At 48.4% G+C, this 144,179-nt stretch overlaps 1 protein-coding gene and 1 long non-coding RNA gene across 2 annotated transcripts; one reads left to right on the top strand and one right to left on the bottom strand.

Moving 5' to 3' along the window:
* Positions 1 to 73,505: 73,505 nt before the first annotated feature.
* On the bottom strand, positions 73,506 to 88,935 carry LOC121004585. Its single transcript, XR_005779781.1, has 3 exons — positions 88,923 to 88,935; positions 88,506 to 88,510; positions 73,506 to 73,673 (listed from the first exon to the last, which is right to left on the bottom strand). It is a non-coding gene; the product is annotated as an uncharacterized LOC121004585 (long non-coding RNA).
* Positions 88,936 to 90,617: 1,682 nt separating this feature from the next.
* On the top strand, positions 90,618 to 113,493 carry LOC121005800 (serine/threonine-protein kinase A-Raf-like). Its single transcript, XM_040438564.1, has 12 exons — positions 90,618 to 90,626; positions 95,977 to 96,007; positions 96,096 to 96,202; positions 96,493 to 96,677; positions 96,764 to 96,937; positions 97,220 to 97,266; positions 97,870 to 97,988; positions 98,064 to 98,195; positions 98,354 to 98,488; positions 107,195 to 107,282; positions 109,666 to 109,727; positions 113,473 to 113,493. The coding sequence occupies exons 1-12, from the start codon at positions 90,618 to 90,620 to the stop codon at positions 113,491 to 113,493; spliced, it is 1,110 nt and encodes a 369-aa protein (XP_040294498.1).
* Positions 113,494 to 144,179: the final 30,686 nt, after the last annotated feature.

Here is a 144,179-nt window from a genome sequence, read left to right as displayed (position 1 = left end):
TCAGCCTTGAGGATGGCGAATCCTGTGATCTTCAATTCTACGGATGTCCAGAATAAAAGGGCTATATAGAGGGATCAGAACCCGCGACACTGCTCGAGGTGTCCGAATAGCGACCATTCCAGTATATATCCCCAAACTACAGCCAGAGTCCCCGAGGTCAGCCATGAGGATGGCGAATCCTGTGATCTTCAATTCTACGGATGTCCAGAATAAAAGGGCTATATAGAGGGATCAGAACCCGCGACACTGCTCGAGGTGTCCGAATAGCGACCATTCCAGTATATATCCCCAAACTACAGCCAGAGTCCCCGAGGTCAGCCTTGAGGATGGCGAATCCTGTGATCTTCAATTCTACGGATGTCCAGAATAAAAGGGCTATATAGAGGGATCAGAACCCGCGACACTGCTCGAGGTGTCCGAATAGCGACCATTCCAGTATATATCCCCAAACTACAGCCAGAGTCCCCGAGGTCAGCCTTGAGGATGGCGAATCCTGTGATCTTCAATTCTACGGATGCCCAGAATAAAAGGGCCATATAGAGGGATCAGAACCCGCGACACTGCTCGAGGTGTCCGAATAGCGACCATTCCAGTATATATCCCCAAACTACAGCCAGAGTCCCCGAGGTCAGCCTTGAGGATGGCGAATCCTGTGATCTTCAATTCTACGGATGTCCAGAATAAAAGGGCTATATAGAGAAATCAGAACCCGCGACACTGCTCGAGGTGTCCGAATAGCGACCATTCCAGTATATATCCCCAAACTACAGCCAGAGTCCCCGAGGTCAGCCATGAGGATGGCGAATCCTGTGATCTTCAATTCTACGGATGTCCAGAATAAAAGGGCTATATAGAGGGATCAGAACCCGCGACACTGCTCGAGGTGTCCGAATAGCGACCATTCCAGTATATATCCCCAAACTACAGCCAGAGTCCCCGAGGTCAGCCTTGAGGATGGCGAATCCTGTGATCTTCAATTCTACGGATGTCCAGAATAAAAGGGCTATATAGAGGGATCAGAACCCGCGACACTGCTCGAGGTGTCCGAATAGCGACCATTCCAGTATATATCCCCAAACTACAGCCAGAGTCCCCGAGGTCAGCCTTGAGGATGGCGAATCCTGTGATCTTCAATTCTACGGATGTCCAGAATAAAAGGGCTATATAGAGGGATCAGACCCCGCGACACTGCTCGAGGTGTCCGAATAGCGACCATTCCAGTATATATCCCCAAACTACAGCCAGAGTCCCCGAGGTCAGCCTTGAGGATGGCGAATCCTGTGATCTTCAATTCTACGGATGTCCAGAATAAAAGGGCTATATAGAGGAATCAGAACCCGCGACACTGCTCGAGGTGTCCGAATAGCGACCATTCCAGTATATATCCCCAAACTACAGCCAGAGTCCCCGAGGTCAGCCTTGAGGATGGCGAATCCTGTGATCTTCAATTCTACGGATGTCCAGAATAAAAGGGCTATATAGAGGGATCAGAACCCGCGACACTGCTCGAGGTGTCCGAATAGCGACCATTCCAGTATATATCCCCAAACTACAGCCAGAGTCCCCGAGGTCAGCCTTGAGGATGGCGAATCCTGTGATCTTCAATTCTACGGATGTCCAGAATAAAAGGGCTATATAGAGGGATCAGAACCCGCGACACTGCTCGAGGTGTCCGAATAGCGACCATTCCAGTATATATCCCCAAACTACAGCCAGAGTCCCCGAGGTCAGCCTTGAGGATGGCGAATCCTGTGATCTTCAATTCTACGGATGTCCAGAATAAAAGGGCTATATAGAGAAATCAGAACCCGCGACACTGCTCGAGGTGTCCGAATAGCGACCATTCCAGTATATATCCCCAAACTACAGCCAGAGTCCCCGAGGTCAGCCTTGAGGATGGCGAATCCTGTGATCTTCAATTCTACGGATGTCCAGAATAAAAGGGCTATATAGAGAAATCAGAACCCGCGACACTGCTCGAGGTGTCCGAATAGCGACCATTCCAGTATATATCCCCAAACTACAGCCAGAGTCCCCGAGGTCAGCCTTGAGGATGGCGAATCCTGTGATCTTCAATTCTACGGATGTCCAGAATAAAAGGGCCATATAGAGGGATCAGACCCCGCGACAATATGTGACTTTCAGCTTTTTAGATCTGATTATCATAATAAACTCTTTGTATATTCTGCGCATTGAGTATGTTGCTATGTGCCACATGGGTGATAGCGGCCGCCCTTATCGGAGTCCAAAAAGATTATTAAAGGGACCGTCCAAAAATATATGTTTATAACATCAAAATAGCTGGCACCCGCTGCAAACATCTCCCCAGGCCGCTCCACTGTGGAGGTCTCAGTCTCGGGTTGATTATTTGACTATGGTCTGTTGCTCCCTGTTATCAGCCATTCCAGTCTGGGAAAAGGATGACAACCCCAATGATCACTACTTCACGTTCCGTGTCTTCAGAGTTGAGAACAGCAAGAAACCTTTCCATCCACAAGTGTCTTTGGCTACTTTCACACTAGCGTTCGGGTGTCCGCTCGTGCGCACCGTTTGAAGGGGCTCACGAGCGGCCCCGAACGCATCCGTCTGGCCCCAATGCATTCTCAGTGGAGGCGGATCCACTGAGAATGCATCCGCCTGCCAGCGCTCAGCCTCCGCTCCGCTCAGTGAGCGGACACCTGAACGCTGCTTGCAGCGTTCAGGTGTCCGCCTGGCCGTGCGGAGGCGAGCGGATCCGTCCAGACTTATAATGGAAGTCAATGGGGACGGATCCGCTTGAAGATGACACAATATGGCTCAATCTTCAAGCGGATCCGTTCCCCATTGACTTTCAATGTAAAGTCTGAACGGATCCGCTCAGACAACTTTCACACTTAGAAAATTTTCTAAGTTTTAATGCAGACGCATCCGTTCTGAACCGGTGCGAACGTCTGCATTATCGGAGCGGATCCGTCTGATGAAACATCAGACGGATCCGCTCCGAACGCTAGTGTGAAAGTAGCCTTGTTGCATATAGTCCTAGGCACATGTCTGCAATCAATGTGAATATTATCCTACCAGATAATAGGAGCCGTATGTGAACACTGCCAGAAGATGCCAGTGTTGTCAGGCTTTGCTAAGAGTGAAGCTCCTGTTTCCAGCAGGTGGCAGTATAGCACCTCACACACCACACCAAATATTCCAAGTGCTGGAACCTAGTTAATACTTCTTTTGTTATCCTTAAAGGGACACTGACAGGGCCAAAAAGCATATTAAGGTATATATATGACCGTACAGGTCTTATAAAGTGTATAAGAATCATGTAAGTATCCCCCCTGTCCACCTTATAACTACAGAAATGTGAGGTTTTATAACCTGCTGGAATCGGGTTCAATCTGCCCAAGGGGCGGTGTTTGACCTCAGCTTGCGCCCAGCCAGCCTCTGAGAATGAGACTGTGCGCAGGCGCGATGCGATCCCGGCCAGTGAGGGTGCCGGGCGCATGCGCTGAAGATAGCCGGGGACACTAGTTAGCCGCCCAGCGAAGTGAATATTAATGAGCTGGGCGGCGCTTCAAACGGCAGTTGTGGCGAGGCTGGCTGGGCGCAAGCTGAGGTGAAATACCGCCCCTTGGGCAGATTGAACCCGATTCCAGCAGGTTATAAAACTTCACATTTCTGTAGTTATAAGGTGGACAGGGGGGATACTTACATGATTCTTATACACTTTATAAGACCTGTACGGTCATATATATACCTTAATATGCTTTTTGGCCCTGTCAGTGTCCCTTTAAATTGTACCGCTATAAAGTATTGTAAATAGGGTAAATAATTACAAAAAGGTGCCAATCAATACTGACAGTCCCTTCTCCTGAGAGAGCCTGCCTTACACATTGTCTCTGCAGAAGCTATTTATTCAGAGAAGAGACATTTTATGAGTGCTGCATCACACTTAACCCCACAAATACTGAGTACATACCGCTCCTATCTACTAAAATACTGCCTCCTATCTACAAGAGTATATCTACTAAAATACTGCCTCCTATCTACAAAAATGTGACCCTTTAATATTACCCCTATCTACAATAATATAATTACCATCATACCTCCAGTGTATAACTACTATAATACCACTCTCTATGTACATCAATATAACTAGTATAATGCTGCCTCCTAAGTAGACAAATAAGTACTATAATACTGCCTCCTATGTACAAGAATATAACTACTATAATACTACCTCCTATGTACAAGAATATAACTACAATAATACTGCTCCTATGTACAAGAATATAACTGCTATAATACTGCTCCTATGTACAAGAATATAACTACTATAATACTGCTCCTATGTACAAGAATATAACTACTATAATACTGCCTCCTATATACAAGAATATAACTACTATAATACTGCTCCTATGTATAAGAATATAACTACTATAATACTGCTCCTATGTACAGGAATATAACTGCTATAATACTGCTCCTATGTACAAGAATATAACTACTATAATACTGCTCCTATGTACAAGAATATAACTACTATAATACTGCCTCCTATGTACAAGTATATAACTACTATAATACTGCCTCCTATGTACAAGAATATAACTACTATAATACTACATCCTATGTACAAGAATATAACTACTATAATACTGCTCCTATGTACAAGAATATAACTACTATAATACTGCCTCCTATGTACAATAATATAACTACTATAATACTGCTCCTATGTACAAGAATATAACTACTATAATACTGCTCCTATGTACAAGAATATAACTACTATAATACTACCTCCTATGTACAAGAATATAATTACTATAATACTGCTCCTATATACAGGAATATAACTACTATAATCCTGCCTCCTATGTACAAGAATATAACTACTATAATACTGCTCCTATGTACAAGAATATAACTACTATAATACTGCTCCTATGTACAAGAATATAACTACTATAATACTGCTCCTATGTACAAGAATATAACTACTATAATACTGCTCCTATGTACAAGAATATAACTACTATAATACTGCTCCTATGTACAAGAATATAACTACTATAATACTGCTCCTATGTACAAGAATATAACTACTATAATACTGCTCCTATGTACAGGAATATAACTACTATAATACTGCTCCTATGTACAAGAATATAACTACTATAATACTGCTCCTATGTACAAGAATATAACTACTATAATACTGCCTCCTATGTACAAGAATATAACTACTATAATACTACTCCTATGTACAAGAATATAACTACTATAATACTACTCCTATGTACAAGAATATAACTACTATAATACTGCTCCTATGTACAAGAATATAACTACTATAGAGGGGGCGGAGCCTGACCTTGGAGCTGAATGGTTGCTTGTTCCTGAGCTCCTCTCCCTGGCAGCTATTATAGCCCCTTTTATTAGCTATTTACTCTGTGCCAATGGGGAAACCAGGCAAGGATCGACACCCTGAGACTCCAGAGCCGACTGGGGCCCGTTCCAGGCAACCGGAGATGGATAAATACCTCAAGAAACAGTCCAGGAATCCTGCTGCTGAAACAACCAGGAGGGCTCGGCAGCTCTCTGAAGCAGAGGAAGGCTCTGAGGCAGGAAGCACTTCTGATGTATCAGATTGCAGACCACTGAGAAAGAGCTCCTCACTCTCCAAAACAGATCTCAGGGACATCCTGGAATCTGCTCTTGCACCTCTTAAAAAAGACTTGGAGGAGATAAAAGGAGACCTGCGGCAAATTGGGAATCGGGTGGAGTCCGTGGAGCTAGCACAGGAAGCCATCCTGGTGCATGAGGGTAAGACCAGCGCAGCCCTAAAAACCCACAGAGACTTGCTAAACGACGCGCTGATGCGCATAGAGGATCAGGAGAACCGTAGCCGGCGGAGAAATATTCGCATCCGCGGCCTACCCGAAAATATTGCGATTGACGCGCTTCATTCAGTTGCATGCGAAATTTTCTCCTCCCTGCTGGGAGCTGAGAGAGCAGCTCCGATTGTGATCGAGCGCATCCACAGGGCCTTAAGGCCCAAGCCAAAACCTGGTGAGCCGCCGCGGGATGTTGTTTGCGGCATATTAAGCTACGTGGACACTGCTGCACTGCTCAAGGCGGGAAGGGAAGCCGACCGCATCATGTATGGTGAGACCCCAGTCCTATTCTTTCAGGATCTGGCCCCCTCCACCTTAGCCAAGAGGCGCATCGTGAAGCCGCTCCTAGAGGCCCTTAAAGCCACAGCTACACCATTCCGATGGCTCTATCCCTTCGGTCTGGCCATCTTGAAAAACGGGAGGCAGTATACGGTGCGGACCCCGGGTGACCTGAAAGCTATTTGGGGCCCTCTTGGGATTGAACCCATCACAGTTCCCTCGTGGATCCCGGCTGATCAAGGGGATCCCCTGCCTACCCCTCCGGGTATAGATTCGTGGCAGCAAGTTTCACCTTCCAGAGCTGGGAAACAAGGAAAAGGCCGGTCGCAAGCACCTGTTACCTGACTCTGTTCCGGGAGGCGCTGAAGGCGCTTTTGTTCACTCTTCACTGAGTTCAATGTTCTGTGACTTTGCTGGGTCCCAGGACGTAGGAACTTTGTCTGGCTCTGTCTGAGCTGAATTTTCATCGTTTGTCCATTGGTTTTGGACTTATTTTAGGTCTTGGCCCACTGCCCCGTTCTCATGGGTTTTGGGCCTGACCCTATGCTTTACTACCTTGCCTGCATGAGATGCGGGTTACGAGCTGTGCATTAGAGCACTGAATGCACTGTTAGTTATGCGGGGGTTATATGTCTGCACTGTTGTCAGTTATGTTACTGATTATGTCCTCTCCCTCACCCCCGGTGGCCCCACAGGAGCCCCCCTCTGATAGATCCCGGCTGTCCGCCGCTATGAAAAAGGATCTCCATTGTGTCAGATGCTGGGTGGGGTCACGCGCTCCCTGTCCATGGGGAGACATTCTTTGTTATTTGGGTTGTGTTACTGTCTCATTTGTTATGTCTTTTATTTTTATTTTGACTTTCCCTTCCTCCTCATTCCTCCCTCTCTTCTCCTTACTCCGTCCGTGGCTTTCCAGACTGGATGTCCTCTTGCTCTGGGCCGACAGGCCTCCTCTGTCTTCACTATGGCCTCTATTGTAGTTGCCTCATTGAATGCCAAGGGTCTGAACGAGCCATGTAAGCGGTCTCAGGTGCTCTCCTTGTTACTGAAGGATGAAGCCTCCGTTGTATTCCTCCAAGAAACTCATTTTAAATCAGGGAAGATCCCGAAATTGTCCCAAAACGCATTCCCACAATGGTTTCATAGCTCTTTTGCCTCGGCTAGCAGGGGTGTCAGCGTGGCCGTCCACAAGCGCCTACCCTTCAAACACTCCGCTGTCCTTGCGGACACTGATGGTCGCTTCTTATTCGTTAAGGGGCACATCGCTGACGCGCCTGTTACCCTGGCTAATTTATATGCCCCTAATAGGGGTCAGATCCCCTGGCTCGTTCGGACTCTTGAGCAATTACAGGCTTTTAGTGAGGGCATGCTTATATTAGGAGGTGACTTTAATGTGACTATGGAGCCTGGCCTTGACTCGTCCTCTCAGAGATCTGAGTTATCCCACAAACTTCTGCGACGTCTGAAGACTGCGCTGAAGAAGTTGCGGGTTATTGATGTGTGGCGCACTATGCATCCCTCTGGTAGGGATTATACGTTTTATTCAAACGCTAAAAAATCCTTCCATAGGTTGGACTACTTGTTTTTATCCTCCCCCCATATTTCTCAGGTGGTAGACACGAGGATTGGGAACATTACGCTTTCTGATCACGCCCCAGTATTTCTCCGAGTGTCTATGACAGCTCTTCCTAAACGAGAGAGAATATGGCGTCTTAATGACACATTGATCTCTGACCCTACCAATGCAGCTAGAATCTCCCGGATTATGTCTGAATTCTTCTCTCTTAATGCGGCGGGCGACCCCCCTCCCTCCCCCTCCATCTTGTGGGAGACTCATAAGGCGGTGGTTAGAGGAGAATTAATTTCCCTGGGCTCGCATGTTAAAAAGTTGCGCTCCAAGGCTGTAGACGACCTGCTGTCCCGCATAGCGAGTCTTGAACTGACCCATAAGCAAACCCAGGCTCAGGCTGTGGCTGCTGAATTAGCAGAGGCCAGGACGGGACTGAAAAACTTGCTCAACGCCAAATCAGCTAAACTTATATTCCGCTCCAGGTTTAAAGCTTATGCTCATGGGAACAAAGGGAATAAACTGATGTCTGCCATGGCTAAGCAACGCCACGCGGATTCATTTATCCCTGCTATTCTAGATGCGAAAGGCAATAAGCACAAGTCGACTCACGATATAGCGAAAGCGTTTAGTGCTTTTTATGCGGATCTATATAACCTCCCCACTCCAGACCGTCCTGGTTCAGCCTCTATTGAGCAAGCCACAGATGAGTTCCTGTCCACTCTGAAGCTGCCCTCTGTTAGTCCCCTACAAGCTTCCCAACTAGTCGCCCCTGTATCAAGAGAGGAAATTGGCAAGGTCCTTTACTCCATTCCTTCTGGTAAAAGTCCAGGCCCGGATGGACTCCCGATAGCGTATTACAAGACCTTCAAAGACGTTTTGACTCCTCACTTTCAGGCACTCTGTAATTTCCTCCTGTCTGGAGGCTCTCTACCCCCCCAAACGTTAGAGGCCCACATAACTATAATCCATAAAGAAAACAAAGACCCCCTCCACTGTGGCAGTTATCGCCCGATTTCACTGCTAAATGCGGATGTCAAGTGGTGGGCCAAGATTCTGGCGCAGCGAATACAGCTGATCCTGCCGGATCTTATTGATAGCGAGCAAGTGGGGTTTGTGCGTGGCAGACAGGGCTGTGAAAACACGATACGTTTGCTCCATCTTATGGACTGGGCTAGAAGCTCCTCTACGCCTCTGGCTTTGCTGAGCACGGACGCGGAGAAGGCCTTCGACAGGGTCGGTTGGCATTATATGTCGCGGGCCCTGTCGAGGTTTGGTTTCCCAGACTCGTTTATATCTGCGATCTTCACTCTGTACTCAGCCCCGTCTGCCAAACTCAAAATAAATGGTACGCTTTCTCCCTCCTTTTCCATATCCAATGGGACGAGGCAGGGGTATCCTCTCTCCCCATCTCTGTTTGTCATAGTGATGGAGACTTTGCTGTGTAAGATCCGGCAGGATCCTGCGGTTAGGGGCTTGACCATTGATTCTCGGACCCACTTGACAGCCGCATTTGCAGATGACCTACTTATCATGACCTCCAATCCCGAAACATCCTTCCCTAGGCTTTTGTCTCTTTTTGAGGAGTTTGGCTATGTGTCAAACTTTAAAATCAACTATAGCAAGTCAATGGCCCTAAACGTTACTTGTCCAGAATCGGTTAAAGAGGCCCTTCAGAATACTACCCCCTTTCACTGGGCTACAAAAGACATAGTATTTTTGGGAGTGCACGTCCCGGCTCAGGCGAAGGACTTATTTGCTCTGAATTATGCCCCCTTATTGTCCTCAGTTAGGAAGCAGCTGCACTCTATTAGACTGCCGTTTATTTCCTGGTGTGGCAAGAGGAACTACCTCAAGACCTTTATAGCTCCTAAATTTTTGTACCTTCTGCAGGTGTTGCCTATCTGGCTGCCGCACTCATTTTTTGTAGACATCCGCAGAGTTTTTTCCCTCTTTTTGTGGGGAAGTAAACCCTCCAGAATTGCTTATTCGGTGCTGACCAGAGAGAGGAGGTTTGGCGGCTTTGGTCTGCCCGACATACGTTCCTACTATGTGGCCTTTCAACTATTTAGAGGTCTATCCCTCCTCAATAGCACTTATAGTGCTCCATATGTGTGTCTTGAGCGCTCTCTGCTCTCCACTAGAATGAAGCGGATTCTCTGGGGGCTGTCCCCTTGTTCTCCGGGTAGTTCCTCTTTGCCACTCCTATGGAAGGGTATGTTTGTTGAGTGGGCCAAGCAGTTTAAGGATAGAACAATTGAGTTTCCCATACCGGGTACTCCGCTTTCCTCTTTACAGTTTTATGTCCATCCGGAAGCCGAGAAGCCCTCAGGTATCTGGCCTTTTTTGGCCGAGATCCCTTTAAGTGAGATTAGGTCCCCGGATGGGTCCCTGGATTGGTCCACGGTCTTGAATGACCCTAAAGTCAAAAAAGCTTCCTTCCTACAGAGTTTTGCCCTGCAGAAGGAGATTAAGATGATTAAGCTACCACCCCCCACCACCTCTGGAACCCCCTCTTGGCTGTCTAAGAGACTATCAGATGCCCGTAGGATCCCTAAACCGCTGTCTACCATATATAAGGAGTTACTCTCAGCCTCCCCTCCTGAGCTACATTTCCTTTCTTCATGGGAAAGGGAATTGTCCATCCACCTTACAGACCCGGAAAGGGCTTTTGTCCTTACACACTCTCACGGCTTTAGCCGCTGTATTAAGGTACAAGAAAACTCGTATAAGCTGCTTACGAGATGGTACAAGTCCCCGGAGTTCTTGCATAGGCTTAATGCAGATTTCCCAAGTGAGTGCTGGAGGTGTAGAAAAGACGTAGGCTCTCTGTCACACATTTGGTGGCACTGTGAAAAGATTAAAGCGTTCTGGACCAGTATAGAAGCTCTGATAAATGAGGTGTGTGCTAAGCAGGTTAAGCTGGATCCTAAACTGATTCTGCTTTGGTGCCCTAATGACTCGCTTTCCCCCTGTAGATCTGATCTTCCTACTATGCTCATCACGGCGGCGAGACTGCTCATCCCGCTGCTTTGGAAGGATACTGAACCTCCCACTGTTTCGATGTGGAGGGATAAGGTGGATCAGATCTACAGGTTTGAAGAGCTGGCCCACTGGGAATCTTGCACGCGTTCCCGCTTTCTGAAAATCTGGTCGCCCTGGAAGACATATAGAAAGTTCCCCTGACGGAGTTGGGGAAAACTCCCCTACCCCCCCCCCCCTTTCCTTTCCCTTCCTTTCCCTCTCTTTTCCTCTTATTTGTGTTATATTTGATTTTTATTGTCTGTCACATTTGATGTATCATTTTGTACAACATGTGTTGCACTGACATGCATTTGTGGTCACTTCCATGACCGATTTGTGACTTTGCCTTACAAGTGATGCTACGATGGTTTGTGATCGATTGATATGCCTTACTTACTTTGAATAAAAATAAATTTGGTTAAGAATATAACTACTATAATACTGCTCCTATGTATAACAAGAATATAACTACTATAATACTGCTCCTATGTACAAGAATATAACTACTATAATACTGCTCCTATGTACAAGAATATAACTACTATAATACTACCTCCTATGTACAAGAATATAATTACTATAATACTGCTCCTATGTACAAGAATATATCTACTATAATACTGCCTCCTATGTACAAGAATATAACTACTATAATACTGCTCCTATGTACAAGAATATAACTACTATAATACTGCCTCCTATGTACAAGAATATAACTACTATAATACTGCTCCTATGTACAAGAATATAACTACTATAATACTGCTCCTATGTACAAGAATATAACTGCTATAATACTGCTCCTATGTACAAGAATATAACTACTATAATACTGCTCCTATGTACAAGAATATATCTACTATAATACTGCCTCCTATGTACAAGAATATAACTACTATAATACTGCTCCTATGTACAAGAATATAACTACTATAATACTGCTCCTATGTACAAGAATATAACTGCTATAATACTGCTCCTATGTACAAGAATATATCTACTATAATACTGCTCCTATGTACAAGAATATAACTACTATAATACTGCCTCCTATGTACAGGAATATAACTACTATAATACTACTCCTATGTACAAGAATATAACTACTATAATACTGCTCCTATGTACAGGAATATAACTACTATAATACTGCTCCTATGTACAAGAATATAACTACTATAATACTGCTCCTATGTACAAGAATAGAACTACTATAATACTGCTCCTATGTACAAGAATATAACTACTATAATACTGCTTCCTATGTACAAGAATATAACTACTATAATACTGCTCCTATGTACAAGAATATAACTGCTATAATACTGCTCCTATGTACAGGAATATAACTACTATAATACTGCACCTATGTACAAGAATATAACTACTATAATACTGCTCCTATGTACAAGAATATAACTACTATAATACTGCTCCTATGTACAATAATATAACTACTATAATACTGCTCCTATGTACAATAATATAACTACTATAATACTGCCTCCTATGTACAAGAATATAACTACTATAATACTGCCTCCTATGTACAAGAATATTACTACTATAATACTGCTCCTATGTACAAGAATATAACTACTATAATACTGCCTCCTATGTACAAGAATATAACTACTATAATACTGCTTCCTATGTACAAGAATATAACTACTATAATACTGCTCCTATGTACAAGAATATAACTACTATAATACTGCCTCCTATGTACAAGAATATAACTACTATAATACTGCCTCCTATGTACAAGAATATAACTACTATAATACTGCTTCTATATACAAGAATATAACTACTATAATACTGCTCCTATGTACAAGAATATAACTACTATAATACTGCTCCTATGTACAAGAATATAACTACTATAATACTGCTCCTATGTACAAGAATATAACTACTATAATACTGCTCCTATGTACAAGAATATAACTACTATAATACTGCTCCTATGTATAAGAATATAACTACTATAATACTGCTCCTATGTACAAGAATATAACTACTATAATACTGCCTCCTATGTATAAGGATATAACTACTATAATACTGCCCCTATGTGCAAGGATATAACTACTATAATACTGCCTCCTATGTATAAGAATATAACTACTATAATACTGCTCCTATGTACAAGAATATAACTACTATAATACTGCCTCCTATCTACAAGAATATAACTACTATAATACTGCTCCCTATGTACAAGAATATAACTACTATAATACTGCCTCCTTGCTGAGAGGTTGTGTGTCAGGAGCTCTCCTGAGGCTTTGGATGTCTGGAGAAAGTCCAGGGAGTGGCCACCCCCGGGGGGGGAAGCTCCCCAAGCAAGGCCCAGGCTTCTAGGCCAAATCTGGGAAGCACCCAGACAACTCCGTCAGGGGATGTAAATCCCAAAGTTTCTATGGACAGAAAGTATGTCAGCAGTACCAGTTCCAGCGTAAGAGAAGAAGAAGGAAAAAGTAAGTGTCCGGTGAAACCACCTGCCAGTGTGAATGAAGGGTCACCTGTGTGCAGGACCAAAGTGTTGGAGAGTCCAGAAGTAAGAACCGTGCGGAGTGTGCAGGAGCTGAGACAATCTCCATTGCCGGCCTCAGGTGGACAATCCACCTCCACCCCGGGGAGGCTGAGGAGGACATCTCTGGAAAAGCAAACCATCCAGGAGAATCTGCAGCAGCGTGTGGTGATAGGTTCTGAGCGCAGAAGGTCTGGGGGCATGCAAGCTGTGAAGGAGATCAAAGGCAGTAATGGAGGAAGACCTCAAGGTGCTACCAGTACCGTCTCTGCTACACAGCCGGGATCCAGTCGCCCACCAGGAGATTGTGACCCAAGAGCAGTGACAGCAGCCGCAAAACTCCAGGGACTGCGAGGCTCTGCACCAAAAGTGCAGATTCTTGTTCGAGGACAGACAGAAACCTGTACTGCAAACAAACAGCCTGCAAAACTCCCCAGCAGCAATCAGAGGCCTCCAGAGCAGCCACCTGAGCTCCACCTGGCTGAGCAGATCCCAGCACTGGTGAGGAGAATGGAGACGCTGAAGAAACATAAGCTGTACCTGCAGAAACAGATAAACTGCACATACAAACTAAAGGCTGCAAACCCAGGGAAGCAGGCCTTACTGGACAAGAAGCTGGACTCACTGGCCAAGGAACTCGCTGACAATGCGCAGGAGATCGACTCTGTCTTGGAGAAAATGGGACCAGTGGGAGAGACATACCAGAACCAGCAGAGGTTTGAGAAGGACAAAAACTCTGTGACCAAATCAACATCTAGGTCTGAAAGCCTGCAGTCCCACGTAAGACCCATATTACAGCCAGCAACTCTTCCCTTTGAGGAGAGAGAGTTGTACAAGAAAAGTACATCTAAGAAACAAGAGCCAAGTCCTGCATCAGCCCCCGGTGAGGTACTACAAGTCCCAGCAGTAAGTACTGCACAAAATGAAAACTGTGGACTCTTACCTGATGACAGCAATGAAGTGGCAGTGCAGACACCACAAGTCCCAGGAGGCAGTGCACTGCAGGAGGACTGTGGACTGACACCTACAGGTAACACTGTAGCAGCACCTCAGGGTGTGTCTGAGCAGGACGCTCAGGACTGTGGGGTGCAGGGGGTTAATACTGAGGACTGTAATGCTGCTGAGATGTCTGATGTCTCTGTGGATGATAATGTCCCAGCTGAGGAGTCCTCTATGGCTGCTGAGATGTCTGATGTCGCTGATATTTCTGTGTGTGATAATGTCCCAGCGGAGGAGTCCTCTATGGCTGCCATGTCTGATGTTGCTGATGTCTCTGTGGGTGATAATGTTCCAGCGGAGGAGTCATCTATGGCTGCTGGGAACATAGAGAACCCTGGTATTGATGGTGGGGAGGGGGCAGTGCAGTCTCAGGCTGAGGAGTTCCCCCCTTTAGTTACACCACAGGCAGCAGAGTCCCACAGTACGGGCGGTCAGCAGCCCACACGTCGCCCCCCGCAGGATACTGGTACTGGTCAGACATCTGGGAATGCTTGGAGTCGGGGTTCTCCATCATTTCCCTCTAACGCCAGATACACAGGCCAGGCCTTCAAGAGAAGGAACGTTGTCAGGTTTAGACATAAAGGGGCAAAAGAAGATCTCCCTGACAGAAGGTGTGTGGTCAGAGACATGTTGTGCACCCAGATGGGCTTCCTGCCAGCCAACATCCTGGCAGTAATAAACCTCCCAGACAGACAGGGCTATGATATTAGCTTCAAGCTCATGTCTGATCTGGACCGGTTCTGGGCTCTCTACACCCGGGTCAGAGATACTGAGGGGTGGAACAAGTTCAGCTTCATTCCCATCTCTAAGCCTGACACTGTAAATGTCACCATCATTTTCTGGAACGAGTCTGTCCCCCCTCAGGATATTATTATCTGGCTCAGGAGGCATTGCGACCTCAAGTCAAACCTGACCAAGACCAGGGATGAGGATGGAATCTGGACTGGGGGATGGAGGGTCCTGGTTACATTACACCAGCACCAGAACATCACCCATCACCTTCCCAATTCCTTCTTCATTGGCCGGGAGAAAGGGGTTTGTTTCTATGCTGGTCAGCCAAGGCTATGCTTCAAGTGTGGGAAATCAGGTCACGTGACGAGTGTCTGCACCATGATGAAGTGCAGCCTGTGCGGGGACATCGGCCATGTGAGCGCCACCTGCCAGAACATAAGGTGTAACCTGTGCGGTAACATCGGTCACCCCCATAGAGACTGTCCTGAAGCGTGGCATAACATCTGTAGAAATCTCCCTGATGAGGACTTGGTGGAAGGGGCAGATGTCCCAGATGAGGAGCAGGAGGAGGAGGCGCTATTGTCAGGGTCATTATACACAGTGCCAGAGACCCCACACATGAATGATACTGTGCCGGACCACCCGCAGGCAGGTAACACCGAGGGGGACATGGAGGTTGTGGAGCAGCCTGTAGAGCATCCAGTGTCTGTCTCCTCCCCTGCCCCAGCACCCACCACTGGGGAAAATAAAATCCTTAAACGGAAAAAAGATAAGTCCAGCCGCAGGCCTGAGGGTGAATGGACCACCGTCCAAAAACCCACTAAAATGAGAGTGGACAGGCAGGCTGATGGAACTGTAACAACCAACAGATACGGTGTGCTCTCCGAGTCAGATGGAGAGGCAGAAATAGAGAGAGAGCTGAAGCGTATGATGGCGGAATGTGATGACGACCCAGGAGGGGATCCTCCCACAAAAAGGAGACCTCTTCATGCCGAGTCACAGGCTGTATGGGATATGGAAACTGGTAGTCAGCAAGAAAACTCTGACCCTGATTTATGATGATGGGGGTTATCTTTCTTCTTCTTCTCCTGATGGCAGACTTCCATCTTAAAGTGGTCACCAGCAATGTGAATAGTATTAGAGCTAGAAAGACCAGACATGCCGTCTACGAACACCTGAGATACCTCAAGGCCGATGTGTTTTTCTTGCAAGAGACACGCTTAAACACCTCAGGTCTCATACGAGAGGCAGAGCGAGAGTGGCAGTCTGGTCCGTCCTTTTGGTCGATGTCTGTGGAGCCTTATGCCGGGGTCTCTATCTTGTTTAACACCCATGATGTAATTGTACATAGACTAACGGAGATCTCGATGGGAAGGTGCCTTCTGCTAGAGATTACCATCTGAGGTAGAAGACTCCGGCTTATTAACGTCTATGGGCCACAGACAGTGAGCGAAAGGACTCAGCTTTTTAATGATGTTAAGCCATACTTATTCACATCTATTCCTATTATCATGGCTGGAGACTTTAATGCCACCACTACAACCAGTGACAGGCCTAGTGGTAGACCCCTTACTAGGGACTGTAAGGTCCTAAACAACATTATTCTGCATGCCGGCCTGTCTGATGTTTTTGTACAGGGTGGTAGGCGTCCAAAGTTCACTTACACCTGTGCAGGACGCAGTAGTAGGATAGATCTGGCTCTGGTGAGTCCTACTGAAGCCATCAGTGAAAGAAGGGAAAAGACAGTCCCTTATTCTGACCATTTGGCCTTGTACTTTTGTTTGGGCGCCACTAAGCATCCAGATCTTGGTAGAGGGCTATGGAAACTGAACGCTAGTCTTTTAGATGATAGCTCTGTCCAGGAATACATTTACTCTTTCTTTCAGAACCAACTTGACAGAGTGGATTTCTATGAGAACATGGCTGACTGGTGGGAGGATGTCAAGGAGGAGATCAGGTCCCTCTTACAGAGACTGTCAGTTAAGAAGGGGAAGAGTAAGTATGGCCAGTATCTGAGACTGCGCAAAGAATTGGAGTCACTCTATTCGATGGGTGGGGATGACCAACAAAGGATTGACCGGCTGAAATCTGAGATAAGGCAGTATCAGTACAGCAGGTACACCTCCCTGGTAGCTGAACGGGATTATGGGTCCTTAGGGGCTCCTGATCCCTTTGAGAACTGCCGGGAGCGCGTAGCTAAAAAACTGATCACAGGTCTCACTGACTCCCAGGGTGTTTTACAAGAATCTCGGGAGGGTATCCTGGGGGTGGTGAGATGCTACTATGCTGACTTGTTTCAGAGGAAGGCTTTGGATAAGGAAAAAGTGACCCAATTTTTGGAGGCAACTCCAGGGCCTGATACTAGAGATTTGGACTTTTCTCCTTTAACAGCAGAAATAACGGTGGAGGAGGTTAAAGTGGCCATTGATAAATTACATCTGAAGAAGGCACCAGGTCCAGACGGTATTACTGCAGAATTTTATAAGAAGTTCAGAGACCACTTAGCTCCAATCCTCGTGGATGTGTACAAAAATTGTCTAGAAAATCACCTGATGCCTCCGTCCATGAGGGTGTCCTCGTTAATTCTGCTGTCTAAAGGGAAAGAGCCTAGTGACATCAAGAACTGGAGGCCAATTGCCCTCTTGAATGTCGACAGGAAGATTTTGGCAAAAATTCTGTTCTCTAGGTTAGTTTGTTTGTCCCGGGCACTGTTGGCAGGCTGTCAGTTCGGCACAGTAAAAGGGCGGAACATCTCTGGAGCAGTCATCTCGATAAGGGAGATGTTTGAGAGATGTAAAGCTCTGAGGTGTGGGAGATATGTTGTAGGTCTGGACCAGGCTAAAGCCTTTGACAGAGTAGACCACGAGTATCTATGGGCCACTTTATCAAAGTACGGCATTCCGGGACAATTTGTAGATTGGCTGAGAACTTTGTACAGAGAGGCTGAGAGCTTTCCTCTAATCAATGGTTGGCAGGGTGAAATGTTCAGGGTTGAGGCTGGGGTGAGACAGGGTTGCCCGCTGAGTCCACTGCTGTATGTGTTTGCCTTGGACCCGTTCCTGAGGTCACTGCAGGAGTGTGATTTTCAGGGGGTGCCGGTCCCCCATTGCCTGCCCCTGAGTATTGTTGCCTACGCGGATGATGTGACTGTGGTGATATCTGAGCCTCGTGAGGTGGAGATGTTGTCGGCAGCCATCAGAAGCTACTCGGAGGCCTCAGGGTCTCTGGTCAACCTTGAGAAGAGTCAAGCTTTCTGGACATCGGATACTGACCCTGATTTTGATCTGCCACAGTTTGCGAAGGCTACACCCATATTAAAATCCTTGGGGTTAAATTTGGTAGGGAAGATAATTCCAAACTAAATTGGGAGGAAAAGTTGGATGCCGGAAATATAAAGGTTCAGCGATGGAAGAACTGGAGGCTGACCTATAGAGAAAGGGTTACTATGCTGAAGACTTACCTGGTCCCTGTCTTCTTGTACATCTCTGTCGTCTTTCCTTTGCCAGAATCTTTCTCGGCTAGGCTCTTTAGCCTGTTCTTCCAGCTGTTATGGGGGAACAGGTTGAACCCAGTAAAAAGAGGGATCACCTACCTACAGAGGAGAGAGGGTGGGCTGGATATGTTAAATCCAAGAGTTTTCTTTGACTTCTTGTTTCTTAAAGTTAATTTTGGTGACCTGGACTCAAACAACAGCTCCCTGTGGGTGAATAGTATCAGGGATTGGATATTGCTTTTAAGTTACAGCTAATATGCATTTTATTTCCTGATGAACATGTATAATTTATACTGAATGATGAAAAAGTCTGATTTATTATGATGAAAAAGTATTTCTGTATTTATGTTTGTTTTATACCAATAAAAATTGCCTCCTATGTACAATAATATAACTACTATAATACTACCTCCTATGTACAAGAATATAACTACAATAATACTGCCTCCTATGTACAAGAATATAACTACTATAATACTGCTCCTATGTACAGGAATATAACTACTATAATACCGCTCCTATGTACAAGAATATAACTACTATAATACTGCTCTTATGTACAAGAATATAAATACTATAATACTGCCTCCTATGTACAAGAATATAACTACTATAATACTGCTCCTATGTACAAGAATATAACTACTATAATACTGATCCTATGTACAAGAATATAACTACTATAATACTGCCTCCTATGTACAAGAATATAACTACTATAATACTGCTCCTATGTACAAGAATATAACTACTATAATACTGCTCCTATGTACAAGAATATAACTACTATAATACTGCTCCTATGTACAAGAATATAACTGCTATAATACTGCTCTTATGTACAAGAATATAAATACTATAATACTGCCTCCTATGTACAAGAATATAACTACTATAATACTGCTCCTATGTACAAGAATATAACTACTATAATACTGCTCCTATGTACAAGAATATAACTACTATAATACTGCCTCCTATGTACAAGAATATAACTACTATAATACTGCTCCTATGTACAAGAATATAACTACTATAATACTGCTCCTATGTACAAGAATATAACTACTATAATACTGCCTCCTATGTACAAGAATATAACTACTATAATACTGCTCCTATGTACAGGAATATAACTACTATAATACTGCTCCTATGTACAAGAATATAACTACTATAATACTGCTCCTATGTACAGGAATATAACTACTATAATACTGCCTCCTATGTACAAGAATATAACTACTATAATACTGCTCCTATGTACAGGAATATAACTACTATAATACTGCTCCTATGTACAGGAATATAACTACTATAATACTGCCTCCTATGTACAAGAATATAACTACTATAATACTGCCTCCTATGTACAAGAATATAACTACTATAATACTGCTCCTATGTACAGGAATATAACTACTATAATACTGCTTCCTATGTACAAGAATATAACTACTATAATACTGCTCCTATGTACAAGAATATAACTACTATAATACTGCCTCCTATGTACAAGAATATAACTACTATAATACTGCCTCCTATGTACAAGAATATAACTACTATAATACTGCCTCCTAGCTGTGAGGACGTGTGTAGGTGGTTCTCCTCATGTCAGGAGCTAGCCCAGGGAGGGGTCACCCTGGGCGGGGATACTCCCCAGGCAAGGCCCCTGCTCCAAGGCCTACTCTGGGAAACAATTCCCAGACATCTCAAACTGTGGATGAAAATCCCAAAGTTCTTGTGAAGAAAATGAATGTCAGCGGTAATGTCGTCAGCGGTCCAAGTCAAGGTGTCAGCAGTCTGTATGGAGGAAGAAGCCAAGAAGTAAAGAAAGTAACAGCAGAAAAGAAAGCAGCCGCAGTAAGTAAGAGTGTGATGAAGCCATCGACCAGTGTGAATGTGCAGCGTCCAGAATACCCTGAGGGAAGAGGCCAGCAGACTGTGCAGGAGGTGAAGACTCCATTGCGGCCGGAAGGTGTGCAGCCCTCACCCTCCCCATGCAGACAGAGAAGAACTTCTCTGGAGAGACAGACCATACAGCAAAATCTGCAGCAAAATGTCCTGATAACTTCTGACCGTACGAGATCTGGGAGCAGCAGCAAGAAAGATGCAAAAAGTGTGGATGAAACCAAAGAAGGTAAAGCAGGAAGGTTACCAGGTGCAGCCACTGGAGAAAACCTGGGAGCCGGTCTCCAAACTGGGGATTGTGCACCCACCGCAGTGACCGCAACAAGTCCAAAGCCACAAGTGTCTTCACCAGCAGTGCAGAGACCTGGGCTGGACACAAGTGGGGCCACTACACCTGTGAGTCCACAGCCTGCAATACCCAGCAATGGACAGTCTGCTGGAGGGGGAGAGCGCGCACCTGAGCTGAGCCTCGCTGACAAAATCCCAGCACTGGTGCAGAGAATGGAGACTCTGAGAAGAGAGAAACTGCAGCTTCAGAAGCAGATAGACTGCATGTACAAGCTGAAGGCAGCAAACCCTGACCACCAGGAGCTGCACGACCGCAAGCTGAGCTCCCTGGCCATACAGCTCGCTGACACCGTAAGGGAGATGGACTCTGTCCTGGAACAACTAGGACCAGTTGGAGAGACTTATAAGAACCAGCAGCGCTTTGTATCAGAATTTTTCCAAGATGGCGCCCGGCAGTCCCATGGAAAACTCTTACTGCAGCCAGCAAGTTTTTCCTTTAAAGAAGGAAGTCTGTACAAAGGGGAAGCAAGCGTCCAGCAGCAGCAAGCACCTGAAGCAGTTCCTAGCATGGCACTACAAGTCCCAGCATCCACTACTCTGCAGGAGGAATGTGGCCTGTTACCTGAAGGTAACCCTGTAATAGCAGTGCAGTCACCACAAGAGTCTGGGGGCAGCACTGAGCACATGGACTGTGGACTCCTAACAGAAGGTAACAGTGCAGCAGCACATGAAACTGCTATTACTGAGCCAGGTCCTCAGGACTGTGCTGTGCAGGGCGGTACTGCTGAGGACATCCATGTACAGGACAGTACTGCTGAGCATATTCATGTGTCTGAGGATACTGCTAAGAACTTTCAAGTGTCTGATGATGTTGATGATACTGTGTGTGATAATACGCTATGTGATACTGCTCTGTCAGGGGAGGGTGCACCACAGTCTGTTTGGGATCTGGGATCCTCTGGGGAATCAGGCCAGTCTGTGGATCCCTCTGTTAATGTTGGTGACACTGATGGTGTGGAGGGGTCAGTACAATCTAATGTACAGGAGTTTCCCCCGTTAGTTACACAGACAGCACCAGAACCCCCTAGTACAGGATGCCAGCAGCCTACACAAGGCTCACAAGGACAGCAAAATAGTGGACCTGTTCACACCTCCTCTGGGAATGCCTGGAGCCGTGGCTCACCATCATTTAGGTCAAACACCAGTTATACCGGCCAGGCTTTTAAGAGGAGGAACGTGGTCAGGTTCAAGCATAGAGGTACCAAGGAAGAGCTGCCCGATAGGAGGTATGTCATCAGAGAGCTGCTAGGTAAGCAAATGGGCTTCCAGCCATCCAACATCCTGGCTGTCATAAACCTCCCGGACAGGCAGGGTTTTGACATCAGCTTTAAGCTTATGTCTGATCTCGATCTCTTCTGGGCTAGCTTCACCAGGTTCAGGGAAGAAGAAGGCTGGAATAAGTTCAGTTTTATCCCCATCTCTAAGCCAGATACTGTTAACGTCACTATCATCTTCTGGAATGAGTCGGTTCCCCACCAGGACATTGTAGTTTGGTTGAGGAGACATTGTGACCTTATGTCCGAACTCACTAAAACCAGAGATGAAGACGGTATCTGGACTGGGGGGTGGAAGGTCTTGGTGAAGCTCCATCAGCACCACAATATAACCCAACATCTGCCCAATTCTTTCTTCATTGGCAGGGAGAAGGGTGTGTGCTTCTACGCGGGTCAGCCTAGAAAGTGCTTTAAGTGTGGGAAGACCGGTCACTTAGCGAGTGCGTGCACCATGGTGAAGTGCAACCTGTGCGGTGAGATTGGTCATGTCAGTGCCAACTGCCAGGTCATCAGGTGTAATTTGTGTGGTACGATTGGTCATTCCCACAGGGACTGTCCCATCGCCTGGCACAACATAAGCAAGGACTTTCCTGATGATGACTTACTGGAAGGGATAGATGACCTAGAGGAGGACACGTTGTTATCGGGGTCAGTACCAACAGGGCCAGAGCCTCAACAGGACTTTCCAGACAGTGATCCAGTACAAACCCAACCCCAGTCAGATATCATTGAGGGGAACATGGAGGTGGTCACACAGGCTGTAGACACAGAGGCCGTCTCTTCTTCTGCTCCGGTGTTCACCACTGGGGAGAATAAGCAGCCTAAAAGAAAGAAAAAAGATAAGTCCAGCCGTAAGCCTGAGGGTGAGTGGACCACTGTCCGAAAGCCAAGTAAGGTGAAAGTGGACAGTAGACCAGATGGGACAGTGACCGCCAATAGATTCAGTGTCTTGTCGGAGTCAGACGCAGAGGCAGAAATGGAAAGTGAGTTAAAACGTATGATGGCCGAGTATGATGAGGACCCAAGTGATGATCCTCCTTCTAAAAAGAGACCTTTTCAAGTTGAGGAACAGTATGATTCAGACATGGAAACTGGTGGGGGTCAGCGGGAGTGCTCAGACTCTGATATATGATGATGGGGTCCATCTCTCTGTTTCTTCTACTTTGTTTTATTTTGATGGCTGATTTTTATATTAAAGTCATTTCCAGCAACGTAAATAGCATGAAAGTGAGGAGAACAAGGCATGCTGTGTATGAACATCTGAAGTATCTGGATGCCGATGTCTTCTTCTTGCAGGAGTCCCATCTAAATACTTTGGGTCTAGTACGAGAGGCAGAGAGAGAATGGCAGTCTGGTCCTTCCTTCTGGTCGCTGGCTGTGGAACCATATGCTGGGGTCTCCATACTGTTTAACACCAGGGATGTGACCATACATAGATTAACGGAGGTTTCCATGGGAAGGTGTTTGGTCCTGGAGGTCACAATCCGAGGTAGAAGGCTCCGATTCATCAATATCTATGGTCCACAGACAGTGACTGAGAGGACTGACCTTTTTAATGAGGTAAAGCCATACCTGTTCACATCTTTTCCTGTGGTCATGGCGGGGGACTTTAATGCTGTTATGATGCCCAGTGACAGACCTACTGACAGGCCGCTTACTAGAGATTCTAAGGTCCTGAACAGGATGATTCTTCAGGCTGGTCTGTCCGATGTGTTTGCATGTGGTGGTAGAAAGCCAAAGTTCACTTATTCTTGTGCTGGCAGAAGTAGTCGGATAGACTTAGCTCTGGTGAGTCCTTCTGAGAACATCAGTGAGAGGAGAGAGAAAGTTGTCCCTTATTCTGACCACCTAGCTTTGTACTTCTGTTTGGGAGCCACCAAGCGCCCTGATCTCGGGAGAGGGTCATGGAAACTCAACTCCAGCCTCTTGGATGATCCTTACATCCAGAGTTGCATCCACTCCCTTCTTGAAGATCAGCTAGAGAGAAGGGATTTTTACGAAAACGTGGCTGACTGGTGGGAGGACGTCAAGGATGAGATCAGATCCCTCTTAAAGAGACTGTCTTTAAAAAAAGGGAAGAGTAAATATAGCCAGTATCTCAAGCTGCGGAAAGAATTGGAGTCACTGTATTCGGTAGATGGGGGGGACCAACGAAGGATAAACCGACTGAAATCTGAGATGAGGCAGTATCAGTACAACAGGTACACCTCCCTGGTTCTTTAACGGGATTATGGGACCTTAGGGTCTCCTGATCCCTTTGAGAACTGCCGGGAGCGTGTGGCTAATAAATCTGTTGCAGGTCTCACTGATTCCCAGGGTGTTTTGCAGGAATCTCGGGAGGGTATCCTGGGGGTGGTGAGATCCTACTATGCTGACTTATTTCAGAAGAAGGTTTTGGATAAAGAAAAGATGGCTCAATTCTTGGAGGCAACTCCAGGCCCTGATACTAAAAATTTGGACTTTTCTCCTTTAACAGCAGAATTAACGGTGGAGGAGGTTAAAGAGGCCATTGATCAGTTACATCTGAAGAAGGCACCAGGTCCAGATGGTATTACCGCAGAATTTTATAAGAAGTTCAGAGACCACTTAGCTCCAATCCTCGTGGACGTGTTCAAAAATTGTCTAGAAAGTCACCTGATGCCTCCGTCCATGAGGGTGTCCTCCTTAATTCTGCTGTCTAAAGGGAAAGAGCCTAGTGATATCAAGAACTGGAGGCCGATTGCCCTCTTGAATGTCGACAGGAAGATTCTGGCGAAAATTTTGTTCTCTAGGTTAGTTTGTTTGTCCCAGGCACTGTTGTCAGGCTGTCAGTTCGGCACAGTAAAAGGGCGGAACATCTCTGGAGCAGTCATCTCGATAAGGGAGATGTTTGAGAGATGTAAAGCCCTGAGGTGTGGGAGATATGTTGTAGGTCTGGACCAGGCTAAAGCTTTTGACAGAGTAGACCATGAGTATCTATGGGCCACTTTGTCAAAGTACGGTATTCCGGGACAATTTATCGATTGGCTAAAGACTTTGTACAGAGAGGCAGAGAGCTTTCCTCTGATCAATGGTTGGCAGGGGGGCACGTTCAGGGTTGAGGCAGGGGTGAGACAGGGTTGCCCGCTGAGTCCACTGTTGTATGTGTTTGCCTTAGACCCGTTCCTGAGGTCACTGCAGGAGTGTGATTTTCAGGGGGTGCCGGTCCCCCACTGCCTGCCCCTGAGTGTTGTCGCCTACGCGGATGATGTTACTGTGGTGATATCTGAGCCTCATGAGGTGAAGATGTTGTCTGCAGCCATCAGAAGCTACTCGGAGGCCTCAGGGTCTCTGGTCAACCTTGAGAAGAGTCAAGCTTTCTGGACACTAAGTTCTGATCCAAACTTTGATCTGCCACAATTTACGAAAGCCTCCATCTATATTAAGATCTTAGGGGTTAAATTTGGGAGGGACGATAATGCCAGGATAAACTGGGAAGATAAATTGGAAGCCGGAAATGCAAAGGTTCAGCGATGGAAGAACTGGAGGCTGACCTATAGAGAAAGGGTCAAAATGTTAAAGACTTATCTGGTCCCTGTCTTCTTATATATATCTATCATTTTTCCTTTGCCAGAATCTTTCTCGGCTAGGCTCTTTAGCCTGTTCTTCCAGCTTCTTTGGGGGAACAGGTTGAACCTAATAAAGAGGGGTATAACATACCTGCAGAGGAGAGAGGGTGGGCTGGATATGATAAATCCAAGGGTGTTCTTTGACTCCATGTTTCTAAAAGTCAATTTTGGTGGCCTGGACTCGGAGAACAGCTCCCTGTGGGTGAATAGTGTCAGGGATTGGATATTGCCTTTTGCAGAATCTTGGGTGCGAGGCGACAGTCTCAAGAGGAAGAGAAGGACGAGTGACTACCTCCCCAAGTACCTGGATTATGCCCTGAAGTGTGTCAGGAAGTGGAGGCTAGAGAAGTCTTTCATCATGAGTAAGACCAGGAAAGAACTATACAATAAGATATGTAGGGACTTCTTTTGTTCTCCCCTTGCTCTGAGGGATTGTCCGACCACCACACTGCAGGAAAGTCTGAGGTTCCTCAATGGGAAGAGACTTCCTGCTAAACTGTATGACATTGCCTGGTTGTCACTACACGGGAGGCTCTTTATCAGAGGTAATTTGAAGTACCTATCGCAGTCAGATAGGAAGTGCCCTCTGGGATGTCCACAAGAAGAGACCATGGAACATTTCATAATGGAGTGCTCGGGAGGAAGGAAAATATGGACAGAAGTCTCTGGCAATTTAAGAATCCCAAGGTTGCAGTCCCTAAAGTATCCTGAGATTATCTATGGTATTCCATTTACTAATGGTAACATCGACAAGGGTACGCTATATATAATAATATCCACCATTAGGTATTACCACTGGCATGCAAGAACTCGAGTGTCCCTACACAGTGAGGCCTTCCAACACACAGCAACAGTCAGCCAAATACTGTCTGAACTCAGGTGGATCAGGTCATTGGAGATAAGTAAGAACCAGAACAACAAAATTTTGTGGAGAAATGTACATCTGGATTAGGAATGGTTCTCTTATTGTTCGGTTGTACTATATGATGTTTTTTTAAGTTAAAAATGTTTTTGTGTTTTCTATAGTGGAGTAATCATTTACGAACACTGAATGTAATTTATGTTTTTGAACTGAAGTGAAACTTTGTTCATGTAACTGTATTTGTCTTGTTTTTTACAATAAAAATTGCCTCCTATGTACAGGAATATAACTACTATAATACTGCTCCTATGTACAAGAATATAACTACTATAATACTGCCCCTATGTACAAGAATATAACTACAATAATACAGCCTCCTATGTACAAGAATATAACTACTATAATACTGCTCCTATGTACAAGAATATAACTACTATAATACTGCTTCTATGTACAAGAATATAACTACTATAATACTGCTCCTATGTATAAGAATATAACTACTATAATACTGCCTCTATGAACAGGAATATAACTACTATATTACTGCTCCTATGTACAAGAATATAACTACTATAATACTGCCTCCTATGTATAAGGATATAACTACTATAATACTGCCCCTATGTACAAGGATATAACTACTATAATACTGCCTCCTATGTACAAGAATATAACTACTATAATGCTGCTCCTATGTACAAGAATATAACTACTATAATACTGCCTCCTATGTACAGGAATATTACTACTATAATACTGCCTCCTATGTACAAGAATATAACTACTATAATACTGCCTCCTATGTATAAGAATATAACTACTATAATACTGCTCCTATGTACAAGAATATAACTACTATAATACTGCTCCTATGTACAAGAATATAACTACTATAATACTGCTCCTATGTACAAGAATATAACCACTATAATACTGCTCCTATGTACAAGAATATAACTACTATAATACTACTCCTATGTATAAGAATATAACTACTATAATACTGCCTCCTATGTACAGGAATATAACTACTATAATACTGCCTCCTGTATATAAGAATATAACTACTATAATACTGCCACCTATGTACAGGAATAAAACTACTATAATACTGCTCCTATGTACAAGAATATAACTGCTATAATACTACTCCTATGTACAAGAATATAACTACTATAATACTGCTCCTATGTACAAGAATATAACTACTATAATACTACCTCCTATGTACAAGAATATAACTACTATAATACTGCTCCTATATACAAGAATATAACTACTATAATGCTGCCTCCTATGTACAGGAATATAACTACTATAATACTGCTCCTATGTACAAGAATATAACTACTATAATACTGCCTCCTTGCTGAGAGGTTGTGTGTCAGGAGCTCTCCTGAGGCTTTTGATGTCTGGAGAAAGTCCAGGGAGTGGCCACCCCCGGGGGGGGGGAAGCTCCCCAAGCAAGGCCCAGGCTTCTAGGCCAAATCTGGGAAGCACCCAGACAACTCCGTCAGGGGATGTAAATCCCAAAGTTTCTATGGACAGAAAGTATGTCAGCAGTACCAGTTCCAGCGTAAGAGAAGAAGAAGGAAAAAGTAAGTGTCCGGTGAAACCACCTGCCAGTGTGAATGAAGGGTCACCTGTGTGCAGGACCAAAGTGTTGGAGAGTCCAGAAGTAAGAACCGTGCAGAGTGTGCAGGAGCTGAGACAATCTCCATTGCCGGCCTCAGGTGGACAATCCACCTCCACCCCGGGGAGGCTGAGGAGGACATCTCTGGAAAAGCAAACCATCCAGGAGAATCTGCAGCAGCGTGTGGTGATAGGTTCTGAGCGCAGAAGGTCTGGGGGCATGCAAGCTGTGAAGGAGATCAAAGGCAGTAATGGAGGAAGACCTCAAGGTGCTACCAGTACCGTCTCTGCTACACAGCCGGGATCCAGTCGCCCACCAGGAGATTGTGACCCAAGAGCAGTGACAGCAGCCGCAAAACTCCAGGGACTGCAAGGCTCTGCACCAAAAATGCAGATTCTTGTTCCAGGACAGACAGAAACCTGTACTGCAAACAAACAGCCTGCAAAACTCCCCAGCAGCAATCAGAGGCCTCCAGAGCAGCCACCTGAGCTCCACCTGGCTGAGCAGATCCCAGCACTGGTGAGGAGAATGGAGACGCTGAAGAAACATAAGCTGTACCTGCAGAAACAGATAAACTGCACATACAAACTAAAGGCTGCAAACCCAGGGAAGCAGGCCTTACTGGACAAGAAGCTGGACTCACTGGCCAAGGAACTCGCTGACAATGCGCAGGAGATCGACTCTGTCTTGGAGAAAATGGGACCAGTGGGAGAGACATACCAGAACCAGCAGAGGTTTGAGAAGGACAAAAACTCTGTGACCAAATCAACATCTAGGTCTGAAAGCCTGCAGTCCCACGTAAGACCCATATTACAGCCAGCAACTCTTCCCTTTGAGGAGAGAGAGTTGTACAAGAAAAGTACATCTAAGAAACAAGAGCCAAGTCCTGCATCAGCCCCCGGTGAGGTACTACAAGTCCCAGCAGTAAGTACTGCACAAAATGAAAACTGTGGACTCTTACCTGATGACAGCAATGAAGTGGCAGTGCAGACACCACAAGTCCCAGGAGGCAGTGCACTGCAGGAGGACTGTGGACTGACACCTACAGGTAACACTGTAGCAGCACCTCAGGGTGTGTCTGAGCAGGACGCTCAGGACTGTGGGGTGCAGGGGGTTAATACTGAGGACTGTAATGCTGCTCTGATGTCTCTGTGGATGATAATGTCCCAGCTGAGGAGTCCTCTATGGCTGCTGAGATGTCTGATGTCGCTGATATTTCTGTGTGTGATAATGTCCCAGCGGAGGAGTCCTCTATGGCTGCCATGTCTGATGTTGCTGATGTCTCTGTGGGTGATAATGTTCCAGCGGAGGAGTCATCTATGGCTGCTGGGAACATAGAGAACCCTGGTATTGATGGTGGGGAGGGGGCAGTGCAGTCTCAGGCTGAGGAGTTCCCCCCTTTAGTTACACCACAGGCAGCAGAGTCCCACAGTACGGGCGGTCAGCAGCCCACACGTCGCCCCCCGCAGGATACTGGTACTGGTCAGACATCTGGGAATGCTTGGAGTCGGGGTTCTCCATCATTTCCCTCTAACGCCAGATACACAGGCCAGGCCTTCAAGAGAAGGAACGTTGTCAGGTTTAGACATAAAGGGGCAAAAGAAGATCTCCCTGACAGAAGGTGTGTGGTCAGAGACATGTTGTGCACCCAGATGGGCTTCCTGCCAGCCAACATCCTGGCAGTAATAAACCTCCCAGACAGACAGGGCTATGATATTAGCTTCAAGCTCATGTCTGATCTGGACCGGTTCTGGGCTCTCTACACCCGGGTCAGAGATACTGAGGGGTGGAACAAGTTCAGCTTCATTCCCATCTCTAAGCCTGACACTGTAAATGTCACCATCATTTTCTGGAACGAGTCTGTCCCCCCTCAGGATATTATTATCTGGCTCAGGAGGCATTGCGACCTCAAGTCAAACCTGACCAAGACCAGGGATGAGGATGGAATCTGGACTGGGGGATGGAGGGTCCTGGTTACATTACACCAGCACCAGAACATCACCCATCACCTTCCCAATTCCTTCTTCATTGGCCGGGAGAAAGGGGTTTGTTTCTATGCTGGTCAGCCCAGGCTATGCTTCAAGTGTGGGAAATCAGGTCACGTGGCGAGTGTCTGCACCATGATGAAGTGCAGCCTGTGCGGGGACATCGGCCATATGAGCGCCACCTGCCAGAACATAAGGTGTAACCTGTGCGGTAACATCGGTCACCCCCATAGAGACTGTCCTGAAGCGTGGCATAACATCTGTAGAAATCTCCCTGATGAGGACTTGGTGGAAGGGGCAGATGTCCCAGATGAGGAGCAGGAGGAGGAGGCGCTATTGTCAGGGTCATTATACACAGTGCCAGAGACCCCACACATGAATGATACTGTGCCGGACCACCCGCAGGCAGGTAACAACGAGGGGGACATGGAGGTTGTGGAGCAGCCTGTAGAGCATCCAGTGTCTGTCTCCTCCCCTGCCCCAGCACCCACCACTGGGGAAAATAAAATCCTTAAAAAACGGAAAAAAGATAAGTCCAGCCGCAGGCCTGAGGGTGAATGGACCACCGTCCAAAAATCCACTAAAATGAGAGTGGACAGGCAGGCTGATGGAACTGTAACAACCAACAGATACGGTGTGCTCTCCGAGTCAGATGGGAGAGGCAGAAATAGAGAGAGAGCTGAAGCGTATGATGGCGGAATGTGATGACGACCCAGGAAGGGATCCTCCCACAAAAAGGAGACCTCTTCATGCCGAGTCACAGTCTGTATGGGATATGGAAACTGGTAGTCAGCAAGGAAACTCTGACTCTGATTTATGATGATGGGGGTTATCTTTCTTCTTCTTCTCCTGATGGCAGACTTCCATCTTAAAGTGGTCACCAGCAATGTGAATAGTATTAGAGCTAGAAAGACCAGACATGCCGTCTACGAACACCTGAGATACCTCAAGGACGATGTGTTTTTCTTGCAAGAGACACGCTTAAACACCTCAGGTCTCATACGAGAGGCAGAGCGAGAGTGGCAGTCTGGTCCGTCCTTTTGGTCGATGTCTGTGGAGCCTTATGCCGGGGTCTCTATCTTGTTTAACACCCATGATGTAATTGTACATAGACTAACGGAGATCTCGATGGGAAGGTGCCTTCTGCTAGAGATTACCATCCGAGGTAGAAGACTCCGGCTTATTAACGTCTATGGGCCACAGACAGTGTGCGAAAGGACTCAGCTTTTTAATGATGTTAAGCCATACTTATTTACATCTATTCCTATTATCATGGCTGGAGACTTTAATGCCACCACTACAACCAGTGACAGGCCTAGTGGTAGACCCCTGTGGAACAACATTATTCTGCATGCCGGCCTGTCTGATGTTTTTGTACAGGGTGGTAGGCGTCCAAAGTTCACTTACACCTGTGCAGGACGCAGTAGTAGGATAGATCTGGCTCTGGTGAGTCCTACTGAAGCCATCAGTGAAAGAAGGGAAAAGACAGTCCCTTATTCTGACCATTTGGCCTTGTACTTTTGTTTGGGCGCCACTAAGCATCCAGATCTTGGTAGAGGGCTATGGAAACTGAACGCTAGTCTTTTAGATGATAGCTCTGTCCAGGAATACATTCACTCTTTCTTTCAGAACCAACTTGACAGAGTGGATTTCTATGAGAACATGGCTGACTGGTGGGAGGATGTCAAGGAGGAGATCAGGTCCCTCTTACAGAGACTGTCAGTTAAGAAGGGGAAGAGTAAGTATGGCCAGTATCTGAGACTGCACAAAGAATTGGAGTCACTCTATTCGATGGGTGGGGATGACCAACAAAGGATTGACCGGCTGAAATCTGAGATAAGGCAGTATCAGTACAGCAGGTACACCTCCCTTGTAGCTGAACGGGATTATGGGTCCTTAGGGGCTCCTGATCCCTTTGAGAACTGCCGGGAGCGCGTAGCTAAAAAACTGGTCACAGTTCTCACTGACTCCCAGGGTGTTTTACAAGAATCTCGGGAGGGTATCCTGGGGGTGGTGAGATGCTACTATGCTGACTTGTTTCAGAGGAAGGCTTTGGATAAGGAAAAAGTGACCCAATTTTTGGAGGCAACTCCAGGGCCTGATACTAGAGATTTGGACTTCTCTCCTTTAACAGCAGAAATAACGGTGGAGGAGGTTAAAGTGGCCATTGATAAATTACATCTGAAGAAGGCACCAGGTCCAGACGGTATTACTGCAGAATTTTATAAGAAGTTCAGAGACCACTTAGCTCCAATCCTCGTGGATGTGTACAAAAATTGTCTAGAAAATCACCTGATGCCTCCGTCCATGAGGGTGTCCTCGTTAATTCTGCTGTCTAAAGGGAAAGAGCCTAGTGACATCAAGAACTGGAGGCCAATTGCCCTCTTGAATGTCGACAGGAAGATTTTGGCAAAAATTCTGTTCTCTAGGTTAGTTTGTTTGTCCCGGGCACTGTTGGCAGGCTGTCAGTTCGGCACAGTAAAAGGGCGGAACATCTCTGGAGCAGTCATCTCGATAAGGGAGATGTTTGAGAGATGTAAAGCTCTGAGGTGTGGGAGATATGTTGTAGGTCTGGACCAGGCTAAAGCCTTTGACAGAGTAGACCACGAGTATCTATGGGCCACTTTATCAAAGTACGGCATTCCGGGACAATTTGTAGATTGGCTGAGAACTTTGTACAGAGAGGCTGAGAGCTTTCCTCTAATCAATGGTTGGCAGGGTGACACGTTCAGGGTTGAGGCTGGGGTGAGACAGGGTTGCCCGCTGAGTCCACTGCTGTATGTGTTTGCCTTGGACCCGTTCCTGAGGTCACTGCAGGAGTGTGATTTTCAGGGGGTGCCGGTCCCCCATTGCCTGCCCCTGAGTGTTGTTGCCTACGCGGATGATGTGACTGTGGTGATATCTGAGCCTCGTGAGGTGGAGATGTTGTCGGCAGCCATCAGAAGGTACTCGGAGGCCTCAGGGTCTCTGGTCAACCTTGAGAAGAGTCAAGCTTTCTGGACATCGGATACTGACCCTGATTTTGATCTGCCACAGTTTGCGAAGGCCTCCACCCATATTAAAATCCTTGGGGTTAAATTTGGTAGGGAAGATAATGCCAAACTAAATTGGGAGGAAAAGTTGGATGCCGGAAATATAAAGGTTCAGCGATGGAAGAACTGGAGGCTGACCTATAGAGAAAGGGTTACTATGCTGAAGACTTACCTGGTCCCTGTCTTCTTGTACATCTCTGTCGTCTTTCCTTTGCCAGAATCTTTCTCGGCTAGGCTCTTTAGCCTGTTCTTCCAGCTGTTATGGGGGAACAGGTTGAACCCAGTAAAAAGAGGGATCACCTACCTACAGAGGAGAGAGGGTGGGCTGGATATGTTAAATCCAAGGGTTTTCTTTGACTCCATGTTTCTTAAAGTTAATTTTGGTGACCTGGACTCAAATAACAGCTCCCTGTGGGTGAATAGTATCAGGGATTGGATATTGCCTTTTGCAGAACCTTGGATGCGAGGCGGCAGTCTCAAGAGGGGCCGATTGACTCGTGACTTCCTCCCCCAGTACCTGGACTATGGTGCAAGATGTCTGAAGAAATGGGGTATAGACAAGTCTTTCATTGAGAGTAAAACCAGGAAAGATCTATACTCCAGAGTATGTAGGACCTTCTACTGTTTACAGCTAGCACTTCCAGACTGTCCAACCTCAACCTTACAGGATAGTCTGAGGCTTCTGAATGGACCAAGGCTGCCCCCTAAGTTCTGTGATATTGGCTGGCTCTCATTGCAGGGAAAACTCTTTGTCAGGGGGAATCTAAAATTCCTCAGTGTGTCAGATCGCATGTGTCCCTTAGGTTGTCACCAGGAGGAGACTATGCTCCATTTTATATCAGAGTGCTGGGGTGGGCGGACAATCTGGCATGACATATCCGCCAAGCTAAAAATCCCATCATTACAGTCCCTAAAATACCCAGAAATTATTTATGGTGTCACATCTCATGTGAATAACATCGACCGGGGGACCATGTATCTGATAATCACCGTCATCAAATATTACCACTGGCAAACCAGAACCCGAGTGTCCATCCATAACGAACCATTCCATCATACCACAGCTATAACCCTCATCATGTCAGAACTCAGGTGGATCCGGTCATTAGAGGTCAGGAAAAAAGGGGAAAATATAAAACTATGGAGGAACGTCCATCTAGACTGACGGTTCAAGTGTACGATGTAACTGTGTTTGTTTCTTATTTTATTTTACTTTTCTTCTTTTTCTGCTTTAGCTAAAATGTGCTTTTAAGTTACAGTTAATATGCATTTTATTTCCTGATGAACATGTATAATTTATACTGAATGATGAAAAAGTCTGATTTATTATGATGAAAAAGTATTTCTGTATTTATGTTTGTTTTATACCAATAAAAATTGCCTCCTATGTACAAGAATATAACTACTATAATACTGCCCCTATATACAAGAATATAACTACTATAATACTGTTCCTATGTACAAGAATATAACTACTATAATACTGCTCCTATGTACAAGAATATAACTACTATAATACTGCCTCCTATGTACAAGAATATAACTACTATAATACTGCTCCTATGTACAAGAATATAACTACTATAATACTGCCTCCTATGTACAAGAATATAACTACTATAATACTGCCTCCTATGTACAAGGATATAACTACTATAATACTGCTCCTATGTACAGGAATATAACTACTATAATACTGCCTCCTATGTACAAGAATATAACTACTATAATACTGCTCCTATGTACAAGAATATAACTACTATAATACTGCTCCTATGTACAAGGATATTACTACTATAATACTGCTCCTATGTACAAGAATATAACTACTATAATACTGCTCCTATGTTCAAGAATATAACTACTATAATACTGCCTCCTATGTACAGGAATATAACTACTATAATACTGCTCCTATGTACAAGAATATAACTACTATAATACTGCCTCCTATGTACAAGAATATAACTACTATAATACTGCCTCCTATGTACAAGAGTATAACTACTATAATACTGCTCCTATGTACAATAATATAACTACTATATTACTGCTCCTATGTACAAGAATATAACACCTATAGTACTGCTCCTATGTACAATAATATAACTACTATAATACTGCCTCCTATGTACAAGGATATTACTACTATAATACTGCCTCCTATGTACAAGAATATAACTACTATAATACTGCCTCCTATGTACAAGAATATAACTACTATAATACTGCCTCCTATGTACAGGAATATAACTACTATAATACTGCTCCTATGTACAAGAATATAACTACTATAATACTGCCTCCTATGTACAAGAATATAACTACTATAATACTGCTCCTATGTACAAGAATATAACTACTATAATACTGCCTCCTATGTACAAGAATATAACTGCTATAATACTGCTCCTATGTACAAGAATATAACTACTATAATACTGCTCCTATGTACAAGAATATAACTACTATAATACTGCTCCTATGTACAAGAATATAACTACTATAATACTGCTCCTATGTACAAGAATATAACTACTATAATACAGCTCCTATGTACAAGAATATAACTACTATAATACTGCCTCCTATGTATAAGAATATAACTACTATAATACTGCTCCTATGTACAAGAATATAACTACTATAATACTGCCTCCTATGTACAAGAATATAACTACTATAATACTGCTCCTATGTACAAGAATATAACTACTATAATACTGCCTCCTATGTACAAGAATATAACTACTATAATACTGCTCCTATGTACAAGAATATAACTATTATAATACTGCCTCCTATGTACAAGAATATAACTACTATAATACTGCTCCTCTGTACAAGAATATAACTACTATAATACTGCTCCTATGTACAAGAATATAACTACTATAATACTGCTCCTATGTACAAGAATATAACTACTATAATACTGCTCCTATGTACAAGGACATATCTGCTCCTGGCGGTCGTGCAGGAGGCTGCTGTGCAGTGTGATGTATATTACCAGGACTATACAGTATATAATACATATAATGAGGCCTCGCTATAAACATCCACAGTTTGCCTGTTCTATTTCCCGCAGTATTCCCATATGAGCAGTGTGTAGTGCTGAGATGGGCAGGTACTGGGGGGTACATTCCGCACAGTGCTGACCCATAATGCCGCAGTCCTACCAGCCTGAGCGCAGTACACCAGTAATATCCTCCTATATGATCGGCTCACACTGACTGCAGAGCTTGCGCCATCTTCATTCAGCCCATGGCGGGTTCTACAGGGTGGGCCATTTATATGGATACACCTTAATAAAATGGGAATGGTTGGTGATATTAACTTCCTGTTTGTGGCACATTAGTATATGTGAGGGGGGAAACTTTTCAAGACGGGTGGTGACCATGGCAGCCATTTTTTAGTCGGCCATTTTGAATCCAACTTATGTTTTTTCAATAGGAAGAGGGTCATGTGACACATCAAACTTATTGGGAATTTCACAAGAAGAACAATGGTGTGCTTGGTTTTAACGTAACTTTATTCTTTCATGAGTTATTTACAAGTTTCTGACCACTTATAAAATGTGTTCAATGTGCTGCCCATTGTGTTGGATTGTCAATGCAACCCTCTTCTCCTACTCTCCACACACTGATAGCAACACCGCAGGAGAAATGCTAGCACAGGCTTCCAGTATCCGTAGTGTCAGGTGCTGCACATCTCGTATCTTCTGAAGGCAATCGTCTATGCTGTGAAGATACGAGATGTGCAGCACCTGACACTACGGATACTGGAAGCCTGTGCTAGCATTTCTCCTGCGGTGTTGCTATCAGTGTGTGGAGAGTAGGAGAAGAGGGTTGCATTGACAATCCAACACAATGGGCAGCACATTGAACACATTTTATAAGTGGTCAGAAACTTGTAAATAACTCATGAAAGAATAAAGTTACGTTAAAGCCAAGCACACCATTGTTTTTCTTGTGAAATTCCCAATAAGTTTGATGTGTCACATGACCCTCTTCCTATTAGAAAAAACAAAAGTTGGATTCAAAATGGCCGACTTGAAAAGTTTCCCCCCTCACATATACTAATGTGCCACAAACAGGAAGTTAATATCACCAACCATTCCCATTTTATTAAGGTGTATCCATATAAATGGCCCACCCTGTAGAACACATCCCCCTAATATGAAAAAAAGTTTAATTTGGTCGGTGATGGATCATTCTGTTCAGGTTTGTGGTTGCAACAGCACAGAGTATTTCAGGAAAGGATTGTGCTCGGCTTCTGGGGAGGCATTGACCTATTCACGCATGCGAAGACAGGAGCAGGATTAGGATGACCTGTAAAAGAGACAAGTAGGACATTACAGCTTACACTACTTTCACACTTGCGGCAGGACGGATCTCACAGGCTGTTCACCCTGTCGGATCTGTCCTTCCGCTATTTCGCCGTGCCGCCGCCCCGACCCCATTGACTATAATGGGGACGGGGGCGGAGCTCCGGCACAGCATGGCGGTGCACGGCGAAAGGCCGCCGGACTAAAAGTCCTGCATGTCCGACTTTTTAGTCCGACGGCGCTCGCCGTGCTGCGCCGAAGCTCCGCCCCGTCCCCATTATAGTCAATGGGTGACGGAGCGGCGCTCCAGCGGCACGGCGAAATAGTGGCAGGACAGATCCGACAGGGTGCACAGCATGTCGGATCCGTCCTGCCGCAAGTGTGAAAGTAGCCTAAGGGTGTATTTACATAACCGTATTTATTATCTGGTCCGCAAAACGCGGATGACTTCTTGTGGTGTATTTGCTTTTCTTTGCAGATCCATTGAATTCAAGGGGTCCGTGGTCTGCATTTGTGGCCAAGAATAGGACACATTCTGTGTTTGGCGGAAGGGACACACGGATGTCATGTGAATGCCCCCTACTAGTGGAAGGGGAAGAGTCCCCAGCAGCACAGAGGATTCCAGGAAAGGATTGTGCTCGGCGTGAGGGGGCATTGACCTGTCCACTGGTCTGCATGTGACAGGAGCAGGATTAGGATGAACTAAACCCAGATCTTTAGTGGCATCTGTTTTTTGATTGACCCATTGAGTTCAATGGGTTTCTGGCCCCAATGTGCGGCTTGTGTTACATCCGTGGGATTCAGTCCGAAAAACCAGGAACTTCTCTTATTTGCCCAAACGAGCTCCATGAATTTCATCAAAAACATAACATTTCCTCTTCGGCAGGAGGTCACTAACCTGCAAATCTACAACGTCTGGGAGATGACTCTGCTAAAACTTTGCAGAATTAAAGCTTTGTATCAATGCCTCTCAGTTTTCAGAATCTCTGCTTGCTGTCAGTGGCATGGAGTCCTCTGCCCTGGTCATGTGATGGACACACAGGTGCAGTACAGGTAGCGGGGCTCTGTGAGTCCATCCCATGACAGGGCAGATTTCTGTCTCTGATTCCTCTCAGTTTTCAGAACCTCTGCTTGCTGTCATTCAGTGGCATGGAGTCATGTGATGGACACACAGGTGCAGTACAGGTAGCGGGGCTCTGTGAGTCCATCCCATGACAGGGCAGATTTCTGTCTCTGATTCCTCTCAGTTTTCAGAACCTCTGCTTGCTGTCATTCAGTGGCATGGAGTCCTCTGCCCTGGTCATGTGATGGACACACAGGTGCAGTACAGGTAGCGGGGCTCTGTGAGTCCATCCCATGACAGGACAGATTTCTGTCTCTGATTCCTCTCAGTTTTCAGAACCTCTGCTTTCTGTCATTCAGTGGCATGGAGTCATGTGATGGACACACAGGTGCAGTACAGGTAGCAGGGCTCTGTGAGTCCATCCCATGACAGGGCAGATTTCTGTCTCTGATTCCTCTCAGTTTTCAGAACCTCTTCTTGCTGTCATTCAGTGGCATGGAGTCCTCTGCCCTGGTCAAGTGATGGACACACAGGTGCAGTACAGGTAGCAGGGCTCTGTGAGTCCATCCCATGACAGGGCAGATTTCTGTCTCTGATTCCTCTCAGTTTTCAGAACCTCTGCTTGCTGTCATATAGTGGCATGGAGTCCTCTGCCCTGGTCATGTGATGGACACACAGGTGCAGTACAGGTAGCAGGGCTCTGTGAGTCCATCCCATGACAGGGCAGATTTCTGTCTCTGATTCCTCTCAGTTTTCAGAACCTCTGCTTGCTGTCATTCAGTGGCATGGAGTCATGTGATGGACACACAGGTGCAGTACAGGTAGCAGGGCTCTGTGAGTCCATCCCATGACGGGGCAGATTTCTGTCTCTGATTCCTCTCAGTTTTCAGAACCTCTGCTTGCTGTCATTCAGTGGCATGGAGTCATGTGATGGACACACAGGTGCAGTACAGGTAGCGGGGCTCTGTGAGTCCATCCCATGACAGGGCAGATTTCTGTCTCTGATTCCTCTCAGTTTTCAGAACCTCTGCTTGCTGTCATTCAGTGGCATGGAGTCCTCTGCCCTGGTCATGTGATGGACACACAGGTGCAGTACAGGTAGCGGGGCTCTGTGAGTCCATCCCATGACAGGGCAGATTTCTGTCTCTGATTCCTCTCAGTTTTCAGAATCTCTGCTTGCTGTCATATAGTGGCATGGAGTCATGTGATGGACACACAGGTGCAGTACAGGTAGCAGGGCTCTGTGAGTCCATCCCATGACAGGGCAGATTTCTGTCTCTGATTCCTCTCAGTTTTCAGAACCTCTGCTTGCTGTCATTCAGTGGCATGGAGTCCTCTGCCCTGGTCATGTGATGGACACACAGGTGCAGTACAGGTAGCGGGGCTCTGTGAGTCCATCCCATGACAGGGCAGATTTCTGTCTCTGATTCCTCTCAGTTTTCAGAACCTCTGCTTTCTGTCATTCAGTGGCATGAAGTCATGTGATGGACACACAGGTGCAGTACAGGTAGCAGGGCTCTGTGAGTCCATCCCATGACAGGGCAGATTTCTGTCTCTTATTCCTCTCAGTTTTCAGAATCTCTGCTTGCTGTCATTCAGTGGCATGGAGTCATGTGATGGACACACAGGTGCAGTACAGGTAGCGGGGCTCTGTGAGTCCATCCCATGACAGGGCAGATTTCTGTCTCTGATTCCTCTCAGTTTTCAGAACCTCTGCTTGCTGTCATTCAGTGGCATGGAGTCCTCTGCCCTGGTCATGTGATGGACACACAGGTGCAGTACAGGTAGCGGGGCTCTGTGAGTCCATCCCATGACAGGGCAGATTTCTGTCTCTGATTCCTCTCAGTTTTCAGAACCTCTGCTTGCTGTCATTCAGTGGCATGGAGTCCTCTGCCCTGGTCATGTGATGGACACACAGGTGCAGTACAGGTAGCAGGGCTCTGTGAGTCCATCCCATGACAGGGCAGATTTCTGTCTCTGATTCCTCTCAGTTTTCAGAACCTCTGCTTGCTGTCATTCAGTGGCATGGAGTCATGTGATGGACACACAGGTGCAGTACAGGTAGCAGGGCTCTGTGAGTCCATCCCATGATGGGGCAGATTTCTGTCTCTGATTCCTCTCAGTTTTCAGAACCTCTGCTTGCTGTCATTCAGTGGCATGGAGTCATGTGATGGACACACAGGTGCAGTACAGGTAGCAGGGCTCTGTGAGTCCATCCCATGACAGGGCAGATTTCTGTCTCTGATTCCTCTCAGTTTTCAGAATCTCTGCTTGCTGTCATATAGTGGCATGGAGTCATGTGATGGACACACAGGTGCAGTACAGGTAGCAGGGCTCTGTGAGTCCATCCCATGACAGGGCAGATTTATGTCTCTGATTCCTCTCAGTTTTCAGAACCTCTGCTTGCTGTCATTCAGTGGCATGGAGTCCTCTGCCCTGGTCATGTGATGGACACACAGGTGCAGTACAGGTAGCGGGGCTCTGTGAGTCCATCCCATGACAGGGCAGATTTCTGTCTCTTATTCCTCTCAGTTTTCAGAATCTCTGCTTGCTGTCATTCAGTGGCATGGAGTCATGTGATGGACACACAGGTGCAGTACAGGTAGCGGGGCTCTGTGAGTCCATCCCATGACAGGGCAGATTTCTGTCTCTGATTCCTCTCAGTTTTCAGAACCTCTGCTTGCTGTCATTCAGTGGCATGGAGTCCTCTGCCCTGGTCATGTGATGGACACACAGGTGCAGTAAAGGTAGCAGTGCTCTGTGAGTCCATCCCATGACAGGGCAGATTTCTGTCTCTGATTCCTCTCAGTTTTCAGAACCTCTGCTTGCTGTCATATAGTGGCATGGAGTCCTCTGCCCTGGTCATGTGATGGACACACAGGTGCAGTACAGGTAGCAGGGCTCTGTGAGTCCATCCCATGACAGGGCAGATTTCTGTCTCTGATTCCTCTCAGTTTTCAGAACCTCTGCTTGCTGTCATTCAGTGGCATGGAGTCCTCTGCCCTGGTCATGTGATGGACACACAGGTGCAGTACAGGTAGCAGGGCTCTGTGAGTCCATCCCATGACAGGGCAGATTTCTGTCTCTGATTCCTCTCAGTTTTCAGAACCTCTGCTTGCTGTCATTCAGTGGCATGGAGTCATGTGATGGACACACAGGTGCAGTACAGGTAGCAGGGCTCTGTGAGTCCATCCCATGACGGGGCAGATTTCTGTCTCTGATTCCTCTCAGTTTTCAGAACCTCTGCTTGCTGTCATTCAGTGGCATGGAGTCATGTGATGGACACACAGGTGCAGTACAGGTAGCGGGGCTCTGTGAGTCCATCCCATGACAGGGCAGATTTCTGTCTCTGATTCCTCTCAGTTTTCAGAACCTCTGCTTGCTGTCCTTCAGTGGCATGGAGTCCTCTGCCCTGGTCATGTGATGGACACACAGGTGCAGTACAGGTAGCGGGGCTCTGTGAGTCCATCCCATGACAGGGCAGATTTCTGTCTCTGATTCCTCTCAGTTTTCAGAACCTCTGCTTGCTGTCATTCAGTGGCATGGAGTCATGTGATGGACACACAGGTGCAGTACAGGTAGCGGGGCTCTGTGAGTCCATCCCATGACGGGGCAGATTTCTGTCTCTGATTCCTCTCAGTTTTCAGAACCTCTGCTTGCTGTCATTCAGTGGCATGGAGTCCTCTGCCCTGGTCATGTGATGGACACACAGGTGCAGTACAGGTAGCAGGGCTCTGTGAGTCCATCCCATGACAGGGCAGATTTCTGTCTCTGATTCCTCTCAGTTTTCAGAACCTCTGCTTGCTGTCATTCAGTGGCATGGAGTCCTCTGCCCTGGTCATGTGATGGACACACAGGTGCAGTACAGGTAGCGGGGCTCTGTGAGTCCATCCCATGACAGGGCAGATTTCTGTCTCTGATTCCTCTCAGTTTTCAGAACCTCTGCTTGCTGTCAGTGGCATGGAGTCATGTGATGGACACACAGGTGCAGTACAGGTAGCGGGGCTCTGTGAGTCCATCCCATGACAGGGCAGATTTCTGTCTCTGATTCCTCTCAGTTTTCAGAACCTCTGCTTGCTGTCATTCAGTGGCATGGAGTCATGTGATGGACACACAGGTGCAGTACAGGTAGCGGGGCTCTGTGAGTCCATCCCATGACAGGGCAGATTTCTGTCTCTGATTCCTCTCAGTTTTCAGAACCTCTGCTTGCTGTCATTCAGTGGCATGGAGTCATGTGATGGACACACAGGTGCAGTAAAGGTAGCAGTGCTCTGTGAGTCCATCCCATGACAGGGCAGATTTCTGTCTCTGATTCCTCTCAGTTTTCAGAATCTCTGCTTGCTGTCATATAGTGGCATGGAGTCACCTGCCCTGGTCTTGTGATGGACACACAGGTGCAGTACAGGTAGCAGGGCTCTGAGTCCATCCCATGACAGGGCAGATTTCTGTCTCTGATTCCTCTCAGTTTTCAGAACCTCTGCTTGCTGTCATTCAGTGGCATGGAGTCCTCTGCCCTGGTCATGTGATGGACACACAGGTGCAGTACAGGTAGCGGGGCTCTGTGAGTCCATCCCATGACAGGGCAGATTTATGTCTCTGATTCCTCTCAGTTTTCAGAACCTCTGCTTGCTGTCAGTGGCATGGAGTCATGTGATGGACACACAGGTGCAGTACAGGTAGCAGGGCTTTGTGAGTCCATCCCATGACAGGGCAGATTTCTGTCTCTGATTCCTCTCAGTTTTCAGAACCTCTGCTTGCTGTCATTCAGTGGCATGGAGTCATGTGATGGACACACAGGTGCAATACAGGTAGCAGGGCTCTGTGAGTCCATCCCATGACAGGGCAGATTTCTGTCTCTGATTCCTCTCAGTTTTCAGAACCTCTGCTTGCTGTCATATAGTGGCATGGAGTCCTCTGCCCTGGTCATGTGATGGACACACAGGTGCAGTACAGGTAGCGGGGCTCTGTGAGTCCATCCCATGACAGGGCAGATTTCTGTCTCTGATTCCTCTCAGTTTTCAGAACCTCTGCTTGCTGTCATATAGTGGCATGGAGTCCTCTGCCCTGGTCATGTGATGGACACACAGGTGCAGTACAGGTAGCAGGGCTCTGTGAGTCCATCCCATGACAGGGCAGATTTCTGTCTCTGATTCCTCTCAGTTTTCAGAACCTCTGCTTGCTGTCATATAGTGGCATGGAGTCCTCTGCCCTGGTCATGTGATGGACACACAGGTGCAGTACAGGTAGCGGGGCTCTGTGAGTCCATCCCATGACAGGGCAGATCTCTGTCTCTGATTCCTCTCAGTTTTCAGAACCTCTGCTTGCTGTCATATAGTGGCATGGAGTCCTCTGCCCTGGTCATGTGATGGACACACAGGTGCAGTACAGGTAGCGGGGCTCTGTGAGTCCATCCCATGACAGGGCAGATTTCTGTCTCTGATTCCTCTCAGTTTTCAGAATCTCTGCTTGCTGTCATTCAGTGGCATGGAGTCATGTGATGGACACACAGGTGCAGTACAGGTAGCGGGGCTCTGTGAGTCCATCCCATGACAGGGCAGATTTCTGTCTCTGATTCCTCTCAGTTTTCAGAACCTCTGCTTGCTGTCATTCAGTGGCATGGAGTCCTCTGCCCTGGTCATGTGATGGACACACAGGTGCAGTACAGGTAGCAGGGCTCTGTGAGTCCATCCCATGACAGGGCAGATTTCTGTCTCTGATTCCTCTCAGTTTTCAGAACCTCTGCTTGCTGTCATTCAGTGGCATGGAGTCATGTGATGGACACACAGGTGCAGTACAGGTAGCAGGGCTCTGTGAGTCCATCCCATGACAGGGCAGATTTCTGTCTCTGATTCCTCTCAGTTTTCAGAACCTCTGCTTGCTGTCATTCAGTGGCATGGAGTCATGTGATGGACACACAGGTGCAGTACAGGTAGCGGGGCTCTGTGAGTCCATCCCATGACAGGGCAGATTTCTGTCTCTGATTCCTCTCAGTTTTCAGAACCTCTGCTTGCTGTCAGTGGCATGGAGTCATGTGATGGACACACAGGTGCAGTACAGGTAGCGGGGCTCTGTGAGTCCATCCCATGACAGGGCAGATTTCTGTCTCTGATTCCTCTCAGTTTTCAGAACCTCTGCTTGCTGTCATTCAGTGGCATGGAGTCATGTGATGGACACACAGGTGCAGTACAGGTAGCAGGGCTCTGAGTCCATCCCATGACAGGGCAGATTTCTGTCTCTGATTCCTCTCAGTTTTCAGAACCTCTGCTTGCTGTCATTCAGTGGCATGGAGTCCTCTGCCCTGGTCATGTGATGGACACACAGGTGCAGTACAGGTAGCGGGGCTCTGTGAGTCCATCCCATGACAGGGCAGATTTATGTCTCTGATTCCTCTCAGTTTTCAGAACCTCTGCTTGCTGTCAGTGGCATGGAGTCATGTGATGGACACACAGGTGCAGTACAGGTAGCAGGGCTCTGTGAGTCCATCCCATGACAGGGCAGATTTCTGTCTCTGATTCCTCTCAGTTTTCAGAACCTCTGCTTGCTGTCATTCAGTGGCATGGAGTCATGTGATGGACACACAGGTGCAGTACAGGTAGCAGGGCTCTGTGAGTCCATCCCATGACAGGGCAGATTTCTGTCTCTGATTCCTCTCAGTTTTCAGAATCTCTGCTTGCTGTCATTCAGTGGCATGGAGTCATGTGATGGACACACAGGTGCAGTACAGGTAGCGGGGCTCTGTGAGTCCATCCCATGACAGGGCAGATTTCTGTCTCTGATTCCTCTCAGTTTTCAGAACCTCTGCTTGCTGTCATTCAGTGGCATGGAGTCTGCCCTGGTCATGTGATGGACACACAGGTGCAGTACAGGTAGCGGGGCTCTGTGAGTCCATCCCATGACAGGGCAGATTTCTGTCTCTGATTCCTCTCAGTTTTCAGAATCTCTGCTTGCTGTCATTCAGTGGCATGGAGTCATGTGATGGACACACAGGTGCAGTACAGGTAGCGGGGCTCTGTGAGTCCATCCCATGACAGGGCAGATTTCTGTCTCTGATTCCTCTCAGTTTTCAGAATCTCTGCTTGCTGTCATTCAGTGGCATGGAGTCATGTGATGGACACACAGGTGCAATACAGGTAGCAGGGCTCTGTGAGTCCATCCCATGACAGGGCAGATTTCTGTCTCTGATTCCTCTCAGTTTTCAGAACCTCTGCTTGCTGTCATATAGTGGCATGGAGTCCTCTGCCCTGGTCATGTGATGGACACACAGGTGCAGTACAGGTAGCGGGGCTCTGTGAGTCCATCCCATGACAGGGCAGATTTCTGTCTCTGATTCCTCTCAGTTTTCAGAATCTCTGCTTGCTGTCATTCAGTGGCATGGAGTCATGTGATGGACACACAGGTGCAGTACAGGTAGCAGGGCTCTGTGAGTCCATCCCATGACAGGGCAGATTTCTGTCTCTGATTCCTCTCAGTTTTCAGAATCTCTGCTTGCTGTCATATAGTGGCATGGAGTCCTCTGCCCTGGTCATGTGATGGACACACAGGTGCAGTACAGGTAGCAGGGCTCTGTGAGTCCATCCCATGACAGGGCAGATTTCTGTCTCTGATTCCTCTCAGTTTTCAGAACCTCTGCTTGCTGTCATATAGTGGCATGGAGTCCTCTGCCCTGGTCATGTGATGGACACACAGGTGCAGTACCGGTAGCGGGGCTCTGTGAGTCCATCCCATGACAGGGCAGATCTCTGTCTCTGATTCCTCTCAGTTTTCAGAACCTCTGCTTGCTGTCATATAGTGGCATGGAGTCCTCTGCCCTGGTCATGTGATGGACACACAGGTGCAGTACAGGTAGCGGGGCTCTGTGAGTCCATCCCATGACAGGGCAGATTTCTGTCTCTGATTCCTCTCAGTTTTCAGAATCTCTGCTTGCTGTCATTCAGTGGCATGGAGTCATGTGATGGACACACAGGTGCAGTACAGGTAGCGGGGCTCTGTGAGTCCATCCCATGACAGGGCAGATTTCTGTCTCTGATTCCTCTCAGTTTTCAGAACCTCTGCTTGCTGTCATTCAGTGGCATGGAGTCCTCTGCCCTGGTCATGTGATGGACACACAGGTGCAGTACAGGTAGCAGGGCTCTGTGAGTCCATCCCATGACAGGGCAGATTTCTGTCTCTGATTCCTCTCAGTTTTCAGAACCTCTGCTTGCTGTCATTCAGTGGCATGGAGTCATGTGATGGACACACAGGTGCAGTACAGGTAGCAGGGCTCTGTGAGTCCATCCCATGACAGGGCAGATTTCTGTCTCTGATTCCTCTCAGTTTTCAGAACCTCTGCTTGCTGTCATTCAGTGGCATGGAGTCATGTGATGGACACACAGGTGCAGTACAGGTAGCGGGGCTCTGTGAGTCCATCCCATGACGGGGCAGATTTCTGTCTCTGATTCCTCTCAGTTTTCAGAACCTCTGCTTGCTGTCATTCAGTGGCATGGAGTCTGCCCTGGTCATGTGATGGACACACAGGTGCAGTACAGGTAGCGGGGCTCTGTGAGTCCATCCCATGACAGGGCAGATTTCTGTCTCTGATTCCTCTCAGTTTTCAGAACCTCTGCTTGCTGTCATTCAGTGGCATGGAGTCATGTGATGGACACACAGGTGCAGTACAGGTAGCAGGGCTCTGTGAGTCCATCCCATGACAGGGCAGATTTCTGTCTCTGATTCCTCTCAGTTTTCAGAACCTCTGCTTGCTGTCATTCAGTGGCATGGAGTCATGTGATGGACACACAGGTGCAGTACAGGTAGCGGGGCTCTGTGAGTCCATCCCATGACAGGGCAGATTTCTGTCTCTGATTCCTCTCAGTTTTCAGAACCTCTGCTTGCTGTCCTTCAGTGGCATGGAGTCATGTGATGGACACACAGGTGCAGTACAGGTAGCAGTGCTCTGTGAGTCCATCCCATGACAGGGCAGATTTCTGTCTCTGATTCCTCTCAGTTTTCAGAACCTCTGCTTGCTGTCATTCAGTGGCATGGAGTCATGTGATGGACACACAGGTGCAGTACAGGTAGCAGGGCTCTGTGAGTCCATCCCATGACAGGGCAGATTTCTGTCTCTGATTCCTCTCAGTTTTCAGAATCTCTGCTTGCTGTCATTCAGTGGCATGGAGTCATGTGATGGACACACAGGTGCAGTACAGGTAGCAGGGCTCTGTAAAATTGGGAAAGGAGGCAATTTAAACTTTTTATTATTTTTTTAAACTTTTTATTTAACCACCTCAGCCCCCCCATTCGCTGATGGGCATGGTGAGTTCATGTATGATTTTTTTTTTTTTTCACAAGTTAGTGGAAAATGACACTTTCTGAGAAAAAATAAATAATAATAAAGTTTCCATTTCTGCTAACTTTTGGCAAAAAAAAAATAAATCTCCCAAGGACTCACTGTGCCCCTCAGCGAATACCTTGGGGTGTCTACTTTCCGAAATAGGGTCATTTGTGGGGTGTTTGTACTGTTCTGGCATTTTGGGCGGGGCTAAATTGTGAGCAACCCTGTAAAGCCTAAAGGTACTCGTTGGACTTTCGGCCCCTTTGCCCACCTAGGCTGCAAAAAAGTGTCACACATGTGGTATCGCCGTACTCAGGAGAAGTTGGGCAATGTGTTTTGGGGTGTATTTTTACATATACCCATGCTGGGTGAGAGAAATATCTCTGTAAATTGACAACTTTGTATAAAATTTGTTAAAAAGTTGTCATTTGCCGAGATATTTCTCTCACCCAGCATGGGTATATGTAGAAATACACCCCAAAACACATTGCCCTACTTCTCCTGAGTACGGGGATACCACATGTGTGACACTTTTTTGCAGCCTAAGTGCATAAAGGAAAATCCCAGCAGACGTGACTTCAATGCTCGTGGAGTTTTATTCTCATATAACAATATGTCCCATAATAAAGGACGCGTTTCGGCTAAACTGCCTTTTTCATCAAGTAGATGTACATAGTGAGTAACACATATATATACACACATCAATGATTGAGGATAGGAACCTCCCTATGACGTCAACGCCCAAAAGGGGCGGTATATTTATGGTAACATAGTAACATAATCAATCAATCAAGAAGACGGCACAGGTATCAAAACACATATCAATAATTATTAAATACCAGTACAGCAGAGACAACCCTTCATTAGGTAGTCGATGTCTAGAAAATAATAATACATAAATTAATATTTGATGGTGAACACAAAATGCACAGGTAAATAATAAAACCAACCTCAGATGTGCATAATTTCGTAATCTCTGTTGAGACCCCTTGGATGTAGGGTGTCCAGGGTATGGATCCAATAAGCCTCCCGGCGCAGTAGTAGTTTCTTAATGTCACCCCCCCGCCTGGGTCTGGTGATCCGCTCTATAACCTGGAACTTCAATTGAGCAATTGTGTGGTTATACTTCTCAAAATGGGAGGGGATTGGTAAAAGTAAGTTCTTGGTCCTAATGTTGGACTTGTGCTTTCCAATGCGATCTCTGACGCTCTGTATTGTTTCCCCAATATATAACAGCCCACATGGACATTTTATTAGGTAAATTACATTGGCTGATTCACACGTGAAGAAGCCGTCCACTGGGTATGTGCGTCCAGTATGTGGGTGATGAATATTGGGCCCTTTGATCATGTTAGAGCACTGGAAACAATGCGGACACGGAAAAGTGCCCTTCCGTTGTGCAGCCAGTACTCTCTGTTTGAGGGTACCACGAGTACTCCCAATATCCGCACGTACTAGCTTGTCCCTATAACTTTGTTGTTTTTTTATTACAAATAAGGGGCGGATTTTTGAATTCCTCGATCTGGGGGTATGCTTTTCCTAACAGATACCAATGTTTCTTTCCAATATTATCCAATTTTTGGTTGAACGGATGGTATTTATGGATCAACGCCACTCTTCGGGTTTTATCTTGTTCTTTTTCAGAACTACAAGGGGTTTTTAATTCATTTAGGGTTTTTGTTAGGATTGATGGCGGGTATCCTCTTTCTTCAAACCTCGTGGTCATTTCTTCCATTCTAAGTTCCCGTATTGAGGGATTAGAGACGATCCGTCTAACCCTCTGATACTGGGACTTTGGAATTGCTCTTTACAAAGAAGGTGGGTGGGCACTGGTGAAGTGGAGGATACTATTCCTGTCTGTCTCTTTGCGGAATAAATCAATGGAAAGGTTACCATTTGAATCCTTGATTACCCTTGTATCTAGGAAACTAACGGTGTGGTTGTCACATGTGACTGTGAACCATAGACCGGTGCGCGCATGGTTCAGATGTAGGATGAAAGACGTCAGGGTCTCATGTGGCCATATGCAAAAAATGTCATCGATGAATCTTTTCCACAATAGAATGTGGTTATGGTACCGTTCACTGTTGTATACAAAATCATCCTCAAATTTTGACATATACCATATTCGACCCCATCGCGGTCCCCCGTTTCTGCAGGTAATAAGAATCTTCAAACATGAAATAGTTTTCATATAAGACTAGGTGAAGCAGCTGTATAAAAAATTCACGTTCAATAATGGAATAATCATTCCTTTCCAAAAATGACTTAACAGCCTATATACCTCCACTGTGTTCGATGGAGGTATACAGGCTGACCACGTCAATCGTCACCAGCAAGCTGTCTGGCGGAACCGGACCCAATTGTGCAATAGTGCTTAAGAAATCTTGTGTATCTGCCAAGAAAGATGGGATGTCCCTTATCAGGGGTGTAAGAATCTTCTCAAGCACTATTGCCAATGGAGACAGGATGGATCCCACTGAGGCCACTATTGGGCGATATATTGTTATATGAGAATAAAACTCCACGAGCATTGAAGTCACGTCCGCTGGGATTTTCCTTTGAACTACACGTGGAACCGGTCCTATCCCGCGCGGCGTGCATCTCAGCGTGTGCCGGCCGATCTCTCTTTACACTAGGTGCATAAAGGGGCCGAAAGTCCAATGAGTACTTTTAGGATTTCACAGGGCATTTTTAGGCATTTGGATCCCAGACTTCTTCTCACGCTTTAGGGCCCCTAAAATGCCAGGGCAGTATAAATACCCCACATGTGACCCCATTTTGGAAAGAAGACACCCCAAGGTATTCCGTGAGGGGCATGGCGAGTTCCTGGAAAAATTATTTTTTTTGGTACAAGTTTGCGGAAATTGTTTTTTTCTTTTTTCTCTCACAAAGTCTCCCGTTCCGCTAACTTGTGACAAAAGGTTCAATCTCCCACGGACTCACTATGCCCCTCACGGAATACCTTGGGGTGTCTTCTTTCCAAAATGGGGTCATTTGTGGGGTGTTTGTACTGCCCTGGCATTTGAGGGTCTCCGCAATCATTACATGTATGGCCAGCATTAGGAGTTTCTGCTATTCTCCTTAGGCCTCATGCACACAACCGTTGTTTGGGTCCACATCCGAGCCGCCGTTTTCATTTCAATGGGGCCGCAAAAGATGCGGACAGCACTCCGTGTGCTGTCCCCATCCGTGGCTCCGTTTCGCGGCCCCGCTAAAAAAATATAACATGTCCTATTCTTGTCTGCGCTTTGCGGACAAGAATAGGCATTTATATTGCTGGCGCCCGTTCTGTTCCGCAAATTGCGGAAGTCAACACGGACGTCTTCTGTTTTTTGCGCATCCGCGGTTTGCGGACCGCAGAAAACGGCACGGTCGTGTGCATGAGGCCTTATATTGAGCATACGGGTAATGAGATTTATGTTTTCCGTTCAGCCTCTGGGCTGAAAGAAGAAATGAACGGCACAGATTTCTTCATTCGCATCGATCAATGTGGATGAAAAAATCTCTGCCAAAAAATGTGCAAAAAAAAAAAAAAAAACTGCGATCGCTAATAAAGATCCAAAAAGCTCAAAAGTGATCTTTATAGCGCCGCAGCGATTTTCCGGTGTTTTTGCAGTGATCAGAAAAAAATAAATTTCTGTCACTGTGGTGGGGCGGACTAAACGCAAGTGTGCGCACAAGATCAGGCCTGATCGGGCGAACACTGCGTTTTTTGTAGAGCCTAAGGTGACCCTAATGTACTGATATAGATCTGATTGCGATCAGTCTTGATCACTTACAGATACTATATAGTACTAGTGCTGATTAGTGACGACGCTAATCAGCGACTAATCAGTGACTGCGGTGCGGTGGGCGCTAACTACCTAACAAGTAGCTAACTAACTGGCGGTGATAAGGGACCCTTAGGCCCCATTCACACGTCCGCAATTCTGTTCCGCATTTTGCGGAACCATTCATTTCTATGGGAACAGACTTTGTCCCGCTCGGATCCGGAATTGCGGATCTGCACTTCCGGGTCCGCACTTCCGTTCCGCAACAATATAGAACATGTCCTATTCTTGTCCGCAATTGTGGATAAGAAAAGGCATTTTCTATATAGTTCTGGCAATGTGCGGATCCGCAAAACACATACGGACGTCTGAATGGAGCCTTACAGGGGGTGATCAATGACAAGGGGGTGATCAGGGAGTTTATCTGGGGTGATCAGGGGTTAATAAGTGACAGGGGGGGGTGTAGTGTAGTGGTGCTTGGTGCTACATATTACTGAGCTGCCTGTGTCCTCTGGTGGTCGATCCAAACAAAAGGGACCACCAGAATACCAGGTAGCAGGTATATTAGACGCTGTTATCAAAACAGCGTCTAATATACCTTTCTGATGATCGCCGCTGGCCGGCTGTAGATCAACTCGTTTACCTCGCGATCCTGTGAACGCGCGTTCACAGGAAATTTCGCGTCTCGCAAGATGACTCGTAGATGCGTCCAGGAGGAATAACCCGGCCGCCCGCAGGACTCGGGAGGTGGTTAATAACCATTTCCCCCTTAGGGGCTATAACCTGGACCTATTCACCCCGATAGAGCTGTATTAGGGTGCAGCAGGGAGAGGACCACGGCAGCCTGGGCTTCAGTAGCGTCCTGGCTGCCATGGTAACTGATCGGAGCCCCAGAAGTGTAATCTGCCACTGCCACCAATGGAGGGGAGGAGACCCTGTGGCCACCATATAACAATGAGGGGGGGGAGGCTGTGGCACTGCTCCACCAATTATACTATTACTAAGGGGGGGGGGGCACTGCTCCACCAATTATACTAATACTAAGGGGGGGGGGGCGCACTGCTCCACCAATTATACTAATACTAAGGGGGGGGCACTGCTCCACCAATTATACTAATACTAAGGGGGGGGGGGCGCACTGCTCCACCAATTATACTAATACTAAGGGGGGGGCGCACTGCTCCACCAATTATACTAATACTAAGGGGGGGGCGCACTGCTCCACCAATTATACTAATACTAAGGGGGGGGCGAACTGCTCCACCAATTATACTAATACTAAGGGGGGGGGGCGCACTGCTCCACCAATTATACTAATACTAAGGGGGGGGGGCGCACTGCTCCACCAATTATACTAATACTAAGGGGGGGGGGCGCACTGCTCCACCAATTATACTAATACTAAGGGGGGGGACTGCTCCACCAATTATACTAATACTAAGGGGGGGGGGGCGCACTGCTCCACCAATTATACTAATACTAAGGGGGGGGCACTGCTCCACTGATTATACTAATACTAAGGGGGGGGCGCACTGCTCCACCAATTATACTAATACTAAGGGGGGGGCGCACTGCTCCACCAATTATACTAATACTAAGGGGGGGGCGCACTGCTCCACCAATTATACTATACTAAGGGGGGGGCACTGCTCCACCAATTATACTAATACTAAGGGGGGGCGCACTGCTCCACCAATTATACTAATACTAAGGGGGGGCACTGCTCCACCAATTATACTAATACTAAGGGGGGGGGGGCGCACTGCTCCACCAATTATACTAATACTAAGGGGGGGGGGGCGCACTGCTCCACCAATTATACTAATACTAAGGGGGGGGGGCGCACTGCTCCACCAATTATACTAATACTAAGGGGGGGGCACTGCTCCACCAATTATACTAATACTAAGGGGGGGGCGCACTGCTCCACCAATTATACTAATACTAAGGGGGGGGAGCGCACTGCTCCACCAATTATACTAATACTAAGGGGGGGGGCACTGCTCCACCAATTATACTAATACTAAGGGGGGGCACACTGCTCCACCAATTATACTAATACTAAGGGGGGCGCACTGCTCCACCAATTATACTAATACTAAGGGGGGGGGCGCACTGCTCCACCAATTATACTAATACTAAGGGGGGGGCGCACTGCTCCACCAATTATACTAATACTAAGGGGGGGGAGCGCACTGCTCCACCAATTATACTAATACTAAGGGGGGGGCACTGCTCCACCAATTATACTAATACTAAGGGGGGGGCGCACTGCTCCACCAATTATACTAATACTAAGGGGGGCGCACTGCTCCACCAATTATACTAATACTAAGGGGGGGGCGCACTGCTCCACCAATTATACTAATACTAAGGGGGGGGGGGCGCACTGCTCCACCAATTATACTAATACTAAGGGGGGGCGCACTGCTCCACCAATTATACTAATACTAAGGGGGGGGCACTGCTCCACCAATTATACTAATACTAAGGGGGGGGGGCGCACTGCTCCACCAATTATACTAATACTAAGGGGGGCACTGCTCCACCAATTATACTAATACTAAGGGGGGGGGGGGCGCACAGCTCCACCAATTATACTAATACTAAGGGGGGGGGGGCGCACTGCTCCACCAATTATACTAATACTAAGGGGGGGGGGCGCACTGCTCCACCAATTATACTAATACTAAGGAGGGGCACTGCTCCACCAATTATACTAATACTAAGGGGGGGCGCACTGCTCCACCAATTATACTAATACTAAGGGGGGGGGGCACTGCTCCACCAATTATACTAATACTAAGGGGGGGGGGGCGAACTGCTCCACCAATTATACTAATACTAAGGGGGGGGGGGGGCGCACTGCTCCACCAATTATACTAATACTAAGGGGGGGCACTGCTCCACCAATTATACTAATACTAAGGGGGGGGGGGACTGCTCCACCAATTATACTAATACTAAGAGGGGGGGCGCACTGCTTTACCAATTATACTAATACTAAGGGGGGGGGGGCGCACTGCTCCACCAATTATACTAATACTAAGGGGGGGGCGCACTGCTCCACCAATTATACTAATACTAAGGGGGGGGGGCGCACTGCTCCACCAATTATACTAATACTAAGGGGGGGGCGCACTGCTCCACCAATTATACTAATACTAAGGGGGGGGGGCACTGCTCCACCAATTATACTAATACTAAGGGGGGGGGGGGCGCACTGCTCCACTAATTATACTAATACTAAGGGGGGGGCACTGCTCCACCAATTATACTAATACTAAGGGGGGGGGCACTGCTCCACCAATTATACTAATACTAAGGGGGGGGCGCACTGCTCCACCAATTATACTAATACTAAGGGGGGGCACACTGCTCCACCAATTATACTAATACTAAGGGGGGCGCACTGCTCCACCAATTATACTAATACTAAGGGGGGGGGGGGGGGCGCACTGCTCCACCAATTATACTAATACTAAGGGGGGGCGCACTGCTCCACCAATTATACTAATACTAAGGGGGGGGCACTGCTCCACCAATTATACTAATACTAAGGGGGGGGGCGCACTGCTCCACCAATTATACTAATACTAAGGGGGGGGCGCACTGCTCCACCAATTATACTAATACTAAGGGGGGGCACTGCTCCACCAATTATACTAATACTAAGGGGGGGGGGGGCTGCTCCACCAATTATACTAATACTAAGAGGGGGGGCGCACTGCTTTACCAATTATACTAATACTAAGGGGGGGCGCACTGCTCCACCAATTATACTAATACTAAGGGGGGGGCGCACTGCTCCACCAATTATACTAATACTAAGGGGGGGCACTGCTCCACCAATTATACTAATACTAAGGGGGGGGCGCACTGCTCCACCAATTATACTAATACTAAGGGGGGGGCACTGCTCCACCAATTATACTAATACTAAGGGGGGGGGCGCACTGCTCCACTAATTATACTAATACTAAGGGGGGGGGGCGCACTGCTCCACCAATTATACTAATACTAAAGGGGGGGCGCACTGCTCCACCAATTATACTAATACTAAAGGGGGGGCGCACTGCTCCACCAATTATACTAATACTAAGGGGGGGCGCACTGCTCCACCAATTATACTAATACTAAGGGGGGGGGGGCGCACTGCTCCACCAATTATACTAATACTAAAGGGGGGGCGCACTGCTCCACCAATTATACTAATACTAAAGAGGGGGCGCACTGCTCCACCAATTATACTAATACTAAGGGGGGGCGCACTGCTCCACCAATTATACTAATACTAAGGGGGGGCGCACTGCTCCACCAATTATACTAATACTAAGGGGGGGGCGCACTGCTCCACCAATTATACTAATACTAAGGGGGGGCACTGCTCCACCAATTATACTAATACTAAGGGGGGGGGGCGCACTGCTCCACCAATATACTAATACTAAGGGGGGGGCGCACTGCTCCACCAATTATACTAATACTAAGGGGGGGCGCATTGCTCCACCAATTATACTAATACTAAGGGGGGGGGGCGCACTGCTCCACCAATTATACTAATACTAAGGGGGGGCGCACTGCTCCACCAATTATACTAATACTAAGGGGGGGGGGGGCGCACTGCTCCACCAATTATACTAATACTAAGGGGGGGGGCGCACTGCTCCACCAATTATACTAATACTAAGGGGGGGGCGCACTGCTCCACCAATTATACTAATACTAAGGGGGGGGGCGCACTGCTCCACCAATTATACTAATACTAAGGGGGGGGGCGCACTGCTCCACCAATTATACTAATACTAAGGAAGGGGGCGCACTGCTCCACCAATTATACTAATACTAAGGGGGGGGGGCGCACTGCTCCACCAATTATACTAATACTAAGGGGGGGCGCACTGCTCCACCAATTATACTAATACTAAGGGGGGGCGCACTGCTCCACCAATTATACTAATACTAAGGGGGGGCGCACTGCTCCACCAATTATACTAATACTAAGGAAGGGGGCGCACTGCTCCACCAATTATACTAATACTAAGGGGGGGGGGGCGCACTGCTCCACCCATTATACTAATACTAAGGGGGGGGGGGCACTGCTCCACCAATTATACTAATACTAAGGGGGGGCGCACTGCTCCACCAATTATACTAATACTAAGGGGGGGGCGCACTGCTCCACCAATTATACTAATACTAAGGGGGGGGCGCACTGCTCCACCAATTATACTAATACTAAGGGGGGGGGCACTGCTCCACCAATTATACTAATACTAAGGGGGGGGGCGCACTGCTCCACCAATTATACTAATACTAAGGGGGGGCACTGCTCCACCAATTATACTAATACTAAGGGGGGGGGGGGGCACTGCTCCACCAATTATACTAATACTAAGGGGGGGGTACTGCTCCACCAATTATACTAATACTAAGGGGGGGGGGGCACTGCTCCACCAATTATACTAATACTAAGGGGGGGGGCTACTGCTCCACCAATTATACTAATACTAAGGGGGGGGCACTGCTCCACCAATTATACTAATACTAAGGGGGGGGGGCGCACTGCTCCACCAATTATACTAATACTAAGGGGGGGGCGCACTGCTCCACCAATTATACTAATACTAAGGGGGGGGCGCACTGCTCCACCAATTATACTAATACTAAGGGGGGGCACTGCTCCACCAATTATACTAATACTAAGGGGGGGCGCACTGCTCCACCAATTATACTAATACTAAGAGGGGGGGGCGCACTGCTTTACCAATTATACTAATACTAAGGGGGGGCGCACTGCTCCACCAATTATACTAATACTAAGGGGGGGCGCACTGCTCCACCAATTATACTAATACTAAGGGGGGGGGGGGCGCACTGCTCCACCAATTATACTAATACTAAGGGGGGGGGGCGCACTGCTCCACCAATTATACTAATACTAAGGGGGGGGCGCACTGCTCCACCAATTATACTAATACTAAGGAAGGGGGCGCACTGCTCCACCAATTATACTAATACTAAGGGGGGGGGGCACTCCTCCACCAATTATACTAATACTAAGGGGGGGGGGGCGCACTGCTCCACCAATTATACTAATACTAAAGGGGGGGCGCACTGCTCCACCAATTATACTAATACTAAGGGGGGGGGCACTGCTCCACCAATTATACTAATACTAAGGGGGGGGGGGCGCACTGCTCCACCAATTATACTAATACTAAGGGGGGGGGGCGCACTGCTCCACCAATTATACTAATACTAAGGGGGGGGCGCACTGCTCCACCAATTATACTAATACTAAGGGGGGGGGGCGCACTGCTCCACCAAATATACTAATACTAAGGGGGGGGCGCACTGCTCCACCAATTATACTAATACTAAGGGGGGGGGCGCACTGCTCCACCAATTATACTAATACTAAGGGGGGGGGGCGTACTGCTCCACCAATTATACTAATACTAAGGGGGGGGCGCACTGCTCCACCAATTATACTAATACTAAGGGGGGGGCGCACTGCTCCACCAATTATACTAATACTAAAGGGGGGGCGCACTGCTCCACCAATTATACTAATACTAAGGGGGGGGCACTGCTCCACCAATTATACTAATACTAAGGGGGGGGCACTGCTCCACCAATTATACTAATACTAAGGGGGGGGCACTGCTCCACCAATTATACTAATACTAAGGGGGGGGGCGCACTGCTCCACCAATTATACTAATACTAAGGGGGGGCGCACTGCTCCACCAATTATACTAATACTAAGGGGGGGCACTGCTCCACCAATTATACTAATACTAAGGGGGGGGCGCACTGCTCCACCAATTATACTAATACTAAGGGGGGGGCACTGCTCCACCAATTATACTAATACTAAGGGGGGGCACTGCTCCACCAATTATACTAATACTAGGGGGGGGGCGCACTGCTCCACCAATTATACTAATACTAAGGGGGGGGGGCACTGCTCCACCAATTATACTAATACTAAGGGGGGGGGGCGCACTGCTCCACTAATTATACTAATACTAAGGGGGGGGCACTGTTCCACCAATTATACTAATACTAAGGGGGGGGGCGCACTGCTCCACCAATTATACTAATACTAAGGGGGGGGCACTGCTCCACCAATTATACTAATACTAAGGGGGGGGGCGCACTGCTCCACCAATTATACTAATACTAAGGGGGGGGGGGGGCACTGCTCCACCAATTATACTAATACTAAGGGGGGGCGCACTGCTCCACCAATTATACTAATACTAAGGGGGGGGCGCACTGCTCCACCAATTATACTAATACTAAGGGGGGGCGCACTGCTCCACCAATTATACTAATACTAAGGAAGGGGGCGCACTGCTCCACCAATTATACTAATACTAAGGGGGGGGGCACTGCTCCACCAATTATACTAATACTAAGGGGGGGCGCACTGCTCCACCAATTATACTAATACTAAGGGGGGGGGGCGCACTGCTCCACCAATTATACTAATACTAAGGGGGGGGCGCACTGCTCCACCAATTATACTAATACTAAGGGGGGGGCGCACTGCTCCACCAATTATACTAATACTAAAGGGGGGGCGCACTGCTCCACCAATTATACTAATACTAAGGGGAGGGCGCACTGCTCCACCAATTATACTAATACTAAGGGGGGGCACTGCTCCACCAATTATACTAATACTAAGGGGGGGGGCGCACTGCTCCACCAATTATACTAATACTAAGGGGGGGCACTGCTCCACCAATTATACTAATACTAAGGGGGGGGGGCGCACTGCTCTACCAATTATACTAATACTAAAGGGGGGGCGCACTGCTCCACCAATTATACTAATACTAAGGGGGGGCGCACTGCTCCACCAATTATACTAATACTAAGGGGGGGGCGCACTGCTCCACCAATTATACTAAAACTAAGGGGGGGGGCGCACTGCTCCACCAATTATACTAATACTAAGGGGGGGCGCACTGCTCCACCAATTATACTAATACTAAGGGGGGGGGGCGCACTGCTCCACCAATTATACTAATACTAAGGGGGGGCGCACTGCTCCACCAATTATACTAATACTAAGGGGGGGGGGGGGGCGCACTGCTCCACCAATTATACTAATACTAAGGGGGGGGCGCACTGCTCCACCAATTATACTAATACTAAGGGGGGGCGCACTGCTCCACCAATTATACTAATACTAAGGGGGGGGCGCACTGCTCCACCAATTATACTAATACTAAGGGGGGGCGCACTGCTCCACCAATTATACTAATACTAAGGGGGGGGGGGCACTGCTCCACCAATTATACTAATACTAAGGGGGGGGCGCACTGCTCCACCAATTATACTAATACTAAGGGGGGGGGCACTGCTCCACCAATTATACTAATACTAAGGGGGGGGGGGCGCACTGCTCCACCAATTATACTAATACTAAGGGGGGGCACTGCTCCACCAATTATACTAATACTAAGGAAGGGGGGGGGCGCACTGCTCCACCAATTATACTAATACTAAGGGGGGGGGCGCACTGCTCCACCAATTATACTAATACTAAGGGGGGGCGCACTGCTCCACCAATTATACTAATACTAAGGGGGGGCGCACTGCTCCACCAATTATACTAATACTAAGGGGGGGCGCACTGCTCCACCAATTATACTAATACTAAGGGGGGGCGCACTGCTCCACCAATTATACTAATACTAAGGAAGGGGGCGCACTGCTCCACCAATTATACTAATACTAAGGGGGGGGGGGCGCACTGCTCCACCAATTATACTAATACTAAGGGGGGGGACTGCTCCACCAATTATACTAATACTAAGGGGGGGCACTGCTCCACCAATTATACTAATACTAAGGGGGGGCGCACTGCTCCACCAATTATACTAATACTAAGGGGGGGCACTGCTCCACCAATTATACTAATACTAAGGGGGGGCGCACTGCTCCACCAATTATACTAATACTAAGGGGGGGGGGGGGGCGTGCCGGCGCAGGGAGAGGCCCGAGGCGTGCCGGTGCAGGGAGAGGCCTGAGGCGTGCTGGTGCAGGGAGAGGCCCGAGGCGTGCTGGTGCAGGGAGAGGCCCGAGGCGTGCTGGTGCAGGGAGAGGCCCGAGGCGTGCTGGTGCAGGGAGAAGCCTGAGGCGTGCCGGTGCAGGGAGAGGCCCGAGGCGTGCCGGCGCAGGGAGAGGTGACATGGCCTGTAGGCTTCTATCACCTTAGTGCAGACCCCCAGCCATTATCACTGAGGGAAGCACAGAAAGCGGCCCCTACAGGAGGCATGTGGCATTACATCTTGCCCAGGCCTGCTGGTCTGTCGCCATCTACATGTTATCCATGGGACCAGTGGGGCTGCGGGGTGTAGGATAATACAGATCTGAGGGACGACAAGCATTAGGAGCCCTGGGCGCCGTCCGTGTGCCCAACCGCCCCACTTCACTAAATGGGGGCAGAATTCTCTTCCTATGACAATCACAATAAAATCCGAGCTCCCTGCGGCCTCCACTAGAGGGAGCTCACTGTATGCAGACAGCTGCTATAAACACCCTGTCCTCAGTATCAGACGGGCAGCGGTCCGGCGCCATCTAATACAGGGCGCGCTGCGGACGGCACAGGCAGCGCGCAGAGAGAAACAGCCAATAGCAGGAGCGCGGGACAATATGGAGCTTTGTGATTGGTTGGTTCAGGGTTAGCGGGCACGAAGGGCGGGGCCAGCGGCGGAGCAGCGGTTGTGATCAGTACATGATGGCGGCCGAGCTGAAGAACCACATCCGCGACTGCTGGCTGTCTATGGCCGAGGCCGCCCACCCGGAGCAGAGCGAGGCGGCGGCGGGGAGCAGCTTGGAGAGTGATGTAAGTGGTGCACTGTGTGGTGTCAGTGGTGCACTGTGTGGAGTCAGTGGTGCACTGTGTGGTGTCAGTGGTGCACTGTGTGGTGTCAGTGGTGCACTGTGTGGTGTCAGTGGTGCACTGTGTGGTGTCAGTGGTGCACTGTGTGGTGTCAGTGGTGCACTGTGTGGTGCAGTGTGTAATGCATCTGGTGCACTCTATGATGTCAGTGGTGCAGTGTGTGATGTCAGTGGTGCAGTGTGTAATGCATCTGGTGCACTCTATGATGTCAGTGGTGCAGTGTATGATGTGTGCAGTGTGTGATGTCAGTGGTGCAGTGTGTAATGCATCTGGTGCACTCTGTGATGTGTGCAGTGTATGATGTGTGCAGTGTATGATGTGTGCAGTGTATGATGTGTGCAGTGTGTGATGTCAGTGGTGCAATGTGTGATGTCAGTGGTGCAGTGTATGATGTGTGCAGTGTATGATGTCAGTGGTGCAGTGTGTGATGTCAGTGGTGCAGTGTATGATGTGTGCAGTGTATGATGTGTGCAGTGTGTGATGTCAGTGGTGCAGTGTATGATGTGTGCAGTGTATGATGTGTGCAGTGTGTGATGTCAGTGGTGCAATGTGTGATGTCAGTGGTGCAGTGTATGATGTCAGTGGTGCAGTCTATGATGTGTGCAGTGTGTGATGTCAGTGGTGCAGTGTGTAATGCATCTGGTGCACTCTATGATGTCAGTGGTGCAGTGTGTGATGTGTGCAGTGTATGATGTGTGCAGTGTGTGATGTCAGTGGTGCAGTGTGTGATGTGTGCAGTGTATGATGTGTGCAGTGTATGATGTGTGCAGTGTGTGATGTCAGGTGTGCAGTGTGTGATGTCAGTGGTGCAGTGTATGAGGGACCTACTAAAAGGAATGACGGAGTGGAATGCCCATAGAGAGTAATGGAGATGTAAGGAGTATACAGCGGTATACAGCGGCTCACCCGCCCATTTCCCTTGGACCCGGTGCTCACTCCACGGATTCACCCAAATCTGATTAAAAAGTGCAAAATAAAGTAATTGTTGGAGGCTCTCAATTACCTGACATCAGACAGGGCGTCAGTAAACCCATTTAATACTCATCAAATATTCGCAAAAAATATGTTACCAACAATATTCACATGAAAAATTCTTCCATACAATGGCTGACCCTGTAAGAACTGTGCAGACATATGGGATGGGGGTATCTTGGGTTCCATCCTATGGGACAGTCCGGTAATGACTGCAATATCAATGTTCAGTCTCTTTGTATTAGGCCTCATGCACACGACCGGTTTTTTTTAAGGGCCGAAAAACATGGTCCGTAGGTCCGTGATCCGTGACCGTTTTTTCGTCCGTGGGTCTTCCTTGATTTTTGGAGGATCCACGGACATGAAAAAAAAGTCGTTTTGGTGTCCGCCTGGCCGTGCGGAGCCAAACGGATCCGTCCTGAATTACAATGCAAGTCAATGGGGACGGATCCGTTTGACGTTGACACAATATGGTCCAATTGCAAACGGCTCCGTCCCCATTGACTTCCAATGTAAAGTCAGGAGTCCCTATTAAAGGGAATCTGTCACCAGCATATTAGCAATTTTTTTTTCATGAATCCATGTGTAATAAAGTACCTTATATCCATCTGTCTTGTTCTTTTTATTGTGAGTCTTGTCATTTCTTCAAAAAAACGCTTCTTATGATATGCAAATGAAGGTGTAAGGAGCCCAGAGGGGGTGATTCTTTCCACGGTGCCCAGGAACGCCCCTCTGAAGTGCCGTGCCCGCCTAAATTTGAAAACTAAGAACTCCTCCAAGTTCAGCTAAATCGCCTCCCAGAGGTGAGGCTAAGTGCTCCCCCCCCCCAGCGCCGCGCTCTGCGGCAAACACCCCCGATCCTCCTCTCGCCTGCAACCGAAATCCTGCGCAGTGCCGGCGATTTCCTGGGCCTGCGCTATGATAAGACGACTGATAAGACGACAGTCGTCTTATCATAGCGCAGGCCCAGGAAATCGCCGGCACTGCGCCTGCGCGGGATTTCGGTTGCAAGCGAGAGGAGGATCGGGGGTGTTTGCCGCTGAGCGCGGCGCTGGGGGGGGGGAGCACTTAGCCTCTGGGAGGCGATTTAGCTGAACTTGGAGGAGTTCTTAGTTTTCAAATTTAGGCGGGCACGGCACTTCAGAGGGGCGTTCCTGGGCACCGTGGAAAGAATCACCCCCCTCTGGGCTCCTTGCACCTTCATTTGCATATCATAAGAAGCGTTTTTTTTTGAAGAAATGACAAGACTCACAATAAAAAGAACAAGACAGATGGATATAAGGTACTTTATTACACATGGATTCATGAAAAAAAAAAAAAGATAATATGCTAGTGACAGATTCCCTTTAATATACCATCAGATCTGAGTTTTCTCCAATCCGATGGTATATTTTAACTTGAAGCGTCCCCATCACCATGGGAACGCCTCTAAGTTAGAATATACCATTGGATTTGAGTTAGATCGTGAAACTCAGATCCGACAGTATATTCTAACACAGAGGCGTTCCCATGGTGATGGGGACGCTTCAAGTTAGAATATCCTAAAAGAACTGTGTACATGACTGCTGCCTGGCAGCACCCGATCTCTTACAGGGGGCTGTGATCAGCACAATTAACCCCTCAGGTCCTGAGGGGTTAATTGTGCGTATCATAGCCCCCTGTAAGAGATCGGGTGCTGCCAGGCAATAGGGGGCACACCCCCCTCCCTCCCCAGTTTTAAATTCATTGGTGGCCAGTGGGCCCCCCATCCTCCCCTGTAGTACTGTAGATTCATTGGTGGCCAGTGCGGCCACCCCCCTCCCCCTCCTAATTAAAATCTCCCCCCCTATCATTGTTGGCAGCGGAGAGTTCTGATCGGAGTCCCAGTTTAATCGCTGGAGCTCCGATCGGTAACCATGGCAACCAGGACGCTACTGCCGTCCTGGTTGCCATGGTTACTTAGCAATTTTTAGAAGCATTATACTTACCTGCGAGCTGCGATGTCTGCGTCCAGCCAGGAACTCCTCCTACTGGTAAGTGACAGGTCTGTGCGGCGCATTGCTTATAGCACAGCGTTATACTGTCACTTACCTGCGAGCTGCGCTGTCTGTGTCCAGCCGGGCGCTCCTCCTACTGGTAAGTATAATGCTTCTAAAAATTGCTAAGTAACCATGGCAACCAGGACTGCAGTAGTGTCCTGGTTGCCATGGTTACCGATCAGAGCCCCAGTGATTAAACTGGGACTCCGATCGGAACTCTCCGCTGCCACCAATGATAGGGGGGGAGATTTTAATTAAGAGAGGGAGGGGGGGCCAACTTGCCACCAATGAATCTACAGTAATACAGGGGAGGGATGGGGGGCCCACTGGCCACCAATGAATCTACAGTACTACAGGGGAGGGAGGGGGGGCCCACTGGCCACCAATGAAATTAAAACTGGGGAGGGAGGGGGGGGTGCCCCCTCCTGCCTGGCAGCCCCTGATCTCTTACAGGGGGCTATGATACGCACAATTAACCCCTCAGGTGCGGCACCTGAGGGGTTAATTGTGCGGATCACAGCCCCCTGTAAGAGATCGGGTGCTGCCAGGCAGCAGGGGGCAGTCATGTACACAGTTCGTAGTATATTCTAACTAGAAGCGTCCCCATCACTATGGGAACGCCTCAGCTTTGAAAAAGCTTTTATGCAGACGGATCTGCGGATCTGTCTGTGTGAAAGTAGCCTACGGACCACGGACGCGGATGCCTATCTTGTGTGCATCCGTGTTTTTTCACGGACCCATTGACTTGAATGGGTCCGTGAACCGTTGTCCGTCAAAAAAGTAGGACAGGTCATTGAAAGTCAATGGGTCCGCGAAAAAAAAACGGAACAACGGCCGCGAATGCACACAACGGTCGTGCGCATGAGGCCTAATAATGTTGCCACCCACAGTGTAAAGTACAGGTATGCTTCTATCCCGATATGGCAAATATCATGCATCAAAGCAGCCCCTTGGGGCAGAGTACGTCACCCCTCTTGTATCGCCGTGTAGAAATCCTTTATTTAGCAGGTTTGACACACATCGGCGTCCCGAGTGGTCGATAGGTCTCAGCGTGGCGTCCCACGTGACCAAGGCTGCGTCCTCCGTGAAAGGTACGGCTCTTTAGGAAACTGCTGGATGCGCTCACTCTCCAAGTCCGGACTGTATGCTGAATTCGCACAACTTGAGTCCTGGTGGCTGCCTATTAATAACGGCACCTGGGATCTTTATTACAGATGATTGCTGCTGTCATAAACCGAACGCGTTTCGGGGATCAAGCCCCTTCCTCAGCGGTGATGACAGCTACTATCTTCACTTCTCTCTATATCCCCTTCCTTTATCTCATCAGGGAATTCTGGGATTTCAGCTACAATCAAATCCCGATATGGATCATTTCTCCGGGTAATTTGTCTACTCTTATACATATAGTGATCAATCTTACTTAAAGTATTAATTAAATCCAACGTGCAATAGCTCTACTGCATCAATGTCCAGATTTACAGAAAACGCTCCGGAGTCCTCCATGCATAACTAATACCGCAAGTGCGTTTTCTACAGAAAACCTCACTCAACAGCAATCAAACTTCATACCCATATAGAAAAGCATAATGGCTCAAAAAACGCATAATGTTATAAAAAAAAACGCAGTTGCGTTATCTGTACGTTTTTTATGCAACTTTTTCTAAATAGGTTAAAACCATTAAAAACACATAACAAATCAAAATAATCAGGAAAAATGCACCAGAATATATTGCACAGAAGTATAGGAGGGGCGGTCAGGCGGGGAGAAGGGATCCAAGTGCTGGAACAGGAGTCACGTTATATCTTGGGTACAGATAAAAGGATTCCGGCCTTTTACTGTATTCCCAAGATTCACAAGGATCTAAACCCCCCCGGTAGGCCAATAGTATCGGGGATCGAATCCATTTCGGCAAACCTCTCACAGTACATAGATGAGTGTCTGCAACCGGTGGTCAAAAAAGTCCCATCTTATATCAGGGACACAACTGATCTAATTAAAACGATAGAATCACTTAAATGGGAGGAACACTGGATTGTGGGCACCCTGGATGGCAGTTCGTTATACCCACCAGGGGCCTTGAGGAGCCAACTCAGAAATAACAGTGAGTTGGAAGAAGCGGATAGGTTTCTCGTTCATTCCATTGGGGGACACAGACCATGGGTATAGCTTAGAGATATTACTAGGAGGGACACTATGCAAAAAAAGAAGCTCCTCCTCCTCGGGCTATACCCCCAGGCACCTCCAGGAGAACTTCAGTCTTTGCTTAGTGTCCGTTCAAGGAGGTTGACATTTATTCTTCTCCTGTTTGTTATTTTTTTCTGGTTTCAGATGGGGACGCAGGTCAGCATTGCGCTTTCCTGGCCCCTGTGGAGGGTCTGCCACGGTCTTCTGAAGGTTCCTGGCTACCTCCCATTCCCCCACAGAAGAAAAGTGGATCCAGGCTCGACATGTTAGCTCTGGCATCCCACCAGCTGCTGGGACACCTGCTGCCTACCCTCCACCAGAGCACTGCTCTCCTTGATTGGAGTCAGACATCTGAAGAGGTGAATCCCTGCTGGTCTGGACATCGAGGGAGCATGCTGTGCAGATAAGTATTGCCTGCTTCAATCTCCCTCCCTCCCCCCACCCCTTCATGTCGTCTGTCTGGCGCTCTGTGACCTGAGGTGAGCTAGAGAAGGATCGGCTGGGGGCATTTTTTCCCGTTGGGAGGGGGCCTTCTGGGGAGGGCTGGTGATTCCACTGACTCTGGGAACAGGTTGCGTTTCCCTACCTGCCTGCAGCTCAGACTATGGCCGCATCGGCGGCAATCTTGGCACTGAAGGAGTGTATTTTATTTTATCTTATGGCCGCTGCGCTCTCTGCAGCTCCCGCCGGCCTGCTCCTCCCGATATTAACCCCCGTTGCGCCGTATCTGGCGAAGGGGTGTATTTTGAAATACGCGCGCGCGCGCTTATTTCGCGCCGCAATGACGCGTCCAAGGGGGCGGAGCCTCGGCGTCCAGCTCTGTCTCTCCCTACGCCGGAGACTCTGCTGGATTGCGGCCGTGCAGCTCCTCAGTTCTCGGTGACCGGAGACTTCTGCTGTTGCCTAGGTGGTAGGAATTGCAGCAACCTGGTAGGAAATCTTTTTTGGAATACCATCATGCCTAAACCTGGGGCCCCTAAGCCTTCCAAGGCTTCCTCTCAGGCTCCACTGGAGTCATGTAAAATATGCCTTAGGCCTTTTTCTGTCACTGGTTCCTGTGACTCATGCCCTGCTCCTGGACAGGATCAGCCTCCTTCTCTTGCTCAGCCCGGTCCTCCCTCTGCCCCTGCGGATCCAGCGGTACCCGCCTGGGCCTCCGCCATGTCTAATGCGGCAGCTGATCTGGCCTTAGTTGCCAAGGCAGCCATGTCCTTCATGGAGCGCATGGCGGCTACTACTCCAGTGGCATCCACCACTCCATCCCCTCTCAGTGACTCTCACAGAGGGCGTCTGACTTCTAAAAGGCAGCGTGAGCGGCAGCATTCCTCCTCGGATGACTCCGCTTCTCCCCCTCGCCTTGAGGCATGCCCGGTTGACTCTCCCCCTCGCAGGGAGCGCAAATCCGATGGGGAATTGTCCGGATCGGACGAAGTCACGGAGCAGGAACCCCTGCCTAAGCTTTCCACCATGGTAACCGAGTTGGTGGCAGCTGTCCGTGACACTTTTAATATACAAGGGGATTCTCCTCCCTCCACTAGTCGGGAGTTCTCCCTTTTTCCACCCAAGAAACAGGAGTCCGCCGTGTTCCCTATTCATGAGGAATTCACTGCGGTCCTATCAAAAGCTTGGGATCGACCTAATCAAAAATTTTCGGCCACCAAGCGTATGGATACGCTTTATCCTTTTCCAGCTGACACAGTGGAAAAGTGGACTTCTTCCCCTAAGGTAGATCCTCCGGTGGCCAGGTTAGCCAAGAACACGGCCCTTCCCGTCCTAGACGGTTCCTCTCTGCAGGATGCGGTGGACAGACGTTTGGATTCACTTTCCAAGTCCATCTTCTCGCTGGCGGGCGCTTCCCTGCGACCGGCCTTTGGGTCGCCAGAGCCCTTACAACGTGGTTGCAGCGCCACCACCAGGATCTGTCAGAGCAGGACGCCTCTGCAGATACTCTGGATTTTATCATCCAGATGTCTCAAGCGTCTAAATATCTCTGTGAGGCTTCAATGGACATCGGCTCCCTCTTTGCCCGTATTTCGGCCCTCTCTGTCATTCAGCGCAGGGAGGTCTGGCTGAAGGTGTGGGATGCTGATGCCTCATCCAAGCGTTCCCTCGCTAACCTTCCCTTTGAAGGGTCCAGGCTCTTTGGGGCTCAACTAGATGAATTCATTTCTGCCGCAACAGGGGGCAAGAGCACTCATCTACCCCAGCCCAGGACCAAGCGTCCCTTTCGGTCTCGGCCTTCAGGTTTCCGGGGCCAGTCCTTTCGTCGCTTCTCCACTGCCAGGACGCCGTCGTCCTCATCAGCAGGGGGATCCCAGGACTCCCGCAAGAAGCCTTTCTTCAAGCCCCAGCCCTCTTGGCGGCCTCGGGCGCAGTCAGCCCGTCCTCCTGCTCCCAAGCAACCCTCCGCATGAAGGAGTGCCCCCATCCCTCGTGGTGGGGGGCCGTCTGCTCTCCTTTCAACAGGTCTGGAGGGCTCACGTTCAGGACGCCTGGGCTCTGGAAGTGGTGACGTCCGGCTACAAGTTGGAGTTCGCGTCCAGCCCGCCGGAACGTTTTTTCCCTTCTCGCGTTCCGGGGGATCCAGCCAGGGCCTCGGACCTCTTTTTTGCGGTCTCCTCTCTTCTGGACCGTGGTGTCATTTCCCCCGTTCCCCCAGAAGAACAAGGGACAGGTTTTTACTCAAACCTGTTCGTTGTTCCAAAGAAAGAGGGGTCAGTGCGTCCAATCTTGGATCTAAAACTTCTCAACAAGTTTCTACGGGTGCGGAAGTTTCGCATGGAGTCCCTTCGCTCCGTTATTGCTTCTCTGCTTCCAGGAGAATTTCTCGCGTCTGTGGACATTCAAGACGCCTACTTGCACGTCCCTATTGCAGAGTCCCACCATCGCTTTCTGCGCTTTGCCATAGGGGGGCGTCATTACCAGTTCGTCGCCCTACCTTTTGGGTTGGCAACCGCCCCTCGAGTTTTTACGAAGATTCTGGCGCCTCTCTTGGCGCTTCTTCGCACCAGGGGCATCTCTTTGTTACCATACCTAGACGACATCTTGATAAAAGCTCCGTCTCTTCCACAGGCCGAGGACAGCGTCCGAATCACGGTTCAATCCCTGGAACGGTTCGGATGGCTGATCAATCTCCCCAAGTCCTCTCTGCACCCCTCCCAGAGACTCTCGTTCCTGGGGATGATCTTGGACACCTCGATCTCTCGGGTGTTTCTTCCAGATTCCAAGGCTTCCCAGATTCGTCTGGCAGTGGTGCTTCTTCTGCGCTCTCCACGTCCCACCATTCGGGAGTGCATGCGGGTGCTGGGCCTTATGGTCTCCTCTTTCGAGGCAATTCCGTACGCCCAATTTCACACTCGTCCGCTACAACAGATGATCCTTGCCCTCTGGAACAAGAACCCTCGGGGTCTAGACACTCCTGTTCGTCTGTCCCGGCAAGTTCGAGCGTCTCTCCCTTGGTGGCAGTCTTCCCTGAACCTATCGTCAGGAAAGTCCTTCCTTACGTTCTCCTGGACGATAGTCACCACCGACGCCAGCCTCATCGGTTGGGGAGGTGTTCTCCGGAACCTCACAGTTCAGGGTGTCTGGTCGACGGAGGAATCCCGTCTCCCGATAAACGTTTTGGAATTGAGGGCGATTTTCCACTCCCTCTCCCATTGGACTCCTCTCCTTGCGACTCGCCCGGTGCGGGTTCAGTCGGACAATGCCACGGCTGTGGCTTATGTCAACCATCAGGGCGGGACTCGCAGTCGGGCAGTAATGCGGGAAGTAGCGAGGATCCTCTTATGGGCGGAGTCTCATGTTCCAGTATTGTCGGCAGTGTACATCCCGGGAGTCGACAATTGGACGGCGGATTTTCTGAGTCGCACCAAGGTGGATCCGGGAGAGTGGTCTCTCCATCCGGAGGTGTTCGAGGACATCTGCCTCCGATGGGGCCGTCCGGACGTAGATTTGATGGCTTCCCGGCTCAACCACAAGGTGCCGGTGTATCTTGCCCGCGCTAGAGACCCACGGGCGGGCGGGGTGGACGCGCTGGTATTTCCATGGCAGCGGTTCAGCCTCCTTTACGTCTTCCCTCCGATTCCTCTGTTGCCGAAGGTGCTGCGCAAGATCGAGGCGGAGGGGATACCAACCATTCTCGTCGCTCCGGATTGGCCTCGCCGCGCCTGGTTTTACAGCGTCGCTCGTATGTTGGCGGACGTTCCGTGGCCTCTGCCCGACAGAGAGGATCTCTTGTCACAGGGGCCGCTCTTCCACCAGAATTCACGGCAGCTGCGTTTAACGGCGTGGCTGTTGAGACCGCCATCCTGAGAGACTTCTCTGATGCGGTGGTGAGAACCATGATCAGGGCTCGGAAGCCGGCTTCTTCACGAATCTATTATCGCACCTGGAAGGCCTTCCTGGTTTTTTGTGAGAAATCGGGCTACTCGCCCCTACGTTTCTCTGTCCCAGTGGTGCTGTCCTTTCTCCAGTCCGGCCTCGACATGGGTCTGTCGCTCAGTTCTTTGAAGGGTCAGGTTTCTGCTTTGGCTATCTTTTTTCAGAGGTTCATTGCCTTTTTGAGACCTGTAAAAACCTTCCTGCAGGGGGTGGCGCATTCTGTTCCCCCGTATGTGCCTCCCTTGCCTCCCTGGGATCTCAACTTGGTTCTGCGCGCCCTTCAGGCGGCGCCTTTTGAACCTCTGAGGGAGGTCTCTCTGGTTTTACTCACCTGGAAGGTAGTTTTTCTGGTGGCCATAACCTCCATCAGGCGAGTTTCGGAGCTGGCCGCACTTTCCTGCCGGGAACCTTTTCTGGTCTTTCACCAGGATAAGGTGGTGCTCAGACCGGTGCCTTCTTTTTTGCCCAAGGTGGTTTCTCCCTTCCACCTTAACGAGGATCTTGTCCTGCCCTCTTTTTGTCCTTCTCCGGCGAACCCCAAGGAATGCGCTCTCCACTCCCTGGACGTCGTCAGGGCCCTGAAGGTGTACCTGGGGGCTACCGCTTCCTTCCGGCGTTCAGACTCTCTCTTTGTGATTCCTGAAGGGTCCCGTAAGGGCCTGGCGGCCTCCAAGGTCACCGTGGCGCGGTGGATCCGTTCCGCTATTGCTGTGGCATATCGCGCTCGTGGCCATGTTCCGCCGTCGCGGATTACCGCTTACTCCACAAGGGCAGTGGGAGCTTCCTGGGCTAGACGCAATCGCGCATCCGTTTCCCAGTTGTGTAAGGCGGCCACTTGGTCGTCCTTACATACTTTCACAAAGTTTTATCAGTTACACTCTCTGGCCTCGGCTGATGCTGCTCTTGGGCGCAGGGTATTGCAGGCTGTGGTTTCGGTTTGACTACTGGACGTTTATTCCTGGCGGTGTTGGATTTGTTCTTTTTTCCCACCCCATGGACTGCTTTGGGACGTCCCATGGTCTGTGTCCCCCAATGGAATGAACGAGAAAAGGAGATTTTTGTGAAACTCACCTGTAAAATCTTTTTCTCGTAATTTCCATTGGGGGACACAGCTCCCGCCCCTTTTTTGGTTTACGCCTTATGGTGTGCTGTGTGATGGTTTCCATAGTGTTTTGTTTCCGTTCTCCTTCTCCTACTGCTTTTGCAACGACTGAAGTTCTCCTGGAGGTGCCTGGGGGTATAGCCCGAGGAGGAGGAGCTTCATTTTTTGCATAGTGTCCCTCCTAGTAATATCTCTAAGCTATACCCATGGTCTGTGTCCCCCAATGGAAATTACGAGAAAAAGATTTTACAGGTGAGTTTCACAAAAATCTCCTTTTTATTGTTGAGGCAGCTCAGTTCATCTTGTCACATAATTATTTTATGTTTGAGGATAAATTCTTTCTTCAACTGACAGGTACCGCCATGGGCACCAGATTCGCCCCCAGCTATGCAAATCTGTTTTTGGCGCAATGGGAACAGGACATCATTCGTCCCAAGCTGGGGACGAGTCTGGTGCTCTGGCGTCGATACATCGATGATGTATTTTTTATATGGCAGGGTGATCGGGAATTATTGGATACATTTTTAATAGATATTAATTTGAACTACAGGAATTTGAGGTTTAGCCCAGATATTAGAGATGGAGAGGCCACATTTCTGGACATTAATTAAAAAATTGAGGGGCATCAAATCATTTGCAGCACCCACTTCAAAACGGTGGCCAGGACCAGTTACATCAGGTTCTCTAGCTGTCATCTACATAGCGACCAGCCAGTCCAGAAGGCTGAAGCGTAATTGTGGAGGCTGTAGTTTCTGGAGAAGGAATACCCACCACAATCATTATGGAGGCTGTAGAGAAAGTAAGGGGAATGGAAAGGGAGTCTTTCTTTAGAGGAAAAGATGCCATAGAACAAAAGGAAATTCTGAGACTCATTCTACCATTTCATTCACAATACAAGCAGGTAGAGAGAATAGTCCGAAAATACTGGCATTTTCTCCTAGAGGACACATTTTTGGGCCCCTTTCTCACAGAATCCCCCCAAATAACATATAACAAAGCCAATAATTTGGCATCAAAGCCCCCACTATTAAACAACAAAGGACAACAGCGGGTTCTCAGTGGTTGACACCAAAAGGGTTTTTTAGATGTGGGCAGGGGAGCACCCAGGAATTTTGTCTAGGGGGGGTCCGAAAGGCAAAAAAATGTGGCATGTGTAGTGCACTGTGCTAATTGAATTTTTCAAAGCCCCCTTTATATTTAAAAATGCAGGGAAGGGGTGTAGTGTGTTGCGCTGATTCTTTTACTTGGCGATTCTAAAAGCCCTGCAGGAAAATAATAATGCGGCGCCCCGCCCATTATTAAAAGCCCCTCCTACATATAATAGGCCACTCCCAACAGACACTGTACAGCTGACCTTCTATAGTTGCAGTCTGTCTCTACACATCATACGGAGAGGGAGAGACCCGTCCTGGCTGCACTGCCTGTTTCACATCATACAATAGACAGCCGGCTACAGCCGGGAAGCTCCTCCCTCCCCTGATCCTGCTCAAGGCCTGTGGTTCCCCCCACCATCTGCCACCCGCCCGTGGCCTGCTGCCCCCTTTCGTCGTCCTCACCCAGCTCTGAATCCTCCTTCTGCAAATGGCATCTCCTCTCCTACATAGCGCCCCCTACCTCTTACATTCAGTGATGTCACCTTTGTAGTAGACGTTCTCTTTCTTTATCTTCTCCATTCAGACCAGACCGCCATGATGATTCTTCAGCCATCTCCCGTCTCTGCAGAGATTGAGAAACAGACATTAGTTTCCCACATTTCCATCATCTTCACATCTTCTGAACACCCTTTCCTGCCCCCCCCCAATACTGTGCCCGCTGTGCCCCCAATACTATACTGCAGAAACAGTCCTCCTGGAAATACTACTACCACACAGATAGTGCCCCCTTCAACAATTATTGGCACACAGTGCTCTAAAAAGATAACTGCGCCCAGACACTAATAGTATAAAGATAATGTCCCCCAAAAATTATTGTGCTAAGCTGATACTGTGGCAGGGTGCCCCCCAAAGTAACAGGGCTCCCCAAAATAGAAATAATTCTCTGCCAGAGCACACTTAGTAGTAATAATGCCCCTATAGTGCCCATACTAGTAATCATGTTCCTCATTGCCCCCCAGTATTAGCAAAGCTCCGCATAATACCTCCTAGTACTAATAATTCTCCCTACAATATGACAGTACATGAAATACCTCTGCTTAGTGCCCGCTGTTGAGCTAATGTCCCCATAATGTATGCCAGTATAAAATACCCCTATATAGTGCCCCAGTAAATGCCCTCATAGTGCTCCTCTCCCCCTTCCCCATAGTGTCCCCCATAATATGCCAGTAAAAAATGCCCCTTCTAAGTGCCACCATATGCCCCAATAGTGCTCCACTCCCCCATAGTGCCGCTCTCCCCTATAGTGCCTACCATAATGTGCCAGTAAAAAAATGCCCCCTTAGTGCCACCAGATGCCATAATGCCCCCATAATATGCATTAGAATAAAGGCCCCTTTAGAGCCCCCACTTCCCCTTAGTGCCCCCAAATAATGCCCCTATAGTGCCACCAGATGCCCCATAGTGCCATTCTCTCCTATAGTGCCCCCATAATATGTCAATAAAAAAAGCCCCTTTAGACCCCCCAGATGCCCCCATAGTGCTCCTCTCCCCCATGGTGCCGCCCCATAATGTGCCAGTAAAAAATGCCCCCTTAGTGCCACCAGATGCCATAATGCCCCCATGTGCCAATAAGAAAAAAAGGCCCCTTTAGTGCCCCCAAATAATGCCCCTATAGTGCCACCAGATGCCCCATAGTGCCGTTCTCCCCTATAGTGCCCCCCATAATGTGTAAAAAAAAAAGCCCCTTTAAAGCCCCCATAGTGCTCCTCTCCCCCATGGTGCCCCCAAAATAATGCCCCTATAGTGCCACCAGATGCCCCCTAGTGCCGTTCTACCCTATAGTGCCCCCCATAATGTGTAAAAAAAAAAAGCCCCTTTAGAGCCCCCATAGTGCTCCTCTCCCCCATGGTGCCCCCAAAATAATGCCCCTATAGTGCCACCAGATGCCCCCTAGTGCCGTTCTACCCTATAGTGCCCCCCATAATGTGTAAAAAAAAAAAGCCCCTTTAGAGCCCCCATAGTGCTCCTCTCCCCCATGGTGCCCCCCCCATAATGTGCCAGTAAAAAGTGCCACCTAAAAAAAAGTACCACCAGATGCCCCATAGTGCCGTTCTCCCCTTTAGTGCCCCCATAGTGCCAGCTCCCCTCCTCCAAAAAAAAAAAAAAAAGCAAATACACTGATACTTCCGGCCTGCGTCCCTGCTGTGTGCTGCCCGGCTCAGGCGGCGCGATGATGACGTCATCGCGCCGCCTGAGCCGGCCTCTGATAGGCTGCAGGCATTAGTGCCTGCAGTCTATCAGAAGAACAGGGGAGGGACACGCCTCTCCCTAACCTGCCGCAGCACAGGCATCTGTATCGCTGTCCTAAGGACGTCGATACAGATGGATTAGATATGGAGATGAGCGCTTCCACAATGGAAGCGCTCATCTCCTAGTACTCCCACTGCCTCCCCGGCCCCCCCACCACCGCCGCGGCTGCCACAATTACATCCAGGGCCGCGCCGCCTGTGGTGATCGGTGGTGCGGCCCTGAAGGATTTTAAAAAAATAATTTTGGCTGGTTGTTCTAGGGGGGGGGGGGGACAGGGGATACAACCCCGGGGGGGACAGGGGATACAAGTCAGGCTGTTTTTCCAGCACTTGGATCCCTTCTCCCCGCCTGACCGCCCCTCCTATACTTCTGTGCAATATATTCTGGTGCATTTTTCCTGATGATTTAGATTTGTTATGTGTTTTCAATGGTTTTAACCTATTTAGAAAAAGTCGCATAAAAAACGCACAGATAACGCAACTGCGTTTTTTTATAACATTATGCGTTTTTTGAGCCATTATGCTTTTCTATATGGGTATGAAGTTTGATTGCTGTTGAGTGAGGTTTTCTGTAGAAAACGCACTTGCGGTATTAGTTATGCATGGAGGACTCCGGAGCGTTTTCTGTAAATCTGGACATTGATGCAGTAGAGCTATTGCACGTTGGATTTAATTAATACTTTAAGTAAGATTGATCACTATATGTATAAGAGTAGACAAATTACCGGGAGAAATGATCCATATCGGGATTTGATTGTAGCTGAAATCCCAGAATTCCCTGATGGGATATAAAGAGAAGTGAAGATAGTAGCTGTCATCACCGCTGAGGAAGGGGCTTGATCCCCGAAACGCGTTCGGTTTATGACAGCAGCAATCATCTGTAATAAAGATCCCAGGTGCCGTTATTAATAGGCAGCCACCAGGACTCAAGTTGTGCGAATTCAGCATACAGTCCGGACTTGGAGAGTGAGCGCAACCAGCAGTTCCCTTTCACGGAGGACGCAGCCTTGGTCACGTGGGACGCCACGCTGAGTACTATCGACCGCTCGGGACAACCTGCTAAATAAAGGATTTCTACACGGCGATACAAGAGGGGTGACGTACTCTGCCCCAAGGGGCTGCTTTGATGCATGATATTTGCCATATCGGGATAGAAGCATACCTGTACTTTACACTGTGGGGGGCAACATTGATATTGCAGTCATTACCGGACTTTCTAATAGGATCGAACACAATATACCCCCATCCCATATATGTGTGCACAATTCTTACAGTGTTAGCGATTTTATGAAAGAATTTTCCATGCGATTTTTATGTGAATATTGTTGGTAACATATTTTTAGCGAATATTTTATGAGTATTAAATGGGTTTACTGACGCCCTGTCTGATGTTGTCAGGTAATTGAGAGCACTCCGACAATTACTTTAATAATGGAAATGTATTTTCTCGCCCATATTCCTTGGGGGACACAGGAAACCATGGGTATAGCTCTGCTCTCTAGGAGGCGTGACACTAAGTGAAAGCTGTAAGCCCCTCCTCCATCAGCTATACCCTTCAGCCTGGAGAAGAGACTGCCAGTTTTTGCTTAGTGTCCAAGGAGGCAAGACACCCCCTGCTTATGCAGGGTTGTTTTCCTATGATTTTTTATTTTTGCGTTATTTGTTGTTTTTAATTCGATTTTTTTCTACCTACAGGGACAACAGAGGCGCATTAGACCCCTCTGTTTCTCCCGGGGTTGAGTTGCGCCAGTGCCGGTAATTCCGCACTGCCGCCTCCCCCACAGAAGACAAGGTGGACCAGGGCAGCCTCGCTCCCCTGCGTCCCGCCAGCTCAGGGTCGTCCGCACGCCAAGTCCCTCCCCCGGCTTCCTGCCACTGCGGTGCCAGGAGCTGAAGGGGCGACCCCCGCTGGATGGACTGAGGGCGAAGACAGCGTATGGTGAGAGTGGCTGCTCCAGCCTCCCCTTCCTCCCTCCCACCGCTGCTACAGGCCTCCTGGGCTCCCATGGCCACTGCTACATCCCCCTTGGCCACTGCTACATGGCCACTGCTACATCGTGCGCCCACCCCCCCCCCGGGCATATCGGGACCGTTACCGGGCAGGGGAGTTTATCTGGGCAAGTCCTTGGCAGGGACGCTGCCTTCAGGGGACGGCTGCAGGAAAAAAGCAAGCCGTCTGCCACATCCAGGCGCGGCGGGGGCCGCTTACTTGGCGTGAACGGCGCCATTTCAGGCCGGCACTTCATTATCCTTGGGGGTTAAAAATCATTTTGCCGCGCGCGCGCGGCTCTGCTTCTTCTTCAGCGCGGCAGAGGGGGGGCGGAGCTTCCTACATGCGCTCCGCTACTTCCGGTTTCATCGGGCTCCACTTCTCAGTGCTGCGTGGAATCCTCTCTGCCGTGCGATCCTGAAGCCATTCATCTCCGTGCTGCTGCCTCTCCTCCACAGCCTCCTCAGTCTGTTCCCCTTACCGCTGCCACTTGCATCATCCGGGTCTGGTAGGACTGTTAACCCCCTCCGTGCCACCACTTTTCTTGGGGTCTCCCACTTTAAGTGCAACATCTTTTTTCCACCATGTCAGACCCTTCTGCAGCCGCCAAGCCTTGGTACCATGCCTGTACTGCTTGTAGGGAACCCTTTCCCCGGGGGCAGTCTGATCCGCACTGTACTGCATGCCGAGCTCCACCGCAGCCTACGTCGCCCGCTGTGTCGCTCCCTGCTTCCTCTGACCCGCCTGACTGGGCTAGATCCCTGTCCCAGGCCGTGGAAAGCCTCACTCATGTCGTGGGCCGCCTAATAGACAGGCCACCTACCCCGCAGGACGCCTCTCTGACTGTCGCGCCCTCCGGGTCCACTGCTTCTGCCGCTGCAGCGGGTTCACTCTCTCTTAGTGACCCCTCCCGAGCTAGGCACTCTCAGAAGCGTATTAGAGTAGAGCGAGCCTCCTCCTCTGAGGCCTCACTCTCCCCGCCACGCGTGCGCACCCAGACGAGCCTTTCCTCTCCAAAGGATTCGCTCTCTGAAGGTGAATTGGCGGTTTCAGATTTGGAAATGGACTCGGCCCTGCCGTCCAAGCTAGCCTCAGCAATGGGTCAGCTCATCTCTGATATTCGTGACACCTTTAAGGTGCAGGATGATCCCCCTAGCTCTGACGCAGCTAGCGTCTCCTTTATCAGACCCAGGCAGGCCTCAAAAGTCTTTCCAATCCACTCTGATTTCTCCTCTGTGGTGTCTAAGGCTTGGGCTCGCCCGGACGCCCGTTTTGTCAGCCCCAAGAAGCTGGACATTTGCTATCCCTTTCCAGCCGATGTCGTGGCCACATGGTCTTCCCCACCCAAGGTGGACCCCCCTGTGGCCCGGCTGTCAAAGAACACGGCCATCCCTGTTCCCGACGGGTCCTCTCTTCAGTCAGCGGAGGACCGTCGCATGGAGACCCTTTCCAAGGGCATTTTTGCTGCCTCCGGTTCTGCTCTCAGACCGGTTTTTGCCTCTGCTTGGGCAGGGAAAGCAATCTCTGCTTGGGGTGCGCAGCTGGAACAGGAGTTGGACTCGGACGTCCCCATCCAGGACCTACGTTCCTTGGCCCAGCTTATTATTCGGGCCGGGAATTTTGTTTGTGAGGCCTCCCTTGATGCGGGAGCCCTTATTGCACGCTCCTCCGCCCTGGCAGTTTCCGTCAGGAGGGAGCTCTGGCTGAAGGTTTGGAAAGCAGACGCTGCCTCCAAACGTTCCTTGGCGGGGCTACCGTTTGCGGGTTCCCGCCTTTTCGGGGTCCGCCTAGACGAACTTATTTCGGAGGCCACGGGTGGTAAAAGCACCCATCTTCCTCAACCCCAAGCAAGGGGCGCCCCCCGCGGACGCCCTGGTGCGTCTCGTTTTCGGTCCTCCCGCAGGGCCTCTGGGGCCCCCACCACAGCTGCCGCTTCGGCTCCTCCCCAGGACAAGCGTAGGAAGCCGTTTTTTTCGGGCGCAGCCCTCCTGGCGCAAGCCGCAGGCTGCCCGCACACCCGCAGCAAAGCAGTCCTCTGCCTGAAGGCGCGCCCCCACCCACCCGGGTGGGGGGCCGGCTCCTCCTTTTCAGGGACGTCTGGATGGCTCACGTCTCCGACGCCTGGGCCCTCGAAATTGTGTCCTCCGGATACAAAATCGAATTTGCATCCTTCCCTCCAGATCGGTTCTTTCGCTCCCGCCCGCCGCGGGACCCGAAAAGCGCGGCTGCGTTCTCCGCGGCCGTTCAAGCCTTACTGGACAGGGGGGTGATTACCCCCGTTCCTCTAGAGGAAAGGTTCCAAGGGTTCTACTCGAACCTCTTTGTAGTTCCCAAGAAGGGAGGTTCGGTGCGGCCCATTTTGGACCTCAAAAACCTCAACCGTTTTCTCCTCCTTCGACGCTTTCGGATGGAGTCCCTCCGTTCCGCGGTGGCTTCCCTGGAGCAGGGAGATTTCATGTCTTCCATCGATATACAGGATGCCTACCTCCATGTTCCGGTAGCCCGGTGTCACCATCGCTTCCTCCGATTCGCCGTGGGGGACCTCCACTTCCAGTTTGTCGCCCTTCCCTTTGGGCTGGCAACTGCCCCCCGGGTGTTCACCAAGGTCCTGGCCCCGGTTTTGGCCTTACTCCGTTCCAGGGGTGTTTTTCTGCTACCGTACTTGGACAATATCCTCATCAAGGCTCCGTCCCTTTCTCAAGCGGTTGCCAGCGTGGATCTCACTCTAGAGACTCTGGCGAGGTTCGGTTGGGTCATCAACTTCCCCAAGTCCTCCCTTCCCCCCTCCAGACAGCTAGTCTTCCTGGGAATGCTTTTAGACACAGGAGCGGCGGAGGTACGCCTTCCCTCGGAAAAACGTCTGACCCTCCGTGGGGCGGTTCGGGGTCTCCTTCTCCACCGTCGACCGTCCTTCCGCTTCTGCATGCGGGTCTTGGGGCAGATGGTTGCCTGCTTCGAGGCGATCCCATTTGCGCAGTTTCACTCCCGCCCTCTCCAACGGGCGATCATCTCCTCCTGGGACAAATCGCCGGAGTCTCTGGATCATCCCTTCCGTCTATCGCCTCCAGTGTGGTCATCTCTCCGCTGGTGGTTACAGTCCCCTCTTCTGGGCAGGTCCTTTCTGCCACTCAACTGGTTGGTGTTTACAACCGATGCCAGTCTCTTGGGCTGGGGAGGCGTGTTTCCTCCCCGATCCGTCCAGGGCATTTGTTCTCCATCGGAGTCCAAACTCTCGATCAATGTCCTGGAGCTGAGAGCGGCCCTTCTGTCTCTACGACACTGGACTCATCTGCTGAAGGGTCATCCTGTTCGTGTACAATCGGACAACGCCACGGCTGTGGCGTACATAAACCACCAGGGGGGCACTCGCAGCACTGCAGCAATGCGGGAGGTCACCAGCATTCTCCGTTGGGCGGAAGCCCACGTCCCGGCCCTATCTGCAATTTTTATTCCAGGGGTGGACAATTGGGCGGCGGACTTCCTCAGTCGCACCACCGTCGACCCCGGCGAGTGGTCTCTTCACCCGGAGGTATTCGAGGCCATTTGCCTTCGTTGGGGCATACCGGACGTGGACCTCATGGCCTCAAAATTCAATCACAAGGTCCCCGCCTATCTGTCCAGGGCCAGGGATCCGGGAGCTTGCGGAGCCGACGCCCTCGTTCTTCCTTGGCGAGGCTTCGCGCGCCCATACATATTCCCTCCCATCCCTCTCCTGCCCAAGGTCCTTCGGAAGATAGCGGTGGAAGGCGTCTCGGTGATTCTGGTCGCTCCGGACTGGCCCCGCCGGTCTTGGTATGCCGACCTCATGCTGCTCCTGGCAGACGCGCCCTGGCCGCTGCCCGCCAGGGAAGATCTTCTCTCTCAGGGACCGATCTTCCACCCGCGTTTAGGGTCCCTACGTTTGACGGCGTGGTTGTTGAGACCACCGTCCTGACGCGTAGGGGTTTCTCTGCGGACGTCGTCCGCGCCCGTAAGCCGTCCTCTTCTAGGATCTATTATAGGACCTGGAGGACCTTTTTGGGGTTCTGTGTCGATCTGGGGATTCCTCCGCTCCGCTTTTCTCTCCCCACCGTTTTGTCCTTCCTGCAGAGCGGACTGGCCCAAGGGCTGGGCCTTAGTTCTTTGAAGGGTCAGGTGTCTGCGCTGTCCATTTTGTTTCAGCGCCCACTGGCCCCCCTTGGTCCTGTCAAGACCTTCCTTCAGGGCGTGGCTCACGCGGTTCCCCCGTACCGTCCTCCGGTACCGCCCTGGGACCTGAACCTGGTTCTCTCAGCGCTCCAGGCTTCCCCTTTCGAGCCTCTGCGGACGGTTTCCTTGCGACTTCTGTCCTGCAAGGTTATTTTCCTTGTAGCCGTCACCTCTCTTCGGAGGGTGTCCGAATTGGCTGCACTCTCCTGTCTGGAACCTTTCCTAGTGTTCCACCAGGACAAGGTGGTTCTTCGTCCGGTCCCTTCCTTCCTTCCTAAGGTGGTCTCCGCCTTTCATCTGAACGAGGACATCGTTCTCCCCTCTTTGTGTCCTTCCCCTTCCCACCCGCGGGAGAGGAAGCTTCATCGCCTGGACGTTGTCAGGGCGCTCAAGATTTACCTGGAAGTAACCAGCTCTTTCAGGCATACTGACTCGCTCTTTGTGGTCCCGGAAGGGTCGCGCAGAGGGATGGCGGCATCCAAAGTGGCTATCGCCCGTTTTGTCAAGATGGCTGTTACTGAGGCTTATCTCGCCAAGGGCAAGGTTCCGCCCCTTGGTGTTACCGCTCACTCCACTAGAGCGGTCGGGGCTTCCTGGGCTCAGAGGAATCGGGCTTCTACGGAGCAGATTTGCAAGGCGGCCACTTGGTCCTCCTTGCACACCTTCACCAAGTTCTACAGGGTGCATACTCATGCGTCGGCTGACGCTGCTTTAGGCCGTCTGGTGTTGCAGGCGGCAGTTGATTGATGCCTCTGGTGTTGGTTGAGTTTGTTCTGGTCCCTCCCTTCTGGGACTGCTCTGGAACGTCCCATGGTTTCCTGTGTCCCCCAAGGAATATGGGCGAGAAAAGGAGACTTTTGTATTACTTACCAGTAAAGTCTCTTTCTCGCTCTTCCTTGGGGGACACAGCACCCGCCCTTCATTTGGGTTACAGTTGTGGTTCCGGCTTGGTTGCCCCCGTTGGGGCTCGACAGTTCTTTTTCCGGTTGGTGGTTATCTTTCACTACTTGGACACGCAACTGGCAGTCTCTTCTCCAGGCTGAAGGGTATAGCTGATGGAGGAGGGGCTTACAGCTTTCACTTAGTGTCACGCCTCCTAGAGAGCAGAGCTATACCCATGGTTTCCTGTGTCCCCCAAGGAAGAGCGAGAAAGAGACTTTACTGGTAAGTAATACAAAAGTCTCCTTATTTGAATTAGAGACAAAACCATGTGACATATCTAATAATTATTTAGTAGACATACTCTCCAAGTTCAGTGGGATTATTTACTGGTCAGATTAAGTGGGATTACCAATGGTTTCTATGAAATGACAAGGGGAATTACACAAAGGAATGCCCATAGACTATAATGGGAAGTAAACTAGGAGCTCATTTGCAGGTAAATCTGTGTTATGTAGGACATTAACCTTTCCCGCCAGTGTTCCCTGGGTAGAGCAGCAGATTGTAAAGTGAAAATTACCTTGGATTATAGATGTTTTCTATAGAATGCAAAGGTGAGTGACATAATGGAATGCCCATAGACTATAATGGGAAGTAAAATTTGATTTGGAGTCTGAACCATTTGGCTACTTTAACACTTGCGTTCGGAGCGGATCCGTCTGGTGTCTGCACAGACGGATCCGCTCCTATAATGCAGATGTTTGGATCCATTCAGAACGGATCCGTCTGCATTATAGTTTAGAAAAAATTCTAAGTGTGAAAGTAGTTCAGACGGATCCGTCCAGACTTTACATTGAAAGTCAATGGGGGACGGATCCATTTGAAAATTGAGCCATATTGGTCAACTTCTAACGGATCCGTCCCCATTGACTTACATTGTAAGTCTGGACAGATCCGTTTGCCTCTGCACGGCCAAGCGGACACCCGAACGCTGCAAGCTGCGTTCGGGTGTCCGCCTGCTGAGCGGAGGCTGAACGCTGCCAGACTGATGCATTCTGAGCAGATCTGCATCCACTCAGAATGCATTGGTAACTGGACGGATCCGTTCGGGGCCGCTTGTGAGAGCCTTCAAACGGAACTCACAAGCGGAGCCCCTAGTGTGAAAGTAGCCTAACATATCAAGTACATTTTTAGAAGGCTTACTCTTCAAATTCAGTGGGATTAAGTGGGATTACCAATGGTTTCTATGAAATGACAAGGGGAATGACACAAAGGAATGCCTATAGACTATAATGGGAAGTAAACTATGAGCTCATTTGCAGGTAAATCTGTGTTATGTAGGACATTAACCTTTCCCACCAGTGTTCCCTGGGTAGAGCAGCACATTATAAAATTTAAAACTATCTGGGATTAAAGCTGTTTTCTATGGAATAAGATGTGAGTGGCAGAATTTAATGCCCATAGACTATAATGGGAAGTGAAATGTGATTCAGAGTGTGAACCATTCAACATATTAAATAAATCTGTAGCAGACAATAATAAAGTGGAGAAGAAAGGGGATTCAAAGGGTATAATGGGAGTGGAATAACCCTAGAGAATAATGGAAATGGAATTTTTGAACGAAAGACACAACAGCTTTCCTCCCCCTCACCATATATAGGCCCAGGACTAGGAATGGGCTCTGATTTTGGGGTGGAGGATACATGGGGGCAACTACGGGTCCATGCACACTATGGAATTTCCAAGCGGAGAAATTCAGTTCGGAAATTCCAAATACGTCCTGCCCCGACTGATTTAGTCGGTGCTTGGGCAGCGCAGCCATTGCCGTTCCCTATAGCTGGCAGTGCATTCCGCTCAATATTCTGCTGACAGAATGAACATCCTCATTCTTTTGACAGAGAAATTTCAGTGGAAAGCTTCACCGCTGAAATCCTGTAGTGTGCGCTGTGCAGCGGAATCCCACTGCAATTACTGAGCAGAATTTTACTCGGTAAATGGTACAACGGCCTTGTTACAGCATTCAAGCTAGGTTTGGACCATATCCAGCATGAATGCCAGCACATGGCCAGGTGGCCTTGGACCACATTATAGTCAATAAGATTATGAGAGCAGAGCATATAGCTGGTTGTATCCGGCTGTACCCATTACGGTCTACTCCAGCAGGCTCGGGTTATGCTCCGGCAGTCTATTCCGGTGCAGGATCAGACTGCTGGAGTACACGCTAGATAGATGCCCATTGACTGTAATGGGGATCAGGACCAAAAATGCTGCACAGATCTAGTAGTGAAGCGAGTCGGAGTCACACAGCATAGCCAGTCGCCGGCTGATCAGAGTCGACGGACTCCCAGTGTGGACTTGGCCTAAGCTGTTAATAAGATGATCAAAATACTTTAACTTGTAAAAGCAGATTTCAAATAAAAAAGCTAAATTACTATAAAAGTAATCAAGTAAGTTCACAAAAACACTGCACCGTTCTATATAAAACATCACTTGAAATAGAATTATTTAAGAGAGGAAAAACGACAGACTACTCTGTAGCCCAAGTAGATAGGCCCAAAGCCTCCTATAGAGCAGCCTATGAGAGGATAAAGGAAACCTGGTTCTGGAGATATCACCATCACGTAGATGTGATAAGCAGTCAATCCTTGTAGGTTCCTTCCGAGACCGGATTGGCGTACAGTTCATTCCTGAACGTGATCCGCCTATTCACAGACATGAGCCATAGTACTCCGCTCTAGGAACCTACACGGATTGACCTATTGATATCTACAGAAATGGGAGAGAGGACCCCGGTTTAATGTATCCTCTGTATTATATTTGGGCCTCTATACGTTGGGCTACATCATGACGTTTTTTCTCTTTTAAATAATCGTACAAAAAGTTTGTGTTTTATATAGAAAGGTGTTGGTAGTGTTTTTGTGAATTTACATCCCCTCATTCACCACAGCGGAATAGTGACAAACATCGCCTTACCCAACGACTTTCAGGCAACTTCAGTAACTTCCTGTCACGGGGTTCCGAAGGTGCACTCGGTCCCCCATTGCCCGCAGAACTGTTGCTTAGCTTTTGGAATGAGGTTCTGTGTTTGACCTCATTCCCAGGGCGGCTTTACTAGCTGGGTGGCTCCTTGCTCCTAAGTCTGCCTTGAGCGCCGAGCTGATCACTCGGTGCTCGACTGGTTGGTCTGTCGGTCATGTGACGCTGGCCACGTCACATGACCCTCACTCCCCACTATAAATACAGGCAGCCTGCTGGCTACAGGTTGCCTGTTAATTTCTAGGTTCCTGGTATTTGTTGGACTGCTGAATACTTACCTGATCCTGTTCCTTGACCATCCTTTTGCCTGATCCTCCTGTACTGCGCATCCGTCCTGGTATTGTGACCTCGGCTCCCACCTGACTACTCTCTTAGGACTCCTCTTGTACTTCTCTGCTCTCCTGGTATTTATGACCCCGGCTTCTCCTGACAATTCTCTGCTTGCTCCATTTGTACTTTGCAGCTTTCCTGGTATTGACTCGGTCCGTTCACGTCCTGTTGTTTGTCTGTCTGTCATCCCTGCACTTACTCCAAGTTAGGGATTGCCGTCCAGTTGTCCCCTGTCATTAGGACTCGCGAGGCAAGTAGGCAGGGGTAAGGGTGGAGCGCAGTGGTCACTTCCCTTCCCCCTGTGTGTGTGTGTACGCGACCGTTACACTTCCGAGTCGTCTTCTTGCACATATTTTCTTCTAAGGCTTTCTGGCATTTTTAGAAGGCAAAAAGAAGAACTGGTGGTAAGAATAGATTTATCCGAAGTGGTGTAAAGGAAAACCGGCTTAGGTTACCGATAGCAACCAATCCGATTCCACCTCATTTTCCAAAGGAGCTCTGAATAATGAAAGGTGTAATCTGATTGGTTGCTAAACCAGTTTGGATGACGGCTATCTCCTCCTGAGGTACATATCCATATCATATGGTAAAGTGCCTGTAGCTTGCACTAAAGCGGTGATCAGCAACCTCCGGCACGCCACCTGTCTGGGAACTACAACTCCCAGAATGCTTCCTTCAATCACTTCCATAGGTGGTAGAACTAGAAGAACATAGCATGTTTGCGCTTTGATGTTCGTTCTGATGGCGTGGATGTTGCTGGAATACACGGCAAGGACTTGGCCAGCTTTGCTAGTACTGGATAGCGTGGTTCATCTGTTTTCCACCATGACGGCGGATTCTCTTTCTTGGACACGGGATGTTCTCCAAAGTACATCCAGACCTCCTTCTGCACAGATTGACTTACCTGCTGCTCTTCATCGCTGGCCTCTGATGACCCCAGTATGTTCTGGAGGGATGATATCGCTGCATCATCCTTGGGCTTTCTGCAGCAGGGTTGTCTTCTTGTCCTCTTCTAGAAGAAGCTTCATCGTGTTCACTGGACCCTGTCATTGGTCTGTACTGCGCTTTGGACCTTGAGTGACTCATCTGCAGACAAGAATGGAAGTTTCTTAAATCTGGGATCCGGGGCAGCGGCAATTAGAGCAGTGTCTGAAGACGAGTCAGGTTGAAACGTATACCGTTCTTGCCATCTTGTTGTGATCTGTTGCACTGCATGAGCCACGTATGACATTAATGGTGCAGACTCAAAAGCTAAACTCTGTAAGGACTTCTGTGGAAGTGCAGAGAGGGGAACCTCGTTCTGCCCACTCAGAAACGCCGTAGCTCCTTCAAATGGCTCAAGGGCCCGGCTCAGCTCCTCAGTCGGGCTCCAGATCAAGGTAGTGGTGTTGTCCTCGTGGAGTCACTTCTGGGTCACCGGCCATCTTGCCATCATGTGATAAGTGCTATTCCAGCGTGTACTTACATGTGTTTTGGCGTGCCCGTCTGCTGTTGCAGTGGAAAGTAAAGTAATACTTCTTTAGGCCTTGCCTCTTGTGACACAGTCACACCTTACGGGGGGTAAAAGAAGAATTTCAGAAACATCTGACACACTGCACAGACTTTCCTTTCTTTCTCAGCTTGAAATGATCCCAAACTTTGGACACTCTGTGCCGCTTTCTCTGTTCTGTCTCTTCTGATTGCCCCTCGGCGGCCTCACTTATATATTCTCTCTCTTTCTCCATTTCGCAGTGGAAAGTAAAGTAATACTTCTTTAGGCCTTGCCTCTTGTGACACAGTCACACCTTACGGGGGGTAAAAGAAGAATTTCAGAAACATCGTCGGATCAAACTCACCCAGATCTCTCCATCCAAACCAATAACTTTATACATGACGCCATTGCAATTTGCCAGCGCCAATGTGCCTCCATTAAACCCTCTCCAGAGTCTAAAAAACCAATAACTATATATATGCCAAGTTGGCTGTATAAAGTTATTGGTTTGGAGGGGTTAATGGAAACACCTTGGCAATGGGCATGTATAAAGTTATTGGTTTGAAGGGGTTAATGGAAGCACCTTGGCAATGGGCATGTATAAAGTTATTGGTTTGTAGGGGTTAATGGAAGCACCTTGGCAATGGGCATGTATAAAGTTATTGGTTTGTAGGGGTTAATGGAAGCACCTTGGCAATGGACATGTATAAATTTATTGGTTTGAAGGGGTTAATGCAGGGCTTGACAAATTTCCTTGGAATCTAGGAGCCAGCTAAAAAAAGTTAGGAGCCAGGCGGAGCCGCGTCATAAAATCTATATTGCAATATAATTTTAAGCATGTATATCGCAATATATTGTTTTCTAAATTTGGGGGGGGGGGGGGGGGGGTGGGTGTTTAAATTTTTTTTTTTTTACTTTATTTAATAACTATTAGCCTCCTTAAGGGCTAGAACCCTTGTCCTATTCACGCTAATAGATCTCTATTAGGGTGAATAGGACTTTACACGCTCCCTGCTGCCCTGTGCTTTGTGCACACAACAGCAGGGAGATGACCATGGCAGCCAGCCTCTGATCAGCCCCTCCAGCCTCTGATCAGCCCCCCGCAGTCTCTGATCAGCCCCCCGCAGCCTCTGATCAGCCCCCACCAGCCTCTGATCAGCCCCCTCCAGCCTCTGATCAGAGGCTGGGGGGGGCTGATCAGAGGCTGGGGGGGGCTGATCAGAGGCTGGTGGGGGCTGATCAGAGGCTGGTGGGGGCTGATCAGAGGCTGCGGGGGGCTGATCAGAGACTGCCCCCCCCCAGCCTCTGATCAGCCCCCCGCAGCCTCTGATCAGCCCCTCCCCCCCTCCCTCTTATCAGCCCCTCCAGCCTCTGATCAGCCCCTCCCTCTTATCAGCCCCCTCTGGTAACAAACCCACCCCACCCTCCCTCCCCAGTATTAATCATTGGTGGCAGTGGCCACAGGGTCCCCCTCCTCCCCCCATCATTGGTGGCAGTGGGCAGCTCCGATCGGAGTCCCAGCAGTGTAATGCTGGGACTCCGATCGGTTACCATGGCAGCCAGGACGCTACTGAAGTCCTGGCTGCGATGGTATGTTAGTGAGCAGCATTATACTCACGTGCGCCGTGATCGCCGGGAGCTCCTTCTTCTCATAGGTCTGTGCGGCGCATTGCTAATGCTATAAGCATTAGCAATGCGCCACACAGACAGAAGGAGTGACCGGCGGCTACGGCGCACGTGAGTATAATGCTGCTCACTAACATACCATCGCAGCCAGGACTTCAGTAGCGTGACTCCTGGCTGCTATGGTAACCGATCGGAGCCCCAGCATTACACTGCTGGGACTCCGATTGGAACTGCCCACTGCCAGCAATGCAGAGAGTCGAGATTGAAGAACATTCCCGGCACCCGACCACTGACAGGACGCTGTGATCCGCGCGAATAACCCCTCAACTGAGGGGTTAATCGCGCGGATCACAGCGTGCAGTCATAGGGGCCGGGATATGGCCGGCACATTCATTGGTGGCGCAGTGGCCACAGTCCCTCCCCTCCTCCTCCTACTCTGTTCTTAGTGGCCAGCGGCAGCCGCGCACAGTGGGGAGGGAGGGACTCCTCTCCTTCTCCACTGTGCCGGCTCAGGAAACCATGGTGCGCGCCGAGAGCTCATCTTTGAAAACGGGCTGACAAATACCCAAGCGCCAGGACCAAATTCCTGGTCGCCATGGCGACCTGGCGCCCGGGATTTGTCGAGCCCTGGGTTAATGGATGCACCTTGGCAATGGGCATGTATAAAGTTATTGGTTTGAAGGGGTTAATGGAAGCACCTTGGCAATGGGCATGTATAAAGTTTTTGGTTTGGAGGGGTTAATGGAAGTACCTTGGCAATGGGCATGTATAAAGTTATTGGTTTGTAGGGGTTAATGGAAGTACCTTGGCAATGGGCATGTATAAAGTTATTGGTTTGAAGGGGTTAATGGAAGTACCTTGGCAATGGGCATGTATAAAGTTATTGGTTTGAAGGGGTTAATGGAAGCACCTTGGCAATGGGCATGTATAAAGTTTTTGGTTTGGAGGGGTTAATGGAAGTACCTTGGCAATGGGCATGTATAAAGTTATTGGTTTGTAGGGGTTAATGGAAGTACCTTGGCAATGGGCATGTATAAAGTTATTGGTTTGAAGGGGTTAATGGAAGTACCTTGGCAATGGGCATGTATAAAGTTTTTGGTTTGGAGGGGTTAATGGAAGTACCTTGGCAATGGGCATGTATAAAGTTTTTGGTTTGAAGGGGTTAATGGAAGCACCTTGGCAATGGGCATGTATAAAGTTATTGGTTTGAAGGGGTTAATGGAAGTACCTTGGCAATGGGCATGTATAAAGTTATTGGTTTGTAGGGGTTAATGGAAGCACCTTGGCAATGGGCATGTATAAAGTTTTTGGTTTGGAGGGGTTAATGGAAGTACCTTGGCGGTGCCTTCATTAACCCCTCTCTAAACCAATAACTTGATACATGCCAAGGTGGTGCCTCCATTAACCCCTCTCCATCTGCCTTTCCATATAAATTTGCAGTGAGTGCCCCCGATTCCCCCCTGGCGTGCCTCTGGTGCTGTTAAATTACCTAATGGCGCTAGTGAGGAGAGCGCAGCCGCAGACACATGGAGTCCGAGACCGCCTTCATCCCAGCATGCACTGGGCCCTTACGTCACACACACATGGTTAGCCAGCGTGCGCATTACGCAAAGTCCTGCCTGCAGGGCGGTGCCATCTCTCTGGAGCGGGGAGCGAGACGCTTAATTTCACTCCCGCTCCGTGATCATGTGATGTAAACGATAACTCCATGCAGGGAAACTGCATCCAGGATTTTTTTGACTCGATTTAATCTAATTATTCGAATAATCGTTTCAGCCCTAGTTCAGACACCAAGTCACGTTTTAGTTTCCATTATAGTCTATGGGCATTCCATTCTGTCACTCACTTTGCATTCTATAGAAAACGGTTATAATCCAAGGTAATTTTCATTTTACAATCTGCTGCTCTACCCAGGGAACACTGGCGGGAAAGGTTAATGTCCTACATAACACAGATTTACCTGCAAATGAGCTCCTAGTTTACTTCCCATTATAGTCTATGGGCATTCCTTTGTGTCATTCACCCTCGTCATTCTGCAGAAAACTGTGATAATCCCACTTAATCTGACCATTAAATAATCCCACTGAACTTGGAGAGTATGTCTGCTAAATAATTATTAGATATGTCAAATGGTTTTGTCTCAAAGGCCTCTTTCACACTGGCGTTGTCCGGATCCGGCGTGTACTCCACTTGCCGGAATTACACGCCGGATCCGGAAAAACGCAAGTGAACTGAAAGCATTTGAAGACGGATCCGTCTTCAAAATGCGTTCAGTGTTACTATGGCAGCCAGGACGCTATTAAAGTCCTGGTTGCCATAGTAGTAGTGGGGAGCGGGGGAGCGGTATACTTACCATCCGTGCGGCTCCCGGGGCGCTCCAGAATGACGTCAGAGCGCCCCATGCGCATGGATGACGTGTCCAATGCGATCACATGATCCATGCGCTTGGGGCGCCCTGACGTCACTCTGGAGCGCTCCGGGAGCCGCACGGACGGTAAGTATACTGCTCCACTACACTTTACCATGGCTGCCAGGACTTTAGCGTCCCGGCAGCCATGGTAACCATTCAGAAAAAGCTAAACGTCGGGTCCGGCAATGCGCCGAAACGACGTTTAGCTTAAGGCCGGATCCGGATCAATGCCTTTCAATGGGCATTAAGTCCGGATCTGGCCTTGCGGCAAGTGTTCAAGATTTTTGGCCGGAGCAAAAAGCGCAGCATGCTGCGGTATTTTCTCCGGCCAAAAAACGTTCCGGTCCGGAACTGAAGACATCCTGATGTATCCTGAACGGATTTCTCTCCATTCAGAATGCATTGGGATATTCCTGATCAGGATTCTTCCGGCATAGAGCCCCGACGACGGAACTCTATGCCGGAAGACAAGAACGCAAGTGTGAAAGAGCCCTAATTCAAATAATACATTTCCATTACTCTCTATGGGCATCCACTCTGCTCCATTACTCTCTATGGACATTCCACTCTGGTCCATTATTCTCTATGGGCATTCCACTCCGCTCCATTACTCTCTATGGACATTCCACTCCGGTCCATTACTCTCTATGGACATTCCACTCCGGTCCATTACTCTCTATGGGCATTCCACTCTGCTCTATTATTCTCTATGGACATTCCACTCCGCTCCATTATTCTCTATGGACATTCCACTTTGGTCCATTATTCTCTATGGGCATCCACTCTGCTCCATTATTCTCTATGGACATTCCACTCTGCTCCATTATTCTCTATGGGCATTCCACTCCGGTCCATTATTCTCTATGGACATTCCACTTTGGTCCATTATTCTCTATGGGCATCCACTCTGCTCCATTATTCTCTATGGGCATTCCACTTTGGTCCATTATTCTCTATGGACATTCCACTCCGCTCCATTATTCTCTATGGACATTCCACTCTGCTCCATTATTCTCTATGGGCATTCCACTCCGCTCCATTATTCTCTATGGACATTCCACTTTGGTCCATTATTCTCTATGGGCATCCACTCTGCTCCATTATTCTCTATGGACATTCCACTCTGCTCCATTATTCTCTATGGACATTCCACTCTGCTCCATTATTCTCTATGGGCATTCCACTCCGCTCCATTATTCTCTATGGACATTCCACTTTGGTCCATTATTCTCTATGGGCATCCACTCTGCTCCATTATTCTCTATGGACATTCCACTCTGGTCCATTATTCTCTATGGGCATCCACTCTGCTCCATTATTCTCTATGGACATTCCACTCTGCTCCATTATTCTCTATGGACATTCCACTCTGCTCCATTATTCTCTATGGGCATCCACTCTGGTCCATTATTCTCTATGGACATTCCACTCCGCTCCATTATTCTCTATGGACATTCCACTCTGCTCCATTATTCTCTATGGACATTCCACTCCGCTCCATTATTCTCTATGGACATTCCACTCCGCTCCATTACTCTCTATGGACATTCCACTCCGGTCCATTACTCTCTATGGACATTCCACTCTGCTCCATTATTCTCTATGGACATTCCACTCCGCTCCATTATTCTCTATGGACATTCCACTCTGCTCTATTATTCTCTATGGACATTCCACTCCGCTCCAATTCTTCTCTATGGACATTCCACTCTGCTCCATTATTCTCTATGGGCATTCCACTCTGCTCCATTATTCTCTATGGACATTCCACTCCGCTCCATTATTCTCTATGGGCATTCCACTCTGCTCTATTATTCTCTATGGACATTCCACTCCGCTCCATTATTCTCTATGGACATTCCACTCCGCTCCATTATTCTCTATGGGCATTCCACTCTGGTCCATTATTCTCTATGGGCATCCACTCTGCTCCATTACTCTCTATGGGCATTCCACTCCGGTCCATTATTCTCTATGGACATTCCACTCTGGTCCATTATTCTCTATGGGCATTCCACTCTGCTCCATTATTCTCTATGGGCATTCCACTCTGCTCCATTACTCTCTATGGGCATTCCACTCTGCTCCATTACTCTCTATGGGCATTCCACTCCGCTCCATTATTCTCTATGGACATTCCACTCTGCTCCATTACTCTGTATGGACATTCCACTCTGGTCCATTATTCTCTATGGGCATTCCACTCCGCTCCATTATTCTCTATGGACATTCCACTCTGCTCCATTATTCTCTATGGACATTCCACTCCGGTCCATTATTCTCTATGGACATTCCACTCCGCTCCATTATTCTCTATGGACATTCCACTCTGCTCCATTATTCTCTATGGACATTCCACTCTGCTCCATTATTCTCTATGGACATTCCACTCCGGTCCATTACTCTCTATGGACATTCCACTCTGCTCCATTATTCTCTATGGGCATTCCACTCTGCTCTATTATTCTCTATGGACATTCCACTCCGCTCCATTATTCTCTATGGACATTCCACTCTGTCATTCCTTTTAGTTGGTCTTGTGTATGATGTCAGTGGTGCAGTGTATGATGCTTGTGGTGCAGTGTATGATGTCAGTGGTGCAGTGTATGATGTGTGCAGTGTGTAAAGTCAGTGGTGCAGTGTATGATGCTTGTGGTGCAGTGTATGATGTCAGTGGTGCAGTGTATGATGTCAGTGGTGCAGTGTATGATGCTTGTGGTGCAGTGTATGATGTCAGTGGTGCAGTGTATGATGTCAGTGGTGCAGTGTATGATGTGTGAAGTGTATGATGCGTGTGGTGCAGTGTATGATGTGTGCAGTGTATGATGCTTGTGGTGCAGTGTATGATGTGTGCAGTGTATGATGCTTGTGGTGCAGTGTATGATGTCAGTGGTGCAGTGTATGATGTCAGTGGTGCAGTGTATGATGCTTGTGGTGCAGTGTATGATGTCAGTGGTGCAGTGTATGATGTGTGCAGTGTGTAATGTCAGTGGTGCAGTGTATGATGTGTGCAGTGTATGATGCTTGTGGTGCAGTGTGTAATGTCAGTGGTGCAGTGTATGATGCTTGTGGTGCAGTGTATGATGTGTGTGGTGCAGTGTATGATGTGTGCAGTGTATGATGCTTGTGGTGCAGTGTATGATGCTTGTGGTGCAGTGTATGATGTCAGTGGTGCAGTGTATGATGTGTGCAGTGTGTAAAGTCAGTGGTGCAGTGTATGATGTCAGTGGTGCAGTGTATGATGTCAGTGGTGCAGTGTATGATGTCAGTGGTGCAGTGTATGATGTGTGCAGTGTGTAATGTCAGTGGTGCAGTGTATGATGTGTGCAGTGTATGATGCTTGTGGTGCAGTGTATGATGTGTGTGGTGCAGTGTATGATGTGTGCAGTGTATGATGCTTGTGGTGCAGTGTATGATGTCAGTGGTGCAGTGTATGATGTGTGCAGTGTGTAAAGTCAGTGGTGCAGTGTATGATGGTTGTGGTGCAGTGTATGATGCTTGTGGTGCAGTGTATGATGTCAGTGGTGCAGTGTATGATGTCAGTGGTGCAGTGTATGATGTCAGTGGTGCAGTGTATGATGTCAGTGGTGCAGTGTATGATGCTTGTGGTGCAGTGTGTAATGTCAGTGGTGCAGTGTATGATGTGTGCAGTGTATGATGTGTGCAGTGTATGATGCGTGTGGTGCACTGTATGATGTGTGCACTGTATGATGTGTGTGGTGCAGTGTATGATGTGTGCAGTGTATGATGTATGTGTCTGGCGTGTAGTGAATGCACAGCAGGATTTTACAGCCAGGTGATAACGTACGGGGAAGATCCGCCATATTGGACTGAGCTAAGTTAAAGATTATATAACCGGATCCGTTCATAACGGATGCAGACGGTTGTATTATCAGTAACGGAAGCGTTTTTGCTGAACCCTGCCGGATCCAGAAAAACGCTAGTGGGAAAGTAGCCTAGCGCTTCCTGCTTACCCTCCTATACAACAAGAAAAGTGAGGTTTTGGATCGGGCAGGTAAGGGTGGGTTTTTGTCATACGTTTAACGGACATACGCTTCCGGTCTTGTGGGACGGTGTAGTTAGGTTATTTGGTGCCATTAGTCACCAGGACACCCTGATATGAGCACCCATTGACTGTGTGGCGTGGGCTCCTTTAAGAGCAGCAGAGCGGCCATATCTGCTCATGTTGCTCTCCCCCAGCCCTCCTTTTGGGGGGGGTATACCCCCATATCTGGCAGACATTGACCCCAGTCAGCCATATACATCCATGTTCAGACTTCATTGTCCTCCTGAGACTCGTCTAGAACTGATAAATTATACTGAAATGTTTTGGGGCGTCCTGTAATCTCCCCCCGGCTCCCCTCCCCCCATACAAGGAGCAGACTCCCCCAAAGTATGTTGTAAGACCCTTCAGTGTAACCCTGCTCTTCTTCTCCGACAGGAGGCCTTCAGAATCGCCGCCACCACCTCCCGTGAGTTATCCGTCTTCTACTACCTGTCCTGTAGACCTCGCCGGCGCCCCCTTCTGCCGATGTATAACATTACGTCTTGTGTTTTCAGCCGAGGAGGGAACGCCCCAAACCGTCTCCATCGTTGATACCAAGTCACCACCTGTGGAAGCCCTGAGAGACCGGAGGACATCGTCCTCTGATGATGAGCAGAAAGTGGTGAGTGATTGATGAGGGCCTCCTGAAGATTTGGGGGCACGGAGGTCGTGGGGACCACTGTTTTCCATCAGACCTATTGATATTCATCATGACTTAGGCCACAAATATCAGACCAGTTGGGTCTAACTCTCGACACCCCCACCCATTAGCTGTTTGAGGGGACCAAGGCGCCCGGGCAAGCACTGCCACCACTTAAAGGGGCCTGTCTTGGTGGGGTGACCTCACTGGGAGCTGGTGACTTCTATTATGTCATGACACCGGTTCCGTCCGTTCTCTTTTCGAAACACCAGGACTCCAGCTACTACTGGGAGGTCAACCCCAGTGAGGTGATGCTACTGAAACGCATCGGCACGGGATCTTTCGGCACGGTGTACAAAGGCAAGTGGCACGGCGATGTGGCCGTCAAGATCCTCAAGGTGATCAATCCCACCGCAGAACAAATCCAGGCCTTCAAGAACGAGATGCAGGTTCTCAGGTGAGGGCAGGGGGTGCTTCCTGGGAGAGACCCCCCAAAAGTAATGGCGTCTGTCTACACGGCTAACTGCTCCCCCCTCCTTACAGGAAAACCCGTCACGTCAACATCCTGCTCTTCATGGGCTTCATGACAAATCCCTACGCCATAATCACGCAGTGGTGCGAGTGGAGCAGCCTCTACCGCCATCTACACGTCATAAAGACACGGTTTGATATTTTCCTACTGATTGACATCGCGCGGCAAACGGCGCAGGGGATGGAGTAAGTATCAACCGCCTCACCACAATCTGACCTAAAGATGGTCTCCCCCCTTGTAGTTTTACTACAGTTGGAGGGCCGCAGGTTGAGCGTGCCTGATTTTTGGTGACGCAGCACCACCTGGTGGCTGGTTGTAATTATAACAGCTTTTGCAGAGCTGATCCGGGTCTGCTTGGTGCCAGGAGAGATTATATGTTTGATTTGTGGTTCTTTTTGGATTATCTGTGGCTTTTGTGCATATTTGCCAGTAATTTCCCACTATTTTGCTCTTCTTTTTTTTTTTAGCTACCTCCATGCCAAGAATATCATACATCGTGATCTGAAATCCAATAGTATCCTTCCACCCCAGAAAGAAGTTTTTACTTTTCGGCACATTGTTCTTAGCCCCTTCCAGGTCGGGTCTTTATAAATGGAGCCATAACCACCGGGTTTCTGCTCTTTTAAACAGCAGAAACCCATTGCTAATGTCTGCGAACAGCAGTAATGTCGATCGCAGACATTTAACCCCTGAGATGCTGTGGTCAAATGTGAGCACTAAAGCCGGAGGCTGCTCGCTTCCCATCCCAGGATCGGGGAATGCATTCCACAGCAGTAATAGGCCTGAGCATATCCCAGTGCTGGCCTGAAGGTGGCAGCGCTGCAGTGGAATATACTGTACTGAATTCAGTGTTCTGTAATCTGGTGATTGCATGTTATAGGCTCCTGGGGGGACTTTAAAGAAGTAAAAAATATACATTTAAATATGAAAATTGACCACATCCAAAAAAGCCAGTATTAAAATATAAAGATATTTATGCCATATGGCTTAACAGGGGGAAAGAAATCTAAATGTCTGTGTAATGTATGGTCGGGTTGGGTCCGCTCTTTATCGCCCCGATCCTGAATGAGGACCCCTCCTCTATTTACTCAAGTTTCTTCCTTAACCGAACATTAAGACATCTTCCTGCACGAGGGGCTGACTGTGAAGATTGGCGATTTCGGTTTGGCCACGGTGAAGACAAGGTGGAGCGGGTCTCAGCAGGTGGAGCAGCCGAGTGGTTCCATCCTATGGATGGTGAGTTCTGCAGTCCGCTTCCTGGCCCGGGATAATCCCTCGCTCTGGTGCCGATCATTGCCTTTTATTCTCCAGGCCCCAGAAGTGATGAGGATGCAGAAGAACAGTCCGTACAGCTTCCAGTCCGACGTCTACGCCTACGGGGTGGTGCTGTACGAGCTGATGGCCGGACTACTACCATATGCAGATATCAGCAACAGAGACCAGGTGACCAGCAGGGGCCTCTGGGACTAGTAGTCCTTCTTTAGAAGGTCATTGGGTCTTCAAGTGCTGTGGTTTCAGGGCCTGATGGGAGTTGTAGTTTGCAGAACCCTTTGTCTAAAGGGCAGCAGCAGCATTAATAACTGCTTTTCATCCCTCTACAGATCATCTTCATGGTTGGCCGTGGATTCCTTAGCCCTGACCTGACTAAAGTCTCTAACAGCTGCCCCAAGGCCATGAAAAGGCTTCTAGCAGATTGTCTGAAGCTGAAAAGAGAGGAGAGGCCTCTGTTCCCACAGGTGAGTGCAGCTCTGGAGTAGAATACAGGAGAAGTAATACAGTGACTGCACCAGCAGAATAGTGAGCGCAGCTCTGGAGTATAATACAGGATGTAACTCAGGATCAGTACAGGATAAGTAATGTATGTACACAGTGACTGCACCAGCAGAATAGTGAGTGCAGCTCTGGGGTATAATACAGGATGTAACTCAGGATCAGTACAGGATAAGTAATGTATGTACACAGTGACTGCACCAGCAGAATAGTGAGTGCAGCTCTGGAGTATAATACAGGATGTAACTCAGGATCAGTACAGGATAAGTAGTGTATGTACACAGTGACTGCACCAGCAGAATAGTGAGTGCAGCTCTGGAGTATAATACAGGATGTAACTCAGGATCAGTACAGGATAAGTAATGTATGTACACAGTGACTCCACCAGCAGAATAGTGAGTGCAGCTCTGGAGTATAATACAGGATGTAACTCAGGATGAGTACAGGATAAGTAATGTATGTACACAGTGACTGCACCAGCAGAATAGTGAGTGCAGCTCTGGAGTATAATACAGGATGTAACTCAGGATCAGTACAGGATAAGTAATGTAATGTACACAGTGACTGCACCAGCAGAATAGTGAGTGCAGCTCCGGAGTATAATACAGGATGTAACTCAGGATCAGTACAGGATAAATAATGTAATGTATGTACACAGTGACTGCACCAGCAGAATAGTGAGTGCAGCTCCGGAGTATAATACAGGATGTAACTCAGGATCAGTACAGGATAAGTAATGTATGTACACAGTGACTGCACCAGCAGAATAGTGAGTGCAGCTCTGGAGTATGATACCGGATGTAACTCAGGATCAGTACAGGATAAGTAATGTATGTACACAGTGACTGCACCAGCAGAATAGTGAGTGCAGCTCTGGAGTATAATACAGGATGTAACTCAGGATGAGTACAGGATAAGTAATGTATGTACACAGTGACTGCACCAGCAGAATAGTGAGTGCAGCTCTGGATTATAATACAGGATGTAACTCAGGATCAGTACAGGATAAGTAATGTATGTACACAGTGACTGCACCAGCAGAATAGTGAGTGCAGCTCTGGAGTATAATACAGGATGTAACTCAGGATCAGTACAGGATAAGTAATGTATGTACACAGTGACTGCACCAGCAGAATAGTGAGTGCAGCTCCGGAGTATAATACAGGATGTAACTCAGGATCAGTACAGGATAAGTAATGTATGTACACAGTGACTGCACCAGCAGAATAGTGAGTGCAGCTCTGGAGTATAATACAGGATGTAACTCAGGATCAGTACAGGATAAGTAATGTATGTACACAGTGACTGCACCAGCAGAATAGTGAGTGCAGCTCTGGAGTATAATACAGGATGTAACTCAGGATGAGTACAGGATAAGTAATGTATGTACACAGTGACTGCACCAGCAGAATAGTGAGTGCAGCTCTGCAGTATAATACAGGATGTAACTCAGGATCAGTACAGGATAAGTAATGTATGTACACAGTGACTGCACCAGCAGAATAGTGAGTGTAGCTCTGGAGTAGAATACAGGATGTAACTCAGGATCAGTACAGGATAAGTAATGTATGTACACAGTGACTGCACCAGCAGAATAGTGAGTGCAGCTCTGGAGTATAATACAGGATGTAACTCAGGATCAGTACAGGATAAGTAATGTATGTACACAGTGACTGCACCAGCAGAATAGTGAGTGCAGCTCTGGAGTATAATACAGGATGTAACTCAGGATCAGTACAGGAGAAGTAATGTATGTACACAGTGACTCCACCAGCAGAATAGTGAGTGCAGCTCTGGAGTATAATACAGGATGTAACTCAGGATCAGTACAGGATAAGTAATGTATATACACAGTGACTGCACCAGCAGAATATTGAGTGCAGCTCTGGAGTATAATACAGGATGTAACTCAGGATCAGTACAGGATAAGTAATGTAATGTATGTACACAGTGACTGCACCGGCAGAATAGTGAGTGCAGCTCTGGAGTATAATACAGGATGTAACTCAGGATCAGTACAGGATAAGTAATGTATGTACACAGTGACTGCACCAGCAGAATAGTGAGTGCAGCTCTGGAGTATAATACAGGATGTAACTCAGGATCAGTACAGGATAAGTAATGTAATGTATGTATACAGTGACTGCACCAGCAGAATAGTGAGTGCAGCTCTGGAGTATAATACAGGATGTAACTCAGGATCAGTACAGGATAAGTAATGTATGTACACAGTGACTCCACCAGCAGAATAGTGAGTGCAGCTCTGGAGTATAATACAGGATGTAACTCAGGATCAGTACAGGATAAGTAATGTATGTACACAGTGACTGCACCAGCAGAATATTGAGTGCAGCTCTGGAGTATAATACAGGATGTAACTCAGGATCAGTACAGGATAAGTAATGTATGTACACAGTGACTGCACCAGCAGAATAGTGAGTGCAGCTCTGGAGTATAATACAGGATATAACTCAGGATCAGTACAGGATAAGTAATGTATGTACACAGTGATTGCACCAGCAGAATAGTGAGTGCAGCTCTGGAGTATAATACAGGATGTAACTCAGGATCAGTACAGGATAAGTAATGTATATACACAGTGACTGCACCAGCAGAATAGTGAGTGCAGCTCTGGAGTATAATACAGGATGTAACTCAGGATCAGTACAGGATAAGTAATGTATGTACACAGTGACTGCACCAGCAGAATAGTGAGTGCAGCTCTGGAGTATAATACAGGATGTAACTCAGGATCAGTACAGGATAAGTAATGTATGTACACAGTGACTGCACCAGCAGAATAGTGAGTGCAGCTCTGGAGTATAATACAGGATGTAACTCAGGATCAGTACAGGATAAGTAATGTATGTACACAGTGACTGCACCAGCAGAATAGTGAGTGCAGCTCTGGAGTAGAATACAGGATGTAACTCAGGATCAGTACAGGATAAGTAATGTATGTACACAGTGACTGCACCAGCAGAATAGTGAGTGCAGCTCCGGAGTATAATACAGGATGTAACTCAGGATCAGTACAGGATAAGTAATGTAATGTACACAGTGACTGCACCAGCAGAATAGTGAGTGCAGCTCTGGAGTATAATACAGGATGTAACTCAGGATCTGTACAGGATAAGTAATGTATGTACACAGTGACTGCACCAGCAGAATAGTGAGTGCAGCTCTGGAGTATAATACAGGATGTCACTCAGGATCAGTACAGGATAAGTAATGTATAGAGTTGAGCGAACACCTGGATGTTCGGGTTCGAGAAGTTCGGCCGAACTTCCCGGAAATGTTCGGGTTCGGGATCCGAACCCGAACCGAACTTCGTCCCGAACCCCATTGAAGTCAATGGGGACCCGAACTTTTGGGCACTAAAAAGGCTGTAAAACAGCCCAGGAAAGAGCTAGAGGGCTGCAAAAGGCAGCAACATGTAGGTAAATCCCCTGCAAACAAATGTGGATAGGGAAATGAATTAAAATAAAAATTAAAAAAATAAAAATGAACCAATATCAATTGGACAGAGGTCCCATAGCAGAGAATCTGGCTTCACGTCAGCAGAGAATCAGTCTCTTCATGCCATAGCAGAGAATCAGGCTTCATGTCACCCACCACTGGAACAGGCCACTATCACATATTTAGGCCCAGGCACCCAGGCAGAGGAGAGAGGTCGCGTAACAGAGAATCTGGCTTCATGTCAGCACAGAATCAGTCTTCATGTCATAGCAGAGAATCAGGCTTCACGTCACCCACCACTGGAACAGGCCACTGTCACACATTTAGGCCCCGGCACCCAGACAGAGGAGAGGTTCATTCAACTTTGGGTTGCCCCGCAATATAATGGTAAAATGAAAATAAAAATAGTATTGAATGAGGAAGTGCCCTGGAGCAGAATAATATATTGTTAAGGGGAGGTAGTTAATGTCTAATCTGCACAAGGGATGGACAGGTCCTGTGGGATCCAGGCCTGGTTAATTTTTATGAACGTCAGCTTGTCCACATTGGCTGTAGACAGGAGGCTGCGTTTGTCTGTAATGATGCCCCCTGCCGTGCTGAATACACGTTCAGACAAAACGCTGGCCGCCGGGCAGGCCAGCACCTCCAAGGCATAAAAGGCTAGCTCTGGCCACGTGGACAATTTGGAGACCCAGAAGTTGAATGGGGCCGAACCATCAGTCAGTACGTGGAGGGGTGTGCACAGGTACTGTTCCACCATGTTAGTGAAATGTTGCCTCCTGCTAACACGTTCCGTATCAGGTGGTGGTGCAGTTAGCTGTGGCGTGGTGACAAAACTTTTCCACATCTCTGCCATGCTAACCCTGCCCTCAGAGGAGCTGGCCGTGACACAGCTGCGTTGGCGACCTCTTGCTCCTCCTCTGCCTTCGCCTTGGGCTTCCACTGGTTCCCCTGTGACATTTGGGAATGCTCTCAGTAGCGCGTCTACCAACGTGCGCTTGTACTCGCGCATCTTCCTATCACGCTCCAGTGTAGGAAGTAAGGTGGGCACATTGTCTTTGTACCGGGGATCCAGCAGGGTGGCAACCCAGTAGTCCGCACACGTTAAAATGTGGGCAACTCTGCTGTCGTTGCGCAGGCACTGCAGCATGTAGTCGCTCATGTGTGCCAGGCTGCCCAGAGGTAAGGACAAGCTGTCCTCTGTGGGAGGCGTATCGTCATCGTCCTGTGTTTCCCCCCAGCCACGCACCAGTGATGGGCCCGAGCTGCGTTGGGTGCCACCCCGCTGTGAACATGCTTCATCCTCATCCTCCTCCACCTCCTCCTCCACCTCATCCTCGTCCTCCAGTAGTGGGCCCTGTCTGGCCACATTTGTACCTGGCCTCTGGTGTTGCAAAAAACCTCCCTCTGAGTCACTTCGAAGAGACTGGCCTGAAAGTGCTAAAAATGACCCCTCTTCCTCCTGGGCCACCTCCTCTTCCATCATCGCCCTAAGTGTTTTCTCAAGGAGACATAGAAGTGGTATTGTAACGCTGATAACGGCGTCATCGCCACTGGCCATGTTGGTGGAGTACTCGAAACAGCGCAACAGGGCACACAGGTCTCGCATGGAGGCCCAGTCATTGGTGGTGAAGTGTGTCTGATCCGCAGTGCGACTGACCCGTGCGTGCTGCAGCTGAAACTCCACTATGGCCTGCTGCTGCTCGCACAGTCTGTCCAGCATATGCAAGGTGGAGTTCCACCTGGTGGGCACGTCGCATATGAGGCGGTGAGCGGGAAGGCGGAAGTTACGCTGTAGCGCAGACAGGCGAGCAGCGGCAGGATGTGAACGCCGGAAGCGCGAACAGACGGCCCGCACTTTATGCAGCAGCTCTGACATGTCGGGGTAGTTGTGAATGAACTTCTGCACCACCAAATTCAGCACATGCGCCAGGCAAGGGATGTGCGTCAAACCGGCTAGTCCCAGAGCTGCAGATTTCGCCCATTATCGCACACCACCAGGCCGGGCTTGAGGCTCACCGGCAGCAACCACTCGTCGGTCTGTTCTATACCCCGCCACAACTCCTGTGCGGTGTGGGGCCTGTCCCCCAAACATATGAGTTTCAGAATGGCCTGCTGACATTTACCCCGGGCTGTGCTGAAGTTGGTGGTGAAGGTGTGTGGCTGACTGGATGAACAGGTGGAAGAAGAGGAGGAGGAAGCTGAGGAGGAGGAGACAGGAGGCAAAGAATGTTGCCCTGCGATCCTTGGCGGCGGAAGGACGTGCGCCAAACAGCTCTCCGCCTGGGGCCCAGCCGCCACTACATTTACCCAGTGTGCAGTTAGGGAGATATAGCGTCCCTGGCCGTGCTTACTGGTCCACGTATCTGTGGTTAGGTGGACCTTGCCACAGATGGCGTTGCGCAGTGCACACTTGATTTTATCGGACACTTGGTTGTGCAGGGAAGGCACGGCTCTCTTGGAGAAGTAGTGCCGGCTGGGAACAACATACTGTGGGACAGCAAGCGACATGAGCTGTTTGAAGCTGTGTGTGTCCACCAGCCTAAATGACAGCATTTCATAGGCCAGTAGTTTAGAAATGCTGGCATTCAGGGCCAGGGATCGAGGGTGGCTAGGTGGGAATTTACGCTTTCTCTCAAATGTTTGTGAGATGGAGAGCTGAACGCTGCCGTGTGACATGGTTGAGATGCTTGGTGACGCAGGTGGTGGTGTTGGTGGTACATCCCATGTTTGCTGGGCGGCAGGTGCCAACGTTCCTCCAGAGGCAGAGGAAGAGGCCGAGGCGGCGGCAGCAGCAGCAGCAGAAGAGGCCGAGGCGGCGGCAGCAGCAGAAGAGGTAGCAGGGGGAGCCTGAGTGACTTCCTTGTTTTTAAGGTGTTTACTCCACTGCAGTTCATGCTTTGCATGCAGGTGCCTGGTCATGCAGATTGTGCTAAGGTTCAGAACGTTAATGCCTCGCTTCAGGCTCTGATGGCACAGCGTGCAAACCACTCGGGTCTTGTCGTCAGCACATTGTTTGAAGAAGTGCCATGCCAGGGAACTCCTTGAAGCTGCCTTTGGGGTGCTCGGTCCCAGATGGCGGCGGTCAGTAGCAGGCGGAGTCTCTTGGCGGCGGGTGTTCTGATTTTGCCCACTGCTCCCTCTTTTGCTACGCTGTTGGCTCGGTCTCACCACTGCCTCTTCCTCCGAACTGTGAAAGTCAGTGGCACGACCTTCATTCCATGTGGGGTCTAGGACCTCATCGTCCCCTGCATCGTCTTCCACCCAGTCTTGATCCCTGACCTCCTGTTCAGTCTGCACACTGCAGAAAGACGCAGCAGTTGGCACCTGTGTTTCGTCATCATCAGAGACGTGCTGAGGTGGTATTCCCATGTCCTCATCATCAGGAAAAATAAGTGGTTGTGCGTTAGTGCATTCTATCTCTTCCACCCCTGGTGAAGAGCTAGGTGGATGCCCTTGGGAAACCCTGGCAGCAGAGTCTTCAAACAGCATAAGAGACTGCTGCATAACTTGAGGCTCAGACAGTTTCCCTGATATGCATGGGGGTGATGTGACAGACTGATGGGCTTGGTTTTCATGCGCCATCTGTGCGCTTTCTGCAGAAGACTGGGTGGGAGATAATGTGAACGTGCTGGATGCACTGTCGGCCACCCAATTGACTAATGCCTGTACCTGCTCAGGCCTTACCATCCTTAGAACGGCATTGGGCCCCACCAAATATCCCTGTAAATTCTGGCGGCTACTGGGACCTGAGGTAGTTGGTTCACTAGGACGTGTGGCTGTGGCAGAACGGCCACGTCCTCTCCCAGCACCAGAGGGTCCACTAACACCACCACGACCATGTCCGCGTCCCTTATTAGATGTTTCCTCATTGTTCCCGTTCACCACAATTTTGAGAATGGCAAATTTGGGAATAGTTTTTCAACCCAGAAAAAAAAATGTGCTTTTACGGTCGCTACAAATAACTTGACCAGCTAAAACAGTACAGATTTGCTTGAATAGAAATGTGAGACCTGTTTTTTTTTTGCGCTGTGTGACAGGTATAGGTTTAATCACAGAATCAGATTTCTATCAGCACGGTAGCGTGTGTCTTAGGTTTTTCTGAATGACACTATCAGTACCTTCAATGTAAGATATCCTTTTTGGGATAGATTTCAAGTAGGCCTCATATACCAGAAACTAGTTAATTTGAGAATGGCAAATTTGGGAATAGTTTTTCAACCCAGAACAAAAAGTCTGCTTTTACGGTCACTACAAATAACTTGACCAGCTAAAACTGTGCAGATTTGGTTGAATAGAAATGTCAGGTCTATTTTTTAGGCGCTGGGTGACAGGCTCAACTTGCCCCTGATGTAGTATATGGCCAAAAAATAACCACACTGTTGATGGTTAAATGCACTTGGGTGACACAGGCTCAGCCTGCACCTGATGTAGTATATGGCCAAAAAATAACCAGACTGTTGATGGTTAAATGCACTTCGGTGACACAGGCTCAGCCTGCACCTGATGTAGGATATAGCACAAAATAACCACACTATTGATGGTTAAATACACTTGGTGATAGCTCGTGCTGGCGCACCACAAGCCACAAAATGGCCGCCGATCACCCCAGAAAAAAAGTGATCTAAAAACGCTCTGGGCAGCCTCAAAAAAGTGAGCAAGTCAATAATAGCACTTCAATGATCCACAGCTGCAGATCGATCACAGAATGAAGTCTTTTGGAGGAGTTAATCTGCCTAATCTCGCCCTAACGTCGCAGCTGCAACCTCTCCCTATACTGATTATAGCAGAGTGACGTGCGGCGCTACGTGACCCAAGCTTATATAGAGGCTGGGTCACATGGTGCACTGGCCAATCACAGCCATGCCAATAGTAGGCAAGGCTGTGATGGCCTCTTGGGGCAAGTAGTATGATGCTTGTTGATTGGCTGCTTTGCAGCCTTTCAGAAAGCGCCGAACACCGAACATGGACTTTTACGAAAATGTTCGGGTTCGGGTCCGTGTCACGGACACCCCAAAATTCGGTACGAACCCGAACTATACAGTCGGGTTCGCTCATCCCTAGTAATGTAACGTATGTACACAGTGACTGCACCAGCAGAATAGTGAGTGCAGCTCTGGAGTATAATACACGATGTAGTACATTGTAGAGTCATTCTGTAACCTCTAGTATGGGGTTCACATATTCATAGATTTTCTGTTTCTCTCCTTTAGATCCTTTCTTCTATTGAGCCGCTGCAGCGAGCTCTCCCAAAAATAGAACGCAGCGCGTCCGAACCTTCTCTTCATAGTGCGGTGAACATGGAACATACTGGAACATACAAACTTCTGGAGAGACAATTTTTCAGTCTTGATTGGAGCTTCCCTTTAAGGTAGCGGAGGAACCGGATTATCGGAGCCTGGTTATTTTTTTGGCCATTACGGGGCGGTAGATAGGACAGTGGCCTCTGGGTCGTCGAGAACCATTGCAGTTAACAGTTTATTATTTTATTATTTTCCAGGAACGGTTCAGGAGACCGGACGCCTGTACCCCCTCCCCCAACCCCGTGCACATGTGGTCTAGCTGCTCGCCAGGACCTGCCTCCTGACTGTCACCAGCCGTAAATCCGAGGGAGGAAGATACTTACTGATTTCTACACGTCTGTCTGATTCTTCTGCAGAGGTTCCGTTTCCGTTAACGGAGAATCGTTTGTCATTTAAGATTTCTAGCATCATCCTCGCTTCGTTATGTGATAAGTTTCCCATCTTCTGGTGCGAGGATGGCAGTTGTGGGGAGGAGGGGGTTACATTTTGCCTGGTCATGGTTGAGAACCCATCATTTAAAACTGTACGGTGAGGGACGTGAATACAAATCAGAAATATAAGGATGTGTAATGTATAGTTTTAAATAAAAGAAGTTTGGTATAAAAAAAAATACATTTGTCTATTCTGTATAATCACTCCCCCCCCCTCCCCCCCCTGACCAAAGTAGAGCCCCCCTACAGGTGTTTACCTTTGGAGGACCCCTGCATCACATAGAGCGCACTCAAGGTAATACTGATAAAAAGATGTCTGATTTAAAGGGGATTTCCGCGATAGTTTAACCCGGGACCCCCCACAATCAGCTGTTTGACTCGTAGTAGCAACGCAGCCTTCTCCTTGCTCACCAAGCACAGTGCCGTATGTTGTATAGTGGCAGTGTTTGGTATTGCAGCTCAGTACTATTCACTTCAATGGGGCTGAGCTGCTCCTAGGTCATGTGACCGTTGAACGTGACGTAAGAAGGCCATGGAGCTACTGCAAGCATCAGTGCCTTCCCAAACAGCTGATCGGCGGGGGTCCCGGTTGTTGGACTCCCAATGATCAGATACTGATGGCCTGTCCTGTGGAGAGGCCATCAGTTAATATATCTCAGAAAACCTCTTTAAGGAAATCCTCTGGACAGGACTCCTGTCATGCTCCGCCCTCTCATCACTTGCCCTGAGCTTGCGTTCTGCCGACCAGCTGTTTGAGAAGGCACCGGCGTTCCCGTGAGCGCCATGGCCTTCTCTCTGCTTACCATGCACAGCACCGTACATTGTATAGTGGCCGTTCTTGGTATTGCAGCTCAGCCTCATTCACTTGAATGGGGCTGAGCTGCGCCTAGGTCATGTGACTGATAAACATGACATCTCCAGCCTAGAAAAAGCTAAGAGAAGGCCACTGCCTTCTCAAACAGCTGATCGGCAGGGTCTCGGGTGTCGGACCCCCACCAACAGATACTGAAGACCTATCCAGGGGATAGGCCATCAGTAGTAAAATCTCGGAAAACCCCTTTAAGGAAAACTTGTCCTAAAATTCTCCACGAAGAAGCTGAGCAGATTCTAGTTTTAAATCCCTGCTCATTCTGCAGTTGAGTCCAGTGGGCGGAGTCACTCACTGATTGAAAGCCTGTCCAGTATAAATAGAGCCGCCCACTTGACTCTGTTCAGTAGTGCGTTCAACATTGTAAGTTAAGGGGAGCCACTTGTTCCCTCTAGGAACGAGTGGGTATATCCTGGCCATCCAACACCTGACACATATCTGCCCACCCGTGAGATATCCCAGTGTGGATCAAATCTGGTTCCTTGCCCCCTGGCTTAGTCTTCCTCTGTGTGAGTGCGGCCTGGTGTGAGTGCCCTGTGCAGAGCGCGGAGTTAGCTGGCCCAGAACGCTGAGATCGGGGACGGAAGGACCACACAGGATCAGCAGTGGCCACAGTAGAAAGGAGTCTCTTGGTACGGTTATCTCCTACCAGCAGTGCCCCACAGGGACCAGTGCCATCTTGCCTCAGGCTGTTCGCCTCTCCTGGATCTCCATTGGTTGATCCTCCTACCTCTAAGCCTAGTACACAAACTCTCCTTTGCTTATGCTACTCTTTGCTGAAAAATCATGGCCACTATAGCCTCTTGTCAAGCGATTCTGACTACTAAGATTGACCAATTACAATCCGATATGAAAGGGCATCTGTCAGCAGTTTTGTACCTGTGACACTGGCTGACCTGTTACACGTGCGCTTGACAGCTGAAGGCATCTCTGTTGATCTAATGTTCATAGGTGCCCGAATTGCTGAGAAAAATGATGTTTTAATAAATGCAAATTAGCCTCTAGGAGCAATGGGGGCGTAACCGTTACACCTAGAGGCTCTGCTCTCTCTGCATCTGCTGCTCCCTCTGCACGTTGAAAGGGCCAGGAAGTAAATGTCATTGTGATGAATACCGTACCCTTCGTGCCCCGACCTGTCAACTACGTCGAGCTCACGAGATACTGTATGGTCACTGGTTACCAATAGGGGTGCACCGAAATGAAAATTCTGGTCCGAAACCGAAAATTCAGGATGCCCTTGACCGAAAACCGAAACCGAAACTGCCTTTTTGCCCAAATACTTTTAAAATACTTTTTTTTTAATGATTTTATTAATAATTCTTTTTCATGAATGAAATTCATCTGTGGGTGGCGCTGTTATGGAGAGGGGGATCTGTGAGTGGCGCTGTTATGGAGAGGGGGATCTGTGGGTGGCGCTGTTATGGAGAGGGGGATCTGTGGGTGGCGCTGTTATGGAGAGGGGGATCTGTGGGTGGCGCTGTTATGGAGAGGGGGATCTGTGGGTGGCTCTGTTATGGAGAGGGGGATCTGTGGATGGCTCTGTTATGGAGAGGGGGATCTGTGGGTGGCTCTGTTATGGAGAGGGGGATCTGTGGGTGGCTCTGTTATGGAGAGGGGGATCTGTGGGTGGCTCTGTTACGGAGAGGGGGATCTGTGGGTGGCGCTGTTATGGAGAGGGGGATCTGTGGGTGGCGCTGTTATGGAGAGGGTAATCTGTGGGTGGCGCTGTTATGGAGAGGGGGATCTGTGGGTGGCGCTGTTATGGAGAGGGGGATCTGTGGGTGGCGCTGTTATGGAGAGGGGGATCTGTGCACTGTTATGGAAAGAGAATATGTGCACTGTTATGGGCATAACAGTGCACAGATCCCCCTCCCCATAACAGTGCACAGATCCCTTTTCCCATAACAGTGCACAGATCCCTTTCCCCATAACAGTGCACAGATCCCCCCTCCCCATAACAGTGCCATAGACCGATCCCCCTATCCATAACAGCCCCGGCCCTGCTGCTCACAGCATCACTCACTGCATCTTTATTTTACCTTACAATCGTGACGCTCCGGTAACAACTCTGCAGGCAGAGCGGAGGGCGGCGTAACGTCACTTACTCACGTGACGCACCTGCTCCGCCCACTTTATGAATGAAGGAGGCGGAGCAGGCGCGTCACGTGAGTAAGTGACGTTACGCCGCCCTCCGCTCTGCCTGCAGAGTTGTTAGTTACTGGAGCCTCACGATTGTAAGGTAAAATAAAGATGCAGTGACAAAGTAAACCGCCCGCCCGGCGCCCGCCCGCAGATGGTGGGTGACAAATCCCACACCCCATATTTTCGGCCGATATGTAACAATATCGGCCGAAGTGGATTAGGTGCATTTTCGGCCGATATTTTCGGCTGCCGAAATTTCGGTGCACCCCTAGTTACCAAGGCATGACGTTATGCCCTCCTGGAGGAGCGGGTAAGGTCAGTCTTGGTACAGTCTTTACAGACTCCTCCTGTCCACACGGGCACAGAGAGGTAACAAGCTAAGAGAGCCTTTTCACTGCCCCAGTGAAACAGTGCGCTCTCAGTCCGGAAAGACTGCCACCAGTTTCTTGTTTGATATAAGCCTGGTCCACTAACGGGATTATATAGGGTAAGAAACCAACACGCGGGAGCGTATTACTAGGCCAAAACACGGACATGGCGATTCGTGATCTAGAACAAGGCAGCACAAGATTAAATTATATATTTAATCGCCTTAAGGGCTCACTAGAAATGACACTATACACACTAAGAATATATACAGTGGTCTGAGGTTACAAATACAGGGAACAGGGTTGAGCAGAACAATAAGCCAGTTTACCAGATATATAAGTCCTTTGGTTTGTGATGAGTTCTTAGCTGTATTCACATCGGAGGCAGTGCAGGTCCCTCTAAACACATGACACGATGTGACCCCCTTTCAGAGAAAAGACTCGCCTGCTTGCTGGCACAAGCCTTTTAAACTGTAGCCGACCGCTCCTCTTCCTGCCTCTGGGAAGGGTCCTTCCCCCCCCCCCTCCCTGCTGATCCTGGCAGCTCAATGACCAACAAAACCCTTTAGGGTTCATAGCTCCAGACCAGAAGGTCACAGGGTTTCTGAGGGGAGATATGTACACTGCGTGCAGAATTATTAGGCAAATGAATATTTTGACCACATCATCCTCTTTATGCATGTTGTCTTACTCCAAGCTGTATAGGCTCGAAAGCCTACTACCAATTAAGCATATTAGGTGATGTGCATCTCTGTAATGAGAAGGGGTGTGGTCTAATGACATCAACACCCTATATTAGGTGTGCATAATTATTAGGCAACTTCCTTTCCTTTGGCAAAATGGGTCAAAAGAAGGACTTGACAGGCTCAGAAAAGTCAAAAATAGTGAGATATCTTGCAGAGGGATGCAGCACTCTTAAAATTGCAAAGCTTCTGAAGCGTGATCATCGAACAATCAAGCGTTTCATTCAAATAGTCAACAGGGTCGCAAGAAGCGTGTGGAAAAACCAAGGCGCAAAATAACTGCCCATGAACTGAGAAAAGTCAAGCGTGCAGCTGCCAAGATGCCACTTGCCACCAGTTTGGCCATATTTCAGAGCTGCAACATCACTGGAGTGCCCAAAAGCACAAGGTGTGCAATACTTAGAGACATGGCCAAGGTAAGAAAGGCTGAAAGACGACCACCACTGAACAAGACACACAAGCTGAAACGTCAAGACTAGGCCAAGAAATATCTCAAGACTGATTTTTCTAAGGTTTTATGGACTGATGAAATGAGAGTGAGTCTTGATGGGCCAGATGGATGGGCCCGTGGCTGGATTGGTAAAGGGCAGAGAGCTCCAGTCCGACTCAGACGCCAGCAAGGTGGAGGTGGAGTACTGGTTTGGGCTGGTATCATCAAAGATGAGCTTGTGGGGCCTTTTCGGGTTGAGGATGGAGTCAAGCTCAACTCCCTGTCCTACTGCCAGTTTCTGGAAGACACCTTCTTCAAGCAGTGGTACAGGAAGAAGTCTGCATCCTTCAAGAAAAACATGATTTTCATGCAGGACAATGCTCCATCACACGCGTCCAAGTACTCCACAGCGTGGCTGGCAAGAAAGGGTATAAAAGAAGAAAATCTAATGACATGGCCTCCTTGTTCACCTGATCTGAACCCCATTGAGAACCTGTGGTCCATCATCAAATGTGAGATTTACAAGGAGGGAAAACAGTACACCTCTCTGAACAGTGTCTGGGAGGCTGTGGTTGCTGCTGCACGCAATGTTGATGGTGAACAGATCAAAACACTGACAGAATCCATGGATGGCAGGCTTTTGAGTGTCCTTGCAAAGAAAGGTGGCTATATTGGTCACTGATTTGTTTTTGTTTTGTTTTTGAATGTCAGAAATGTATATTTGTGAATGTTGAGATGTTATATTGGTTTCACTGGTAAAAATAAATAATTGAAATGGGTATATATTTGTTTTTTGTTAAGTTGCCTAATAATTATGCACAGTAATAGTCACCTGCACACACAGATATCCCCCTAAAATAGCTAAAACTAAAAACAAACTAAAAACTACTTCCAAAAATATTCAGCTTTGATATTAATGAGTTTTTTGGGTTCATTGAGAACATGGTTGTTGTTTAATAATAAAATTAATCCTCAAAAATACAACTTGCCTAATAATTCTGCACTCCCTGTATATCTCCCTTCCTTGGCCTCCCACAGTCAGACTATGACCACAGGCCTGTTCATCGTGGGCACCAGATTTGTGCCTGTGATGGCCAGGCGATTCATAATTCCTTATAAATCGCCGGTTCCATGCTGTCTGCTAGATTTGATTGAACTGGGGAATGGTTTAGACCCCCTGCAAGGACCCTTTTCCTGTTTCATTAGCTGGGTTCCTGGCTGGCTTAATGGAAGAGTGAAAAGTTGTAAACACTGGTGGACTGCTAGAGGTCCTCTGCCATCTGCTGGCTTTGAAGCAGGGCCACCCTATGGAGTTCACTACCTCTGCTACCTTTCAGCTGATGGCTGGTGTGGAGACATGGCTGACAGTAAATATTAATCCATATTCCTCACACCTCCCCCTTTTAGAGGGCGCTAGGGGCAGCACAATCCTGTGTTTTCCCGTACGCCCATCCCCACCCTCTCTGGTGGCAAATAGTAAAGTGGTACGGCTTGAGCACCAGGCTCCCACATACCCACCTCCCATTCGTTCCTGACCAATGGAGTCACCCTGACTGAGCATGACACCGAGGCCCAAGTACTGGCATCAGTCGGTACTATAAACGGCCGAGTGAAGTCAGCTGCTTGTAGTACCGGCGAGCTGGAAAGGGTGTCCTTCAGCGCCTGGAAGGCCGTCTCACAGTTGTTTGTCCAATCGACTGCGGAGGGCAGCTTCTTCCTGGTGTGGTCCATCAGGGGCCTCGTCAGGCTACTATAGTGGGGTGCGAACCCCCTATAGTACCCGGCGGTGCCCAGGAAGGACATAACCTGGTTCTTGTCCAAGGGGATGAGCTAGGATGTGCTGGCATCTACTCTCCCGGGCCCCGGTTCCAAAGCTTCTCCGCCTTGCCCGGGCCCCTCGCTCATGCCCAGCTGGCACTTTCCTGGCGTGAGGGTCAAGCCTGCCTGGCAGATCAGATCTGCCCGAGCATCTGCGCCAGATGCTCTCGGGGATCCTCCCGAGCAGGACCAAAGACGGCAATGACCTCCAGGTACGCGGCTGCGTACCCATCAAGTCCCTTAAGCAGCTTGACCATCCGCTTAGAACTGGCAGGGGCATACTCCATGCCCAACGGCATCTCGGTGGACGCCGTCCTTCTATGCGTTTTGGTAAACAGGCCTTCTGCCTTCCCTGGGCGTGCGCGAGATACGTGCCCTCCCAGACCGCCTCAAGCTTAACCTGAGGTACGGGAACCAGTATCCACGCTTGCTGACCAACCTGGTGGGTCCTCTCTCCTGGAAGCGCATGACACACTCAACGACCGACACCCCAGGGGTGGCTACATCTCCCGTTCAGGCCTCTGACTTGGCGGCCCCTGGGTATCTGGCCATTAGAGATGTTGCGAACATAAAATTTTCAGTTTGCGAACGCCGAACACGAATTTTCACAAATGTTCGCGAACGGGCGAATCGGGCAAACCGCCATAGACATCAATAGGCAGGCGAATTTTAAAACCCACAGGGACTCTTTCTGGCCACAATAGTGATGGAAAAGTTGTTTCAAGGGGACTAACACCTGGACTGAGGCATGCCGGAGGGGGATCCATGGCAAAACTCGCATGGAAAATTACATAGTTGACGCAGAGTCTGGTTTTAATCCATAAAGGGCATAAATCACCTAACATTCCTAAATTGTTTGGAATAACGTGCTTTAAAACATCAGGTATGATGTTGTATCTACCAGGTAGTGTAAGGGTTACGGCCGCTTCACAGTGACAGACCAAACTCCCCGTTTAACGCACCGCAAACAGTCTATTTGCACAACCACAAACTCCCCATTTGCACAAGGTTGGATACCAAGCTAGCCATGTCCCGTTGATGTCATTGAAGGTCTCTTCCTCCACCCAGCCACGTACAACACCAAGGGTCCCCGAAAGGTGACAACAAGCCCCCTGGGACGCCTGCTGTGGTTGGTCTTCCACCTCCTCAAAGCCACCTTCCTCCTCTGACTCCTCTTCTTCAGACTCCTCTCTCTGCGTTATTATAAGGTGTGTTAAGTAGTACTATTCCTATCACTTTAATCCCTGTTACGTCCCCTATCAGGGGACGTGTATATGGAATCTATTTTCGGAACCGGGAGATGGAAAAAGATGCTTGGTCGGTCCTCCTACTTCCAATTTGGGGCACTGTGCGTGCAATCTACTGTGCCACCAGATAGGAGTGTTTAGTACTATTCCTATCAGTTTAATCCCTGTTACGTTCACTAGTATTATTATTATTATTATTATTATAAGGTGTGTTAAGTAGTACTATTCCTGTCAGTTTAATCCTTGTTACGTCCGCTATCAGGGGACGTGTATATGGAATCAATTTTAGGAACCGGGAGATGGGAAAAGATGCTTGGTCGGTCCTCCTACTTCCAATTTGGGGCACTGCACGTGCAATCTACTGTGCCACCAAATAGGACTGGTGTGTTAAGTAGTACTATTTCTATCAGTTTAATCCCTGTTACGTCCACTAGTATTATTATTATTGTTATTATAAGGTGTGTTAAGTAGTACTATTCCTATCAGTTTAATCCCTGTTACGTTCCCTATCAGGGGACGTGTATATGGCATAGATTTTAGGAACCGGGAGATGGAAAAAGATGCTTCGTCGGTCCTCCTACTTCAAATTTGGGGCACTGCTCATGCAATGGACTGTGCCACCAGATAGGAGTGGTGTGTTAAGTAATACTATTCTTATCAGTTTAATCCCTGTTACGTCCCCTATCAGGGGACATGTATGGAATAGATTTTAGACAACCGCAAAGAGTTGTCAATAGTTGACACACTCATGACATAAATTTTATTCCTCTATGCGTCAATCTTGGTGTAGTGATGACTGTGCTCGTGCGCATATTTGGGAGATTGCAGGCGATGGCGGTTTTTCAAACCCTATGGTCGTGCTGAGGTAGTTCAGTGACAGTTAAGTGACCCAGAAAACAATGATTCTGCAGTGTGGGCCCATTGTTGGCCTAGTAGGCTTTAATGATCACCTTAGTTGATCACAAAGAAAATTAATGTTTTTTCTATGAAAAATTATCCAGCCGATCGCTTTTGGTCTGTTCACAATGAAGCAACGACCTTATCATCTGGGGTGTGCCAACATTGCCATTGCCAACACACTCATAGAGGTGGTCGCTTCATTGTGATACGCAAGCCCCTTCACCACAACAAGGTAACGATCACGAAGGGGAATTGACACATGTATGTGCCTTTTTCTTTGTTTGGTTTTTGAAGCCACAGTGCAGCAACAGAGGCCAGAAAAATTAGGCATGTACACATGCCGGAAAAATTTGGTATTGTTGCAGCCGCTGCTGTAGCAGTGGCCAGAAAAATTGATGTTTCCCAGGCAGAAAGTGCCCTAAAACATTGCGGCTTGAACCCTAGTTGGTGGCGGAGAAATCACGCAAGTCATCCGGCATGCAGAGATAAAATACAGCAGCGTGTGGACCATTTTTAGCCCAAAGCAGCTTATCTCATCAGGCCTTTTTTAGTCAAATGTATCGCCCACTGTCAGTCCCTTCGGGATCCATCCCTCATTCATCTTAATGAAGGTGAGGTAATCTAGACTTTTTTGACCGAGGCGACTTCTCTTCTCAGTGACAATACCTCCTGCTGCACTGAAGGTCCTTTCTGACAGGACACTTGAAGCGGGGCAGGCCAGAAGTTCTATCGCAAACTGGGATAGTTCAGGCCACAGGTCAAGCCTGCACAGCCAGTAGTCAAGGGGTTCATCGCTCCTCAAAGTGTCGATATCTGCAGTTAAGGCGAGGTAGTCTGCTACCTGTCGGTCAAGTCGTTCTCTGAGGGTGGACCCCGAAGGGCTGTGGCGATGCGTAGGACTTAAAAAGCTCTGCATGTCCTCCATCAACAACACGTCTGTAAAGCATCCTGTCCTTGCCGGCGTGGTCGTGGTAGGAGGAGGATTACTTTCACCTCTCCCCCTGTTAGATTCCCGTTGTGCTGTGACATCCCCCTTATACGCTGTGTAAAGCATACTTTTTAATTTATTTTGGAACTGCTGCATCCTTTCCGACTTGCGGTAATTCAGTAACATTTCAGGCACTTTCTGCTTATACCGGGGGTCTAGTAGCGTGGCCACCCAGTACAGGTCGTTCTCCTTCAGCCTTTTTATACGAGGGTCCCTCAACAGGCACGACAGCATGAAAGACCCCATTTGCACAAGGTTGGATGCCGAGCTACTCATGTCCCGTTCCTCATCCTCAGTGATCTCACTGAAGGTATGTTCTTCCCCCCAGTCACGTACAACACCACGGGTACCAGATAGGTGACAACGAGCACCCTGGGATGCCTGTTGTGGTTGGTCTTCCTCCTCCTCCTCAAAGCCACATTCCTCCTCTGACTCCTCTTCCTCACACTCCTCTTCCAGCGTTGCCGCAGGTCCAGCAAGCGATGCTGATAAGGCTGTTTCTGGTGGTGATGGTGACCACAACTCTTCCTCTTCACGCTCATCTACGGCCTGATCCAGCACTCTTCGCAGGGCACGCTCCAGGAAGAAAACAAATGGGATGATGTCGCTGATGGTGCCTTCGGTGCGACTGACTAGGTTTGTCACCTCCTCAAAAGGACGCATGAGCCTACAGGCATTGCGCATGAGCGTCCAGTAACGTGGCAAAAAAATTCCCAGCTCCGCAGAGGCTGTCCTTGCACCCCGGTCATACAAATACTCGTTGACTGCTTTTTCTTGTTGGAGCAGGCGGTCAAACATTAGGAGTGTTGCAAATCAAGCGCCTCACTGGCATGTTGTTTCGCCGCTGGATATCTGAAAAGTGCGCCATGGCCGTGTAGGAACGCCTGAAATGGCCACACACCTTCCTGGCCTGCTTGAGGACTTCCTGTAAGCCTGGGTACTTATGCACAAAGCGTTGTACGATGAGATTCAGCACATGTGCCATGCACGGCACATGTGTCAACTTGCCCAAATTCAATGCCGCCAACAAATTGCTTCTGTTGTCACACACCACTTTGCCGATCTCCAGTTGGTGCGGAGTCAGCCGCTGGTCCACCTGTGCGTTCAGGGCGGACAGGAGTGCTGGTCCGGTGTGACTCTCTGCTTTCAGGCAAGTCAACCCCAAGACGGCGTGACACTGCCGTATCCGGGATGTGGAATAGCCCCTGGGGAGCTGGGGGGGTGCCGTTGATGTGGAGCAAGACGCAGCAGCAGAAGAGGACTCAGCCGAGGAGGTTATGGAAGAGGATGGAGTAGGAGGAGTAGAGGAGGTGGCAGCAGGCCTGCCTGCAAGTCGTGGCGGTGTCACCAACTCCTCTGCAGAGCCACGCATTCCATGCTTGGCAGCCGTCAGCAGGTTTACCTAATGCGCAGTGTAGGTGATATACCTGCCCTGACCGTGCTTTGCAAACCAGGTATCAGTGGTCAGATGGACCCTTGCCCCAACACTGTGTGCCAGACATGCCATGACTTCCTTTTGCACAATCGAGTACAGGTTGGGGATTGCCTTTTGTGCAAAGAAATTTCGGCCGGGTACCTTCCACTGCGGTGTCCCGATAGCTACACATTTTTTGAAGGCCTCAGACTCCACCAGCTTGTATGGTAAAAGCTGGCGGGCTAAGAGTTCAGACAAGCCAGCTGTCAGACGCCGGGCAAGGGGGTGACTTTGTGACATTGGCTTCTTACGCTCAAACATGTCCTTGACAGACACCTGACTGTGGGCAGATGAGCAGGAACTGCACAAGGCGAGAGACGGCGTGGCGGATGGTTGAGAGGGGGCAAGGAGGACAGCAGTGGTTGATGTGGCTGAAGATGCTGGACCAGGAGGAGGATGGTGGCTTTGAGTTTGTGTGCTGCTTGTACTCATCATGTGTTGATCCCATAGGCGTTTGTGATGTGCGATCATGTGCCTTCGCAAAGCAGTTGCACCTAGGTGGGTGTTGGATTTCCCACGACTCAGTTTCTTTTGGCACAGGTTTCAAATGGCATCGCTGTTGTCAGAGGCAGACACACAAAAAAAATGCCACACTGCTGAGCTCTGCAATGACGACATTCTGGTGGTGGCAACAGCATGCGTTGATTGGCGTGCTGTCTGGCTGACCCCGGGTGCCGATACATGCTGTCTGACTGTGCCACTAGCTCCTTGCGACGACCTTCCCCTGCTTCCAACTCGTCTCCTCCTCTCTGTCTCCCCATCTGAACTTTCCCCCTGTTCTTCTTCTCTTCTAGCGGGCACCCACGTGACATCCACGGACACATCGTCATCATTAACTGCTTCACTTGTATCTGACACCTCAGCAAAGGAAGCAGCAGCGGGTACAACATCATCATCATCATCACACTGTACGTCCATGTGTGTAATGCTGCCTGACTGAGACATATCCCTGTTATCTCCATCCTCTGGCAATAATGGTTGCGCATCACTCATTTCAGCCAACTGATGTGTAAATAACTCCTCTGAGGAATCAAGTGAAGCGGCTGTGGTGGTAGTGGTGGTGGTGGCGGCGGGCGGGAGAGTGGGAACTTGAGAGGTGCCCGAAGCTGAGCTGGAGGAGAATGGTGCGTCAAGGTTCCGAGCGGAAGCTGTAGAAGATTGGGTGATTTGTGTTAGCCAGTCAACTATGTCCTCAGAACTTTTCGAGTTCAGGGTACGTGGCCTCTGAACACTGGGCATTATTCTAGGGCCAAAGGGAATCACAGCACCACGACCACGACGGCCCCTGCGGGGTGGCCTGCCTCTGCCTGTCATTTTTTTTAGATTAGTTATGTTGTACTATGCGTGCAAGCTACTGTGACACCAGATATGAGTTGCGCTGGTGACACTATGCACTTGCAGCTGGGCCTTAAACACACAAACACGTGCAGGCAACTGACTGCTATTTATTCACAGTCAAAATTTTGGTTTTTCTTTAAATGGACACACACGCTGGCAGGCAACTGCAATTAGATTACATAGAAGAAAAAAAAAGCAGACTGATGTTCAAGCCCTAAAAAGGGCTTTTTGGGGTGCTGTCCTTACAGCAGAGATCAGATGAGTCTTTCAGGACTGTAGTGGACACTGAATACACTGGCCTAGCTATCGATTTCCCTATTAAATCAGCAGCAGCAGCAGCACTGTCCCTCCTCTCACTAAGAATGCAGCTTCCGAATGAATCTAAAATGGATGCTTTTTGTCCAGGAGGTGGGAGGGTCTGGGAGGGAGGGTCTGCTGCTGATTGGTTGGAATGTGTCTGCTGACTGTGAGGTACAGGGTCAAAGTTTATTCAAAGATGACGAATAGGGGGGGGACTGAACATCGCATATGTTCGCCCGCCGCGGCATCTCTACTGGCCATCGGAATCTTGTGCGCAATCCTGTCATGCTCCATCCTCTCATCACTTGCCCTGAGCTTGCGTTCTGTCCACAGGATTTCTTTAAAAGTGTTTTCCACAGCCTTCTCTCTGCTTAAAGGGCTTCTGTCACCCCCAAAACCCTTTATTTTTTTGGGCTTGTTAAAATCGTAATTTAAGGACTATTCCCTATATAGGGATCTTACCTTTGTCTGTGTCTTCTTTTCATTAAAAAACGATCTTTTTAAATATGCTAATTGCTTCACTACCAGCAAGTAAGGCGTCTACTTGCTGGTAGCCGCCGCAAAAAAACCGCCCCCTCCTCTTGTTGATTGACAGGGCCAGCAGCGATCTCCTCCTCCGGCTGGCCCTGTCTGCATTTCAAAAATCGCGCGCCTGTCTTGATTCGGCGCAGGCGCTCTGAGAGAAGGAGGCTCGCCTCCTCAGAACTCCCTTAGTGCGCCTGCGCCGATGACATCACCGAAAGAGAAGACGTCATCGGCGCAGGCGCACCGAGGGAGTGCTGAGGAGGCGAGCCTCCTCATGTCAGAGCGCCTGCACCGAATGAACACAGGCGCGCGATTTTTGAAATGCTGACAGGGCCGGCCGGAGGAGGAGATCGCGGCTGGCCCTGTCAATCAACACGACGAAGGGCGTTTTTTGCGGCGGCTACCAGCAAGTATACCTAATTTACATATTATAAAAGTTAGTTTTTATAAGAAACTGCTGAAGGAAAGTAAGTAAGACCATTATATTTTCATATATCGCAGTATAAGGAATTTAACTAGCCCAAAAAAAATAAATCACTTTAGTGGGGTGACAGAAGCCCTTTAAGTGTAGGGAGTCGGTGGTCGTTTCCGGTGCCATTCCCGCCACGAACGTCACGCCCCTTGCAGCAGCGCAGCTTGACAGGTAAGCAAGTCCCGTCAGGTGCCTCCGGTCCTCCGTCTCCCGTACTTGACGGCCGGGTAGGTTCAACTACCTCCACTACTTTCATTCACCCGCCACGGCACAGCGCAATCCGGCGTCTCCCACCTACTGGCCTCCGCTTCTAGGTCCCACTTCCGGTGCGGGGCACAGGGGAGTCACGTGGGACGTCAAGCTGAGGTTCGCCGGGGCGTCCTGGTTGCCCGGCAACAATGTTGGAGTCCTTCTTCCTGCAGTCACGAGACCCGACTGCCTCAGGCTCCCTTCCCAGGCTCCGGTGTGCGCAGCGTCCTGTTGCTCAGCAACGGCGCTGGCGTCCTCCCTCCCCTCTTGTCACGTGGCCGGCTGTCCCTCAGGCTCCCGGGCCCGGTCCGTGCGGCCTCCCGGTTGCCCGGCAACGCCGTTGGCGTCCTCCCCCCTGCTGTCACATGGCCCGGGCTCCCTCTCCCTGGCTCCGATCTGCGCCCCCCTTCCGGTTCCTGTCGCATCGCCGGTCCTTCACTTGCCCTGCACACCCGGTCGGGCGGTGCCGGTGGGGGGGGGGGCGCTGCTCCACGGGGCTGTTCGGGCTCGCCGGCAGGGGAGAGTGCCACCTTGTGAAAAAAAAAGAAAAAAGTTTTAAAATAAAATATTGTTAAACAACATAGATAATCATTAAACAATTAGCCCTTAACTCCGCACGGTAGCAATCCACGCTACCCTCCGTTTCAGGTCCTACCATACGATAAACTCATTTATACACGTCCGCTGGCCATACATCAGGCTTCTCGTTGAAACGGGTCATCATAAGCCCACCAAAAATTTACGTTAGATCACAGGGACATACAAGGATCCCTGGGTCATGGGTGTATAAATGGCGCAGTCTATGGACATTAACGTGCCCCCCTCACGATACTGATTATTTTGCAGACCCTGGGTACTCTGCTGTTCTAGCCACATACCGTCAGCCAAGGTTTTTTCTCAAACAGTTCCGTCCGAGTCGACCGCCGCCTATTCCACTCTGCTACATCTGCGGACGTTTCAGTAAATACTTTTTTTTCAGTCACCATGTCTGTCACCAAATCACGCTGCAGGTTCGCATCAATGTCATACCACAATGTTCATTGCCGGTTTTCTTTACGTTCACGTATGTCATATCATATTGTTCTCCTGTTATACTTCAGGCTCACTTCATATTATACCATGTATGTGGCCGGTTCCGTTTCAGGCTTACGTATTATTTATTACCATCTGTTTCCCGTCACACCACAGGCTTACGTTTTTACCATGCCATGTCTGTTGCCTGTCACGCTCCAGGCTTACGTATTATTTGCCATTTTTGCCTGTTACGTTTCAGGCTTACGTTTATAAATATACCATAATTGTTTCATGTTACGTCCCATGCTTACGTTTCTTAATTTATCATCTGTTGCCCGTTACACTCCGGCCTCACGTTATACCATACCATGTCTGTTGCCTGTTACGTTTCAGGCTTACGTTTTATTTTGTCATCTGTTACGTTTCAGGCTTACGTTTCTAATATACCATGACTGTTGCCTGTTACGTTTCAGGCTTACGTTTCTAATATTCCATGACTGTTGCCTGTTACGTTTCAGGCTTACGTTTCTAATATATCATGACTGTTGCCTGTTACGTTTCAGGCTTACGTTTTAATTCATGATCTGTTGCCCGTTACACTTCGGGCTTACGTTCATAGCATAACCATATCTGTTGCATGTTACGTTTCAGGTTTACGTTTTCTTTTTCTGTTTTCTATTACGCTTCGGGATTACGTTTACAACTTTTCATGACTATGGCCTATTACGTCCGGCCTTACGTTTTCTTTTATCTCATCTGGTGCCTGTAACGCTTAAAATTTCACGTTTTTATAATTTCATCTCTGTTACCTGTTACGTGTCAGGTTCACGCTGTTAATTACTATTTCTGTCGCCTGTCATGTTTTCAGACTTGAATCCATATTCTTTTTCTCCGGTACGATGTCAGGTTTGATGTTCACTTTTTTATGTTTTTCAAACTCCCTGTCGGAGGCCACGTCCTTGTAGCTTCTTACGTCATTTCACGCTTTAGTCTGGCCAGGTCCTCCACAGTAGCGCCAGTTTTTACAGCACTAGGCACTTGCCCACTCTAGTTTTCCTTTTACCACCATTCACGGCTCGGGTGTCACTTTCGCAATGCAGGGCCTCCAGCTCAGCTATTAATTTTTTGTTTGTCACCTCACAGCTGCAGTATGTCACATATTTCAAACATCGAGGAAGCCCTATCGATTCCTGAAACACCAGCATCCGAGCGGCCCAGCTCCTCATCACTAAGGAGTTGGACAATTGCGAAGTTAATTGCGGAACTTAACAGGAGAGGGATCCAACACCCTGCTTCCGCCCGAAAGGCAGAACTATATAGACTGCTGATGGCTGAACCAGCAGCCCCGGACTTGGAGCAAGTCTCCATGTCCACTCTGCAAGTGTTTCTGACACAGCTGCATGCCATGATGAACACCATTGCCTCCTCAGTTTCGGACGTGCAGTCCAGACTCCTGGCTGTCGAGTCCTACCATGGGCTGGCATCCGACCGGTCCGCTTCACCTTTGCCCGTAGCCACCACTTCAGGGCCCGTTCCCCCAGGTAGGGTCCTATGCGCACCTGAGATAGCTCCCTCGCATTTTATCCCTAGCAACATCAAAAAGGACATTTTAGAGGGTAAAGACGTCAATCTGGCGTCCATCCTGATAGCTACCCACGACACGGTAGATAGCAAAACTATAGCTTGTGGCGACGTGTCCATCGTCCTCAAGGCCAGGGATCCCCGCCTAAACAAGAAATTAACCATCACGGAGTTCGTCCTCGCGTTTAGTTTATTCAGGGATGTCATCTGCTCTGTCCATCCTGAGAGGCGGGAGGAGTTGGACACGTACCTTTACAGGGTCACGGACTTGGGCCACAAGTACGGTGGGCAGGCGTTCTACGATTACCATCGCTCTTTTTCAGCCAAAGCCGCCGCCGCACTGGTCCAATTCCAGCATATCACAAACTGGGCTGCAATGGGCATGGAGCTGTTTTGCCGGCACTTTGCAGGGCTCAAGGCCCCAGCATGTGCCTCTTGCCAATCCATTGCCCACTCCGCAGATTGGTGCCCCAATGCAGGTCCCTCCACGTCCCAGGGCAGATCCCTTCCCAGTAGTTCCGGGTCCCTACAACGGTCTGGCCCAACCACAGACAAGCTAGGGCGGCCCATAGTTTTCCTGGGTAACAGCCAGGTGTGTAAGAACTTCAACCAGAACGCCTGTTACTATAAAAAATGTAGGGCCCTCCACGTTTGTGCAGTTTGTTTCAGGGCTCACTCCCAGATGGCTTGTCCTCAAAGGTCCTCCAGGCCATCCTGACTAACCGGGGTCAACTTGGAGTTACTAGCATCCCTTCTGCAGAACCATCACAACCCGCAGTTCGTGCGGTTCCTGGTCTCCGGGTTCGCTACGGGCTTTCATACAGGTCTGGTAGCTCTTCCGCAATCCACTTGGGAGGGTCCCAACCTTCAATCAGCAACCAGGGATCCCAAACCGGTGGGGACTCTAATCAAGTCAGAATTGGAGAAAGGGTTCCTCATCGGTCCTTTTTCCTTTGTTCCATTTGACCTCTGGAGAATAAACCCCATAGGTATTGTGTCAAAACAATTCACCAATAAAAAACGTTTAATTTATGACCTGTCTGCACCTCATGGCTCCTGCATTCCCAGCTTAAACTCCTTAGTCCCCTCCGAGGAGTTTTCCATGAGTTATTCCACCATAGACGAGGCCATTAAACTCATCCTTCAGGTAGGCCGGGGGGCATGGTTGGCCAAGGCGGACATCGCTGACGCCTTCAAATTGCTGCCCATACATCCGCAGCTTTGGAGGTTCTATGGCATCAAGTGGCAGGACCAGTATTTCTTTGCAAATCGCCTGACTTTCGGGTACAAGAGCAGCCCCTGGCTGTTCGACCAGTTTGCACAGGCTTTGCACTGGATCCTGGTCAACCACTGTGACTGTCCGCTGGTCATCCATTACCTGGATGACTTTACACTGCGTGCAGAATTATTAGGCAAATGAGTATTTTGACCACATCATCCTCTTTATGCATGTTGTCTTACTCCAAGCTGTAAAGGCTCGAAAGCCTACTACCAATTAAGCATATTAGGTGATGTGCATCTCTGTAATGAGAAGGGGTGTGGTCTAATGACATCAACACCCTATATTAGGTGTGCATAATTATTAGGCAACTTCCTTTCCTTTGGCAAAATGGGTCAAAAGAAGGACTTGACAGGCTCAGAAAAGTAAAAAATAGTGAGATATCTTGCAGAGGGATGCAGCACTCTTAAAATTGCAAAGCTTCTGAAGCGTGATCATCGAACAATCAAGCGTTTCATTCAAAATAGTCAACAGGGTCGCAAGAAGCGTGTGGAAAAACCAAGGCGCAAAATAACTGCCCATGAACTGAGAAAGTCAAGCGTGCAGCTGCCAAGATGCCACTTGCCACCAGTTTGGCCATATTTCAGAGCTGCAACATCACTGGAGTGCCCAAAAGCACAAGGTGTGCAATACTCAGAGACATGGCCAAGGTAAGAAAGGCTGAAAGACGACCACCACTGAACAAGACACACAAGCTGAAACGTCAAGACTGGGCCAAGAAATATCTCAAGACTGATTTTTCTAAGGTTTTATGGACTGATGAAATGAGAGTGAGTCTTGATGGGCCAGATGGATGGGCCCGTGGCTGGATTGGTAAAGGGCAGAGAGATCCAGTCCGACTCAGACGCCAGCAAGGTGGAGGTGGAGTACTGGTTTGGGCTGGTATCATCAAAGATGAGCTTGTGGGGCCTTTTCGGGTTGAGGATGGAGTCAAGCTCAACTCCCAGTCCTACTGCAGTTTCTGGAAGACACCCTTCTTCAAGCAGTGGTACAGGAAGAAGTCTGCATCCTTCAAGAAAAACATGATTTTCATGCAGGACAATGCTCCATCACACTTGTCCAAGTACTCCACAGCGTTGGCTGGCAAGAAAGGGTATAAAAGAAGAAATCTAATGACATGGCCTCCTTGTTCACCTGATCTGAACCCCATTGAGAACCTGTGGTCCATCATCAAATGTGAGATTTACAAGGAGGGAAAACAGTACACCTCTCTGAACAGTGTCTGGGAGGCTGTGGTTGCTGCTGCGCGCAATGTTGATGGTGAACAGATCAAAACACTGACAGAATCCATGGATGGCAGGCTTTTGAGTGTCCTTGCAAAGAAAGGTGGCTATATTGGTCACTGATTTGTTTTTGTTTTGTTTTTGAATGTCAGAAATGTATATTTGTGAATGTTGAGATGTTATATTGGTTTCACTGGTAAAAATAAATAATTGAAATGGGTATATATTTGTTTTTTGCTAAGTTGCCTAATAATTATGCACAGTAATAGTCACAGGCAGACACAGATATCCCCCTAAAATAGCTAAAACTAAAAACAAACTAAAAACTACTTCCAAAAATATTCAGCTTTGATATTAATGAGTTTTTTGGGTTCATTGAGAACATGGTTGTTGTTCAATAATAAAATTAATCCTCAAAAATACAACTTGCCTAATAATTCTGCACTCCCTGTATTTTAATAGAAAGGCCAGATTGCAAGCCAAGAAAGCTCCAGGCTCTGCTCCAGCTGTTTGCAAACCTCAATGTACCGGTGGTGCCCCAAGGCAGGGCCTTCATGTCCAGGCTCCTGCAGCTACTTCCCTCAGCTCCCGAGCAAGACAGCCTCATCACCTTAGATGCCCAAGCCATGGCCGACCTGGCCATGTGGAGGGACTTCATGGCCGAATGGAATGGAGTCTCCATGTTTGTTCCGCAAATAGGGCCAGCATCCACCTTGATTTTCTCGGATGCCGCCGTCTCCAGGGGTTTCGCGGCAATCTGTGGAAACCAATGGTTTGCGGGCGCCTGGCCATCGGAGGTTTCATCGGCCAGAGCCGCGTTGAAATCATCCCCCTTGTTGGAGTTCTATCCAATCGTGGCAGCGGCCCACGTTTGGGGTAGTCAATGGGCCAACTCTTCTGTGGCATTCGTCACTGGGAACCAGACAGTGGTGGACATCATCGCCAAGGGCAGATCACAGTCACCCCAGATCATGTCTTTTGTCCGCAGGCTGGTCTGGCTCTCGCTGCAATCTAACTTCCATGTATCATGTAGGCACATTCAGGGAATACGTAATGTCGCCGCAGACGCTTTGTCCCGTTTTAATTTCAAAACTTTCTTCCAGGTCATGCCAGAGGCAGACCGAGTGGGGCTACCTCCTCCGATGTATCAAACTCTCGTGATGGATTCAAATCTTTCATTTCTTCAGCAAAGTCTTTGATGCAGAAGTCTCTGTCTGTTAACACGGCCAGGAATTACAGAACCGCTTGGAACACCTTCAACAGTTTCACGTTCCTACATCCAAGAAAGGACACTGACAAGACCACTTACATTACAGCTTTCATAGCTTACTGTCATACTGATCTCAAATTATCCTTTAACACCATCAAGTTATACTTGGCCGGAGTCCAGCATTTCTCCATGTTGGAGGACCCAGAAAGTAGGTCGGTTTTCCTGTCCCAGGCAGTTAGGGCGACACTCAGGGGTGTTCAGATGAGTAGCGTCGGGGCCATCCCGAGCAGGCAGCCTGTGTCAGGGGAATTAGTTAGGAAACTTTCCACCTCCCAAGATGGTCTTCCTTTTGGGCTCCATTCCAGCACTGTCATCAAGGCGGCCATGTACCTTAGTTTCTACGGGTTCTTAAGACCCGGCGAATTCACCAGCATTTCGGCCAGGACCAAGGGTTTAACCAGGGGTCAGCTGGCATGGCACGACGACCATTTCTCACTATATCTATATCTATCACTTCCAAAACTTCTCAGGTGGGGCCACCAGTAGAGGTAAAGTATTATCAGTCCTCTAACGCATGGTGCCCAGTCCAAGTACTCAGGAGTTTGCTGGCAGTTCTGGGGAACTCCGCCCTGGACAGTCCTTTGCTCCCGTTCAAAGTCAGGGCCATCACGGCTTCCCAGTTCATTTCGCACATTCGTACTCTGGCATCGGGTTTGGGCTCCGACCCCAAAGTAATTTCATGGCACTCTTTCCCGTATTGGAGCGGCATCCGCTGCTTCAAAACAAAACGTCCCCGGCCATGTTATTCGTAAAATGGGCTGCTGGCGCTCCTCATGCTTCGCACGTTACATACCGATATCTAAGGCTTTTCACAGTTTGGTGTTGTAATTTGGTCAGCTGCAATAAAGGTACTCTCTCCCCGACTTGGTTGTTTTTTGCCCCCTTATAGGCCTACCCGCGGCATGGCTAAGGGCACCCCTCCAGCCATTTAGCTAGGGCAGGTAGATCTTTCTCTCTGTTAGGTCCCGGTACTTCGAAGCACCAGCTCTCTTCCGTAGCCATGACCACAATATACATTATAATCCCTGCGCCATGCTGTATAATATACATTATAATCCCTGCACCATGCTATACAATATACATTATAATCCCTGCACCATGCTGTATAATATACATTATAATCCCTGCACCATAGGGGGGCGTGGCCTGGCTATGGAGTAGTAGAGACACACATTGCCTCAGCTTCTGCCCTAAGATCACTGGAGAGACCTAAGTCTATTTTTAAACATTGCTATCCTCGGCACAATGAGACCCAAAAAGAAGACTTTGCCCACAACACCACCACGCAGGGCATTGAGAAGTTCCTCACCTCAGGCTCACAGCGTTTACTATCGGCGCCATCTCCCTGGGATCCCCAACAGAGCGGAACAGCAGAGCCTGTCAGCACCTTGTTCTCAGCAGAAGAAGAGGTGACCCAGGAGTCTGACCTCTCAGATGACGAATTGATGCCACAGAACAGTGGGGCTGCATCTTTAAAGGTAACAGGAGGGAGAGATACACTCGAGGCACATACTTCACCTCCCCACCATGTTGTGCATTTTCATACGTATACAATATTATCTAATGACATTATAATCAAAATTAATGCTCATCTCATTGCCTTTAAGAATAAGATCAGCTTGAACCAAAATTATATTATGTGGCTGAGGAGGCCAAGATGAGTTCATGGCAAGTTCAGTCTATATAAAAAAAAAAAATAATTGGGAACATAAATGGACATTGTATTTAAAAAGTTATTACTAAAGATATGAGACCATCTGTTAAGGAGTAAGTCAACTCCCTAAAACATGGAGGGAACAAGGTTACTTGATAAGGATTCATGTCTTTATCGCACACCTGCTGTATGAGCTTCAATTTATATATTCATAATTATATATATATATATCTCTGCATGGTATATTTAGTTTACAACATATGTTAATCAATAATTAATTATCTATGTGTAACAATGTATCGATTTATATATATGTCATACTATGTATTTACCATTTAGAAGGTACAGAAACAACTCAGTAAGTTTAAGTTAATTGGATTTCAAAACAATAGTTATTCATGGGAGTACATAAATGAAATATACAAGTTCCGATGCCCAGCATCAAAGCCGCTACATAAAATTTTCATCAAGTCAACCCATATTTCAAAAAGATAGGAGAAGACAGTCAACTCCAACAAGTCCAGGATATAGGTAATTAAAAGTGTCAGGAAAAGACCTTCCTCAATGATTTATAGTGAGAAAGGCCAACAAAGTCATATAAACATATTATTAGATATTTAATTTTATGCTTAAAAGTTGGGATGTTCACCTACGGTACCGCAGTGCCATCTGGAGTCAGATGGGCAACATTATATTATTTCATTATTTGCTCTATACCATTTTAGGAGTTGAGATCACGTCATGATGTTATTAGCATGCGAATACACCCACCCTACCTGATTGGGAATCCATAATCTAAAGGGGATGATTCTTAGATAAGGGGGGGGAATAATTACTCGTGTGCGGAGTAGCAGAGGAGGTTAGCAAGAGAAAAAAAGAGCTAGAGAAAAAGATCCATATATCCATTCATCCATCCATTCATTCAATCAAAAAGAAAACTTTACCAGAAGAAACTTGGATTACTCTTTTTGGATTACTAGGAAAGTTCTTCAGAACTGGTCCCATCTGAACTCTGTCTACCTTTGACCCGGTAACGTATGTTTTGTTTACTATTCGTGATATTAATAAGATATTTCTCTCGGTATATAGCCAAGAGTCCCCATACTGTGGGAATATATAGTGTTAGGTGCCTCCATAATACTGATTATTCTCTTAGCAAAGATGCATATTGTTAATGGAAGATCTGACATTATTTGAAAAAGAGGACTAAAACCTTGGAAAGTTATTTTCCTTAGTCTGATTACCGAGCTGAATATTTTATTATATTAATATCATATATTTTTGATTGGTCATAGGAAAAAAGAGTCAAGGGATAACAGTTATTTTCCTGTAAATCCGTGTTTTATTGTTATAGCCTGTTTGATAACAGAAGATCCTAAGTTTCTCTTGGTATATGAGTCCCGTTTGTTAAAAGTATGACACTGGTTGTCATGTATCAATAAATCATGCTGTGCTGATCAGATAGGGGTGTGTTCACACCACCGTGTGGTACATTTTGGGTGTTACGTTGTAACTTCATCATTTGTTTTGCAATCGTATTGTTTTTATATTCTTTGTTTTTATAATAAACGATTATATATTTTTGCATATACAATTGTTCCTTTGTTTCACTGCTTGCACAAATCAAATTAAGATACTTGATAAAACGAACTTAGAGGCGTTTTTATGTCCGCCTGAAGGATAATATATTTTTATATTTTTTTTATCCTCTCTTTTATATGAAAATTCTTTTCATATAGAAGATATATGACAACCACCAGACCCAGGAAAGGCGGGAAGCTGCCATTACATTAGAGCAGCCGGATGTTTGGGGAGAAGAGGACTGGGAAAACACCCCAGCATATAAGAATCCTGCAACAGAGTCCCTGTCCTCTAAAGCACTCGCAGCATCTCCAGTAATGCACTCAGTCAGTCCAACAGAGTCCCTGTCCTCTAAAGCACTCGCAGCATCTCCAGTACCTCTGCACTCAGTCATGTCCAACGGAGCTTCACAGCATAATCAGGACGCACCCAATCTCACTGAATTAAGGGATCTCCTCACAAAGATTTCCTCCATTCCTACAAAGGACGATATGGAGAATTATGTTTCCAGACTGCAAGCAGGGTACAAAAATGAGGTCAATAATATTAAAACGAAATACTCTCCCTAGGGGAAAGAGTAACTTGTGTGGAACAAGATGTGATAGCAGCGACTGTTAGACAAGATCAGCAAGATTCCAAGATGGAGTCCCATACTTACCAGCTGCAACACCTGGCAGATATGTTAGATGATGCTGAAAACAGAGGACGGCGTAATAATATAAGGGTAAGGGGACTACCAGAGTCAGTGGCCCCTAAAGATTTAGATTCCACCCTATGCCTCATCTTTAATGACATTCTTCAAGCTCCCCAGGACCATCCACTGGAATTGGTTAGGACCCACAGAGCTTTGGGACAAAAACCAGATAGTCCGGACAGGGCTAGAGACGTAATATGTCGCGTCCACCATTACCAACTGAAAGCGGCCATTATGCAAAAAGCCAGAGACACGGGTCAAGTGCTTTATAATGACACACCAATACAAATTTTAGCCGACTTGTCCAGACTTACATTGCTAAAGAGGAAGGCTTTGCGCCTTCTGCAGCAGCGCAAGATTGCGTATACATGGGGATTCCCTTTTTGTTTACAAGTTCGGTCCAAGGGCCAAGTTGTGACACTGCGTCACCCCAGAGACATACCATCATTCTCAGCAGCCCTAGATATGACCCCAGTGAAGATACTAGAGTGGCCATCTTTGCCAGTGGGCCCCTTGATGGAAACCACGCCACTCCCCCAGAGGGCAGCTAAACCTACTCGCCAAAAAAGTCGCCGCATGAGCAGAAGCTCAGAAGGGAATGGCACCTAACTCACCGAATGAGTCCTTTTTGACCACATGTTACCATACTAACCAAACTTTATTGGGCTTACATAGTTGTTGTGCCTTTTTCATAAGTGTAAACAGTTAGATCTACTTATTCGAATTATAATGGGCATTCATTGCCTTTAAGAGCAATGTTGATTTATATTCACTGTTTTGTATGGATTTTCATGTAGGCCAAAGTAAGTCCATGGGAAGATTACTGTGCCATTCAAAAAGCTAGTGTTATTGTAACAATATATTATACATTTAGACAGTTAGAAGATACACGACACCTGCAGATTTAGAGGCTTCATTGTATTTCTTATCTGAACATGAATTCCACAGTGTGAGAATTGTCTAGATGTTCCTCAAAGTATACATTCATGTATCAAAGTTTGTCCCTCGGCTCTAAGACAAGGCCTCCAGATGTCAGAGGTGTGTAGTATTGAAAATATCAGGCATGTATAAGTTAACCCTTAATAGTATGATGCTTATACAACAGTGCCACCTAGATATGAGCAGTTAATACTACACCAGTAGCAAAAGTGCATTCTGAGTAGTATGGCGTCACGCTCCTTATCAATGCACACGCCCATCCAACAATGATTTGAAAATTCCAAACTAGGAGGGTGTGATAAGTTTTGGGTTAAGAAACCAGATACCAAAAGGAGAAGAAAAAAAAATAATCGAGGACAGAAAGAAAAAAACTAAGAAAGAAAGGGAGATCTCTGGAGAAAGATTTGGATTATCAAAAAAACTCTTGAGAGCTGACTGCCCCAAGATTCTGTACATCATTTGACCATTGGGTAATGTATATTTTTGTTTTATGTAGTATTGATCTAAATTGGCTTGATACTTAGCCAGATACCCGCTCATTTGCGGACGTGTAACGTTAGTTGCTACATCGATATTTTCGCTTGATTTAAGTTACGATGCATATAACTGAATAAAGGGGATAATATTGGACTTTCTGTTGGGAATCTTTATATTCCCTAGTTTGATATCAAGCCAATAATTTATAAGTTTTGTTGCGATACTACCCCATATCTGAGATTGGTCATTATTTTGGGCAGAGCAAGGGCTCGTATCTGTCATTTTCTTGATTGAGTTTTTGTGCATAATCCATTGATTTTATATCTCTCACAATTTTAAAGCCGTATTGCATAATATTTTTATGTTGGTTGAGTAGTGTTTTGTTGGCACCATATAGTGGTGAATTCTGGGTACTGCATATCATTGTATATTATTGAAATAAATTTTTGATTGTATTTTAACCTATTGTATAATAAGCTATTTATATTTTTGCATAGACGCTTGTACCCTGTTTTGGTAGTCAATAGTTTTTATTGATTTTAAAAACATACATGATTGTGAATAAAGCAGGAAACGGCTACACAATCGACGCTTTTCATAGCCACATTGGCAGCACCGACTTAGCCGAGACCAATACAACAATAGATATACAACAAACAAAAAAAAATAAAAAATACAGTGCAATCATTTGAACAATATCTGTTCCAGTATCGTTTTGTACAACAGATCATCAGTATACATTTACAAATATCTTAGTTAAGATATGATACTGCGAGAGGAGAAGACCTCCAGAGGCTCCATTCCCTCTCAAACCCCACTGATGCATCTCTGGATCCCGCCACCACCATCTCATGTATATAGGTGGAATTTAATTTTCGAATAACCTCCATCAAGCTAGGGACATTCCGTGATTTCCAATTGTACCCTGTTTTGCTGATTGCACAAAATAATCAGGTTCTCGATTGAACTCTATTTGAGATGTTTATGTCCATCTCGCGGATCAATATCATTTGCATCATTTTTCTTTTGATCCGTTAATTTTTTTTTATATATATATATATATATATATATACTGTATATATATATATATATATATTTGTGGTCCTGGCTAAGGCGCGAAGCCTGGTATACGAGTCTGAACCTAATCTAACTAGGTGGCTAGTGGTGTGCCCTTAGCCGCGTGACGAGGGTAGGCCAAATAGAGGGGGCATACCCTGAAGGAGATGTATGAAGAAGGGCCGGGAGGGTGGGGCGAGAGCGGACGAGCACCATGTGTGCTGGGCGGCAGGGCTTAAGAAGCCCCCTACGCCCCTCCCACAAAAGCAGGCTGAAATTCAGCCTGCTGGATTTGTGGTCCTGGCTACGGCGCGAAGCCTGGTATGCGAGTCTGTACCTAATCTAACTAGGTGGCTAGTGGTGTGCCCTTAGCCGCGTGACGAGGGTAGGCCAAATAAAGGGGGCAAAAAATGCGAGTAGGTAATGGTTTAATATACAACCCTTTTATTGTTGATGGTAGCATTACAGTACCAAATCGGAGAAAGCTCTGGCGATCTCAGCTTTTGGATGCGGGATGTACTGTGAGAAACAAGATGACTTCCATCGACCCATTTTGCATATGATGTGAGCCGGGACCCCGTGTTTGGATGTGGCGGAGGCGGCTCCGATCCGGAATGAATGGCCCGAGATGGCCCGGGGGTTGAACCCTAAACCTGATGCGAGGTTGCGCATATGTTTGATGAACTGCGAGGACGAAAGTGGCCGTGAAGGGAAAGGAAAGAGAGGGCTGGCTGGAGCCCGGTCACCCAGGGTAGTTAATAAACTGTTTAGGACGGTCACAGGGCACCAAGGGTTGGTAGTAGGGAAATATTCAATGCATACAGGGGGCCCTATTTGCGAGGTTTTGGAAATGGGTAAGGTGAAGATAAAAATGCTCGTGTCGGCGGGTGAGTTGGCTTAGTACGGGGCCTGCATTGTGAGAGGAGGTGCTGGTGAATTCCCCGGGCCGGAGAAAGCCATAGAAACTTAAATAGAGGGCAGCTTTGAGAATGCTGCTTCTAAATGGGCCAAAAGGACTGCCGTCTAGGGAGGATGAGATTTTCCTGAACATGTCCCCTGAGATGGGTTGCCTGGTGGGTTTGGACTTGTTTGAGCTCTTCTGAATGCCCTGCAATGTGGCTTTGATGGCATGGGAGGAAAAAATTGAGTTGCTGTCCGGATGACAGATCATGAGGTGATGCTGGACCCCCAACAAATACAACCGGATAGTACTGTACGAAAGGTGTAGGTCTCTGTGGCAGTATGCCAGGAAAGCCATAATGAACGTGACTTCGCTCGTGTTGCCCCTAGGATGAAGGTGAGAAAAAACCTTAAACGCCTTCCAACCTGACTGGTAGTTCCTGGTGGAGTTCTCAAACAGGGACTTGCGGATGAGAGACTGATCCACTGATATGTGCCTGTCTAGTCCAAGATCAGGGAGCCAAAATCCGGGGGGGTTATCCCGACTCTTTCGGCTTGTGGCATGACCTGGAAAAAAAGGTTTAGATTTAGGCGAGGCAAGGCATCTGCTGCAACGTTCTTGATGCCCTGGATGTGGGAACAAGAGATGTGGAAATTGTATTTTAGAGCTAGCCAACTGAGTTTGCGTAGGAAGCGCATGACCTTGAGTGAGCTGGACCTGCCCTTGGTGAGGATGTCAACTACCGTGCGGTTGTCGGTGATGAAGGATACCGGCATGTTGCTCCATTCTTTGCCCCAGACTTGCGCGGCTGCCACGATGGGATATAATTCCAGGAGAGGGGAGGACTGAATGGCCTGAGGGTCCGAGTGGATTTGGGAAGGCCAGGAGTCCGCGAACCATTGGTGGCCGAATAAGGCACCAAACCCTACAGATGCGGCCGCATCGGAATACACGGTCGGACAGGTGGGACTCCAGTGTGGGACGAACAGGGAGATGCCATTCCATTCTGATAGGAAGACCCTCCACATGGCTAGGTCGGCCAGGGCTTCTCGGTCCAGCTGAATCAGTGAGTCTTGCGTTGTGGCTGTAGGCAACAATTGGAGGAGTCTTGACGTGAAGGATCGACCCTGTGGCATGATGCGGGTGGCGAAATTGAGAGCCCAGCAACGACTGTAGGTCGCCCTTTGACAAGGTCCTGGATCCCACGTGAGTGGAAATGGACGTTTGGAGCCTGACTAATTTGTCCATTGGGAGTCTGGCCTCCATTCTGAGGGTGTCTCTTTGACCCGAACCTGAGGCGGGTGGCGAAATAGTACTGGTCCCTCCATTTGATTCCGTGAAACCTCCAAAAGGTGAGGTTGGACTTGCAACAGCTTGAAGGCGTCCGAGATGTCCGCCTTTGAAAGCCAAGCGCCCGCCCCCACTTGTAAGATCAGTTGTATGGCTTCATCCAGGGAAGAGTAATGCATCGAATACTCTTCGGACGGGATCAAAGAGTTGAGACTTGGAACACTGGATGCATGAGGTGCTGACAAATCATAAATCAAATGCTTTTTATTGGTGTTTTTTTGCTGACCAGACCGATGGGGCTTACCCTATAGACCTGGAAAGGAGGTTGGGAAAAGGGCCCTATGATGAATCCCTTCTGCAACTCGGCCTGCAGAAGAGAATCCACCGAGGCCAGGTCCTCCATGGCTGATACAAGGTTGAGTGCTTCCCATGAACCCCGGGGCAAGGTGACGAGACCGGTGTGGAATCCTACGGTAAACCCGGACTGTAGGAATTTGACGAAGCCGGGGTTGTGGTGGGTTTTGAGGAGGGAGACAAGAAGGGGGACATTGATGTCGGCTAGTCAGCTTTTTGCAGCGCACTGGGAGCAGGAGGATTGAGGATGGGCCCGAAAGCAGGTGGAACAGATGTGGAGCGCCGAACACTTGTTGTAATTGCAGAGATTTTTTTACTAGGAATACTATGGGCAGACCTAATTTATCCAGGAGCGGACCCGGCTTTTGGGAAGCTGAAGTGCTGTGCTGCTGTTTGGGCTGGGAGGTGACGTGTGAGTTTGGGCACCAGTCGGACGCGTGCAGTACTGACTGGCAGTTGGAGCAATACGGGCACCTGAGACCAGCAAAATGTCTACAGAAAAGCTCCATATCTAAGGATGCCCAATTGGTGACATGCTGGAACTGGGCGAGGACTGCGGCTGCCTTCGCCGAGAATGACCGATGGTAGTCGTAGTAGGCCAATCCTCCGTATTTGTACCCGAGCTCCGTGACCCTGTATAGGTATGCGTCAAGCTCCTCCCTTCTGGCTGGCTGTGCCGAGCAGATGATGTCCTGCTGCAGGCTGAACGCAAGCACAAACTCTGGGATTGAGAGTTTTTTGTTGAGGCGAGTGTCCTTGGCCTTCAGTACCACAGACACATCGCCGCATGCGATGGTCCTGTTTTCCACGGTATCATGAGTGGAAATGAGGACCGCCGCCAAATTGACATCCTTGCCTGCAAGTATGTCTCTGCACAGGTTTTTGGGAACAAAAAAGGAAGGAGCAATCTCGGGGGCTCCGTAAAACCTACCTGGGGAAGAAGGCCGGGAAGTGGAAGGACCTGGGAAAGGACTGCTGGGAGCGGAAGATGACGCGTCCCTACTTTTGACTGCCTGGAGTCTGGTATTTATGTCGCAGATGGAACTGGACAGGTTGTTGATTGTGGCGTGCAGTTGCGTTAGGGACAACTGGATGCTCGACATGGAGACTTGCTCCATGGACGCTGTGGATGGCTCCGGAAACAAAAGGCGATATAGTTCGGCCTTACGGGCTGTGGCCGAATGGCGTATCCCTCGCTTGTTTAGCTCCGCGATCATCTTGGGGATTGTCCAAATCCGGTAGGATGAACGGCTTGCTTGCTCCGACACCGCGGACTCTACGGTTGACAGAGCGTCCTCGAGGTCGGAAACGCGAGACATGTTTTGAGCTGAAAAACGAAAAGGGACATGAAGGAAGCTGGAGGGGGATAATTTGTTGGATGGGTGCGGGCGGTGCTGCCGGAGAACGCTCGTAGCGAGGTGGGGGTCTTACACCTGGCTGGTGACCTGAGGACGCGTAGTCCCCTTGCTAGGCGTGATTGTCAACTTACCTTAATTCACCGGAGCCGCTTGCGCCGAGATTTAAAGGAACTTCACCTGAAAAGAACAGTATATGTTGCCACGATTGGTTATGGCGGGAGGCCGAAATAAAGAATCATGCTTTCTACTAAAAGAACAAGACCGTACATGTTGACTTCATGAACCGTGACTGGGACGTGACCAGATGTTCATGGGATATGACAGTACTGGTGCTAGAAATGAAACGTGTGACTGCTGCGGAGGCGGGCACGGCGTGGGGGATGCGTGGAATGAGCAGAACCGGCAGCATGGAGAGGGCAATGGAGCATGGACCATGAACCATTGACTGATGGAAAGACTAGCAACAAGGGGTCTGCTGAGAGAAACGTGTACCAGGGCGATCCTGGGGGCCGGAGCCGGAGATATGTGAACAAGTACAAGGAACGGTCCAGGGCATACCTGGTAAGGATGATTGTTGGGAAACGTGGGGTCTGGGCGTACCAGGCCAGGAGGTTGGTGTGAGAATGCGTGGTGCGGCGCACCAGCGTGAAAAGACATAGGTTGCGTGACCCGAGGAGAAGACAAAGAGAGAGGGATAGGATACAGGAAATGGAGACGACATATGGAAAGGAGGGAATACAGGGCGTACCTGTGGTGAGACGAGGGGAAGACCCCTGACAAATGGGGCGGGGGGGGGTGGAACCTGAGCGACGCAGGCGGGAGGGATTCGACATACAAGAAAGAGAGAGGAAAGTAATGTGAAGAAGGTAGGGCGTTCCTGCGGACAGAAGATTGAAAGATGGACGTATAGGAAACCTGAGCGTATCTTTTTATTTATTTTTAATTTTTTTTCTCGGAGAGGTCTGCTGTGCTGGAATCAACATGCGGTTGGAAGCTGCTAATCAGTAGTGCCGGCCAGACTGGGACAAGAATGCTCATGGCAGGTATCCTGCGCATGATCATTCCGTAAGGAAAGATATGATGCGGAGCACTGGTAGGACTGCTGTACCGGTTTTGAGGCGGAGATAAAATATTGTCGCGGCCGCAGCGGAACCTTCAATCCGCTAGAGACTTCCCTCTGTCACAAAAAGCATGGCGGCCACCACTTCACCGAAATGAGTGATGGCAGCCATACGGACGCTTGCCGTGACAGCGGATGCCCGGGCAAGATCTCTAGCTGGCAGCTGGATAAATGGGATGGAATGCAAATGTTTATTGAGGCAGTAAGACACACTGTATAGCACCCGCGACCCTGGCGCTACCAACCACTGGAACAAAAAGTCGCACCAAAAGGGGTCCTCCTGGATCATGAAGACAGGCGTCCCCCCTAAGCAGTGCCCCGCCCGTCCACAGGTCGCGTGCAGTACCGGCGGGGCGGCCGCAGGACCGGTGCGAGCCATGGACGAGCGTGGGTCCCCCCAAGGAGCCGCCAGTCATCCATGACCCCGGACAACCTGGCAGATGGGGCAGCATAAATGTATTCAGCCGGTAATCGGATTCAATAACGGGACAGAATGAGTTTAATGGGCTCCTGAAAGGCAACTGTCACACGCCGATGCAGCTGGTGAAGCTGCCGGACATAGCAGAGCCGTGTGTGGCATGGAACACTCAGCTCTGCTACATCTGAGGGTGCGCCCCCCCCGCGTCATCACCCCGGTTGCGCAGAGCCCGATGCGCGGACGGACCAGCGCACTGGTCCCGCGCATGGAGCACGGAGCTGCATGGCGCGGGGGGACCCGTGTCTGGATGGGGGATCTGTTGCTCAACTTTCGTGGTCACTATACGGTATTATATTCAGGCGGATGTTGTAGATTATCCTCCTCTATATGGATAGATATGTATATACAGCTCTGTGGTATAAGCTGGCGCTATACGGTATTATATTCAGGCGGATGTTGTAGATTATCCTCCTCTATATGAATAGATATGTATATACAGCTCTGTGGTATAAGCTGACGCTATACGGTATTATATTCAGGCGGATGTTGTAGATTATCCACCTCTATATGGATAGATATGTTTGGTAATGGGAGTGCGCCCGATGAAGTGGTGGCGGCTCCCGGCGACTTCCGGCTCGCCTTGAAATTCAGCCTGCTGGACATATAAAGTATTTGCTTTATATACCTGACATAGTCCGTTCTGAAGTCAGCAGTCGGGATAACACTCTATTTAGTCTCAGCTTTTGAGGAAACTGGTACATACTTCTCATGCCATAGTAACCTCCGCGGTTTTAAGGGACGGCAATATCTTCATTAGATAACAAAAGCTTCAGATGGATGTCCATCCTTAGTTATATACAGTATATACTGGTAGATAGTTTGAAACTTCGCACAAGCCCATCTTTCAGTGACGAGGATTTCCTCATGAGTACAGGGAAGAACCTGGGTGATGGCCTTGAGCGATCACGGTGTAAGAGGTTACATGGGCAATATTTACTGTTCCTTTATAATAAGTGGCTTAGGATAAGATAAGACCCCATGAAGACTGGTGCCTTTATCACCTTATAGGTTATACAATAATACTGGTGTGTTATATCCATTCGATCAGAACTAATGGTGCTAAAATAAATCAATACTCCCACGTTTAGAATATATTAACCAATTTCCCCTCTAAGCCACCTCACGGGGGCCCGCTCTCTAGGTGCTTTTTGGGTTTCCTCTGGGGTGAGGAAAGGGTTGACCTGGAGATGGTGTTATGGACTATTAATACAAAATGGATACTTGCTTGTTGAGGACTATGTTTAGCTAAGATGGCGGCCAGGCATTCAGCCAACACCTATAAACTAGAATCTTACTTTGTGTTTTATCATGTGTTTCTTTGTGGTTTCCGTTCAGCTCAAGCAAGCAGTTACAAAGAGGTTTCCGTTCAGCTCAAGCAAGCAGTTATAAAGAAAGAATAAGAAGTAACGGTTTCTTCCACGAGCAAGAGGGGAGGGGGGAGGAATTCCTCTGAGCCGTCAAGGTTACAGAAAAAGTATAGTGTTCGCAGCCAATAGAAAAGATATACTCTATCTTTCACCCTCTCCCTCCCACTTCATCCTGTCGTAAAACCTATGTATTGTGTGTTGTTTTCAAAAAATAAACCAGAGATCCTGTTTAACTCCTTGCTGTGGGTTGTCTCAGTCTGATCTCTCCGTGCACGTACATTAATTAATTTGGAGCAGTACATCAACCGAACTGGCAGCTTGGCCAGAACCAGAACAATTTTGGCACCCATCGTGGGGCTCGAGGATTGGACCCTCTGTTCCCGTACCCCCAGAGACCAGACGAGGAGAGGCGCACTAATGGACACCGGGATCGCAACCCGTGATATGAGGTAAGAAAATTGAGTCATCTTGCCCATAAAGTGTCCCCTGGTGTAGCCTCTTGGTGTTCGTCTGAGGGAGGGGTGCGGAAGCAGTCTGGGACGTCCTCGAGGGCATGAAAGTAAGAACCCCATATGTTTTTTAAAGTCTTGATGTACTGTGTTGTGCCTATAAGTTGTGAAGACCCTGTTGACAAGTATCACTGACTGAGACACGGAGTTCTCCTGTGTGCCTGTATCGGAGTTCAGCCCGGCGTCTGACTCAAATCTCCATAAAGGGGACGATCACAGATGGGTGGAGAGCGGTCCGCGGTAGCCCAGAGTGTGCTGACCGGGACTCAAAGGTCTTCACGTCCAGTGATTACTCTATACAGAGGTCTTTAGGCGGCTTCAGTAGGTACGAGAGATAATGGGAAATGAGGAAAGTGTCCCGAAGGGCTACTGTTCACCCGAACAGTACGTGGCGGACCGGAGAAGCAAACACCTTCAATTGCTTTTCAATGGCTTTTGTTTCAAGATAACATGATGATTTAAGAAATTTGAGTCAAGAGTTATAGTGTCTGTAAAGGAGGCATCCTTTGTAGTGCCACCTGGCAAGTGTTGTTAGACGAGAAGAGGGGGAAGTTAGAAGATGATAAATTGACAGACATGGTCCGTGTGTGGTTGGACTGTAGTAAAGAATTTGAACAGACCGGGGGGGAACTAAATTTTGATGAGAAAAGACAGAGATATTTCTGTAAGCCTGGTGTTGCATTGATACATGACTTGCCACCGCCTTATAATGGCGCCGGGAAGAAAGCAGGTGGGTGGACCTGCAAAACATGTGGTCAACAGAATCCCTCCTCCCGTGATACGTGCCTTCACTGTGGGGTTCCCCACCCACAAAACCACACCTTGGTAACTACTCCCCAGCACGTCCCATCACTTCCCGTGTTAGCTACAACGCCATCTTGTCCCCAGGCAACGCCCATGAACGGACCTTTAATATCATCCGGTCCGGACCCCCCCGTCACTCCTATGTCACCCTTGCCCCTTCCTACTACCTTGTACCCCATGGTTAACCCGGACGGTACATTCATGCTACCACACTCACCTGCCACCCTTACTCCTATAATGGTAGGAGGGCAACCTGATGAAGCAGAACAGGGGGATGCAGATGGTGCTGCAGAATCCACAATGGGCATACAAAATGCACCGGGTAATATGCAGACTCCTTCGCGGGGTACCCTGACAGACTACGGTGATCCGCCAACTTTATCCCTGGCACCACAGTGGACTGTGCCCATGGTCGTGCGCCCATCACGACGTTCACAAGATCAAATACTGCAGGGTCAGATTACAGAGTTACAAAAGAACTTACAGAAAATTGAGCAGGGAAACCTTGAGACACTGAAAGAAGCCCTAGCACTTAACCGGCCACAGGGACCACCAAAATATGTGTCTTTCACCCCACAACAGTTATTCACCATAGTGAATTTACTGCCTGACCCTGAGACCCATCCCATGCCCTTTTTCAGGAAACTGTCCGAAGTGCATCAAACCTATGGGTGCACATGGTCGGACCTGCAAAGTATAGTGCAAAACAAGACAGGTGAATACTCCACACTGATAATGGATCAAATCCACATCCCTGAACTTAAAGGTGCTAACTTTGACCCCCGGGATCATGAGTCTGGAGAATTCTTTATAGAACAACTACAGAAATGGGCGAAAGCAAGATTAGCAGACCAATCCACGACATTACAGGATATGACACAGGAAAAAGTTGAAACTGTCGAGAAATTTGCTCAGAGGATTAAACAAAATTACAAAGACATGGGTTTTAGTCAGAATGAGCCTGTTCATCTCAGACTCTTGGCCCGCTCGTTTGTCGATGGTCTACGACCAGAGATAAACAAAGCCCTTGTGACCTGTCGCCCCGAGTGGAAATCCTTGACACTATATATGTTGGAGCAGATTGCAAAGGGTCTAGAGAGTAACACAAAGAAAACCCGTGCTGCTGTGATAGCCGTAATGTCAGGAGAAGATGGTGGAGAACACCCACCCCCTTATGTCTGTTATGGGTGCGGCAAGCCCGGACACATAAAACGGCACTGCCGTAGCAAACATCTGTGGCCAACCAATCAACGGAGACAGGGGGGCACTCAGCCCCCTTCATCGCAATAGGACGCTGGCAAACCAGTGCAGGGAGGGGACATTCCATATATGACAGTCTCTACCCCTCCTACCGGTCCCACCCCTCGAGTGACTCTCGAGGTTGCAGGGAAGGAACTTTCATTTCTTGTGGACACTGGTGCAGCCCGCAGTGTATTATGTGAGACTGCCGTACCTCATTCTTGGCTCACTGACATTCAATTACCTTGTTCTGGACTAGAGGGGGTTGTGCAACATAATTCCGTGACCAAGCCACTCACAGTCACTTCCCCTAGATTCTCCCGGACTAAAACCCCCCAACTCCACCTCCCTGCAGGAGTCATGTCGCAGTTTGTTGTCAGCCAAACATGCCCCTTCAATCTGTTAGGCTCTGAT

The sequence above is a fragment of the Bufo bufo genome, chromosome 6 (assembly GCF_905171765.1).
Source record: "Bufo bufo chromosome 6, aBufBuf1.1, whole genome shotgun sequence".
Taxonomy (NCBI): Eukaryota; Metazoa; Chordata; class Amphibia; order Anura; family Bufonidae; genus Bufo; species Bufo bufo.
The sequence above is the reverse complement of the archived record's forward strand: the minus strand, read 5'-3'. Positions and strand labels throughout refer to the sequence as shown.

What these genes read in the sequence shown, in the direction of transcription:
- LOC121005800 (XM_040438564.1), top strand. An exon ending in TCTTCATAGTGCGGTGAACA is followed by an intron (nt 107,283 to 109,665) that starts TGGAACATACTG and finishes CACGTTGAAAGG; the next exon opens with GCCAGGAAGTAAATGTCATT. An exon ending in TGCCCCGACCTGTCAACTAC is followed by an intron (nt 109,728 to 113,472) that starts GTCGAGCTCACG and finishes CTGTTTCATTAG; the next exon opens with CTGGGTTCCTGGCTGGCTTA.